Source organism: Oryzias melastigma, linkage group LG8, assembly GCF_002922805.2.
Source record: "Oryzias melastigma strain HK-1 linkage group LG8, ASM292280v2, whole genome shotgun sequence".
Classification (NCBI taxonomy): domain Eukaryota; kingdom Metazoa; phylum Chordata; class Actinopteri; order Beloniformes; family Adrianichthyidae; genus Oryzias; species Oryzias melastigma.
Genome location: NC_050519.1, coordinates 20,340,495 through 20,484,673, shown reverse-complemented (window position 1 = coordinate 20,484,673; position 144,179 = coordinate 20,340,495). Strand labels below are relative to the sequence as shown.

General features: G+C 37.9%; 2 protein-coding genes across 2 annotated transcripts in view; both read left to right on the top strand.

Annotated features, from left to right (window-relative positions):
• Nucleotides 1-29,467: 29,467 nt before the first annotated feature.
• Nucleotides 29,468-124,798, top strand: usp43b (ubiquitin specific peptidase 43b). The gene is made up of 15 exons (XM_024272834.2): nucleotides 29,468-30,351; nucleotides 36,462-36,608; nucleotides 69,828-69,925; nucleotides 81,993-82,085; nucleotides 90,427-90,562; nucleotides 92,943-93,087; nucleotides 99,628-99,790; nucleotides 105,519-105,630; nucleotides 113,764-113,867; nucleotides 118,991-119,068; nucleotides 119,136-119,265; nucleotides 119,937-120,267; nucleotides 120,352-120,510; nucleotides 120,585-120,758; nucleotides 122,794-124,798. The coding sequence occupies exons 1-15, from the start codon at nucleotides 29,749-29,751 to the stop codon at nucleotides 123,948-123,950; spliced, it is 3,630 nt and encodes a 1,209-aa protein (XP_024128602.1). The 5' UTR covers nucleotides 29,468-29,748; the 3' UTR covers nucleotides 123,951-124,798.
• A 5,633-nt stretch (nucleotides 124,799-130,431) lies between these two features.
• The window catches only part of grb2b (growth factor receptor-bound protein 2b), a 30,192-nt gene continuing 16,444 nt past the window's right edge, over nucleotides 130,432-144,179 (top strand). Inside the window, exons 1-2 of the mRNA XM_024272624.2 lie at nucleotides 130,432-130,744; nucleotides 132,928-133,156. Coding sequence (XP_024128392.1) covers nucleotides 133,079-133,156 — 78 coding nt within the window. The 5' untranslated portion in view covers nucleotides 130,432-130,744; nucleotides 132,928-133,078. The remainder of the gene's footprint in view (nucleotides 130,745-132,927; nucleotides 133,157-144,179) is intronic.

Genomic DNA, 144,179 nt, shown 5'->3' with positions numbered 1-144,179 from the left:
CTTTCCAGGTAACCCTGCAGGGCAAAGATGGGAAGACTTTTGCTACCAAGAACTAGGAAACTCCTGCTGTAAGAGTTTCATGTAGAAAATGTTTATAAAATCCTAAAAATCTAGCATTGTTTTGAAGAGATCAATGCCCTTCTTGCTGATTCGTTGTACAAATGTTAAGTCAGTTCTAATCTTAATTCTGTGTTTGGAGCAAAATAAACGTTCAGAGGCTGGTTATCTTATCATTATGAAGAAGTGAAGCTTTTTGTACTTTTAATTATTTCTCAATAAAAAAGTACTATTATGTTAAAAAACAATCATATCAAATTTCTCCTTTGTAATCCACATGTGAGGTATCACAGCTCAATTTTTCACAACATTTATAGAAAAAGGGTTTTCTGGTCTCATCTTTTTTAATATTGTTGATTCCCGGCTTTAATCTAAAACATGTTTTCTTTCACTGAGAGGCTCAGTAATCACAGCCCCGCATGTTTAAGGAGTTCTTTATCCAATTTCAGCCTACAAAGTAATAACATGCTCTCACTTTTATTTGCCAGCAGTAATGCTGATCCTTTCATCAAATCAGAGGTTTGTGATTTTGTTTGGGAAATCCATGACTCAGAAAACATGGAATTACTGGGAAAACATCAGATGAGTTCAAATAAAAGCCGATCATCTTCATCATCTTCGTGATCTTCTGCATCACTTTTTCTGCTGGACAATAAGGAGTGACAGTAAGATTGGTTTAATGTTGGCATATTACTAAAAGAGTGATATCACTGATTTGTCTAATCCAAACCGCAGATGTTGTTGCTGAGAGGTTTTGGCATCGGTGGAAACCCTTAACCAAATCCTGAGGGAGTTCCCACGAAAACAGACAGCCCTGAAGCCACTACAAACGAAAGTCCATCTGTTTTGGCTTGTGGATGGGATGTTGATATACTGCTCCTGCTGTGCCCAGACCAAATCAGTCCAAAGGGGCCAACCAGAATCTCAGTCAGCGCCGAAAAACCTGAGCTTTGCTGTCCAATAACAAAACCTGCCAGGATCAGGACCCGAAAAACCGCTTCAACCAGAAATGAGAAGCAAAGGGGAATCGAGGAGGTCAGAGAGGGGCTGAGGTTTTGTGGTTCAGGTGATTTTTATGTGGCATTACCTACTTTGCTTTTCAGTTAGTAACCTCATAAGGGAGTGACACACATAACTGACATGGCTGCAGGGATCTGGGCTTAAGTTGCACAACATTAACATGGAAAGAAAGTAGTTCCTTCTCATGATCTGGGAGGGGTGGGAGCTGAAAAGAGATCTGGGTGTGTGTTTGCACTGATGAAGCTGGATCAACAAACACATCGTGATAGCTTTTGGCGTTCTTGCTACTCGAGCAGACGCGAGGTTGGGGTCGGGCTCCCGGCAGCAACGCCGGCTTGGAACTTTCCATGCAGACGAGCGGCGCTGCTGCTGCTGCGGTCGTCCTCCTCGGAAAACAGAGCGGGACAGGGCGGGTCTGTCGCTGCGACACGCTGAGGCCGTCCTGGTGTGGCGGCAGGGTCGCTCCCACTTGTGTGCTGCACTGACAGCTGGCAGGAAACAGCCCCAAGTCCCCTGACATAAAGTCAGTATGTCTGCCGGTAATGCTGAGATGGAAAAGATCCTGATTTCTTTGTCAGATTGAGTCCATAAAAACACGCACATGGGATTAATGGCATTTTCCGTTTCGGTCCTTGCCCTCTCGCTCCCTCTTAACTAGGGAGAACTTGGTGGCTTTCTGCAGTGAAGCACATCTGAAACATGCATGTAGTTTAGTTTTATAACTTTTATTTACAATGGTTACCTTTGAATGATATCAAATCAACCAGAAAAAGAAGGCTTAATCCAGATTTAGCAGCGAACCACTTCAGCACAGCGAGAATGACGGAAAAACTAGTGAATCAAGCAACAGCAGTATTTTTTCTTTAAAAAAAGAGCAAACATGTCTGAAATAAAGTTTATTAATATATTTTCCAACAGTGCATTGCTATACAGTGCATGATAAATATGTTTTATTGTATAAAGTCTCCTGAAGGATCTTAATGTGATGTTTCTTTACTCATTTGTAAAATTACATGTGTAAAAGTCATTGACTGCATATGAGAACTGGACAGAGTGACTCCTCCCTCCTTGCATTCCAAACAGGAAGTACCCACTATTATTATATTTTCAACTGTGGTTTATGTAACAAAATGGAAAATAAAAACAGGAAGATCATAAAAACATGCTTGAAAATGACTAAAAAATTAGAAATTTGAGAAGAAAAAAATCCCCCCAAAAATTCTACATGTGAGAATTTACCCAGGGACCCATGACACTCAGGTGAAAATCAACTGGTGATAGTGCTCTAGGGTTACTGGGACCATTTTAGAATGGAAATGCTCAAAATTCCGGACCGGACCAGATCGTAGTGCTCAGTGGAAACATCGTTTTTGCACTGAGGTGTGTTTTTTTTTTTTTTTTTTTTTTNNAACTGTCAGACCCGTTTATTGATATAATTCTGCAGGTCAAAAACAGACTTTGATCTAAAAAACGAAACATTGCACGCTCATGCATCTTTCACTCATCTCTTTTAGATTGTATCCTATAATTTACAGACAATTTGAAGCCCTTACAAACATGTTGACCACCACTGAAGAGGGCGAGAATCTTTAAAACTCCAGATCCTCCTTCACCGACATGCACTTAGAAAAACAATCTATTTACCCAGAAGCTGAACCAACAAATCTTTGATTGACTTCAGTATGAGTTAACAATATTTTAATGACTGATTGTTCTTTCATTGCACAGCATGAAAGAAAACAAATTATTGACATCTTCCAAAGCAAGCTGATTTGCTTCCTGCCTTCAGTTACAAACATTCAGCGTCATAATTTCTGTTTTCTATTCAGACACAAGCTCAGCACCTATGGGGAGACCTCGCGGCAGCCGGCGCAGTTCGCAGGCTCAATCATCCTAATCAAGTCAGATTTTATGCATGAGATCAGCACAACCCCTCTCTGATCTGGAAAACTATTAGCAATCACAGAGTTTTGTTTTTGCAGAAACCCACATGGCCTCTGTCTTCTTCACCCCCATAAACCGGAGCTGCAGCACAGATGCTGTTTTGTTTGCTCCCAGGCACCCAGCTAACCAGAGAACAATCTAACACTGTTTTCTCAGCTGAATAAATGTATTTGTAAGCCCGGTTTGCTCTGTGTTCTCCCAAAGACGGAAAAAACAATCATATATTTAACAGACAAAACAAAACTGGGAATCATAACTCTGCAAATTAGCTTGAAGACAAACACATCCCGCTAAGTAAACGATGGTCAAACGAAGCTCCGGAATGTGGCTTGTTTTTGTGAATATGCTTTGCAGCTAAATGGCTTTAGCTTGTCACTCATGTGACTGCTGCTCCTGCAGCCAGGTGGCACGCCGCATTCCCACTCATTCACATCGCAGGCCTCATTCACACGGAGGAATGAGGCTCCGGGAAACAAAGCATGAAGCACCTTTGGAGATGGAAAGGCTTAGAGAAGCACTTCATATCGATGTGTGTGACCGCCGCATATATATACAAAAAAAAGGCCATACGTATGCACACAATGCATCACTGCCTTTGACGCTAACACCTCAACGCACTCCCCCCTCCCCCTTCTTCCTTCCACTCACTCTTTCACTCACGCCAACACTGCCTCTCCATTTCTGTCTTTTTTTTCCTCAATGTGCGTGGTTCAAAAGCTGCATTTCTGGCTTACCACATCGGAGCACAAAGCCTTTTTTATCATGCATCCTTGAGAAGCCCCACAAGAGAGGCCTCCATGCCATCCAGGACAGGAGAGGGCACACAGGCAGAGTTAGTTCTCTTTTTTTCTAATTACCATTTCCATACAGGATTAAGCCACTTGGCTTTTGGATGCTGTGTGCTATATTTTTCACCCATCATACCCTGCCCCCCTCAGCGTCCTCGTGGTCCAAGTTAAATGATCAGTATATAGTCCTTTATTTGGACACATTTTTCCAAAGCTGCACTTGGCAACCTAAATTATGACTCCAGAATTACTTTTTAGGTCTTTACATTTGCAGGAGTCAGAGGGAGCACCAATATAACTTTTCCATCAGATTTAAAAACGTGGAAAAAAAAACGATTGTTCAAATCTGGTTTTCCTCTTCGCTGCTGGGCTGCATCCCCTCTTCCTTCCTTCCTTCTCTGAATGCTGCGATATCTGAAAGATCTGGCTCGGAACAAAAAAATAGTCATGGCCTAAACAAAGTGCAAAGTGACTTCAGGCTCTGGGATCTTCAAACAAACCCTGCCTGGGTGTCATGGGGACCAGGAAGTGGAATTAACTGCTATATTAGCTGACCTTCATCTCGTTGTTTGTCCCAACCTGCCTGGCTGGGCCCACGGCTGGCCCGTAACCACGGCCTCCCGGCCCAACAATGCCGGCATTTCCCTCGGCAAGAAAACACAGAGCTCGGGGGTTTACTGAGCAAACAAGATGAGCGCTGCCAACGCTCCTCGCTCCCACATTTCACAACCGTTTTCTATATCGCCATTTCTCTCTCTTGTCCGTCGCCCATCCATAGGGAACCCGAGGCAGCTCTGGGTCGAGAGCGAGACAGAAGTTAAGGAAAATGTTGACCTTTGTTTGGATTTAGAGTTTGGAAAGCGCCTCATGTTGACGAGGTCCATCTATAACTCTCAAGGTATCACGCTTTAGCTTCCAGAAGGGTGCAGGGTTCAACTTCTTCTCACATAAAAGATTGCTCATTTACAGTGTTAAACTCAGAGTTCCCCTCTAGAAAACTGTGCCAAAAACTTTTACTATGGGAAATTATTATAACTCTATACTTTGAAAAAAAAATTGGATGGAAGTTGCCTAAAAGTCACAGTCTGCCCCTGGTTTTATACATTGTTCTTAAGACCAGATGATAGAATCGTAATTACTCTTTATCACAAATGCTCATAACTGTAATTGCACTTTTACATACAGAACAAACAACACATAGAATCTATCAAATATTATGATTATCATTTGGAGTTTGAGTCTTTTCTTGAAAAGGAGTGATTTTTAAAAACAGAATACAAATAACGTGCAACTTGAGAGAAAATCTTAAATTCAAAAGGCACCCGATTTCTTCAGTATGAACGAGACAAGAACTTCTGACAGAAATTAGACTAAAAGTTGAGGCAAGTGAGGCTGTGCCTCACCAGCAAAATGTAGTTTAAGAAATACGTAAATTAAATCAGATTAATGTACTTTTTCATTATTAAAGATAAAAAATCTAATATTATTTTTTAGAAATGTCTGTGATTACCTTTTTCGTTGTGGGTTTTCAGAATAGAAGTACATTTACGAGTTTTCTGATCAAATACACGAGAAATCGGCATGTGAAGCAGCCCGGGCCTGCTCTACGCCGTACACACTGTCTGGAGTTGCAGCTAACGCACGCACTGTTTCTGTCTTTCTATCATCATAAAATACTCTTTATTTCTCTCCATCTGTCTAATTGGTGTCAATTTGGAACTCATTTAGTCTTTTGATTCACTAAAAATGGGCTTTACGAAAACACCTGTGAGCTGCAGTGTACCTCCCTCGAGGCAGAGGGCGCTGGTGAGCCCCCAGAATGTGACACCGCAGCTAAAGAATAATAGAATTAGTCCAGATATTCTTCAGTATTGTTTAGCATCAATTTCTAAATGGAGGATGATGCGTCTAAACTCAGGAATTTGTGGAGACTCGTGACTGGCAATGATCTTCAATGAGACAGAGAGACTTTTAAAACTGAAAAATCAGAGTATGTAAGTGTTTCCTCAGAAGGAGCTGCACCCAGACTTCATTTATAAGAGTAACTCAATCTTAACAATTTTGGGGATTTTATTTCAATGCTACAGTTTGTAAACTGAAAAAAGGTTGAAATGATATTTTAAACAACACACTTTAACTGTTGTCAACCCTACTCCGTAGGGTTCATGTTTGTAAATCTGAGTGATGACATTAATGCCTCATCGGCCGTGAACCTCAGCGCACGTCACTGCGTCCAACCACGAGGCAGATAGGCTCCAGCATCAGAAGACCACAATGGGTGCCACTTCTGACAGGTAAGAACAGGAAACTGAGGCTACAATTCACACAGATTCAACAAAACTGGACAATAGAAGATGGAAAAAATGTTATCTGGTCTGATGAGTCTCCAAGTCTGCTGAGACATTCAGATGGTAGGGTCAGAATTTGGCGTCGACAACATGAAAACATGGATCCATTCTGCCTTATATCAGGCTGGTGGTGGTGGTATAATAATGTGGGGAATATTTTCTTGGCTCACTTAGTACAAAAAGTTTACTGGACTCAGTCACCAGATCTCAATAGAACCTTTGGGATGAGGTCTGCAGAAACCATGTGATGCTTTCATGTCAATATGGACCAAACCCTCTGAGGAATGTTTCCAATATGTTGTTGAATATATGCCATCAAGGATTAAGACAGTTTTAAAGTATCTGGTGAGTGTTTATAACATTCAGAAAACAGTGACTAAAGCTGGTTTGCTGTGCTGACCTCCTTATTATCTAAAATGTTTGCTTTAAATAAAAATGAATGCGTTGGACTCTGAAACAATAATGTCTTTTGAGTCAATTATCTTTATGCCATCACTCATGTTTGCAATAATACAAAAATCATAGATTTCCTGAGAACGAATCAGTTCTGTCTCTATGCAACAACAGCCAGAAAAAAGCATCCTACTCACGTATTTATGTAGTATTTACAACAGAAACAGTAAAAACTTGAACATTGAGATCCTTGAAGAAATACTCATTTACAGTTAAACATTTTATTCTTTTACATTTTGCAGCAAGGTGTTTAACTTGACTGAAACAAAGTAGTCAGTACACGTCTTCCTTTTTTAATTTCTGGTTTTGAAAAAAGCCCATCTCTAACCCTTTCCAAAACTTTGTATCATGAAAATGATGTTTACCAATTAAAAAAACCTCAGGAATTTATGCAAGAGTCCACTTCACACATAAACTCCAAAGTATTCGCCCCTTTTTCATCCAACCTGTCTTTGGGTGCCAGTTCTTTTAGCCAAACATTTCACATTTCTCTGTAAAAGCCCAAACCAAAAACATATAAGTATCATTAAAGCAGTGTGATATAAAGCATAAAGACTTCATTAAAAGGAGAAATCTCTTTGTTTTGCATAAGAATGTCAAATCTCCTCTTAAAAGCACTTAAATGTGTTTTTCCCCCAAAAAAGTTAGTTTTACTTTGATAATAAATCAAATTCAATGTAAAAACATTTATAACCTGGTGCGTTTTTTTTCTTTAGTTTAGAAGGTTTAAGCTGCTTTCCCCATTAGTCAGAATGTTGCTCGTTTCCACTGAACCAGACATAAAAAGCAGAGTTAAAAAGAAAGTAGTCCTGTGCTGCTTGTAAATCAGATCCCACTCGTGCCTGAATACATTTGGGAGAAGATGAAACAGAAATGTTGCATAAAAACTTTAGCAGGAGGAAAAAATTGGGTATTTTTTTTATTTTATGGTATAAAACATGTTTTTTGAATCTGTGTCAGTAGGACTAAAAGAAAAAAAATATGGAAAATTGTTGTTGGACTGATCTAAATTATTCTTCGAAAGTGTGTGACAGTTTTTGCTCGGTTGTGTGAACGTCTGTGTTTCACAGAGGGTGGTGGGATTCATTCTTCTTGTGGCATCAAAGTGAAGCATCAAAAGACCGAAATCGGCGGGGGGATCACACACATCTGAGGCACAGTCATCGTCCTCAAGGTCACGGAAAGAGGAAGAAGAGGAGGAGGAGGAGAGGGCTCACAAAGTGAAAATCCATTTTCAGAAATTTGCTTTTTAACCCGTTAACACCTGGTGATGCTTAAACACAAAATCTTCAGCATACTGTAAATTTTCAACTATTAACACAATCAATGTAATTCCAGTAGATTCTGAAGGAGAAAAGCGGCATTAGCCGCTTTTCTCCTTCAGAATCTACTGGAATTACATTGATTGTGTTAAGAATTAAAAAATTACAGCAAATTAAAAAACATAAACACTGGAGCTCTGGTGTTAAAGGGTTAAGTAACATAGTTTCACAGAAATTAATACTTCTATAAAAAGGTTTTGTCTGTCAAATCATTAGATGCACCCACGTACCATCGCAGTCCGGCCTTCAAAGTTGCTGCCGAAAGCAGGCTGGAAGATCCCGAGCACAAAGCGTACTTTTATTCCAGAAAAGATCCAGAGTGGTGATTTTCCGGACCACAATACACAGTATTGTAGCCGCAGACAAAGACTTCCAAAAGTAATCCCTCACTGACGAGGAAACATCAGCTATTGATGAATGACAGTTCTTGATGCAGCTCCGTCTGACAGGTCAGAGGTCACAGGTGTCCAGGAGAAGGCATTCGGCCCTGTCTTTTACACACGGAAATTTCCCATATGGTTCATCTCTATCCCTTTTTTTTTGAGCATGATATGAAAAAATAGAAACATTTAATTAAATTTTAAGAAAAAATAGTTTGGTGAACTGGAAGGAGAAAGAATCAGGCTTTTGGAGGAAGTTCTGTCCATGAAGATCTTCACTTCCTCGTCCAGCTGACATCAGAACCATACGGCTGGACATTACTGATATTGCTTGAGATTTATGTAGCAGCGGTGAAGATTTACGGTAGCGAGACACAGAGCTTTCATAATCAGACAGGTGGGGATCAGGGGTTCCAAAAGCCACGCCCCCTCAGAGAAGATTTTGGAAACAGGCTTCAGATCAACATGAAAAATGGCTTTTTAAGGCATTTAGGTTGTGGGACTTTGGTTAAAAACTTCATAATCATCATTAAAACACTAATGGGAATTTTTTTTTTTTTAAATAAAAAAATTGTCATATGGGGACTTTAAAACAATGAACACACACTCCCTCATGTTTTTAGTATTGCAGTTCAGATTTTAAAAATGATCAGCGTTATAGAGCATTTGTTACTAATGCAGAATTACTCCAGCAGATAAATAGACACATTTTCCTCCACAAAATCTTTTCTATGCTGATGATTCCTACAGTTTCATTATGGAAGAGAACTTGGGTTAACCTGTACGCCCGGCTGAAAAAGAAACTCTTGCAGGGTTATCAGATACAGCAGCGAAGGGCAGTCGTGACTAATGTGAAACTCACATGTGCGTGCACAAAAGAGCCGGCCGTGCCTGTAAACCAACAGGTCGGACGTTTGTGCGGCGAGCAAACAGCCACTTCAGAGTCAAACTAATCTCACAGCTGAGCCTTCTTTGTGTGGCGAGGAGAAACGTTGATAAAGCGAACACTTCTAACGACACGAACCCATTACCCGAGTGTGTCAGTGCATCCAAATGCTCGCACTTGTCTCAGGAGCAGGTGTGAATATTTTTGCACCTTAAAAAGCAGCCCCCACGTGTCCTGCAAATTAAATACACTTAATGAATTCTGGATGAAGGAAGCTTTTGCATATTTCTGCAAAACAAAGCAACTGTGGCATGAAATTAAGTGTTTTGATCACACCACCTGTTGAGATTAAAGCAGGATTATTTGTGTTCACTTTAATCAAGCTTACCTCAGGCAGCCTGACTATATCACTGCTTGGATTAAAGACATTTTCTTTTTCTATCTGCTTTTGTTCTTCAGCATCATAAGAATTGATTTGTTTTCACTCATCTCTCTCTGTGTCAAAACAACTGTCTGGAAAACTGCCTCCAAACAGGCCCTCCCTGGGTTTTACTGAGGAAGTGTGCGATCCATCTCCAGTTTGCTGCAGATAGAGCGGGAGGATGTCACACTGGAGAAAGGAAAAGGGTGGCGTCGCATGATTCTACGCACCGTGCCAGTTTTCTGGCTGGGAGTGGATGAGGACTGCTGACAGACATGTTCCCCTTCAGATTCTTTCTCACAGTATGGCCTCAGCACTGTGTCAGGCCCAACTGAAATACAGTCATTGTTGTTGTTGTTTAACAGCAGCTTGAACTACTTTTGAAGAGTGGAGGAAATAAGTAGGTGATCCTTTGCTGATTTTGTAGGTTTTTCCAGCTAAAAAGAAACTGACAGTCTGTCATCCTAATGGTAGGTATATTTGAGCTGCAAGTGATAGAAAATCACAAAGAAAATCAAGAATTCCACTTTATTGTATTTTTTTTTTAACCCTCTTGCCGGGAAAAACGTATCTTTTTGTGTTAAAACTCTTATGATGACACAGAGTTCAGACATTTCTTCCAGTTGATGATCAGGTTCCTGCATTCATCAGTAGGAATATTTTTTCACTTTTCATTGCAAATGACTTCTAAATCATTAAGATGTAGTGGCTGTCGCTTAGCAACTTTGCTCTCTATAGGTTTTCTACGGGATAGAGGTCAAAAGCTGTCTCCATGACCTTGATCTGCTTCTTCTTCAGCCATTCCTCAGTTGTTTTGACCCATTTTATGCCTCCTGGTGGAGGGAAAGAGGTTCTCACTCAGGATTTGACGGTACATGGCTCCGCCCATCCTCCCATTCACACGGTGAAGGAGTCTTGTGCAGAAAAACACACTAAACCATAATACGTTCATCTCCATGCTTGACAGTGGTGATGGTGTCCTTGGGGTCAAAGGAGCATTTCTCTTCCTCCAAACAGTTGAGTTGATGCCAAAGAGCTCCATGTTGGTCTGATCTGACAACAGCATCTTCTCTCAATCACTCTCTAAAGCAGGGGTGTCAAACTCAATCGCACAAGGGGCCAAAATCCAAAACACTCCGTAGGTCGCGGGCTGAACAGGATTTATTGAACACTCTAAAACTACATTTTTAGAACTTTAAAAACGTAACTTTTTGCATTTAATATGAACTTCATATATATCATTTCCTGCAATAATGCTAGTGTGAATGCTGTAAGCTGAATTTGGCCACTGAAGATGGTAGTGCTGATAGCTGAAAATGCTTAAATCGATAGCTAAAACACAGAAGCTGATAGCGGAAAATGCTGAAGTTGATAGCTGACATCACAGAATTTAATAGCTGAGAACGCTGAAGCTGACAGTCAGCTAAAATATTAGCTAAATACCAAATTAGCCAAAAAAAAAAGCTAAAAAGAAAAAAAATTAGGTTACTCAAAACAGCCAGCATGTAGCTAAAAAAAATAGCTGAACTCCAAAATAGCCTAAAAAACTTTTTTAAAAAACTAAATTAGCCATAACAGCTAGCATATAGCTGAAATATTAGCTAAGTTCCAAAACAGCCTTTTTTTAAGCCAAAATAGTCAAAAAGTAAGCAAATTTTAAAAATTAAAAACTGTTACTTTTTCGCATAATTATGAGTAATAATTTGCCAGCATAATTATTCTAGAGTAAATCAACTTAAACCTTGAGTAGCTTTCAATATTTCACTCTCCCTAAAACTATATTTTGTCAAAATAATACAAATTAAAAATAAGCACAAGATAACATTGGGCCATTTATAACAATAAAATAAAATCATCTGGAGGGCCAGATATAATTACCCAGAGGGCCGGATCCGGCCCCCCGAGCCTTGACTTTGACACGTGATCTAAATCATGAAGGTGTTCATTGCCAAACCTCTGGCATCAAAGTGAGGGTCCGCCTTGTTCATGTCTTCACTCGGATTCTCCAGCGCTCCAGTGATGCCTCTCCGCTCCTCTTCAGCGGGAGGAGTATCTCCATGTTTCCTGATTACACCTCTGGTCTACCCAGACAACACGTCTTCAGTTATTTTCAGATCCTAAGTTTTGCTAATAAAACATTCCCTCAGATCCCTGATGCATCCACAGAGTCATCCTTAGATACATTCTTCAGGCCTGCACCTGCTCCAAAAGGAATGATGACATACCTCTATTCTCATATCTGCACCTCTACACGTTAATTCTATGGATTTAATGATGGAGCTTCGGGAGACAGAGTTAGAAGAAGAGATCCCTGAGGAGACATGGGAGGTAGCTCTTAAGAGGGTACATAAATCCTCAATCTGTGCAAAGCATGGTCTTGTCATGTGCAAGATTCTCCACCGTGATCATTGGACTAAAGTCAGGCTTGCTAAAATGTGTAAAGATGTGGACCCACAGTCAGAGGTCACCAGCAAATCAGGTTCTGGTCTCGTCTAGCTCTACATTCTTTCAGGAAGGACATTTTTAGATTGTCATCCCTGATCACAAATAAAGCATTTGAGCCCAATCTTTTGACGGCTATCTTTGGTGCATCTTCGTCTGGCCCATCCTCCTCCTCAGTATTTCTATTGTTACCTTGCTAGCAAGGTGCTTCACTTTGCTTAGATGGAAGTCTTTGAGTCCTCCCGCCCACGCAATGTGGATTAAAGAAGTGCTAAAAGTTTTAAAACATTAAAGGGTTCACTTGAGGAATTCTACAAAACATGGAACTTTTTTTGTATTGACAGGCTGAGCATTGTATTGGTTACAGAACAATTCATCTGTGTCTTTGTGAAAAGGAGGGGGTGGGCGGTCACGGTCTTACCGTTTTTGTAACGATTATCTATTTTTATTATATGAGTCCGTTTGTGAGGAAGCCATGACAGTTGTGTTGTGTGTAAGAAACTGCGCCATTTCCATTTTTCCTGAATGTGAAAAACAGCTAAAAACTTTGAGTTTTTGTTCATTTAATTGTATCTTTTCCAGTTTTTACTTAATAACCTTTAAGAAATTTTGATTTTTTTATGTTTATTTATCTGTGGTTAGAGTCCACTGTCGTATTTTATTTTGCTATTTTCAATCATTTTGAAGACACACAAATGTGTAGCTTAGACACCGAACTTTCTGCCAGAACAGCTGTTCAGCCTGCGCGTGAGGTTGCAGCGTTCTCTACTTAGAATGAGCTCAACTAGATCGGAGGGATATACATGCAAGCACATCTAGTGATATTATAGTCCACAATTTTGTCTTCAACCTGCTTCTGGATTGTTTTCAATCCGTTCAATCCAAGCTAGGAAGTACTCCAGACAAAAATTGCAGTTCGCAAAACCACTCGTCAGTGTTTTTAAGATAAATTAGTTGTTGTCTAATTTTGCTTCTAGTCGATTTTTGTTGTTGTATTCTCCATTTCCAGCAAATTTCATGAGAAAACAACTTTTAGAAGGAAGTGTTTTTTTTTTTTGTTCGTAAGCCTCTGTGTCCAATTGAGTTACACGTTGGAACATGGGATCACGTGACGGAATTTAGAAAGCTGATTGGCTGCAACCGATGTCTACAAGCATGCAGGAGCATATTTGTATTATTTGATAATATGGAAATCAAAATTGATTTAATACCACATTTGTGATTTAATTCGTGTACTTCTCTTGGCTAGCTTTGCAATGATACCTCCCTCTCGTGGATTGGACAAGTAATGAGAAAGTTATGACATATTGAACACAGCAAGTTTCCAATTTTAGTCACATACCTAACATCATTTCTCCAGGCTACACACCTAAGAAAAAGAAGATTTAAATGGTTTGTGCATTGCATGCATAAACGTTTTTCAAGCTTGAATGGTTGATGTTGATTTGCTTCTCAAAACTCCGTTAACCAATTAATTTAGAGGATTGATGTAACCAAATAATCTGTCAGCAGAAATAGATGGTATGGAAGTAACAATATTATCAACAGTAACACATCTGTAATTTTGATAACTGTGATGCCAATTACATTTTGTAATTCATGGATTACCCCACTGCAACAGATAGCAAAAAAAGGATTTTTGCAACACAACAAATACATATAGATTTATTTAGAACTTGCGGATTATTGTCTTTCAAGCGAGACAATGTTTAGTTTGAAACTATGACATTTGAAGAACCCGTGAAGCATGTTCTGTTCTTTATTATATTTGTATATTTTGCAATCATTGCATGGGATTTAGGTAATTTATTAAATGCTTAATGCAGCCTTTTAGCTGAGTTTCTCCTCGTCCTTTTAGTGTGCTGTGCAATAGGATTGGACCTTGGATAGCCTGGATAATGCTTGGATTGTGACACAACATGAAATAATCAGTTACTTTTGACTAAATTTCTAATTACATGCTTTATAATTGTTTAAATTAAATCTAATCCATGCAATCCACTGGTAACCACTTTTAAAATGCGATGTTTGAAGCCACAATTTGGACATTTGCATCCACACCTTCAATCCTTCTTCTATTTTCTTTAAGTTTTCTGCAGTTCTTCACACCCTAAATCCTTGTCCTGCCTTTATGTTGAGGACATTACTTGGGGTTTGAAAGGCGAGACAATGACTCATGCCTGAGTTCATTTGGGTAAATGGAGGAGGTCAAAACAACGTCTAGTCCCTGACATCCAGAGACACAATCCCAAAAGTCTGAAGGGGGCAGGGGGGCTCAGGATTTCCACTGCAACAGCTGAAACACATTGAAAGATGGTAATCATTAACCCCTTTCAATGAGACGTCACATTGCAGGAGTCAAGGCTGCATCGGTAATGTAGTGGAGTGAGGCATATACGTGACTTCTGCTGGAGAAGGCAGATCATATGGAAGAGATAGATGTGAGTCCTGGACCTCTTTCATTGCTTTCTTTCTTCTACTTCATGTGTGGCATCGATAAGAAAACTCAGCTCTCAGAAGCTGTTCATATGTGTGGTTGCCACACAAACCTCACGTTTGAATGAAAATGAGCGTTGTTGTGTCTGTGAACGCTCCTTTCTGGCTCTGATGTGCGTGCGATGCCTGGAAAGGATTCCTTCTCTCCAGGGGAGGTGAAGTGAGAAGCTGGATGGACATCTCTCTGCCCAGCATCTGGCTCTTGGAAGTGTCTGAGAACACATGGGCTCATTAGTTCCACCTCCGAGTGGACTCCTGCCCGATCCAGGCTGATGTGATCTCACAGGGTCTGAGCCAACACTCCCCGGGGATCTATAACCACCCGGGCTCCAGAGTGAATATCTCAGTGCTTACTCACACTTCTTTATGGCAGGTGATTCTTTGACCCGTTTCCACAACAGGGAACCACTTCAAAGTCTCACTATTGTTTCACCCTTGACATCTTCATCCTCAACCTACCTCAGAGTTCAGTCTTTCTCTTTAAGGCAAGTAAAATGAAGGTCACTGACTGTTCCTGCTTGAGCACCTGTGCATAAAGAAATCCAAGTGCGATCATCTAAAGGGTCTGTGCAAGATTGTGACGACTTGTTGATTTAAGTTCTAAAATCTTATGTCAGTTAGGAAAAAGAATGGTTTCCACTCAACTTTAGATTCCTAATACAAAAAAACTTTCTTAGTCACACAGGTGAAGATGTTAAGCCTTTGTCTCATGCACCTGTACGGAGGTAGACCTGTACGGATGCTGCAGGTTTTGGGGTTTTCTAGACCGTGGAGGAGGACCGGCCACACCCTAAAGGTCTTGTATTTCCCTTGAAGTTCATGAGGCCACCGTTAGACGTTTCAGTGGAGGTGGCTGCCTAAAGGTGGTGTGAACATATCATAAGGCTAAGTTGCATGCACTTATGACGTACAGATGATGCTAATGTGCGATTCCTTTACACTGCACTCTGGTCATTCGTAAGATGTGAGTACTACACAGCCACATGAACGCCTCATACATGGAGTGTGTATGTGACACATGAGTACCGATTAGGACGCCAGTAGAATATCCACATAAACTACCCTCAGGTTATCTAAATTCTAACAGTCAGAAGCATGCACTTATCACGTGAAAAGTACTTATGAGCCACTTCTGCATTGGGTTCTTTTGGTAGCTGAGTTCCCCAGACTGGCCAACCATGCAGAGGTGAGCCACAGTACCGGCCCCTGGAACTGAGGAACAGGCATAGTGCCACTGTACTGGTGTTAGTGCTGCCACAAACGATTATTTTAATAGTCGACTAATCCCCGATGATTTTTTCCGATTAGTCAACTACGTTTTAAGCAACATAAATATGATTATTTATTTGTTCTTTACCTGAATATTATAAACGAAGGAAAGTTAAGTTTTTGTTAGCTTGTTTGGGTTTCAGAAAAAAGTAAGAATAGGAATATACCTTCTGTATCGGGTATTTACTAAACAAGTGATAAAAGATTCATTTAAATGATGAAAAGTTTTATGTGTATCTAAGTCTTCCATTAGAATAATGGATAAAAGGGGCTTTCTAAAATCCTAAAGGAAAGTGTTTTTTTAGATGTTCAGTCCATATGCTGCAAACTCACCAAAAGTTAAGACGAGAAGAAACAAAAGGGGCTTAAGGTTTATATTACATTTGGGTAATAAAAATAGAAATCCTAATTGTGGGTTTAAAACACTTAAAATAGTTAAGGAATTTTTAAAGTATCCATACACATTACTGTGATCCAGTAGCTAAATGAAACATCTTAATATTCGGATGAAACTATTTAAAAAAGGAAAAAGAAAGTAAGTTTGGATCTGAAGATTAAAATACTAGCACTGATGCCAGATGCTCATTATTGGGCAGAACTTGGCAAATGAAGTAAGAGCACACAGATCTTTTTTATGTCTGTTTATGTCTCTGCCAAAACTTTATTCAAAGTACAAAATCTCATTCATCCTGCAGTCAAACCTGTTAAAATTCATTCTTCTCACTCAGCAAAAATGCTTGAACGTGTCTGTATTTTGTAATCCAGAAAGGTACTAACCCAAAACTGAGGCCGCCCCACACTTTCTCTAAATATGTGCACAAGTGCACAGGAGAGAAGCCGTGAGCCCAGAGGATTCAGCGCCGGATCATAAATCCACCTTCGGACAGGCGGGCTGAGCCGGAACGTTCAGACACAGCGGCTGTGGGTGATTTATGGATCCAAGTAACCTCTGGGGATTCAAAATAACAAACGCAAACCTCACCTGCAGCTGGAATAAACTGTTAAAACCCTTTCAACAACTACAGAAGAAAAGTTTGAATTGAGTTAAATCTTAAGTTTTTGAAAAATTGCTTCAAAGGACTTAATACAAAGAGCTTCATATTAGTCATTAAGGACGCTACAAAAGTTCTGCCCAAAAATCTATTTCCTTTGGCATTTTGACCTCCCCTATGGCTCCCACCAGCTTCACACTAAAACCAGCACCTGCAGGGTGTGGACAGAGCCAGAGCTCACACTGAGACCGCTCAGGCCTTTCTGGATGAAGGCCCCGCTGCACATGAAGGGTGAATGATATCAAAACGTCTTGGTGGGCCTCATATTTAATGGAGTAAGAATTCTATTTAAAGGAAATAAGACAAAAGTTTTAACCTCTCAGATGCTGTTTTTATTCATTTCTAACTCTAAATGACACCTAATAGTTTTACAAAGTAGAAATGCAGATGGAGGAAATGTTCACTGAGGAACCACCGCTTCCCCTCTGACCCCATGCAGCTGTCATCGTCTCCATTAACACGCCGAGGATGCGCTGCTAAACACTAATCATGTCATCGCCGCTCTGGTGTGGAGTGAAAGTCCTACTTAGCGAGATAGCAGCTCGTAATGAGCCGGCCTTTGGGGGTTGTGGCGTGCGGTGGGGCCGGTCTTCACCAGCAGAGACGGTCAAGGAGATGATTATTGTGGAGTTGCTTTCTGTGGCCACACATAGCTGCTGCTGCTGCTGCTGCTTTTGCAGCAAATTAACGATGATACGTTTCTTCTTTTATACCATTTTTCTTTATAATGTGAGAAGAAACAAACTGAGGCTGAAGTTTACTCCATGTAAACCATTCATCTCTCACAGACACCAGCATTTTTCAGAAAAAAACAACTTTCAAGTTTGAACTGGCAAAAGCAAACAAAAAAGCAGTAAAATGTTCATCTTAGCATGATTGGTGTCATTTCTAGTTAGTTTTTGACAAGAAAGAAAATTATATGAATGATTTTTTTTCTCTATATCTTGCTTAATATCCTATATCTCATCCTGTTACTGATTTCAATCCAAACATAAAAAACACATTCTCCTTTAATTACAAAAACATTTTAGTTTAAGTTTACTGTAACATTCTTGGAAAAATGCTGAAAAGACGAGGGATATTTAGATTTATCCCTTTGTTTCATCAAATTCAAAACCTCTCATTACATTTAACTTAATAATGATTAACTTTATATATTATTTGTTTTTGACATTTTTTTTCCAAAAAGGAAAAAAAATCCAGAGTGTGTATGAAAAACAGATGCAAAGTAAGCTATTATTGTGAAAAGCAAACACTTATTTTGTTACAAACAAAAGTATTTCATTTCTAATTAATAACAATTATCTCATATATTATATCATATATATATTTACAGAAATCTGTCTAATTTTTAATCAGAGCTGCTGAAAAGCTGATTTTTCATTATTAAAAATGTTAAATTATTTAAATGTTTTGTAAGAAAATCTTACCATAGCTCCTATTCATTTGATCTTGTAATCACATTAATGGTGAGTTCATAAAGAGCAAAACGTTTTAAGGTAAATTTCTGACATTCACAGATGATTTCAGAGTCCTAAATAGGAGCTTTTATTCTCTTAAGGCAGACGATGCTGGAAACAGGTTTTTGTGGATTATTGTAGATCTGCGTGCAGGTCAGATGTGTTTTTCAACAGGTTTGTTGTCACTTTCTATGTTTTAGATATATTAAACGCTTGGTTTCATCATTGCACGCTGACAAGAGAATTCTCCAAATTGTCGTTCTGTGAGATTCCTGAAAGAAACTTGACTTTCATCCTGGAAAGAATCAGAACTTCATACAGTTTGTCTGAGTTTTTGTCAGTTTTTCCATCAAATTTCATGAATTTTATACTTTCACAATATCTCCCTCTGGAGGTATTGTATCATTGGATTCAATCCATGTGTTTTACAGCTCAACTGCCTAATGTGATTTAAACAAAGATGGATCATTTAAATGCTGATATCTCTGTTGGGACAAAAGCCACAGTGAACACCAGCATTTTTCTGCTCTGCACAAAGGGACCTTAATAAAAAATAAAAATGTTAAATAGTTCCTGGACTTATTTTTTCCCCAAAATGACTGAAATTTAATATTAGATTTTCAAGGATATTTTCACATGAAAAGATATTAAAGTACTTTTTTTTTTTACAACAAATGTGCTCAAATTTAAAAAAATAAAGTGAAGTGATGTTGTGCCGACCATCAGCTCACCCACTTTGGGCAGAACTAAAACCGTGTCCAGTCTTCAGACTTGAGGACCTCAGAGGAGCTGCCAGGTTTAACACAAATCAACACAAACACACAAACGTGGGAACTCCAAACACTGACACAAAGTCTGTCGTGTCCCTTTTTTTCATGGTTTATGGTTTTGTCAAAACTTTAATTCTGTCTAAATTATAGTAAGAACATTTAGCACAATACATTTCTGCAACTTTGTGGAGTAATGTATGAAAATAATTGTATTAATTTGTGAATAAAGCTAGATGATTTTGTCCAGAATTATTTTAAGTTCTTCAAAAGTAAACTTTAAAACACATATGAAAATGTGTCATACTTTGATTTAAAAATCTATTTGCTGAAATGCAGTAAAAGCTGTCCTTTTCTCTGACTCACACTGCCCCCTTCAGGACTTAAGAGGAACACATCAGTGAACCCAAACAAGCGCACTTTTCAATCCCTGTGCATAAAGGCGTACAGTGTTTTTGGTCACTCTGACATGAACATACCATACATGAAGGCCTCCTGCTCTCAGATTTGCTCATATTTCATGCTGCTCAGAAGCCCCCCAGCTGCAGACTGAAAGTGCTTTTGCCTGAAGCCCCCAGAGGTCATTTACATCTAAAAAAGGAATTATGAGTATTTCTTTTTCCTTTGTTTTGTGCGCTCATGAATGGATTTTCACCCACACAGCTGGGTGGTCCGCCCGGCTGAACGTGACCCCAATAAAGACCTCTGGGCCGCGCGGCCTGCCCCACCGTGAACCTCGCTTTTGTCAAAGTGTCGGGGGGTAATGATTCACTACACAATATGCAAAACATGAAAGAAGAAGTGAAGGCTCTGTCTCTGACGGAGACGCACTACAATCACATCTGCTTCAGTTATGCAGCTTATTGTCAAAACTTCAATGAAATGGATCCTTTTTGTCTGCAAAACATTCACACAAGTGAGATCTTTTCTTTCACATCTTACGTTCTTCTTTTTGTACGTTTTTTTCCACAGCCTTAAGATGTGTCGATGTTTTTTTCAGACATCAAATTATTTTAATTTAATTAAATCGATTTATTAAAAAATAAAAATGTATGTATTTATTACTTTTTAGGATAAAACTCAACTCTTTCAGAAACTGTGGAATTTGTAAGCTAAAAAACACTTTAGCTTTCGTGCAGTTTTTAAGATGAATTTGTAAGTCTTTTATCTGCTCCTGATCATCACAATTGAAAAAAAAAATACTCAGTCATTTTTTAATATATGTCCTCCATCAAGAAAAAAATGAATCTGGTTCATGTTAAAAATTCAAAAAAACACAACTTTCATCAAAGTAATTTCAATTTTCACATGAATTAATCAAAATTAATCATTCTTCTTGGCAACTTAAATCTTTAAAAAAACATTTGAAAATAGTATTTTTAGCCCCTCTTTAACTGTTTCATTTATTTATCTGTGTTTTAGTCAAGTATTTTGCTCAAATTTAGCATTTATTTCAGAAGTTTAGATGGATTATAAGAAACTTTTAGCATTGTTTACTGTTTACTTTGATTTTTTTTAAAAATGTTTTACAAATATTACCAAGGCAACAAACATATTAATCTAATTTACAAACTTTTGAAACCTTTCCCTCATGTTGCACTCTGTCACGTTTTGTCTTGGCTCCTAATGTTCTGTATTCCAGTTCTTTTGTTAAAACAATGTTTGTTTTCTTGTTATGAGGCCAAATCCCACCAAATACATTATTTTCTAGATACAATCAGTTTTTATTTTTATTTATTTATTTATTTATTTTTGCTTTCTGCCTTACAAAAATTGTACTTTATATTTACCAAATCTGTCTAACCTTTTCAATCATATTGCGGCACATTTTCAGAAAGAACTAGCAACTAGGAACTAACAGTCACAGCTACACCTCCATGATGCTGAGAACAAACTCTTAATAAGTATTTGCAAAACAAATACTCCATTATTTCTGACTCAGTACTCCAGAGGGTTGATCACATCTCACAGAATGTTTTCTTCTGATTTTAGATGTGCATATTTGAAACCTTATTTTTTTTAGTCTCACAGAAGTCATCATCCCCCTGCTGTGGAAGTTTAGGAAGTTCAGATGAGAGTTTAGAAATCACACAACTTCATTTGTTTGTAATCAGGTGAAAAGTGATGCTTGTAAAAGGATTTACAACTATCAATGTGTACATATCCTCTGTGTTTCTGCTGTCACGTTTAGCTTTAATGCTCTGTAAAGTGCCTTTCTTATGCTCAGCTGTAGTTAAGCATTGTTAGTGCTTGGTTGGACCCTCTTTTTCTTTCAGAACTGCCTTAATCCTTTAAAGGAAACATTAACCAGAGAGTTTGGTTCATATTGACAGTGGTTTTTCATTATGATTCTGTTTTTTAGCCAAAGTAAAAAAAAATTTTTTAAAAACCTATCCTTTTCTGGGACATAGTTTCTACAGAGCGGCAGGAGTTCATTAGAAATTCACCTCTAAGTTGTGGGTGGGACTGTTGGTCTTGTTGCTGAAGCTTTTCTGTCTACCTGCTATCCTACCAGCTTACAGCCCCTCACAGCCTCAACCTAACATTAGCGGTGCAACAAAAATGGTGAGCAAGTTTAAAGTTAACCAGACGAACAGTTTTGATCCAGATTCCGGCTCAGACCAGGAAAACAAAGACGTTCATGGATCTATTTGACTACAAGTGGAGCAGAGTAGGAAGCTTGTGGTCGGTCCAGTTTATGTACATCATGAGCTCTTTTTCAAACTGCTCCTGATTCACAACAATTTGAATAAAGAAATACTCAGAAATGTCATTTTAAGGCAAATTTTCTTAAAAGTATCATCATAAAAATGCCACAAGAACATGTTAAAACCACCAAAAACACTTTTTTTCATCAAAGATTCATGTATTTTAAAAACTTTTAATATTAAATAGTCTATATTCAGAGTAGTAATCCTCAGTTTCTGATTTGTTCTTGCAGTTGAAATTGTTTAGATTTCTTGTTCTGAGTTTCTCTGCAGTCTTTGGTGTTTTGTTCCTGCAGGTGTGAGCGCAGACAGCCAGGTGGAATGATGCTGCAGATTTTCAGGTGACCTCTTGGGGTCGGCTTTCCTGACCTTGTTCTTCAGTGTGTGTGAGCTTGAATCCACCAGTAGAGGGCGACACAACAAAACAAATCTAAAGTTGTTTTTGTAGAGAAAAAATCTGTTTCTACTAAAAATTTCCTCATGAAAAAATGTAAATATAAATTTGTTTTTTTCAGAATTATTTTGTATTTTTTATTCTAACCCAATAATATATCTAATAAGAGTTACATTTGGATACTAAGCAAATTTAGAACATTTGTTCACGTAAAAACAAAGCTTAGCAAGTCTTCAAAATGTGTTTCCAGCTGGAGAAAATGTCTCTAAAAAATAATTGGGATTAATTAGTTGAATCTCAGAATAATAATAGAGGAGATTCACCATGAAATCTGAACGAACAGAGGGCTGGTGTGAGGAGAGACATGGACCTCTATGACTGCTCTTTGCTGCGGCTCATAACCGACCAGAACAAGTGAAAATAGGACTGGTGGTGGATGAAATAGGGCATGAATAGAAATAGCTCTGCAGCCTGGCTCCCCGTCTCTCTGGAGGGAGTGCTGTGTCAGTCGTCTCATGTGTGCTGTTAAGCCGGTGGCCGTCTCTTCTCTGTCCAGGTGCGCGTGCGGTGGATCTGGCCCGCCACTCGCCAGCTTCTGGAGCCATGAGAAAGCAAAAAATACAAAAAAAAAAAATCCTCTGCCAAAGGCATTGAGATGAAAGACACTCACGAGGAATGTGGAACTGCCAGTTCTCAGGTGGGGCCCACATAATCTGGGACCTGATGGAAGCCAGGACTCACCCACTCACCACCCGCTGTGTCTGCTGAATCCAGCTCTGCTCGCTGATGAAGGAAACCATCTTTGTCAGACCTTGAAAAACTTCCAGAGCACTGTATTTAGTCAGCACTATAAAACTCCACCACATTAGGCTTTATCGATTTCCTCCTGGGGCTCTCTGTTTAATTATTCCATGCTGGCATTTCGTGAGGAACATCAGAACCCCAGAAAAGGGGTCACAAGTGTCGGCTGTGCAGGGCAGAGTCACAGTTTGGCCTCTGTCTGCTGAGCAGAACGGCTTTGTCGTCACCACCCTTAAGGACGAGGCTGTTTTTTAGACAATATCATGGAACGTCTCAGGGCTGCACGGTGGTGTAGTGGTTAGCACTCTCGTTTCACAGGGAGAAGGCTCAGGTTTGAATCCCGGCTGGGTTCTTTCGGTGTGGAGTTTGCATGTTCTCCTCATGCATGTGTGGCTAAAAACATAAAAAAACACGCTTCATAGGTTAATTAGTGAATGTAAATTGTGTGTGGTCCAGCAACAGACTGGTAACTCCTCTTCTTCTTCATCCAACAGTAGCTGGAAGTTCTGAAGATGGATGAACGGTTGAAGATAAAGTTTCAAAACCAAAGTGAAATCACTGGGAACAAACTGTGTTTTATAAACAAAAACAGTTCATTTTGATATTGATTGGCCACTAAAATTAGAGCTGGAACACAAAAAGGCTTGTGAAGTAGGTGCAACTAAAAATGACAAGAAATCTCTGGAGGAAAAAGCAGCTGCTAATTAGGTGACATGGATGAACTCTACACAGAATCTCAGAAGTGAAAAGAGACAAAGGTTTCAGTAACTTTAGACGCTTATTACGCAAACATGCTAACTAGCATGCCTGTATAAAAGCTAAGCAATTGTACAAAACAGCTTTTATTAATGCTTTGTAATACATAAATGATAACTAATACATTGAATGATAGACCTTTTAAAGTAAAATACTGCATAAAAGTGGCTAACACAATTTCATAGTTAATGAATGCTTACTTATACATTGACTAACATTAGTAAAGGGACCCTTATTGTAAAGTGTTGTTGAGGTTTCCTATAATCTGTGATTGTGTCTGCGAGTTATGCAGTAATAAAAAGTTTTAAAAAAAGCAAATCCTGACCTCTTAACCCTTTAACACCTGAGGCGTCGTCTGTGACGCTTGAACACAAAATCTTTAACATACTGTAACTATTCAACCGTTTACATGATCAATATAATTCCAGTCGATTCTGAAGAAGACAAGTGGCACAAGCTTTTATTAATGCTTTATAATACATAAAATAAGGCGAAATAATAACTAATGCATTAAATTATATACCTAGTAAAGTAAAATAATGCGTAAAAGTGGCTATTTACTCAATTTCATAGTTAATGAATGCTTAATTACACATTAACTAACATTACATTACACCTTATTGTAAAGTAAGAATCTGTAACCTTTATTGCTAAAAGAGCTATCATCTATTTTTTTTTAACTAGAATCCAACGAGAGTCCCCACCTCAAAGTTAGAAAAATACACTATGTTTATGTTTTTGTGGCCAGTAAGCCATTCATTTATAAAATGTAGCTTTAAAATAATGTTTAAAATTTAGTTTTTCTTTATTTAATTAACTCATTTTACTTTTGAAAGCAGCTCATACAAGTTCATTTCAAAATAAAATGCATCCTGTGTTTGATAAGATCCTCCAGCTGCAGCAGATTTACTTGAACTAAAAATGCAAAAACGTCTTTTCTGTCATTGTGGCTTTGAGGTTCTTTCATCTTTTTTCTTCTTTTACTATTGAATATAAAAACAACATCTTCTGTGTGTTTTAACCTAAATGCAATAAAATGATGTCATTCTGATAATAATCCTCTCTGATAGCAGATAAACCTTTTGCCATCATTTTGGTTGGTTTTGTTAAAATCTAAGCATAAATAACAAAATGTACTTAGTTAAAGTAAATGAACCAATACTACAAAACCATTATTTATTCAAATTGTTTAGATTTCTCTTCAAAGCCAAAGAACCTCGATGGAGGGGATAAGAGCTGCAGTGGCTCCACAGCCTCAGGTTGCAGACCCCTGTTGTAAAGTGTTGATGAGGTTTCATTTAAGCTGTGATTGTGTCTGCAGGTTATGCAGAAGTTTCAAAAAAGTAAAACAAAAATGCAAAAAGTAAAAAGTCTTAAATTTCACTTGAAGAGAATTGTAGGAACCCTGAAAATACAGCTTTGGAGTTTGTGTTTTGTGATGAATTAACATTAGAATACACTTAAAAGCTCAAAAAAGCTACTTTTGCATGATATAGGCCCACCAAAGACAGTTTCACACATTTATACTGTCAAAATCTGGAGATTCTAATGTAAAAAAATACTTTTTGATATTTTGCCTTTAGTAGAGCATAAAGACTATTCAATCTATTAACTATGATCTCATTTGATTGGATCTCCCTCCTGATGCTGCCAGTTGAAACTGACGGTGTTCTGGCTCAGAAGAGTTTTTTAGGAGGCTTTGGGCTTTTTGGATGCAGTGGAAACTCTGGTTCTTCCAGTGCAGGGAAAAGCATCCATTAGTCTTCAGGACAAGGTTGATGACCATCTGGAGAGGTTCTAGATCCAGTGGAGACCCTTGATCCGTTGATGGCATTTGATGCATGAACGAAAGTTATTTCCCAGAATTCTGCTGTTTTCCTCTGGTTTTCAAAGAATAGAAGGTATTGTTGCAAATATTTTGATGAAACAGTGACATTGCTCCCAATGTTTGATGTTTTTTTCTTCTGGAAAAACTGGAAGTTTGGAAGCTATTAAAGAAAGAAAAGCAGTGCCTGCTGTGCATTCACAATTTTTGAAATGAGATCACTAAAAGGCTCTAAAAATAACATGAAGGGGTGGAAACAGAAGGCCTAAACAAGGGGAAAACAACAGCCAGACGGAGGAGATTATTGCTTGGCTGCAGACTCCTCTGCACCGGAGGGCAGCTGATCAGAGGCGGCCCCAGGTCACGGCGAAGGAAAGAAGAAAGTTGGCTGCTATGATCCACTTTCTTCAAGGAAACGGCTGAAAATACTTTGATCCGGGGTTGTGCTGGTCTTGACAAATCTCTGTTGTGCTGACAGCGTCTGAGCAAGAGGTGTGAGGTAGTTGAAGGTTGATCTTGAAGGCAATCTGGAATTACAGAGACCACAGCAGCTGTAAGCAGGCTGCTTATCCCCGTCAGAGTGAGACGTTTAATCAAAGTGTCTGGATTCAGCTTGTTTTGACTGTGAAGGTGGCACTGAAGAGAAGTGTTCGCCCCCTTCTCCCCTTATTTATTGTGCGCCAGCGTCTCTTATACACTTGGCTCTGGCGCTCTCAGATCAGCTCCTGAAAGCTCAACTCTGAGCCGGATTGTTGCTTTCAATAAATAACAGCGTTTCTGTTGCATTATCATCAGCACTAAATGAAGGCGAGCGCAGCAGAGGCTGCCTCTTCTTGTGCAAACTTGGCTCTGCCTCCCTCCTCAGGCTGCATCAGCAGCGATGACGAGACTCGCTCATATTGCTTTTGCTCTGCGCAACAATAAATCTGCTCTTTTCAGGGTTATTAGAAGTGACACCCCCGTGTGATTAAACATATCTGTGTAGTGAGCACAGAGATAAGCTCTCCAATAAGTCATGGCTCGGTAATGAGAGCAAAAATCCAGAACAGTAAACTGTGATAAATGCCTTCCAAGGCTTAGCTAATGAATTTTCTCTGAAGGCTGCTGCTGTCACTCTCACAGACTCACAAACAACAGACCCTTTATTTATTTGTTTATTTATTTGTTTATTTACTTAAAGAAAGATTCACAAAGAAATTTTTAACTCAAAATCATCAACAGTTTTGAAACCTTTGACTTAATTAGCTGTTACTTGCTGATTTATTTTTTGTTCACCCATTCAGGTCCAGGATGAGTATTAGAATTGGGATGGAACACCCTTGTGACAACCTGCCCCAGGATTGCTACAGGTGCTGCAAAGGGAGCTGGGTAAAGTGAGATTTAAAAGTAAGATTTTAAAAGTTTTTGATATTTTTTTTTCCCTCCAGATCCCCTCCCATGTGTTTTGGTTTTGGGTGTCTGGGATCGGCCCTTTTTGGAGGGGTACTGTGAGGATTTGGTGCTTGAGTTTTTGTCATGTTTTCTTTTTCTTTGTCACTCTCACCAGGTTCTGGTTGATCATCCACAGCTGTCTTCAGTGTCTGGTTTCTCAGTTCTTTGTCAGATCTTTTGGTCTGTTTGTCACTTCTTTGTTGCTCCCAGGGGTTTTGTCATGTTTTAGTTTATTTATTAAATGTGTTTCCAAGTCTCCTTCATATAAGGTCTTTCACCCTGAGTTCCTGACGTGGAGGTCTGCAACCGGAAGCTTTTGAGCCTCCTTTACCTCCATTGTGGCTTTGAAGAAAAATGCTAACTATTTAGATAAATAATAGGCTAGTTATGTTTTGACTTTTATTTTTTTATTTTTTTTCAACTGGGGTTTTCCTCCATTAGTAAAAATTGTAACTTTTTTTAAACTTTTTGGACTAATGACCACTGCTGACATGACACTAAATCAAGAAGCACTCAAAGATTTGACTTTCCTCTAGAATGCACATATGCCACATAACAAAGCAAAATGATGGTAAAAGGTTTGATCATAGTGGTTTATTATTAGAATAAGTTTAAAGTACATGTTTTTTTATGACTAGTAACTTTTGAGGGGGAAAAAACTAAATTAAATTATAATTTTAACCTAATCTGCTATTTCAGCGGGATCTAATTTTACACAGGATGTATTTTATTTTGAAAGGAACTTACATGAGCTGCCATCAAATACATCCAATATACATTTTTTTAGGAATTTTTAGTTCTCAACATCTTAATTTTTCTGTCATTTTCAAGCATTTTTTTAGGATCTTCCCAAGGTTATATTTTTCCATTTTCCTACATAAATCACAGTTGAAAATAAAAGAAAGCTACTCTAATGGAAAATATAAATATGTGTCGTCATATTTTTAGCAATTTTTTATGACAAATACTTTTTATTCTGCATAATATATCGGGTAAAAATTACCCAGCAAAAGTGATGGTGGAACTTTTTATAGCGAAAGTGTTCTAGAGTTAAGGAAGGGGAGAAACAAACTATGATCAATCTACAACAACTATGGATATTAGCAAGTGTACGTAAACCAATAAAGTTTATCTTATCTTATTACTATTTTAGGTTGTTAAGTGCTTTAAGCTGTTGAGGTGTTCTGTTTTCTTTTGTTTACTAATCCTCTACTGCAAAGATGAGAGTTTTTTTTATTTCTCTTTAACCAAATGTTTTTGATTGCTTGTTATGTAGTTTGTGCTTTCATGTTTAAAAGGAAGGAGATTAAAACATGTTGTGTTGCTTTTTATTCATCAGTGTCGTTCAGACATATTCTAATCATTCACAAGTTTAATAAACTCATAAGAACAAAGTCAAAGAAAATCATTGTTTAGAGATTAAGTTGAAAAAGCCTTTATTTTCTCCTCAAATCTGGATTGTTTTCCTTTTTTTTTGGATAAAGGGACGTGGTAAACTGTTCCAATATAAATATAGATTCATTTTCTTAAGCTATCAAAGTTTAAAAATATTTGACGAACCGTTCTGTAGTTTCTTAATGAAATTTAAATCACTTTCCCTCTTTATTAAATGTGTGGAGAAAGGGTTCGGTTGTTACAAACTTTAACACTAAAATCAGGCCAGTTTCCTGTTGACCAAAACTGGAGCCACAAAGTTTCACCCTCTAGAATGATTCAACTCTCCTTTGTATTTATGTGACTTTCTTAAAAATAAACTTTTGCTACATTGACATAAATGAAAAACGGAAAAAGAGAGAAAAGAACACATTTTATTCTAGCAATGATTTTGCTTTTTACTCTTGAGAAAGGGACAATAAATAAATAAATAAATGCACCATGTACTTCATTTGCAGTAAATATACTTTCTCTTTTGTTATGTTTGGTGAGTTGTCGTACTTTTCCCTATCACTGATGTTAACTTGAATATAAATATGACTTCATTAGTTTGAAATCCAGTAATAAAAGTATATATAAATACATGGTTTTCTCTTTTGGACAGCAACTGAACACTATTTCACAGCAGATCATTTGCTTTAAATGTATCCTAATCAGAAACAGCTTAAAGATTTTCAAACTTTTTACCAATTTGTTGTTGTTGATATTTGTGCATTTTCTGGAGGAAATAAGCATCTTATTTTAAGTGAATGTTATTATTTTTAAGTTTATCTCAAGTTATAGGAGCATTTTAGCCATAATCCATGAATCTAACAAACTTAATTCCAATTGATGCTAAAATAAATGTAGTTTTTCCACAATAAAGAAGAAAAAGAGCCTGCATATGTAAGATAATCGTCAGAAATTGGATAAAATGCTTCACAGAATCATTGACATCCACATTAATGAAAAGAAACACAACCATTTCTGTGCGCGTGGATGAGCTTTACGCGCCTCTCAGCTGCGTGCGTGGAAAGTGGGAGGCGCACTCGCACACGTTTCGAGCGCTGCTGTGGGCGCGCGCCGCCGCGGCTCCGGTTCTGGCCGTGACAGCCCTGCCGGGGAGAGCATGAACGCCTTCAGTAAGTGCTGGGATGGATGAGGAGGGTTCGTGCCAGAGCAGCCCGGACTGACTGCGTGCCGTTGCGCCTCCGCCATGGTGGCACCTTTGCGCACTTTCCAGATCCAGGGAAGGGACAGCAGCGGCAGAGAGGCGAAACACCTGCGCTGAAACCTGCAGATAGCAGCTTCTGTCATGGAGAGACCGAGCAAAGTCAGGGATGAAGCGAAGGAGGAGAAGCGCAAAGAGAAGAAGACTAAACCCGGGAAGCTTTTTCGAAAGAAATCGCTCAAGTCCGTGGGGAGCCTCATGAACAGAATCATCAAAACTTTGGGCACTTTCACGCACTTTGGAGACGCTGACGCGCAGGACGCGGAGGACGACGACGGGGGGTTTGGAAATGGCGCACCTTGCACCCTCAGTGCCAGCTCAGGGATCATCAAAAGCGATACCCAGGGGGCCAAGAAGCCCCCGAGCACCTCTTCCTCTCTGTGCACCGGCAGAGAAAAGCTCCTCTACCAATACGGAGACAAAGTCCCGGGCGTGCTGGGGCTGAAAAACCACGGCAACACCTGCTTCATGAACGCGGTGGTCCAGTGTCTGAGCAACACCGACCTGCTGGCTGAGTATCTGGGGCTGGAGCGCTACAGGATGGACCTGGGCCAAAGCAGGATCAACGGAGTGGTGACGAGCGGGGAGCCGAGGCGCGTCAGTGGAGAGGTGACGGAGCAGCTGGCCTCGCTGGTGAGGGCGCTGTGGACGCTGGAGTACACCCCACAACTGTCTGTGGACTTCAAGGTACCACGGTCATCTCGAAGCGCACGTCACGCAAAACGCGTCCATGGCGCATGTTAGCACTCACATAATCTCAATATGCGCTATTACAACTTTAGGAACAACAGTTAAAGTTAGAGGTGCACTTCAGAGGCGGACATAGCAATTTGGGGGGGCCGGGAAACAATCTGTTTGCGTTATTTTTTTTTTTTTTTTAATATTTCCCATAAATAACTTCTTCACTGTTTCACCTTTAGACAGCATCATGTCAAGAATCCAAAATGTCTCAATAAATGAAAAAGAAATAAAATAAATAAATGATGGTGATTTAATACATATAATTTGAATTTTCATCCATCCAGTAAAAAGTCTTACACACAGCAACAAACATTATATTAAAAAATACGAATTGTGGTTCAATTTGTGAATCGTTCAGCTTAATTTGTGAGTTAAATCATATCGTCACCTAAGCCAGGATCCACAGTGGCATCCGGGGACTGTGCGCTGTAGTTTAAATAGAGTCCTGACTCCTGACAGGAGTGGCATCAATAAAATAAAAAGCTAAAGGAATATTCTCAAAATGAACATTTTTTGCCCCTCTTTTTCCTTTCCTCTCATTTTCTGTCCCTTTTCTTACCTTTCTTTATCTTCTGAATTTTGTGTGAGATGGATTTTATTGCATCAGCGTTATAATAATGATCATTTTTCCCGCTGCTTGGACATCTGTGCTTCATTTTACTACATTTTTATTTTATTAAGGTCTTCGAAGAGTTTTATTCCATTGCTGCAGAGGGATGGGGAGGATGAACACTTTCACATGAGCAGTTTTATGTCATTTCAGTAAGTTTTTTTATGACAGAGTTAAACAATTTTACACATTTTTCCTAAGTGGGGGGCCCAGGCGATCGCCCTCCTTTGCCCAATGATAAGTCCGCCCCTGGGGGAGTTGTCCTGAGATGTCAGTCAGTGTCTGGCACCAGCGTGCAGCCTGCTGCCCTGTGACTTCAGCGCTTCCCTGCTGGCTGATAATGAGGCTGCTGCTTGCTGTCGCACCAGCCTGACAGCAGAGGTTCAGCAGGTGTCTGCCTCTGCGCAGGACTTCAGAACCTCACATTACTGAAATGAGGAAAAGCTCCGGTGATGTGATAAGATGCCGGTGCCCCTCAGAAGATGCTGCTCTGAGGTGAGGTCCCACCACTTTGCTGGCTGCAGACCAGTGGCTGCTCCAGAGCAAGCAAAGCCCTCAGGCTTTCTCCTGCAGTTTTATCTGCCTGCAGCTTCTCGCTCTTTTCTCTGAGCTGCATGAATGAGATAATGTGGAGCAGTGAACAAATAACTCCTCACAATGGATCTATTTTTGGAGATGCTAATTATCTGTGGGCATGAAATATCTTGACCACTTTTGCACGATTTCATGTTTTGTTCTCACATTAGAATAGGTTGTAAAGAGAAGATTATTTCAGGGTGCCATTTCTTTTTCTTGCTTTTGTTTTTTCAGCTGCTGCACTCTCTCAAAGCTTCCCCCCTGCCAACCAGAGTTCATCTTACTGCCAATAAATCTCCATTCACGCACATTCGTTTCCCCTTCTATCTCCCAGGACTCTGATATCATGTTTTAGTCTAACATTCAGACAGAACAGCTCAGAAATTCCTGCCTGGATGGATTACACGAGGAATCAGAAAAGAAATTTCTCTTTTTTGTCTTGTGATGTTTCCTGCGTTGGTGCTCGGACGTGCTTGCTCAGTCCTGCTCTTCTTGGCTGTAACTGGACTGTAGGAGGTCCTGTGTTTGTGCAGCCAGATCCCTCTGAAATTCCCTGTTGAGTAACACCACAGCTGCTTGGAGGAAGGATTAGGAACTATCAGACAGCTTCAGGAGGAATTAGCTCCAAATGACACAAAAAGCTTTTAACAGGTTCTGTTTAATGTGGACATTAGTTGTTTTTGTTTGTGGTCATTTGTGGAGTTGTTTACCAGCCGCTCTGGCCTGTTAGGGTCGTGTGTTTAGTCCTTGGTGCATTAGAAGGGCTCAGCCCTAGCAGCCAGATTAACCCAGTAAGAGCTAAAGTCAAACAGTAGCATGGGACAAAGTGTTTCTCGTGGATAATTTAGGTTTTAGAGAGTTTCTGCATCACATGATTCAAAGATGAAACCCTTTAAGAACCAAGAGAATTCATCGAAAGCTCTTTGAAGGTGACAGTTATCATTTGTTCAAACTGGACATGTGACGTGCGCTCAAGAACGGGGATGTAGCTCAGTGTTCATAAAGGATGAGCAGGGCAGGCTGCAGACAAGATGGCGCCCAGACATCATTAGCCAGAAGCGGAAATTGCACAAGTTTTCAGAATTGTAGCACCTTTTACTAGAACTTTTCATGTGAATTAACGGTTTAGAGTGCAAGGTGAGCTTCAGAAATCATTAATCGATAATTGGTTATCATTTTAAAAACTGATATCAACAAAAGTGTTCAGTTTTGTCAAATTGACCCTTTCACATCGGAGCTTCAGCTTCAGTGTTTATATTCCTACTGTAACTTTTCACTTGATAACTTGATCTCTACTTTTATGGATCAGTTATTGATCTGTTAAACTTAGATCCATTAATTGACTTCGACACAGATCGGAACCAAACCTGTGATCTTCCAATAGAGGTCGACCGCTCCACCTTTGCACCATGACTGAACCAAAAATCCATTTTTTAATATCTTCATATTGTTACGTTGGGCTATTTTGGTTGCTGGTTACAGTAAGTTTTCATAAGAAAGTTGAAGAAAACGTAGATTGTATACTGATATTTAAGATCAGCAATTGATTATTTTTTATTTATTTTTTATTTTAAAGACAAAATAAAAAGTTAAATAAACACGATAAACAGAGTGATAAAGTGCTCAAAAAAGGGAAAGAAAAATCATAATCCGACCTCCAATATTGCTAAATTTTATGCATAGATTTTTACACATTAAACAAATAATCTTTATTTACATCAACGCAAAAGAATGAAAGAAAAGGGGAAAAAAGCATCAATGCACCAAAACAAAAAGTCATAATTCTCAGCACATTGTCTCATCAGACTTCTCATTTTTTAGTTTGTATGTTTACAAAATGTTTAGTTTTTTCTTTTAGTTGTGTGACATTTTTAATATTGATGCTTTCCTCCATGTTACTGTTATTTCTGTTACTGTTATTCTAGGATTCTGTTATTGATGCTTGTTGATCAGGAGAATCCAGCAGAGACATTTCAAACATTTTTCACATCTTTATTAGTTTTCACACTGCTCTTTTGAGAGCAGCACTTGTGGCTGGAACCTAATGTTTGTTCAGCTTTTTCTATCAGAAATTGATGGGCATTCACTTTACTGCCGTATCTCTATGAGACTTCCTCCTGCTTTTTCTTGGCTTTTGCTCCATCTGAATGCTCCGTCAGACGGATGGATGGATGGATGGAGACTTCTTGATTTACAGCTTTGTACAGTTTCTTGTCAAGTGAGGTGGGACTTTTAAGGTGGTTCAGGGTTTGAGGGTTAACCCCCTCCTCCTCATTCTAGCTCTTGATGCTGAGTGACAATCAGGAGGTGTTAGGGCCTATTTTTAGAGCCTTCGGTATGACCTGACTACGGATTTGAGTCATGCAGACTCCACCACCTGACCACTGACATGGTCTTTTCATTATGAACAATCTATAGAACATTCCACAAAGGGGTTTCTACAGATTGTTTTGGTGTTTTGAACTCACCATTGTTCAGTCAAATGGATCTCATTGGAGGCAAAAATGTTAGAAAAGTAACACCAAACATAGTCCAACTTTGGTTTAATGCATTCTTTTATTGAGATTGATTTTAAAGCAGAAGCTGCAGGTGGAAGAACTAAAGATGTGTTCTTTATAGGAGTAAAAGAAAGCTGAGGTTGGAGAAAAAGCCCAAGAGGAAGACAAAATAGGAGACCAAATCGATATAGAGAAGGAGGACATGAGGGGTTGGAAGGAGGAAAATGACTTTCGCCGCCAAACATGCTTGTGCTGACAGCTGAAATTGCTGAAGCTAATAGCTAGCTAAAATTTTAGTGAAATGCCAAATTACCCTTAAAAACTGGGAAAAAAAATCTAAATTAGCCAAAACAGCTAGCATGTAGCTGAAATATTAGCTAAACTTCAAATTAGCCTAAAAAACTTTAAAAATCCTCAATTAGACAAAATGTAGCTGAAATATTAGCTAAACTCCAAAATAGCCTAAAAAAACCCTAAATTAGTCAAAATAGCCAGCGTGTAGCTGAAATATTGGTTAAACTTCAAATTAGCCTAAAAACTGAAAAAATACAAAATTAGCCAAAACAGCTAGCAGGTAGCCGAAATATTAGCTAAACTCCAAAATACCCTAAAAAAAACTAAATTAGAAAAAATAGCTAGCGTGTAGTTGAAATATTAGCAAAACTTCCAATAAGCCTAAAAACTGAAACAATCCTAAATTAGAAAAAATAGCTAGCATGCAGTTAAAATATTAGCTAAACTGAAAATTAGTCTAAAAAACCTTAATAAATGCCAAAATAGTCCAAAAAGCTAGCAGAATGCCATTATAAGTTTCAACTCTGCTACAACCCATAAAACATAAATTAACGACCAATCGACTATTTTAATAGTCGACTATTTTACTAGTCGATTGGTCGTCAATTAGTTGACTAATCGTGGCAGCCCCACTGTTGAGTAAATATAAATCTAATTTAGACAAATCTCATAGTGGAGTATGATCTTCTCCACTGAGCTGACTGTAAACTTCTCTCTTGAGGAAAAACCTTTCTAGGCACTAAAGTGGTGATTTTGAGTGTTTTTTTAAATATATATTCTTAAGTTAAACGCTTGCACTGCAAACTGACCATTATGCTGCAGACGTTAATAGAAAACACCATGGCTTTTTCCTCAGCCTTTAATTATATCAGTGGGACAATTGCCACCTTTAGTAATCACTGTTATTGCTGTGCTGTAAAGACCAGCTGCACAGCAGCTGAAGGTCAGTGCAGGTCACAGCTCCCTCTAATGCCACAGTACCACCTTAAAACACGCCTGTAAGTTTAGGGGACATCAGACATAAAACGCTGCGATTTTAGACTGTATCTGTTATCGTTGTTGAGTCTGGATTTCCTCATTTCTTCTTGTTGTTTTTGCAAAAACTTAGACGTTCTCCTGAATTAATTTGCTACTATATGACCTATGACCTATTACCAAATTTTGCACACACCCAATACCTGGTGAAAAGGAATAGTGACACAGTACCTTTTAGTACTTTCTACAAATTTCAATTCCTCCTGGGGATTTTGATCTATCTCCTCCTAACTCCTCCATCATCCTTGTGAAGCTACTGGGGAAAACGATGGAAATAAAGTTTGCAGATTTTGAATGACGATCATATGGCAAGCTCACAAAAGTGGCCTGTCCCGTTACTTACACATTTTTGACCAACATTTTGTGAAAACTGAAAACATGAATCCCTGGCTCTAGCTGAATGAAACAATATGACATATAATACAAATATATCAGGAATGATGAACATTATTACCTAAAACATCTTTTTTTTACCTCTGGCTTTCTTTTTGTGAACTTTATTCAGTGTTTTAACTTCCAGATCCCTCACCCCACTGCACTGAGATGTAACAGTCATAAGAAGCATATCCCACATTAGTGATTAGTGCCATTCCCTCTGCCATAATCTGTCATCGCCGACTCTGCTTCCTCCGGCTGACAGCTGCAGTTCATGAGGCTAATTCCTTGCTTAATTAAGCTGGGTGCCATTTGCATTGGCAGTCGCATGGCACTGTGTGGGAACTGGAGCTGTCTTTAATCCACTTTTAAGCAAAATGTTACTCAAAGCTCTCTAATGAAAGAAAAACTCTGAAAGTGACTATGATAAGCACTGAAGGTAAATGTGGAACTTTTCCATAAAGGTGGCTTTTCAAGAGACTAAAACAAAGGATTACTTTCAAGCCTAATATTTGAGTAAATATGGAAACTTTCTTTTATTAAAGTTGATTTATAGATTATTTCATTTTTCTAAATAAACCTTTTAGTTCCGAAATTTAAAATGACACACTATAATTTCCTAATCTAGATGAAAACACATCAGTTGTGTCTTCTTTTCCCTTCTCTAGACAGTCGTGTCCAAATACGGATCGCAGTTTCGTGGGAATTCCCAGCATGACGCCCTGGAATTCCTTTTGTGGCTGCTGGATCGAGTCCACGAAGACGTTATCCTGGCACCTCACAATAACAACAACAAGGTCAAAGCTCCTGAGAAGGTAAGAACTACAAAGGCCATCCGTGTAATCGCAGTGATAGTTCTTTAGTAAACATGGACGCAGCAGTGATATCTGTTTTTGAGCTGGTTGGTATTCCAGACGCCCCAAGACGATAAGATATTTACTGCTCATGAAATTCTGCTGGAGCGCCTTACAGTTGCCTCAGGACACATATAACTAAGACTAGAAATATATTAAGAATGTCAAGTATTCTGTAATGTGCTATTGCGTTGAGGAGACTGTTGCACAGAACCTGCACTGGGAGTATATTTGCAATGCTCAGGTGGTGCTCAAACGGGAAACAGGCATGTTGGAGAAACTGTTATACAGTATCACGATATTATCAGAAAAATGCTTGGAGGAGGTCTTTCAGGTGCAGCATGTTCTAAAACTGTCCTTTAAGCTGAAAAGGCCACAGACGAGTGATGACAGTGACCTGTAAAAGTTCCTCAGCAGATCTTGTGGGAGTCTATCTTTGGAGGGGGTTCCTCACTGAAGTCTTTGAAATCCACACAAAGTCTTAGTTGATATTAAGGATTTCTGTTCAATTGTATTCACTTCAATGGGTGTTGGATGGGGCCTCAGCTGGGCTTTAAGATAATCTACTTTTTTTAATGTGATAGCAATAAAGTTTTAGACTCACCGGGTTTTTCTTGTCTGCTTTGACTGGCTATGGTTGGTATTAATTGAGCCCATCTTTTGCAAACTGGTCGAGTTTGTGGGCTGCATGGTGGTGTAGTGGTTAGGGCCCTTATCTAACAATGAAAAGGTCCTGGTTCAAAACCCTGCTGGGTTCTTTCTGTGTGGAGTTTGCATTTTCGTCACACACATATATGGGTTTTTCTCCATACTTTTCCTACCATAGTCCAAAACCATGGTTCATAGGTTATTTGGCGACTCTAAAGGTGCATTCACACCAAACACGATTCACGCGACAAATTCTTTCCCTGCGCGACAAATTCGCTGGTCGTCACCTGTCAAAAAAAATTGTTTCTGAGTTTGACACCGCGCCCACATGTGGAAGGAGCTACCAGCTAATGCATTTAGGATGAACGGTGTCTGTGGATATTTCAGTTAGACATAGATGATGTTGAGAAATCAGGTTTATTTATTGTGAAGAGTTCTACAAAAACATCTGTAAGCATGTCTCCATATTTGGGTTTATAAGATTGTCATTAAGAGATTCTCGGTAGAAGGGACTGTGTCTGTATGACAGCCGCTTCCGCTGTGTTTCTGTGTCTCTGTGGATGAGCTTGAAGACTGACTGTCTAGTATTGACTCACAGGGTAAAAGATAAAATAAGGGGACCTTTTTCTTTTTTTAATTTATTTTTTTATTCATGTCTCAATTAAGCCCAAGGCGACAGCCTCCACACCCGGTGAGTGAGCTCTGCCGTGGGAGCGAAAGCCACTGAAAATGTCTCGTCCCAAAAGCTGAGTTCCTGATTGGCAGATGCGACGCGGCGACCTGTCAAACTTCAGATATTTAAATTTTGGCTGTGTCACTCAAATTAAGCAGCTACCAGATCTTCATGCAACGCCTATTGCTGAAATTGCGTTGCAGAACTTTTGTTCGCTTCTTTACTATTGACTTAACATTGAAACTGGCCACCTCCGCCGTGCGAATCACGTTCTGTGTGAATGCACCTTTAGTTGTCAGTAGGTGTGCATGTGAGTGTGAAGACCTACAACAGACTGGGGGCTTGTTCAGGGCAAACCCTGCCTTCACCCAACAGTGGCTGGGTTGGTTCCAGTGATCTTGAATGGGATTGAGCAGGTTCTCGATTTAATTTTTAATCAATATTTTAGTATAGATGGAATGAGGATGTATGATTGAACCCTTTGGTTTTCTATTAGGCTCAATTGAAGGTAGTTTTTTTTTTTAGGTCTAGGAAATCACCTCCTCGATTAGATGTGACATCACCACATCCTTACCAGGTCATTTTGGAGCTGAGGAATTAACAATAATCACCATCAGAAGGGCCCAACCTTGGTTAAGCATAATCTTGATTTCCAAATATAAAGCAGAAAGATTCTTGAAAATTGATCCAGAACCATTGTTATGGATAAACAGCTCACCACAAAAGAAAAAAAAACTAATTTTTGGAGCCTGAGTGTAAGAATTGTGGTTGTAAAGTCCATTGGAGTAAAAAGTGACAGTTACGTATGAGCCGCTTAGTGTTTACCTGGTGAACTGGCTTGGCTCCACTTACTTTTGTGTTTGCACCAGCTTCACACAGAAGATCGGAGTGATTTGTAGTTGAATCTGTTAACCCTTTAGCACGTGAGGCGTTGCCGGTGATACTTAAACACAAAATCTTTAACATACTTTAACTTGAGCCGCTTTTCTCCTTCAGAATCTCCTGGAATGACGTTGATCGTGTTATCAGTTAAAAAGTTACAGTAAACCAAAGAATATAAACACTGAAGCTCCGGTGTTAAAGGGTTAAAGAAAAAAAAAGGGGGCCCAACAGAAAGCCCTGGGGTGCACCATTTTTAGCATGATGGAATACAAGTGTTTTCCTGCAAACAGTCTATGGTCTTCAGGTGAGGTCATTCAACCTTAAAAAGTATGAATTGCAAAACAGAAAATATTCTGTCTCTTGACAATGAGGTTAGCAGTAATCCTATAATATAATAAAATATACATTCTAATAGGTAAATATAAATTTATTTTGCTTTTGATTGTACATTTTTTTTTAACATTTAAAATACTTCTTGTTCCCATATGGTTTTATGGTCTTGTTTCCTCCAACTTTTAAAATGCATGTTGACAACTGTTTACCCAGTTCATGCTTATGTTGTTTATCATCAAGCACCAAAGTATGACCGTGACTACAAGGTTTGTCCAGAAGTGATGTTGTGATTCCACAGACACCATTCCCTCCTTTTATCTCTGCATGCATTAGATCCACATCTTTAAACTTGTTCTGCAATTTTTATGCAAGAGATGTGCATTGCACCCTCTTCTTCTTTGAGTCTTTGCCTGCGATCAAGAACTATGGAGATTAGGTATCTCCTCTCAGCATGCCACCTTGTGGAGGTGCGCCTGCAGGCGCGCTTTATCCCGATTCCGATACTGGACTGGAACTTTGAACTGCTGTGCAGTGAGCCGGTGAAAGGAAACCCTCATGTTTTATTTAGGACGTGTTTTGACTTTACATGCATCTGTATTTTTAAGTAGTGGATTGAGGTGAGACCTTTTTGAAGCATCAACAGGCTGCAGAATTGCAAAGCACAAAGCTCAATCACTTGTAGCTATAAATCAAAATAATTTGATCGAATGTGACACAGATTTGTGGTTTCAATCGCAGCTATCTGTAGTTGAAAATCTTGTTTTGTTTTTCTTTTGAATTGGGGTTCAGCATAACGTAGAACGAAGCGCTCAAAATGAGTGAGGAACCAAGGAAGTGTCTTTTCTTCATCCACATCGATTCAAAAATGTGGTGCAGAAGCAGAAGAATTTTCTCTAATTATTTTGTTTTTAACAAATGTCTTTCTATATATGTAAACTTTCGTTTTCTTTAAACATTTCTACACATTAAAATATGTTAAGTCATGCACTCTTACGGGAGGCTGAACTTATTTCAAAATATATTGTTTTAGGAATGTTTGTGCTTTACTAAGAAGATACAAGTAGCCTGACAAAAACTCTGCAACCTGCCCCTACCATTACCCCTCCTCCACCAAATTTTACAGTAGTTAAGCTGAAACCCAAACTCATTCAGCTTTACTAAAGTAAAAAAAAACACATAGAGAAGAAAGGTGCAGCACAACTGGCTTCATTTTGACAGCTGCTAAATCAAACATCACCTCAAATGACCCACAGGAAGAGTGAGACATGTGGAGCGGCACTTCACTGGTTGAATATTTTCAAATAAATGGTGTTGTGTGGGGAGGAAGAAAAGCGATCTACATCCAACAGGAAGTAGTTGATTTTTTCAAAATAAAATCCCACACTTAAACTCTATGTGTTACGTCTGGGTAAACTTGCGTTTCCCTTCTGAATGGAGTGCATTGGGAGTCACTCTGGTTCTGTAACACTGTAATAGGAATCGCAGACAGTAAATCCACTCTTCATGTGCTTCTAGCTGTGTGTGCATGGACATTAGAAGAAAACGATGAGAACATTCACACCTCTTCATTCAATGTTTGGTTTGGAAGTTTGCATGGAGCTTCCCAGTCCTGGAAACTCATGTCATGAAGCCTTTGTCCCATCCTTTATTTAATTAAATGTCTCTATTGTGGATGTGTATTTGCATTCATCAAAAAAACTCATGGAGCTATGCACAGCTTTTAATTAAATCCTCAGAGTTGCTCTTATTGCCAAATTCTTCCAGGTACCAGTAACACCACTTAAGGAAAGTGAAAGAATATCCTGCAGGGATCAAAATAAATTTTCAGAAACTGGGTTATATAAGTGATGGTGAATGAAGACTGCTCATCTAAGTGCTTAATTTTATACATCGGTGGCTTTAACACTTAAATTTGGAAGATACAGAGGTGTGGAACGACGCTGTTAAAATCTACAGACTTTATTTTAGGCCTGCAGCTCAGCGAGGGGAAATCCTACTCAAGGGGTCACGCTCCCTCTCAGAACTCTAACTGCAACATTAGTCTTGAAGCAACACAACGAAATACTCATTCATTACCTGGTAAATTATTAACAGTGTCTGCAGACAGGTTGGGATCATGTTAGAGTGAACATTTGGAAAACCAAAAGCTGTAAAAAGGAAGCCACAAAAATCTCCTTTGAGCCTTTGAGGATGGAAACGTGAGCTTGTTAAAAACATTCTCAGTGTTCACTATGATGTGTCTTTAATTGTTAGAGCTTAGCAGACAGATTTATGTATCAGGAGGATTAACGTGTTAAATCGTAATGTAACGTTGAAATGACCACGGGAGTAAACACTTATTGTACGTTGAAAGTACTACATTTTCAGCACTAGACCTATAGGGCAAACCAAATTATAAGGGCCCATCGTCACTGAATGAATGGTTTATTTTGTAACTGGAGTCAATTATGAGGCACATCAAACTACATTAAGTTTTATAAAAGTCAGAAAAATGTCCATCAGTCAGTCAGACTTCAATAACTGCATTCCCAGTAATTCAAGAAGTTATTTGTAACACGCTAAACATTAGCCACGTTAGCATATTCACAATATCTGTAACTCCCAACCTTGTTTGTAACACATAAAAAATAGATTATTATCACTAAAACAAACATTACTGTGATTACATTAACTCCAACTTTGTTAGTTACACGTAAATATTACAGTCTGACATGCTACACGTTAGCCACATTAGCGTATTTACAAAACCAACTAAACTTGCTTGCAAATTCCAAAAACAACAGACTGATATCAATAAAACAAATGTAACTGTGACTACGCTTACTCCCAACCTTATTACTAAGACGAAAAAAAAAAACACAGACACCGCTAGGTGTTAGCCATGTTAGCTAATTTTCAATAACACCCAAACTTGTTTTTTTTAAAAAAAAAGACTGATACAGCAAAAACAAATCTCACTGTGACTATGCTAACTCTCAAACTTGTTAGTAATGTGTTAAAAAAAAGGTCAGAATTCCCGCCTTAATACCTAATTACTAGAAAAACTATTCAGTGCAGGACTTGACCTTAAAAGCATTTGTCACCATGCTCACTACTTTATTTTTTAAATGGCAAGTAGTGAAAATGTGAAAATCTAATCAATATGAGCATTTTACGACGTCTATCTATGACTCCATTGTGTTCTAAGGGTTTTTTCTTTAAAAAATTACATTTAAATAAATTGTTTTTGCAAACATTTTTCAAATGGAATCCATTGTAGTCTATATTCCCTAATGTAATGAGCATCAATGCATACCAGTTTTTAGCAAAGACTTCTGGGAAATTTCTAGGACACTCCATTTTTTAATTGTAGGTTCGGACAGCATTACAAAATGAAGAACCCACTATATAGTCCATAGTGAAAAAAAGTAGTAACTGTCTGACACTACTACACGTTAGCCATGTTAGATGGCTAACCCAACCTTGTTAGTAACACGTAAAAAACCAGACTGATACCGCTAAATGATGTGAATACGCTAACGACCAACCTTGTTAGTAACACGTAAAAAAATATATACAACAACATCCAAGCTTGTTTGCATCTCTTTAAAAAAACAGAAATTTTGACAGAGTGCCGTATACCTCTCAAAATCCCTTACTCAGTAATCCATATATAAAGCATTCCGGATCTAAGGTGTATTGTTGTTTCTTGAAAAAAAAATGAGGATTTCAAATGCGCTTCATAGTATAGAAGATATGGTAGGTTGTACATTATTGATTGTTAAGGTGGACAGGAGTAATCCTTTTTAGTGCCTTGCCCTGAAGTAAGTGGGATTGGCTCCAGCTGGATGGCTTCCTTCTATTCTTTACACTTTGAACAAGAGAACAAAAAATTAAGCTTTGCATTTTGGGAGAACCAGGGTTTGCCTTTTTGGGGGTTTGATGAAGTTTCAAACCTGCCAAACTAATTAGTCTATCCAAGGAATCAAACTGTAGTGTGGTTCAAACTTTTTTTCTAAATACTATAAGGCTGTGAACATGCTGTCACAAACTGTGGTCTGTACTGTTAATTCTTCATGCTGCTTGTTTTTGCATCACTTTGGTAAAACCAATGGTTTTACATCAGCTTATTAAAATATTACAGCGGAGGAGCAGACAGGGAAAGTCAAATGCTATTGCTGCCACAAACACTGAAACGTGGCTTCAAATGCATCACTGTATCTAGTTACAGTGTGTGATATTAACACAGTTTATTTTTGTCAGTTCCCCGTTTCTCTTCATCATTTACAAAGCAAAGATGATCTCTGGCGTTGAATTCCTGATCATTTCATAGACATTTGAAGTCTTAATAAGTGCACGAACATCTCCCAAACAGAGAATGTTAGCAGCAATGTGGTCTAAGTCCAGTTAGCTTATGTTTGTCCAAACCCTTTCTTGACAGCAGGGTGGGTTCTTTGCACAAATCAAAGATCGGAGGGATTTGATTCTTATTAGAGGTTAGTTAAAGGTTTTTTTTTTTGTTTTTTTTTTTTTTCCGCTCAACGTCACTATTGTACGACGGAGTATTAGGGCCACCAAAAAAAAGTAATATTACGAGTTTTTTTCTCGTAAAATTACGACTTTAAATCTCTTAAATTTATGACTTTTTTATCATAAATTTAAGACTTTAAATCTCGTAGATTTACAAAATTAAGAGTCGTAAATTTAGCCTATGACTTTTAAAATCATAAATATACAACTTTATTCTCGTAATTTAGCAGCGGCTGGGTGGCTCAGTGGGCTAGGTGAAGGGCTGAGACGCAGAAGCCCTGGGTTCGATTCCCAGGGTTGTCCACTGATCCCCACCCAGATTGGGTCCTTAGGCAAGACCCTTGACGCTGCTGCCCAACTGGGTCCCTGTGCCCCTCAAGTACAGGGTTGTGTCAGGAAGGGCATCCAGCATAAAAACTCTGCCAAATCACTGATGTGAAACAGTGGGTCATGTTTCACTGTGGCGACCCCGAAAGGGATAAGCCGAAAGTGAAAGAAGAAAACGAGGATTCTCGTAATTTAGCAGTTACAACTTTTTTCTCGCAAATTTACTAGATTTAAAGTTATAATTTTAAAAATATTTTTTAACTTTATAAAATGGCCCTAATACTCCGTCGTACTATTGAACAGGGTTTTAACTTTTTCTTCTTGTGACCCCTGGTTTACTCCTCTACGGTGGCCCGGAAGTACAAATCACACCAACAAATCACAAAAACATATTAAAAATCAAAGCAAAAATTATAAAAGCAAAACAAATAATAAAAACGCAACTTTATATTTTAGAAATTAAAAACAAAATTCCAGCAACCACAACGCAAAAAAATAAATAAATAAATAAATAATAATGATGTCTAGAAATTAAAAGGAAATGTTAAAAAAGAAGAAGAAGCAGAAAACAGCACTGGAAATCCTAGGTACTCTGGGACATCACTGATTGGATGATGATTAGATTTTTGAAGATGAGACAAAGCAGAAGGATGTTTTGCCTTAACGAGTATAGAGTTAACTGAAAAAAAAGGAGAGAAAGAAAAACGCCATTTTTTTGCAGTGTGTGGTCAAGATTTAAGAAATATCTTGTATCGGAAGACATTGGCGTTCCAAATAACTTCCTGTTGAAACATTAACAAACATCATCATCCAATCAGTAGTAGTACCTACCTTTTCTGGTTTCTTATTTTATTATTATTTTTTTTACCATTTCATTGTAGTTTTTGTTTTGTTATTTAAAATGTTTACTTATCATTTTTTTTATCACGCTTTTGTTTCTGGAATTTTGCTTTAACTTTCTAATATATATATATATATTTAGATTATATTATTTGTCTTATATTTTTAATAGTTGTGATCTTATGTGTTCCTTGCGTGGTTGTCCCGTCCGAAGTGCTCTTCACCTGGTGGAGCCCTCTCTGTCTCTGGCAGCTGCTGTTCTCTCCTGCAGGAATGTGCACAGGAGCTGTGGCATGTAAGCTGATAGCACCGTACCTCTCAAGTCAACTGTTTGGAGTATACAGAGTATTTTAGAGAGATGAGGACAGATGCTGTTCACAAATATGAAAATCCTTTACTGTAAGGTCATTTTGGGTTGTATTATAGTTGCAAATAAAACTTTGCTTGACAAAGGGCTTTAGAGAACAAAACATAAGATGTATGCAGTTAAAAGCATAAAAATAGAGTAACTCAGACCTGGTAAATTCACCGGTTTTTGTTGGTTTGTGCTCCTCAGCTGCATCTTTGCTGGAGCTCCAGTTGTTCTGAATGTCTGCCAGAGTCATCCGGGGTCACGGCCAGTTTACCGCTTTACCAGTCGATGCACGTTCTCAGTCACAGTCAAGGAGCCGGGGAGCTCCTGCTGCTCGCCCAGAAGCCTGTGTGCTTCTGCAAATTATTATCAAGCCGGTGTTGTTGGTTAACTTTTACCACATTAGTGTTAGACGCACTCTATCAAACATGACTCTCCCAACACAGTTGTCTGTTTCTGATTTCAATAATGCATCCTGGGAGTTTTAGGCTCTACCTTTGTGTTTGTGCTGCACGGTCAGCCGTCTCCCATTCCAGGACTTACCGCTGACTCCTTCCTGGCTTTGACTCGTCCACTGGACATTCTGATTGGTTTGTTGACCGTTCATCGCTAAGGAAACTGTGCATGTGTGACTGTCTCTCTGCGTGCGTTTGTGAGTCTCTGCTGCATGAATGTGCCTCTTTGTATGTTGTTAGAAGAAAAGGACATTTGTGTTTCACTCCACGAGCATTGAGCAGAGTGGTAGCAGCGAGCTGAAAAGTAAACATTAGTCTGAGAGATGTGGTGAAAATGAACAAAATCCTTTATGAAACTGGAATGACGGTGTCCAGTGAAGAGCATCAATTTGATAGCGAGGCTTCAACAATTTTAATGAAACTGTTTTTTTTCTCTCTATCAACAGTAAGCTAAATCTGTTTGCAAAGTGGTCAAACAGAAGCGTTTCTCACAGAACCAGTGTCCGTCTTGAGTTATGTAACAGCGATCCACAACTGTGTCATCTCAGAACTTAAAGTTCAGTTAGTTGTCACACATCTAAGTGTGTGAACTTTGCTCCCCAGATCTGACCCATCCTCTGGGGGAGTGGTGAGGTGCAGACACAGCTGTGCTCAGGAAACATTTGGTGGTTAAACCCCCCAATCCAGGCCCTTAATGCTGAGTGTCACACAGGGAGGCATTTTCATCTCACAGACCCCAGAGTTTGTGGACTTAAAGCCAACACAGGAGTTAAATAATCGATTGAATGTATGTAACCGAGCATTAACTAATCATTAATCAATTTGTCAATGTTTAAATAAAAGAAGGAAAATCCACAAATTCATTTTCCTGGTTGGCTTCTTCTTTGCTCATTAAATATTGAAACAGACCCAATGACACCGTGCTAGCATAACGTTAGCTTGAGCTGTAGCAATATTCTGGTAGTATTATATCTGACTCAGCGGAGAGCAGGTTTGAGGGTCTTCTACCAGTGAAAGGTGGTTTTGGAAGATGAGTTTACTGGAGTTTGACACAGCCAGCGGTTCATCAGGTTAGCACAGCTAGCCTACAGCAGAAGAGGAAGTGGCGTTGTGACCCGGACATTGAGGTTATGTCCACATACCCTCCCCAATCCCTAACTACTAAAAAACTACGTAGTGCGGGACTATATAGTGACCTGGATTTTAAAGGCAATCCGGATAAATGTTCTCTGCTTTTTTTCGTTTTTCTAAGCGCCGTTTATGACGTCAAATTCAAATAAAAATGAACATTTCACAACGTTTCTTTATGACTCCACTGTGTTCTGATAGTGAAAATGTGGGTGATTTATTCAAAATTTACATTTAAACAATTTCTTTTTGTTCTAACTTGTTCGACCACAATGCATTGTGGTCTATATTCGCTAATCCAGTGAACATTGATGCACGCTAGTTTTTCGCAAAGACTTCTGGGAAATTTTTTTAGTGTACCCGATTTTGGAATTAGTAGATTCGGACAGCACTAGAAAATGGGGAACTCACTATAAAAGGTGTGTGGGGGTTGGTTCGGACACAGCTTTATATAGGGAGTTGACCCTGCCACAATAAGAGCGCGACCAGGTGGAAATGGTTTGACAGATTTAATGGGAGGGGCCTGTGGTCATATTGAAGATGGTGCCAGAAAAAATCTCTCTCTGAAATTTCGCAACTTTATCTGGTTGCATAAGCAGAAACTTCCTGAACTTTAGGAAACCCTTTAAAAATGATGTTTTAAAAACTTTTCAGAACTGTCTGGTTTTAAGCTTTTAAATGTGAATAAACTGTAACTATTTAGCAGTTAGTGTGCAAGATGAGCTTCAAACGGGACAGGGGACGTTAATCCTTTTATTTCTTTCAAGTCAATATTAACAAGTGTTCAGAATTGTATAACTAAATCTGTTTACCTCTGAAGATAAAGCCGGCGGAATGCTATTTTTTTTCTGTGAATCAGATGATCACATAAGCAGTTACAGTATGAGGGAAAAAAGGTTCAAAAGCTTAAAACGGGGGATTCCGGTCAATGATTTTGGGCGCAAATTATGTTTTTTGCGCGGCGGCTCTGGCAGGGGGAGGGACTTCCAGCTATTACTTTTCGAGCACCATATTTTTTCTCTGTGGCCAGAGTCTCTTGATTTTTTTTAGAGTCCTTGGTATGACTCAGCCTGGATTTGAACCTACGACCTTCCAGTCTCAGGAAGGACACTTTACCACAAGGCCTCTCCATGTTTGTGTGTAAACATGTAAAAATCCTCTTTTTAATTCTCAACACTTGGCTCTTTGTGTCGACACAACACAGAAGAAAAATGCTTTGATGCTGCACGACATTAAACCACAAGAGGGTTGTCTGAGGATCCATTTTCCAAGAGGTTGTCCTGTGATTAGATAAATACCATCAACTTGTTTGTAGTACATTTTTTATTATTTCAGTTAGGATTGCAAGAGCTCTGTTTCAAGGGGGTGTATTAGTCAGAACTCTCAAAGGTTCTGGTTCAAATCCCAGTTCTGTGTGGAGGTTACCTGCTCTCTTTGTGCTTCCTCCCACAGTCCAAAAGCATGCTTTGTAGGTCAAATGATGAATCTAAATCAGGCAACTCCAGGCCTCGAGGGCTGCATTGCTGCATGTTTTCCAACATCTCCTGCTCTGGCATGTTGTAACGGGCTGGACACACCAGGTAATCAGTCATGACTAGGGTTGGGGTATCTGGAAATCATGCACACTGCGGCCCTCGGAGCCAGGAGTTGCCCATCCCTGATCTAAATTGTCTCTAGATGTGAATGTGTGGCCCAGCAATGCATTGGCGACTCATCCAGGGGGTACCCCGCCCTCACCCAACAAGTATCTGGGATAGGCTCCGGCAACGCTGTAACCGATCAAGGGATTAAATGTGTTGGTAAAATGAATGGATCTTTGCTACTTGATAAATAATCTGCACTTTGGCTGAAAAAAGTATTTATAACTTTAAATAGATGTTAGGAACCGGATTATGACAACTATGTAAAAATAAACAAAGTTAAGTAAAATGTAACAGCGGTGGGACTACATAAAATTGGTTCTTCCCACTGGCTTCCAAGCAACTTATCAAAATGGATTTGACAATCATTATACCTAATGTATTTATTGTGTATGTCGTATGTGTGCAAATACTGTATGTCTTTTTATGATTAGGAGTGATAATGATGTCAAGAAGATTTACAATTAGATTTTGGCATGTAGGGAACAAAAATGATACGCTCCAGATGTTTTGTTGGGGACTGTTTGCTCAGGGGAGATGCACATAGACTCATCTGTAAATTTAGCAACACAAGATTTACTTGAGGAAATATTGAGAATTATTGTAAACATAAAGAAAAAAACCTTACAGTGGCTGGATGGCTCAGTGGGCTAAGTGTAGGGCTGGTACGCAGAAACCCTGGGTTTGATCCACTGACCCCCATCCAGATTGGGTCCCAAGAACTTTGACGCTGCTGCCTAACTGGGTTCCTGTGCCCTTCAAATACAGAGCTGTGTCAGGAAGGGCTTCTGGTGTAAAATCTCTGCCAAATCACTGATGCGAAATAGTGGGTGCTGTTTCGTGACCCTGAAAAGCATAAGCCGAAAGGTGAACAAAAACATAAAGAAAAACCATACACACACTTGACAGATTATTCTTGTTTGACTAATTTCTCAAGAGACAGTGATAACATAAACTTTGGAACTTCTAAATGAAAATCTGAGCGACAGGATCCATTGATAGGCCGTTCAGTAAACCAGCTCTGGTCAAAAATACAAAGGTCTAAAACAGATCTAAAATTGCTTTCCATTTAAACAACTTTAATTATTTCAAACAATAGTATCATGTTGTCATTTCTTCACCACAGCCACAACATCTTTCTTTTCCTTCTAAGGGATGCGATGTGATCTGTGCAGGTGGCTGCACGCACAAATGAAATCGTCAAGCAGACGTCGTGACAGAGTTTCAAACTTGGTTTTTATCACTTATTCCAGCAGCACACAGAGTGACTGTCTAAACTGGCTCTCTGTGTGTGGTCAGTGCTGCTCTCCATTGTTGCCCAGGCAGAATGTAAATGGTCCACTTGTGATTCTTGGGCCTTTTCCTCCTTGTGTGTGCGTCTTCTTCCCTCTGCTGTTGAATGGAACTTCCCTGCCAAGATGAAATGGTTTCCTGGGGTTCAAAGCAACCCAGCTGGAAAATCTGCTTGCATGTGAGGTAAAAGCAGGACCGCTTCGTGTTTAAGGGCCTCTGTCGCCTTTAACTCAGGTCAGTGCTGATCGGCTTAATCCTGAAGCCTCTGACAGATGCTGAGATGAGCAATATCAGTTTGTGTAGTAAAAGCTTCGCTTGCTGCATTTTCCTCAAGTAATAGACTTAAGAAAAACAACATTCCAGTGCAGAAAAACATGGAAGCGTTTATTGTTAAGCTTTGTAGGCTGCATTTGAATTGTGTACCACATAAAGCACAAATTCCCACAATGCAGTGCTCACTACTGTGATGCAAATGGCCATTTTTCCACCGTATAGCTGCCACTAGAGTGACATAAAAACAATGAGGACTCTCTGAAATCTCTAACTCTGATTAAAGGGCTTATATCATGCAATATCAACCTTTGTTGGCTTTTAAGTGTATTATAATATGAATTCCTCTTGAAGAGCAACCCCAAATCGGTATTTTGCTCCATTCTGAGCATTTCTCTAAAACTCTGCTCTCATGAAAATAACTGGGTCCTCACATTCATACATGTGAATGTTGGGGAACAGCCCCTTCCAAGAAGAATCTGCGCGCACACCCACTTTCTTCATAAAGCTAGCAGTGATCAACGCTTTCATTTTACTATATGTACATCCATCTTTGTAAAAGTTCAGATGTTGTTTGTTTTCGTAGCCAAAACGAAGACACGCTGCTGAGGATGGCTCAAGAATGACGTCATGAAATGGGCGACACCTACAAGGGGTGAAAGGCGGAGCCTTAGAGATTGAGGCGTCTTACTTCAGAATAGGAAAAGGAGCTCACGAAAATAATTCATAATATAATTTTTCCTTTTTGCGCCAAAAGTAATATAATATGCGTTTGGGGGGGGGGCAGGCCAAATGTGGTGGAGGGCCGGATCCGGCCCACGGGCCGTAGTTTAGGAACCCCTGCTCTAAAATTCTCAAGAATAGCAGGATATTCCCACTCCAGCTATATTTTTTCTAGTGTGAATGCATTCCCAGTGGTCTTTTAGTTATGATTATGCAGTTTTTAGCTAAAATTTAAAAAGTCTGTCTCGTTTTTTAAGACATATTTTCTGCAGAACAGCAAGAAATTCACCTTTGAGTTGTAGGTGAATAATATCCGGTGGTGTCCCATCATGTTCCCTCTTGCTAGCTTATAGCCCCAAGCTAACAGCATAACAAAAAATGAAACAGTATCGGAGATATTCAGCCGTACAGTTTTGATCCAGATACCTAAAGAGAAAGACAAACATGGATCTATTTGTCTGCAGGTGGATGTATCAGAATTGGAGCGGAGCAGGGAGCTGGTGACCTGCCCAGTGCAGTAGCAGCACCATAAACCAGAGCTTTTTCAAACCGCAGGTTTTATCTGCTCCTGATGCATCACGATTTGAATAAAGAAATACTCAGAAATGCAGTTTTAATCTTAAATGATTTTATATATGTCCCCCATTTAGAGAAAATGCCACAAGAGCATGGTAAAAACATCATTTTCATTGGAGTGGGCGTTAGGACTCTTTGTGTTTGGAGTTTCCATATTCTCCTCATGCATGTGTGGGTTTTCTCCGGGCTCTCTGGTTTCTTTCCACAATCCAAAAACATGCTTTATCGGTTAATCGGTGACTCTAAAGTTGTCCCAGGTGTGCATATGAGGGTGTGTGTGTGGTCCTGCAACAGCAGCTAGGATAGGCTCCAGCAGCCCCATGACCCTGAAAGGGATTCAGTGGGTTCGGATTCTCTCTGTTACTGAGCTTGGATTTGAAATGCTGCTTGTTTTGTGGGCTTAGAATAGCTGACTGTAGTAAAGACACAGTTAAACCCTAATCATCTGACTCCTCCAGGCAATGAAATCCAAAACTAGTAGTTTGGAGGGCAAAGAAACTGCTAAGCCAGTCTTATGAGGTTTGGCAGCATTCACTTTTGTTTCAATTCAGATAGAAGTAAGGTCTAAAATAACTTTACATGTTAAAGTTTAAATCAGTAGCATGGCAACTTTAAAGGTCATAGTTGGAGATCTCATCGATTTGTCTTCATGCTTAACACTCGCAGAAAAACATCCTCCTTCATCGGATTCTGTGGAGGAAAGCTGGTGAATGAGCTCGCTGTTTGCTATAAAGACATTCACTCACAGAAATGACTCCCCATTCCCCTGGCTCTGATTGGCACACAGTACCAGCCCAAAAACCATTTAAATGATTCAGATTTGCTGAGCTGGCTCCTTCCAGAGGAGCGTGTCAATTCAATTGGCTGAAACCACGCAGACTGGAGTGATTTAAAGAGTTGTTGATGGAACTGTTTAAGCAGAGAGGCGTGCCCGTCATGCCAAGTCGGATTTTAATGCCTTATCTTCGGCTGCACTGAGTCCTCCTGTCAATGCAGCTTCAGCGCTACATGCCAGTTTGTGTCATGTTTAAGCTTTCTTTTTCTTTCTTTTAAGTTTCTGTGAAATCAGTCTTCCCTCGTCTGCATGTGGTTCTTATCAAACCATCCTTTCATGTCACAATGATCTGACCACCATAGACTCAGCAGGAGGTTTTTTTGCAGCCTCACCACTTACTTTCCCCTCGACCCATCTGCCTGTCCTGACACATTTGAGGGGATGCTCCATTATCCGGCGTGTTCTGAGTGGGCTGACAGGTCACTCCTCAGCTTCTGACGAGGTCTGTGGAATCCCCTTCATCCTGCCAGCCTGTTCGTCTTCAGACGCTCTAACATCCTGTACTCCTTTCAGTTTTTTTATGTTTAAGTTTTCTTCTTGGTTTTTAAGTTATGATTAAACTAATTAATTAACAGTTTAAGGAGCATACTCAAAGAAAAGCATCTGTGCTGCTGGAAGAACAACAGGAGGTTGATTGCTCGCCATCCCTGTCTGCACTTCAATTCTTCTACATATTGTTCACATTCAGGGAACGGTTATTGTGGGGTGGGATTATGTAAATGTGCTTATTCTCTTTCAAGCAATTAATCAAACTCCATTTAAAAATGGTGTTTGGCTGGTACGTTGTGGGTTTTGGTCACGTTCTGTTTTGAACTGTCTCTCAGTCACACCAGTTTCAGGTTCGTCACGATCTATTCAAGTGTCTGGTTTTCAGTTCTTCTGGGTCATTTGCTTGTTCTGTTTTGTCACTCCTTTTGTAATGTTTTAGTTTATTTATTAAATGTGTTAAGTTTCTTGTACGTAATCACAGACTGGACACAGGTGATTTTGACGTTCAGACGCAATTTGCCTAAAATGCTTGTAAAATGTTATAATGCAGTTCCTAAAAGCAGACGTGGTCTGTGTGAATATTATTATTGTCATTGAAAAGAACTTGACAGATTCAATGACTTGGAGGTGGCTTGAGACTGGTTGGGCCTTGACTTGGACTTGCCAGCCGTTGACTTAGGACTCTAAGACTTGAGACTTGTGACCTGCAAAACAATGACTTGATCCCATCTTTGCTATTTTGTATTTATGCAGGATCAATAGGTCATGGTTGCAATATATTGTCTCTATTCTTGTCTCATCCAATCCTTAATTCAGGGAAGGATGCCGTAGCACACGTCTGCTAGCTAGCCAAGTGTTTTGCACCAAAGACAGGAAAAAGAGCAATCACATCAACCACACAAACTACTCTTGTACATTTTAAACTTGTTTCCTCACTCTGGTTCTTAGGACACACTGTCCTGCATGTTTTCCATGTTCTCTGCTTATGTACACCTGATTCAGGTCATCATCAAACTCTGCAGAAAGCATATAATAACCACATTTCCTAAATTCTATAAAACTACATAGTGCGCTGGATTTTAAAGGAAATTCCAACACCATGCTCACTTGTCTTTTTTGTTTGTTTGTTTTTTTATGGCAAATATGACGTCACTTATTTCCCAAAATCAAAGCCTCATAAATATGAAAAGGAGACTATCTATGAATCCAATGTTCAGATGATGAAAATTTGGAAAGTTTATACAAAAAATACATGAAAATACTTTTTTCACATGTAAATTTGTTCTGTGCACACTGATTTTTTGCAGAGACTTCTGGGAAATGTCCAATGCACTCAGCTGTGGAATTGTAGTTCTACAAAGTGGCAAACACACCATTTGGTGCACTTTTTTGTTAGTAGTGAAGAAATTTGGACATTATCTGGACTAAAGGTGTGCTGTGAGAAGGCTCTAAGTGTCCTGAAGGTGTTCATCCAGATTCCTGCATTTAGGTTCCACAAAACAATACATTATTGACAGTTAAATAATTACTTACACTTGTCTGTGCCATCAGAAGCAACATTTTTGTTTTCCTGCTGCTCTATGAAAGACAACATGTTTTATTTAAAGCTCAAATAAGGGAAAAAACGAGGTTTAATTGCTGGTAAATATGGAAGATTTTTAGAGTTCCCTCTACACAAAATGCCATCCAGTCCATTTCCAGGGGAACACCCCACAGGGCATTAAAAGAAAGAAATACAGCAGCAGGTAATAAAGTCGGGTTCATTCTTGCAGTGAGTGAATTCCTGCTGAGAATAAAAAAGTGGTGTTTTAGAAAAATGGGATGGTGGAGGAAGAAAACTGTGGAAGATCATGGACTCCATTTATCATTTTAAGTGTGTGGTCTGAAAGGCTGCTGTTTGCCGCCTTGCTCAGCCTCTGTGGTCAGGTTATTTTGCAAGTGTTTGGGCCAGGTTTTTGTTTCATTCAGCAGCACTCCCTCAGTTAAGCTTATCTTGATGCACGGCTCTTTTGTACGAGAGCAAAAGAAAGATAAAAATCACAGGTTGGACGGTCCATCTCGTCTTTCTTTGTCCTTCTTTCTATGACCGCGTCTGTCTGATTCATTTTTTTCCTCTGCTCTTTTTTATTGCTCTCTCTGAAAGTCCTTTATTTGGCTCTTGGTTGTGATGAAATTCCGTCCCCGCCTTGCCCTTTTCTGGTACACTTGATTTGTGCTTCAGCACAGAGGCCACTCGGAGTCCCTAGGACACTCTACAAATCCTGCTTGAGCATTGTTGTTTCTGTTGAAAGTCTGCAACTACAGAGTGTTCAATGCATGCTCCAAAATGACTTTTGTACTCTGCATTGTCTCGGTAATCTTGTCTTTAAGCACTGGATTGTTGATATTTAGAATATTTCCTTACAAAGTAGCAAAATTGTAAAATTAATTAATGTATAAATCACTTTACTTTATGATAGCTTAGTTTTAGTTGAAGTCTTTTATGTAGCGGTCTTTCTCCACATTCTATAGAGAAAAGAAAAATGTATTTACTTTCCATTTGTCATGTTTAATCATTCAGCAAATCAGTGTAGGACTCCCAAATGAAATTAGTTTAGTGCATACAAATTGTATATTTACTACGACACTCAGTTTAATTTATTGTATTTTAATGCTATTATTATTATTATCTATTGTTATCTGTTTTCAGAGTGATGGTAACACATTCATTTCTCTTAATCTGGATCAATTAAAGGTCTAACTTCTTCTTCTCATACCAATTTGCGCTTGGAGATCAACTTTAAAATAAAAAAATGTAAAAATATAATGGGTTTACTTAAATATTTAAATGTTGAGTTGCTCAAAAACACTCAATATAATGTTGATAAAGATAGTTCATACACTAGTTAAGCTTGTAAGCAGTTTATTATTAAAGCCTTTTTTAGACAACGGTCACACTTTAGATGTTAATGAATCTTAATATGTATGTTAATAAACATTATTTGGCTTATTGTGCTAATAAATGTCTCACTAACACACATTAATAATGTTTGTTAATGTGTTAATAAAGCTTGTTAGGTCTGGGTAAGATTTCAGTTTAATTTAGTTTAATTTTTCATTGATTTGCACATTTACATTTTAGGCAGTGTGTTTATTTTTTTCCATAGCCCCTCTTAAATTTACTATCTGGATTGTTTCAGTGTCAGGTGTAAAATATTCTGTATAAAATAAACCATTTTATTTTAGTGAAATGCATTTCATTTGAAATCCTTTGGCCTCTGTGAATGAATGTGTAATAATTAGTTGCGTCCATAGAGAATGCGCAGCAATTTAGCCTTTGTTTGACTAAAGACAATCTATTTTAGTCACCTATAGGGTTTAGAGTGGGGAGAATTAATGGGATTTGTATTCTGACGAGTTCACTCTGCTCACCTCAACCATGGGAAAGTGGGCGGGTCTTAGTTCTAGTTTTGTAGTAGTTTTGTTGGGGCCAATCAGACAAACAGGTGCACAGTATGCACAAATATGAGCTCAAAGGAAGTCACAGATGTTCTAAAAATAAAATAAAACATTTTAAAGGCTTTAGACAAAAAACTGTCCATAACTTTAATTTTAGGGGGAAATTGAACCTTTTAGCACAGGAGTCAATGGGAAATTGCACAATTCGAAAACCATCCTCTAGTGATCATTTGAGGAACTGCAACATTTTACTTTCAAGTTCTCTTTGAATCTTCCTGCACTTTTTCAAGCAATAATTCAAACTCTACTTGACTTTAATTAATAACCACTATTTTTAAAGAAACACATTTTACTTATGTGTTTTTTGTCTTTAATCATTGCATTTAATTATTTCTGTAATGAGTTTGATACATCTGGATTTTTTTTTTCTTGTATTGTTTACAATTAATGCTTGAAATAAACCAGATCAATCTAGGAATGGAGTATGGATCTTCATTTAAACCAATGACTATAAAACCTAAGTTTACATGTCCAGAAAAAACTCTAAGGGGGAATCATTAAGATGACGGTCACTGTTAAAAGGTAGTAGCAAAGGTCAACTCAGTGGCCTTGTGGTAGAGTGTCCACCCTACAACTGGTGGGTTGTGAGTTCAAATCCATGGTTGAGTCACCAAAAATGCAACTTTATTGTTAGTTAAAGAATTATAATCAGGTCCTTTGAATGGAATAGAGAATACGTTCTCTGCAGATCCGAGTTCCACTGCTGTGATCAAAGCTTTACCAGATGGATTGTTTTATTAAAGTTCCGTTTATGAAGCTAATTTTTCAGCTGGTCAGTTTGAGTTTATGCTCTGTCGTCTGGGCGCTCTGCACGTCCTTAAATGAAACTAAATGCAAGTTTTCACTCTGGGGTGATAATGGGCCCAGAGAAAAGCCTCCAGCATCAGTTTTATTTATGGACTCTTAAGAAATAGAGGAAATGTACTGAAGGAGACTGTCCATTATTTATCAACACTTTGTATGTCAGCTGAACACGCTACATAATAACTCTTTGCTTTTATTCTTTCTGAATCTATCAATAAATACTCACATGCATTATCTTCTGCCCCATTTTTCCCGTCTCTCCTCCGCCGACCGCCTCAGCTCGGATCACCAGGCGGATGGAGGTGCTGCTGGTCGCATGTTCTCAGCCACTCCACTATAGTGCTCTCTCCAGCTGTATGTCCATCCCTGCATCGTGGTGTTTCCAGAGCTGGTTTGAATTATTCACGTCGGGGCCATTACTCAGGATTGCCTCCCCCTTATGCCCCTGAAACCCATCAGCACGAGGAAGGTGGTCGGTGAGGACGGGGTCACATTTCCTGGATTTTCGGCACAAGTGGCTGAATTGCTATACAGTGGGTTTACTCACAGAGAAGAATCACTCCACGCAAGAAACTTAGGGTGAATTATTGAACGCCGCCTGATGGGGAAGAGTACGTTTTAATCTGTGCAGTCTCAGACTTGCGTGAGGAAGAGCTGATGTCCAGCATTGAATGTGGAGTTTCTCTGAAAAAGTTGCTTGATGAAAAGTTGTGGAGGTTTTTTGACATGATGTGATGTGACCATCACATCCTAAACTCCACAAAACGGCTTTAATGGACGTGTCCCAACAACTGACAGCTTGCTTTTTTCCATCTGTTTGCCCAATTTTAGATAGAACAGGTTTGATGGGGTCATTTCCTGTTGAGAATCCTGAGAAAAAGACCACCATTTTTCTACATCTGCACTCAAACTCAACATTCCAAACGGTTTCTCATCCCTTGTTTGTCTTCCATTTTGAACAATTTTGTTTCAGCTCAATTAATAGACATTAAAGCAAATCCAAGAGTTCCTAGAAGGAGAAACTCGACAAGGCAAAGGACAATATTCATCTCCAAAATATAGACTTAGAGTGACTTATAGGCACTAAGGACCATTTTTAGATGAATTTAGTGTTTAAAAGAATTTGCAAACATGTCTGAGAAGTTGTCAGTAATAACAGTTAGCTAAAAAAAACTTGTTTTTTCTAATTTTGTTAAAATAAAGTCAGCCCGAGTGAACTCAGTTAACCCTTTAAAGACCCACTCCAATGAAAATCTCTTTTTTGTGTTTTTAACTTGTTCTTGCAGCATTTTTCTCATAATTTAGGACCTATGTAATATAATTTATGATTAAAATTACATTTTTCAGTATTTCTTTATTCAAATCGCGTTGAATCTGAAAACCAGATGCTAGAAAAAGCTCAGACTAATGATGCACTTACTGAAATGGGCGTGCCAAAGTCTCTTAAAGTCCCTTAAATCCGCCTTTGGCACAAAGCTGCATGGCTGGATTGATCCAATATTCATTGTTGTTATTTTTGCAGTGCTAATGCTAGCTTGAGGCTATAAGCTCATGAGACCAGAACTGTATTTCTAATGACACAGTGCATAAAATATGTTTAAAAAAATCGACAGACTTTTTGATTTTGGCCAAAAACTTCATTATCATAATTAAAATATTGCTGGGAATAATTTTACAAAAATATGTCTGGAGTGGAACTTTAATACTGGACGACTCTTTAAGAACATCAGCTCTTTGACCCACTGAATTCTATGACTGTTCATGTGATCAACGGGAATCCGCTGATTGTGATGTGGAAAAAAACAGTTGTTTTTTCTTATTGACTTTGCTCTGATATGCAACACAATACATTAGTGTGGTGTTGCTTAACAGCACAAAGCTGCAGATTGGGCTGATTCATGTTGAATATGTAAGCACCTCACTACTGTAAAGTGTTGCATATCAGGCTTTTCTCAGCTTCAGAATCTGTTGGAATCATATCAGTTGCGTCAATAGTTGATGAATTAGTCAATAGAATATAAACACTGGAGCTAAAGTGTTAAAGGGTTAAACATTTATAACTTGATATTAAAGCAATTCAGCATAAGGCTTGGTCTGAATGCCAGATTTTTTCAATCATCTAATTGTTCCTTGGCGTTTATTTTTATAGGATTTTTTTTGTCCACCTTGATTATCCTGACTTGGGAAAATAGGCTGATTCCAGCTTTCTGCCACTGCTTGCTGGCCTGTTTGCTGCAGATGCTGTTCCCCATCTGCTGTCGGCATCTCTCTCCTACGGAGTCGTTTTGGAAACAGCAGCAATACCCCAACTTGTATTTACATCTTAATAGCTTTGTGCGAGACTCACAAACATCCTTTCATGTTGTGTCCCTTCACTGGATTTTAATAATTGTTCATATGAAGCAATAAATTCTGAGTCTTACTAGACGCTGCTCTCTTTCTTTTCTCTGCTTCTGATGAAACAATTTAAGCTATAAGTGTGTGGTTTCTTTAAACTTTGGTCATTTCTGCATATTAAACACTCGGGCTGTAAATGCCAGCAGCTATTAAACATGCATAAGTCAGTTCTTAAAAAAACATCTGTCTCACTGTGAGACTTCTAAATCAAGTCAGTCTGTGTGAAATCCCATCTCAATTTGTGGGACAAGAGAAGTGAAATAAAAATGATGTACATTTCTGCATAACGACACTTGGTTTTTCACTGCAGCTCGGTGATGATGAGCATAAATCAACCTGCTCCTCTCTCTTCCTCAGCTTAAATATCACGCTTTGAACAGTCTGGCCTTCTGCCGGCGATGCTGAGCCAGCACCGAGTTTCCCGCCCACCACACAAAAACAAGCTGCATCTTTGTCATTTAGCTAAATCTATTACAATACTTTGAAGAGCAGAAGTATATCCTTTAACACATTTTAGAGAGGAGGCATGGACAGGATTTTTGTTTTTGCTGTTTATTTATTTGTCTAATTGTTTACAGTTTTGTGTTTCCGTTTTTTTTATTTTCCACAAATGATATCTTTTTGTATTTGGGGATCTCTCATTGTGCACAACAGCTTAATAGGCAATCATGTTTAGTAAGTAAAAATAAACTTTTTTAATGGAAGTTGTAAATTAACTACTGTTCAAGCTGTTTTTTTCACAGTTTGAACACATCAAACCATTAATTAGTTTTCCAGTAAATAAAAAAGAAAATTCTGGCCATATCCCCATTTTCTGTCTGGTACATCTCTGGAAATGCTGCCAAGCAGTGACTTTGTTGCTGTGTTTAGCTTTAAAACTGCTTTGTTGTTTTTAAAAACAAAAATATGAGCAGTGATGAATTCATGATTGACCCTGCAGTTATATTATGGTCGCTGGGACATGCTCCAGTGACCCCCGTGAACCCAAACGGGACAAAGTGAGTATTGATAAAAAAGAATCAATAGATTAGTGGAGAATCTGGCATGAAACTTAAATTGTTTCTGTGTGACGTTTCAAATCTAGTGTGTTGGTTAAAGGGTGGGGGCTGCATGACTTCATTTATGAGGCAATAATAAACAGGAAACTTACTGGACCGGGTCAGTTAAACATGCAACCAGTAGGTTAATGACGTCCTTTGTGATGATTTCCATTTCTCATTTCCTTTAAAATGTCTGATTTCAGCAAAACAGCTACAGCAAAAATGATGAAATGAGGATTAAATGATTGAATATAAGCCTTTAAAGATGGTTTGTCACTGAGCAAAGGGTGCAGACCCTTTCATTTTCCTAATCACGTACATGATAATAAATACAAATCATCTTCACTGCTTAATTAAACCTATTTTAACCATTTACATCACATGTCAAAGTCAAGGCCCGGGGGCCGGATCCGGCCCTCCAGATCATTTTATTTTATTGTTATTAATGGCCCGATGTTATCTTGCGCTTATTTCTAACTTGTATAATTTTGACAAAATATATTTTTATGGAGAAAAATATTGAAAGTTATTTAAGGTTTAAGTTGATTTATTCTGGAATAATATTCCTGCCTTTTTATTGTTCATAATTATGTTAAAAAGTTACAGTTTAAACATTTATAAAAATTGGCATTCTGCTAGCTTTTTGGACTATTTTGGCATTTACTAAGATTTTTTGGCTATTTTGTAGTCTAGGTAATATTTCAGCTCTATGCTAGCTGTTTTGGTTATTTTAGGCTTTTTTCAGTTTTTTTAGGCTATTTTGAAGTTTAGCTATTTTTTCAGCTACATGCTAGCTGTTTTTTTCAGTATTTTTAGTAACCAATTTCAGCATCTTCAGCTATCAGCACTAGCATCTTCAGCAGCCAAATTCAGCTTACAGCATTCACACTAGTGTTATCTCAGGTAATGCTATATACCTCGTTCATAATTATGTTAATTTTCGGTTTTAAAGATTTAAAAATGTAGTTTTAGAGTGTTCGCTAAATGTCTATCCTGTTTGGCCCGCGACCTAAGGTGTGTTTTGGAGTTTGGTCCTCTATGGGATTGATTGACACCCCTGATTTACATCATCTAGGTATTTGAACAGTGATTCCTCACTATATTGCTGTTGGCCTTTCACTGTCTTACTGTCTCACAGATTTTCTTTTTAAATAATTTTGCATGCTCTATTTATTTTTTATTTTTTGCACAGCAAACTGTGTTTTGCATCCTGATTGCTTGTAGACCTTGTCAACCAATCTCCTCTATTCCATATATCCCGTACAGAATGGATTCAGTTTTCCAAAATTATAGGGCTGTGTAACGATTATCCAAGTACTCGGATACTCGCGATTAACCCCTAAAAAATGTGAGTATGAATATTCAAGACATCCAAGACTGCTGATTTTGCGATCTTTATAAATATAGTAGCGCACTCAATCACAAAGGGGACCAAAATCCAACACAGTTGGTCGCGGGCCGAACAAGACGAAGATTTATTGAATACATAAAAAAACAAAATTGTTAAACTTTTTAAAACACAACTTTTTTTAACAGAAATATGAACAAAAACAGACTGGAATATTACTCCAGAACAAATAACCTACATAAACCTTGAATAACTTTTAATATTTTGCTCTCCATAAAATATACATTCATTTCTGTTACAAGAAAACGTTGAGTCAATAATAATAATAATAATTCCAAATGATCAGGAGGGCCGGATATAATTAACCTGGGGGCCGGCGGACTTTGTGATAAGTTTAGTAGAATGTAGTGAAAATATAGTTGTATAGTTTCTGAAATGCAAAATAATGTTTAAGATTATAAATAAAAAAAAAGTGGAATGTGCAGCACTACTGTCACCAGAAAGAAACATATTTTCAAAATAAGGTGAACTATCCCATTTTCAAAGTAAAGTATTCTTTTGTTGTTGAAAGAAAATGACGTAAGTTCTGCAAAAAAACGAATCTGATTTAACACCAGAGCTCTAGCTCCAGTGTTTATATTCTGGTTATGGTAACTCTTAGACAGTTTATGCAATTAATGTAATTCTGGTGAATCCTGATGGGGAGAAAAGCAGCCTCACAGAAATGCAGCCCTGCACAGGAGTGAAGTGATTACGTAATCACCATGAATCAGCGGATTCTGCAGATGAGGAAAGTTACATAAATCCTTGATCCTGATCAGATCTTTGTTTTATTCTATAATCCTGGACTTGTTTTTCTATAAAGGTTTAACTTTAAACAAGAGAGAAAAGTGTGAAAATGTTCATCTGTATATTCATCTAACCACAGTTATTTTTAGAACACAACCTCCGCAATAAACAAGGTAACTGTACGTTTTTTCCCCAAAAAATGGTTAAAAATCCCAAAGTTCTGCCGTTTGTTTATCTCATCCAGTCACGTTTGTACTGTTAATAAATGTTTTGGTGAAGTTTGAGGGTATATTCACTTAAAGTGAACCAGAGTTCATTTCCTCCGATTGCCTAGAACCCTCCAATGGTTCCGTTCATGCAGAAACAGGTTCTGGACTTATGCCTGCATGTAGTTTTAATCTCACAAAAAGATTCTAAAACAGCTACAGGAAACTCACTGCAAAAACCCTCTAATTGATCTGGTACTTTCTACTTACATCCCCGGGCCAACTGCATAAATACTGAACCACAAAGATGATTATGAGGATCTGATGCTAATTTATGCTAGCTAAAATAAGTTTGTTCCTGTTTATTATAAGATGCATTACATAAACTAACAATGAGACAAAGTTATGCAGATTTGTGTGTCATGAGTGAATGTTTTGCAGACACTGACAGAGCATTTCTTGATTAAGTGAGAATAGGAAGTATGGGGAAAGTAAATAAATGTGCTGCATTACATGTTTAAAAACTATATTGAAGTGGCTCTTTATGATTTTAGATCATGCTATGATTTTGTTTAGATCAATGTTTAGATTTAGTGTCTAAATCTTTACATATAGCTTGCAATTTACATCAAACCATTCAGTTTAGGAAAACATGGACTGTGGCAAGTTTGTCTTATTTTTAAATGTGGGTACCTGGAATTAAGCAATTGTATTTTAGTATTTTCTAATGTATTCAGCTAAAGTGGAATCCTTCAATTCATGATGATCATTTTTTAATTACCGTATTTTCTACACCATAAGGCGTTCTTAAAGACCCATTCCAATGAAAATATGCTTTTTTGTGTGTTTTTAACATGTTCTTGTAGCTTTTTTCTCATAGTAGAGAATATATGGAGCTAAATCAGGGCCAATATTATTTGAAACCGAAATAAAATATTTTGAAAAAAATATTAATGGTTGCCCGAAAAAATAGGTTTCAAAACTCCAAATTTCAATTTCAAAACTTTTTTTTTCAGTTTCAAATCTTTTTTCTAAATATTTTATTTCGGTTTCAAATAATATTGGCCCCGATTTAGCTCCATAAGAATATATATGAAATAATTTATGATTAAAACTACGTTTTTGAGTATTTGTTAATTAAAATCACGTTGGATCAGAAAAAGCTCGGACTACTGAAATGGCCACGTCAAAGTCTCCCCCTGCGTGCACCCTGGCCCGCTCATGCTTAGGTGTGCGAGACATGCTGAACGTTCAACACTCGTGCTGGAGAAAATTCTGATTCTGGCTCAAGAGTCTACAACTGGATTGATCCAATATTACTCATTGTTATTTTTGCGCTGCTAATGTTAGCTTGATGCTATGAGCTTGCGCGTCAAAACAGAGTTAACAGCCCCGCCCACAAGCTAAAATTGTATTTCTAATGACTGCTGTGCAGAAAATATATCTTTAAAAAACAACTTAAATAACTTTTTTGATTTCGGCTAAAATTGTCATGATCATATTTAAAGGGAACGATTTTTTGATTAAACAAAAAATGTTTGGAGTGGAACTTTAAAAGCTCTAATTTTTTTCAAGGCTTTCTAATTCTGTTTGTGTTTACTGATGTTGAAGGGATTTTCAGAGATACAAGGCGCTCTGTCAAAATGTCCGTCTATTTTTTACTGAGATGCAAACTAGGTTGAGTTGTAAATAGGCTAATGCGGCTAACGTGCAGCACTGTCTGACTGTGTTTTTTTCACGTAACTAACAAGGTTGGGAGTTAGTGTAGTCACAGTGACGTTTGTTTTAGTGCTATAAGTCTTTTTTTTTTCTTTTCATAGTTGGAAAGTTGGGATGTACAGGTACTAATGTGGCTAACATATAGCATGCTACAAATAGGCTCTAGAGTTACTTTGAAGAGTCTGATGGACTTTTGTCTCACTTAATATGCTTTATATATGCCTTATACAGTATATGACATACATTTTAAAATTGTCAATTAATTGACAGTGCATTTTATGATTCAGTATGTCCTGTAGATTGTTACAGAAAATACGGAAGTTTAATATTTAGAAGAAAAAGCCCTCTGTGCTCTCAATAGATGCTTTTCATGGTGACGTCAGACAAAATGGCGACAGGGCCAAAAATGCAAATAGTGACTTCCGCTTTACGAGTTTAGAACGGCTAAGCTGACAGGGGAACATTGTTTGACAAAATTTTAAATAAATAATAAATGTATTTTCAATGTATTCTCATTTCCTCTCCTAGATAGGGTTGGGCACCGAAGTTCGGTTCCAAGTAGGAACCGTTATGATTTGCGCGGTTCTACCGAAACCGAAAGATGCGGCTGCAAACGGTGCCGGATTTCGGTTACAAAGTTCATTGAAGTTTCATTTGTCTGTGGACATGTCAATCACTTGTACTCCCTTCTGATTTTTTACGATTCAGCCTATCTATTTACTTTCTTGTGTTCGTGGGCGGGCTCATATAAAACCGCCGAGATGGTCGGCTTCCGCAACGTCGGTGGGCGGGACTTTCGCTGTGAATAGTGGAGTTTCCGCAATTTTTAAACAACGCTGGAGCCCCATCCCAAAATGAAACAATGAATCGTTTCCTCCTTGTTGGGCTGCTAATAGCAGAAAGCTCGGCTCGGCTCCGCCCACCACCACAGCGGGTCGTCATCATCTGCTGCGCTTTGCAGCCGTGTGATTGAGATTTATCTTCCGCCTTATTTTATTGAAATAAAATATTGCTTTTGCCCAAAAACAACTGCAAATAAATGCCACATTCCTGATTTAATTGAATAAAATGTCAGGCTAAAATTTCCAGGACGTTTAAGTTTATTTAAGACAGAGTTTTATATTATGCTTTATATTACGTGCGCACAGCTGCACGGCAGGAGGGAGTCTGCGCTTGTTTGAAGCCGTTCTGCTTTGGATTTAGGAAGATAAAGGCATTATTTTTTATTACTGAGGCACCGCAATAAGCACCGAAAGGGAACCGAAACCGATACAAAAGAACCGCGGTAGCACCGGAACCGCATCAGAACCCATCGGTGCCCAACCCTACTCCTAGATCGTTCACAAATGTAAATACAAATTTGAATAATTCTTCAATATTGGATTTTCTATTGAAAATTTCGACTTTTCATTTGAGTAGATATTATTCCAACGGGTTCTATTTTGCTTGATGTTATCTGCACATGTTTTAAGTGCGATCAGCATAAAAACTGATAAAAATTCATGTTGGCTACACGAAATAGATGCAGCCAAGATGGACATTGCTGCATGTGTTTTAACTGCACCCGAGGCTAAATTTAGTTGTTGTAATGAGAGGTATTTGTTGTTTTTTGGGGTATTTTAAAGTGTAATTGTAAAAATAGGAATGCTTTTAATAGGAATATGTGTTTGATGGTCAAAAATGATTTTTATTCTTGTTTACTTTTCTTATCCCGCAGGGATTAGACACGGATCTGAGCAAAAGCAAAGAGGAGCTGCGTCAGAAAATAACGCAACAGTAATTTGTTTTTCTGTATTGTAAGAAACGTTGAATTGTCTGACTTTAGCTCTGTTTTTAGTGATTTTGTGAACATGGAAATGAAAGCAACTTTAACTGGACAGAAAAGATCTGCAGCTCTACGTCTCATCCCCGTCGTGGAAAGCTAGCGGTAAAAAAATTAGAAGAAGAAAATGTTAATTACCTTTATAATCAAACAAGCAGCATTCAATGAGTACTTGTAACATCCCTTAAACTATGACCTGGTTCTCAGCAGGAAATAATCCATGACTGGTTTAAAATCATGCATGGATTTGAACCTTTAGACGGTTTATTTAAAAAAGGCTGTAGACTTATAAAAAAAATTAATAGAATTTCTCGTCATGATTTTTTACTTCTCCCAAATAACACGTCTGATTTTGTTTTCCTCTTTATGTTTCCAGCCTGTTAATGACATTTTTATCAGGCATATGTTTGCAGCAGGCAATTTCCCAGATAGCATCTCCATTTCAGTCTGGCACTTCTTGGGGTGATTCCCTTCATTTGGTCGGGGTTATTTCTCATCTTTAAAACCGGTTTCCGGGACCAGCAGCAGCAGCTACGGCTTTCACCACGGGGCTGATATCTGCCCACGATCGTTCAGATCACTGAGTTCTTATCAGAGCGGCATGTCAGCAGGCATGTAAGGCTGTCCCTTCTCCTCAGCCAGCCTCAAAGCAGATGCTGTTAACTCACAGCTGACACCTCACAGGCCGGGCCGGGATTTCTGAGAGGTGATAAGACGCAGCAGCTCTGCACTCAGTGGCCTCAGAGTCCTCTTGTTATCTGTGGATGAAGATAGGAACGGCATCTATTACCATGTATGCGGAGGGAGGGAATTGTTGTACTCAACGTCGGTTCTTTTGACCAAAAACTGCCAACCTTTCACCTATTTTTACGATAGGAGGAGAAACTCCAACAAAACCTTAAGAAAGAAAGCATCCAGGACAATAAAGAACCAAACTTTCTCATTGTATTCGCCTGACCAAGCACTTGCTGTGAGGAGCTCGAGTTTCCATCCTCGGCTTTCCAAAACTGAAATGTCGTCACTAGAAAAGAGTCACCTCATACTGATTCCTCACAAATCCTCTGCTTCCTCCTGAGCTTTGGAAACTCTAAACCTTCCCCCAGTTTTGTTTGTGAGTAGATATAATGGTGAGCCCGACAGCTTGGGAACAGAGGCAGCCAGTAAGAGGACCAGGAGATCTGAGGAATAGCAAACAGAGCAGGAGCGCGTGTCAACAGAGAAATCTGGGAGAGTGCGTTCCTTTTGGCCACATTAAAAGCACAGCCGAGAGACGACACGAGGACTCTCAAGTACCTGACTTGTGGGACTGATAGTGCAAAACAAGAGAGTCTGTAAAATGGTATTTTAATGAGAAACCCAAGAAAAAATACTAATCTTTTACACGTAAAATGCTGCAAAGTCGAGTTTTTAAAACAGCATAATTATCCAGACGCTCTTATATCTTAAAAAGACCAAATCAGAATCAGATCCTACATCATGAGGAAAAACAGACTTTAAAAGTAAATTTGCTTTCAAACATTACCCAGCCTGTAAGAACATCACTTCTAAGATGAAAAAAGCTGAAACATTAGAACATCAAATTTTAAAAAAAGCAAAAATTGCTTCAGGATCTTCAGTTTACCAGCTAATATGGAAGAAAATCAAACTAATAGTTGAAGCTAAACACTTTGGAAAAAAAGAATGAATGAACGACTCCGAATTAAAGATGAGAGCATGAACTATTTCACCAAATGATGAAATGTTTCACCATTTTGTCGTAAACTTGCTTATTTGATGTTTTAATCATGTGGAGGAAAAATGTTTTTTTAGGGTTCTACATATGAAACATGGTTGAAGAAAATTATGTAATCATCCTAATGCATGAAATTAATTCAGAAATTCTCTCCAATCTCTCAGGAGGAAATTATTTTTTTATGAAATGGTTTAAAAAGACCTAATGAATTGACTTTAAGATAGGATTAAAGGCCAATAGACAAAGAAAACAACAAGGTATTTTTTTTCTTTTTTCCAAATTCCTAATTTTTATTTTTTTCACAGATGTCTGTAGTTCAGCCGTGTTACATACAAGCACATTTTAACATTTTATTAGTGAAAAAACCTCGTCTGTCAAGCATAGATAGCAAACTCCTCTATAAACTGAAAGAATTCAAATTGTTCAGCAGCAAATCCACAAAATGTTGACTAAAATTCAGAAATTGAAGGTTTTGGAAAGTCAAAAAAAATACTAAAATACTAAAATACAAATACAAAATACTATACAAATAGATAAATTTATTACATCACATTAAATCACAGTATCCATACAGGTTTATCTTTTACTGTTGGAAGCTGTAAGAGTTTCTTTTTTTTTGTAGGCTTTGTTGTTTGCAACCCTCTTAGGTAGTCCGTTCTTTGCACTCGCGCTCCTTACCGACCAGGCCGACTTGCTGAAAGTGCTCCTGTGCAGTCATCTCTGACAGAGCCTCGAGTCACACGCTCAATGCGGTTTCTTTGACTGTCACACTCCAGTTGTCATCTGTTTCAATTTTTTTCAAGCGTAAATTAGCACATTTTTTAATGGCAAGAGTTGGAATTTGTCACGATCAGGCAAGCAGGTGAGAAGACCAATGACGAGTCAACAAATTATTGACAAAAAAGTCACCACAATTAGTGGGAAAAGCACAAAGCAAAAACGAAGAAAGTGAAAAGGAAATAATGACAGGATTAAACAGAGGATGGGCTGACACTATAGAGGCAGAGGGCCTCTCAAATCCAGCTGTGACTGCTCAACAGGTGAGAGGGCGGAGTCACAGCCAGGCAGAGTCCAATGACAAACACAAATATTAGGACAAATGAAAATAACCAAATAAGCTGATCATAACAGAACCTGACAGAACATCAGACTAATAATCATCATTTTTAAACAAATCTCAAATGTGTACGAGAAGCCAAATAGCTCATTTTTGCTGTGCAGAAGTCAGAGTGTTTATACGGGTACCACCCAGCTGAGATAAACACTCTTTAGAGCCTCTTTTCTAGGGAGCAAAATGACCTCACTGAGTTGAATAAATAAATATAAGGCACATTTTGCTTTGTGTCTCTATCTATATAGATGATTAAAACTTTTTATATGAATTAGGATCCTAAAATATTCTAAATTTTATATATTTTTTAATTTTGGCCCATCAGAATTAGTTTTTACTTTTAAATGTAAAGCTTGTTTTGCTTGTTTTTTTAACCGGAGCAGGTTTTCATGCAGCAGTCATGTCATTTCTTTCACACAGCCGTGTGTGACTCCCTGTGTTTGCTGTCCCACACACTTGTTTTCTGACCTTGCAAGCCTTCCACTTTTCAGACTCCGTTTCTCTTTGTTTCTAATTTGTCTTCGTCCAAGGTCAGCCTCCTCTTTGCTCTGGGGGGGGATAGATTAGAGTGAAGATGGGGCCTCTCAGGGGGCTAGGCAGCCATGAGAGGGATTTTCAAAATAAAAGAATGGTTACATCATGTATGACAGAAAAAGCCACTTTGAAAATGTAATATTTCCTAACCAATTTGTCTTTGAAGGATGTGAGTTGTGTGTTCACGATTGACCTCCTTTGCTGCAGGGTCCCGCTGGAGCTGATGAGGAGCCTGATCCCAGCCAGTGTCAGCAGCTCAGGGTCCAGCACAGCTTTGTCCAGGAACATTTCCAGGCGCAGTATAAGTGAGTTTGCTCTACAAACACATCTGCTTGAAATTACATCTGCAGCAGCAACAAAGAAACAGCAAGGTTCCTCAGTCTGTGGGTAGCACATAGAGCACTGCTGCTATTATCATGTGATCATGTGACGGAGCAGGGATTATTCACTAAACACCTCCCTCTGGTCTTTCATCGTCAAAGAGTGAGCCTGTGTATTCAGGATCCATCTGTCAAGCTGTTCCTCTCAATGTTCAAACAAACGTCTCATTTTGTGTTTATCTTTCTATAATACTGTGGTAATAACAGGTTGTTAGAATTTCTCACATTTTATTGTTTGTTGTGTTTACTCTAAACACATCTAAAGTATCATTCTCTCAAATGGTCTACATGTCCTGTTGATAGAGGCTTAAATTAAATAGATGCTGCACAGTTCACTGTAAAACAAACAAATCTCAAATGTCTACGGCAAGCCAAAAGGGGCAAAAGATCCTATCAAAATGAGCATTTTGGCCGTCAAATATGACTCCTTAGACTGTTTTGCAACAATAGCTTGTATCACCTCTGCTACATTACTGACTTTCAGTGAAGTTTTATGTGAGAAAACTTACAATTATGTTCAAAAACTAGGTGGTAAAAAACCTAACTCGTGTTTTTGGGTTTATTCAAGCAGTGTAAGTTTATTTTGAAAAAGAATCTCTGACCTCTTTTACATCTATTGTCACACTTTCTTGACAACAGTTGCCTTAAAAAAGATGAATTTTTGAAATATTGGTCAAATAAGTGTCCTTATTGCAGTTACAGCATCAGACTTTTGATTAAAGAGAATGAACTCTTGTGCTGTCCTAGGTATGTTAACAGTGGGAGATGGGTCATCTGGACCCATAAGACAGCACTGAACCCACATTACCTCTGCTGGTTATAGGTTGGTTCCATCAGGGTGTGAATGGGTGAATGGGTCTGTGACTGTAAAGCACTTTGGGCCTTTAAGGAATTTAGCAAAGTGCTATATAAGTATACATCATTTACCATATGTCCGTTTTTGAAACAGCATGGACGATTTATCAGCTACCTGTCAATCAAAATGCTTTTCTGCCAATTAAGCTCAGTTTGGATTTGAAAACTAAAAATACTGTTATGAAGTTCAACAAACTATAAAATTGCTCTATATAATACATACAAAGGTAAAAAGGGGGAAACTGATATCAAAATGTTTTTTTTGTTTTGTTTTCTTTAACACGATTGGACAGACTTGAAAGTGTAACAAGCCACTTCCAATGACGTGTTTGAAAAGCAGCTTCATGGAGGTTTTGACACCAATCCCCTCCTCCTTTTGCTTTAATGCATAAAAAAACCTGACTTCAAATAAATCAGTTTAAAGACCCACACAAATAAATTGTTTTTGGTGTTTTTAACATGTTCTTGTTGCATTGTTATGATAATAGATGACCTATATTAAGAAAATTAAGATTAAAACTGTTTTTTTTATTTAAATTTTTATTCAATGAACAATACAACAAACTAACAAATAAAGACAAAACAGGGAAAAAAAATATGTATAAAAAGGAAATTAAAAAAAGGATATCAAAATAAATCAATAAATAACAATGTATAATCTATCTTTTCTTCCCATTTTTCCTCTCCTCCCTCTTCTCTTATCTATACATACATATATAGAACATATAGAATAAATGCATTCAGTGCATTATTGAATTTTAATTTAATAATTTTAGGATTCTAGAAAATCATATAATATAAGTTATTGACAAAATGTGTCCAAGTGTTTTTGAATACTGATAAAGTATTTCTTTTAGCAGACGTATTTTCTTCAACATGAATATGTCGTATAAGAAGATTGGTCCAACGATTAACAGTTTTTGAATATTTCTTCATTAAAATCATTGTGAATCAGGCGCAGATGAAAAAATGCTGATGGAAAAGCTTCTAGTTATTACAGACAAACTACAGGCCACCAGCTTCACTCTGATGCATCCTCTTGCAGACTAACAGATCCATGTTCGTCTTTGTTTTCCTCGTCTTTTTGTTACAAGACGGGATGGAAAAGATGACATGAGCTTCTCCTCCCAGATCCCGCTTATGTCAACCAGTTGTCCCATAATTGTTTTATCTTGATATTTTGGGCATGCTGGCGGAGGGATCACATGTTGAGCTTTGCTGTGATTTCCACACTCATGTATGAATATTTTCACTCAGACTCAAAGTGTTCTGAGCGCCGTGCACATCACCAGCTAAAGACGGAGACCTGAAAGAGAACACACAAACCTCCTTTAATGACTGAACTTTACGATCATGTCAGTGATGTTGAAGGACAGAGTAGAAATACATCACACAGTTTAGTTTAAGTAAAATAAACCTCCCTCTGGTTTATAACCTCTTCTAGTTCTCGGGGAAGAGCCCTTTTCATTCAAGAGGAATGCATCCTTCCTCTCATGAAAGAACTGTGTAGCCAGTTTCAAAAGTTCTTCTATTCAAATAGCTGAATATTATTCTCAGCTTTGATGTTTCTTGTTGAATTTAGACGAACAGCCTTCCCATCAGTCAGCTGCTGTTTTGACGTATGGGGTCAGGATATAGTTCAGTCATTTTCATTCCTTATGAAGCTTTAAAAAGATGATGTAAAGAAGTATTCATTCCCTGCTTTTCCTGTTGCAAAACTCCCATCACTGACAGGATTTAAATTAATAAAGCGCTCCTCAAACGCCCGATTATTACATCTGAAAGATCTAAAGTGATTCAGAAATCCTCTCAGCCCTGCAGAAAGTGTCTTTACCTCGCTCCATCTGCTAATTCCTCAGGAAACTGACAGCTCTGTGTGAGTACCAGTAACACATCTGTCAGAGCGCGTCTTTTAATTGCCACCTTCGCTGTCGGTGTTTCGGCCCCAACATAGTCTCCACTCGTTCACGGGGACAAAATCTGCCCCAACTGGAAGGGCAGAGATGTATGGAGCTATGTTGGGGCCATAAATATTTGAAACCTAAATAAAAAAATATTGGTTTGGTAAAAAAAAAAAAAAAAAAAAAAAAAAAACACCAAATGTTCTGGTTTTTAGGTTTCAAAACTCAAAATTTCAAAACTTTTGGTACCATTTATATAGCCATTTTGGGCAAGCATAAGGACATTTTTTACGCCTGTATTTAACTCAATAAGATGGCGCTTTGAACGAGCTAGAACAGAGTTTTGGACGCGATAAAACTCTGCTTTTTACACATGTCTTGGGACAACTTCAGACTATGATAGTACAGACTAAACAGACATTTTCTGACAGTAATTATCAGAGTCAGTGAACGCACCGGGACTGAAGTTACCCCTCTCATCGATTTTGATTGGTCCTTCATGTTAGCCCCGCCCTAACATGCCACAACGGGGTGAAAAGTTTTGAAACTGTAATTTTCTGATTTGAAACTGAAAAAAAAAGTTTTGAAATTGAAATTTAGAGTTTTGAAACCTAAAAACCTAAAAATAATTAAGTTTATTTTAGAAAAACAAAAAATTTTGGACATTTTACATTTTTTTGGGGCCAAACACCAATATTTTTTTTTCAAAATATTTCTGTTGGGTTTCAAATATTTATGGCCCCAAAATAGCTCCATAGAGATAAAGCCTGAGCTTGTTTGGACAAAAAATTCCAGAGAACAAACATCACGAGGCTGATGTGTGAGGAGGACAGGATCTCTGAAACTTAGCTCCAAACAAGTCCTCCTCTTGCTCCTGTGCTCCTTCCCCCTGAAAGGCTTTGATGCTCCACAAAAGCCCGTCCTGCAACACAACCTCTGATGTGATCCAACATCTCGAGTTGACAGAGCGGAGCATTATTCCTGTAATAGCAGAGCGTGTCACCATGCAATCATCACGGCTGTGTTAAAACAAGTTATATCGCTGTTTTAGCAGAGAATTAGGGTTTTATTGAACCACTGCAGAATTTTCTGTGTTGAATTCAGTGTTGTTTTTTTGTCATCTCTGATTTATATTTTTTCATCTCCTCTGCACCCTCTGGTCAAGAAAATCAGATTAGTAAGAGATTGACATTTTTCAGCATGCGGGTGACTCCACAAAGTTTGTGAACGCTGCAATGAAAACGTCTACGGAGCAGCTTTGGCTGCATGGAAGCCGGCGGTGGGCAGCCGAGCGTTTCAGATTACAGACGTGGTGCAGTTTCGGCTGGAGTGAAGCTCGTCTTTCTCTGACAGATCCGTCGCTCTTCCTCAGATCACTTGAAGCCAGCTCCTGTTTTAGTCCCGTTTGCTTTTATTTTGACATGCAGCGAGGGGTTTGAGTGGTTTCAGTGCAAATCTGGATGTTTGCCTTCACAACATTAAGTTAGTTAATAACCCTTAAAAAAATCATTCTAGACCTTAGAAAAATCACAGATTTTTTTACACTCAGATTTTTTCATTCTTTAAATAAATAAATAAATAAATAAATACATCATCAGACCCGTGTTTTATCCACAAAATCCTACAAAATAATTTGGCTTAACACACCTGATCCAGATAATCAGCAGCAGATGAGGCAGGATTTCAGGAAGACCAGCAAGAGGCCGGCCCTCGAGGACTGACTTAAAGGACATTAAAGTAAAAAAAAAATATTATAACTTTTTTTTCTAGTTACTATCTGGTGCACATTGGTTGGTAACCAGAATTTTTTTTTTTACTTCAGTTTTTAGAAAGAAAGAAAAAAAAATCAATGACTATCTGGTGCGCACCAGATAGTATGTTTTTACTCAAATTTTTAGAAAGAAAAAAAAATACTATCTGGTATGCAACACTTATGAACCAGAATTTATTTTACTTCAATTTAAAAAAAAAAAAATCAGTTTCTATCTGGTGCACACCAATCAGCAACCAGATTGTTTTTCTGTTTCTATTTTTAGAAAGAAAAATAAAATTTTAGTTACTATCTTGTGGGCACCAGTTACTAACCAGAAAAATATTTTTTACTTGAATTTCAAGAGTTTTTAGTCAGCACATGTTCAGAAATGAGCTTTAACAATAGCTTTCACCCTCAAACAAAGACAACTTTTATGGTGTTTACCTCCAAGATAACAAGATTATTGGCTAGTCCTGATCCAAACCAGTTTATAAAACCAGGAGTTCTCCACCACATTCACAGACAAGAGTAAGTCTGGAAGAGAATTGCTTGCTTATAGAGAAAGTACATTTCTTTCTTTTTTTTAAATTAAGTGTTAAAAGAACTCACTAACAAATCCAGGAAGTTAAAAACTATTTTGTAGCCAAAGTCAAATATGGAAGACTTCATAGACATTTCTGCTTTGTCCCCAGCACACAGGGATTTCCTCAAGATCTAGGATTTCTGTGTGTTTTCTGTTACAAAAAAAAAAAAGAGAAGAAAATGACAGATCAGGTATTGTTAACATTGAAACTCGTACTTGCATCCCACTTTCTGGAAAATAGAAAGTAAAAAAAAAAAGATCTAAAATCTTTTTTCATTGATTGTAGGATATTTAAAACATTAAAACAAATGTTTATCAATGTTGGACAAAATAAAATAGATCACTTATAGTTTATTAATTTAAATTATAGAATTGTTACTTTGTATTGAACTTTTGCAAGCTTGACCTCTACAGTTTTTTTATGTTTCTCACAAAAATTGTTTGTAGCTGAAATGTTATTAGGCTATTGTAATAAATGTCATTATTATGTTCTTGAATGCATAATTATGCACCTGCTTTCTTGCATTCTCCAGTATTTTGTGACAAAGATTCCTGATGTTGTTAACATTTAGTTAAAATAAAAGAATAAAAGGTGCTGAAACTAAAGTCACCAGCCTGCAGTCTCTGGAGCCTGGCTGCATGTCAGACGGGACACTTCCCTCTCCATCTTTGCACGCTCCCTCCATTAGGGCATCAACAGAATATTACCTCTACTCTGCTTTTTTCTGCGGTGGTGTTTTAGAGCAGCACATCTATGTTTCAGTGTGATTTGTACGCATGGAGTGCCTCAACCCTTTGCTGTTTCCTGGCGAGAATAAGACATCCGTAGGGCAGCCATTCTACTCTGCCAAAAGGGAGAGATCTACTAAGAGCCCTTGTCAGCTGGGCTTGCTTGAATAGCGCTTTCCTTTCTCCCCCCCTCACAACTCTGCTCCCCCATGAGGCTGTCAGGTGCCCTCTTATGGGGAAAAACACATTTGAGCTCTTCATCTTTGCCTCATTTCCCATGCATGCACCAAATGTAAAGGTTATGAGTGTAGAAAGTACAAAGCTTAAAGAATTATCGAAGAATAGGAGAGATTGCTCAGAAATTTAGAGTTTTTAATAAAGTGTTGAGAGATCTAGAATTAACAGTTGTCAAGAGCATGTTTAAAAAATGTATCAGATCCAAATGTTTTTTATTGACAAATAGAATGACTAATAATAGCTCTTTATTTCTTTATAGAAGTCTATGGGGTTCTGGCTTTTCAGAACCAGCAGGTACTTCCTGTTTGGAACGCAAAGAGGGAGGAGTCAGGTAGTTCAGATGTCATTTACAGTCAATGGTCCAATCACTGGCTTACTATCTGAAAATAAAAAAAGGCACAAAGTGGAGTTCTGATGAACTCAAAGATGCTGATAATAACTCCATCCAATACTCACCAAATGTATTAGCTAAGGAGAAATCAACTGATACATTTTGAAAAAAGAGAAACATGTGAATTTCAAGTCTGATGAAAAATGTATGAAAATATCCCAACACATTCTCATTCACATATTTGGGTGTCCCCAACTCGTCTGCAAAAAGTGACGCAAAGGGGTCCTCAACCAAGCGTCCAAATGTAATAATTTGGATGAGAAAATGCTAACAATGTAGATGTAGACTGTTCCAAACAGAGTCTAGACCAGATATGTAGAACTGGTTCAAATTAAAACATAATATTACATAATATTTTCCAAATATAATAGCAATAAAGAACCACAATAGAAAAAAAATATGTTTTAATTATCAAAAAACTTTAATTGGCTTTGAGCCACAACACAAAACATGTTATAGTTGGATATGCACCTTTATGATGATGACACTTTGCTTTGGTTTGTTCAATTTCTCAAGCAATCGTCTTTTTTTATAAAACACTTTTTAAAAAGTGTCTTAATCTTTTTTTATGGTAAAAATATTCAAAAAAAATGATCATTTAAGTAATAAATACTTGTCCAAAGTAAGTTTTATAAGCTAAAGTAGTCTTCATGTTTATAGCCGCTTTTATTTAAGAATAGTTACACGTTGAAGAAAGGAAAATTCACTTGTAAACTGTGATTGTTTTTAGTCGTCATACAAAAAAACATTATTTTAAAAATCCCCAGTTTTCGGAAAAATAACAATGCAGAAAATAAATGTGTTGTATTTTTGCTGTAAATCTTATCAAAAGTGGAACACATTTTAGTCTGTTTATGTAAAATATTATTCTAAATGAATTTATTGAGAGAGAAAAATGCTTAAAGATGATAAAAAGTGGAAACACTGAGAGGTGGAAGATGCCAAATTCTAATGGAAACAAAATCTACTGGTAGAAGCAAATAGAACATGTGTCAAAATCAAAGTAATTATATCTGGCTCTCCATTTTATTTATTATTATAATTAATGGTCCAATGTTATCTTGCACTATTTTGACAAAATGTATTTTTATAGAGTGTAAAATATTGAAAGGTTTACGTTGATTTATTCTGGAATAATGTTCCTGCCTTTTTATTATTAATAATTATGTTAAAAAGTTATGGTTTTAAAGTTTTAGAAATTGGCATTCTGCTAGCTTTTAGGACTATTTTGTAATTTACTAAGATTTTTTTAGTCTGTTTTGGAGATTGGGTAATATTTCAGCCACATCCTGGCAGTTTTGGCTAATTTTAGACTTTTTTTAACTGTTTTTCTAGTCCATTTTGGTGTAACATGCCAGCTGCATACTATTTGTTTTGACTAATTTAGGGTTTTTTTCAGTTTTTTAAGCTATTTTAGAGTTCAGCTAATACTTCTGCTACCTGCTAGCTGTTTTGGCTATTTAGGCTTTTTTTTGTTTTGTTTTTAGGATGTTTTGGAGTTAAGCTAATATTTCAGTTACGTGCTAGCTATTTTGACTAATTTAGGCTTTTTTGAGTTTTTTTTTTAACTATTTTGAAATTTTGCTATTTGTCAGCTACATGCAAGCTGTTTTGGCTATCCTACGTTTGTTGGCTATCAGCTTCAGCATTTTTAGTCATCAATTTCCGCATTTTCAGCTATCAGCACTAGCATCTTGAGCAGCCAAATTCAGCTTACAGCATTCACACTAGCATTATCACAGGTAATGCTATATATCTAGATCATGATTATGTTAAAAAATTATGGTTTTAAATGTCTAAAAATTAAGTTTTGTACCGTTCAGTAAATGTTTATCCTGTTCGGCCCGTGACCTAAGGTGTGTTTTGGATTTTGGCCCCCTGTGCGATTGAGTTTGACATAGAGGAACACACTGCTAAAGCTTTTGCACAGACGAAGGCTCACCGCACTAAAAACGAAGTCTCTTTAACAGGACACTGTCGACTTCTTTAATCCTGTGCAGAAGTCGCGGTTCAAACCGGAGAGAGGGCAGTTTTTCAGAGGCTGCGGTTGCTGATTTAGCGAAAGCTGAGCATGCGGACGTCAGTAAACCGACACTTTAGTGTTCAGTGAAAGAAAAGTGTCTCCAAGTGATCAGAAAGGTCAAAAACAATTAAAGATGGAAAAAGACCAACATCTAGATTTTTCACACACTGATGAACCTGCGAGTGGGCTGTACATTCGTTCACTAATAAATCTTTTTTTTTCTCACCACCAACTAGCTCTAACAGCCTGAGTTGTAAATCAAAACACAATCATTCCATCTCGATTTATATCACCTGTGCTGCCAGTGTACAATAAGTTCTCCTCTGTAGTTTCTATTGATTTATTTTCTGCAAACATCCATTGTGGCTTTCATTCTGGGCAGAACAAACCAAATGATTGGGAATGTGTTTACTCCTGCGCTGATGTTCCAGCTGCAGCGCCCTTCATGCTCCACTCGCACTGAAGCTAATCTAATCTCAACTTAGATCAGAGTTTCCCTTACACCGTCCCCAGGGCCTATCATCCTGCACGCTTTTCATGTTACTCCGCTCTAACACACCTGATTCAGCTCTTCATTAAGCTCTGCAGCGTCTGGGTAATGACAGTCATTAAAGTCAGCTGTGTTTGAGCAGAGAAACTGGAAACAAGCCGGCTGCTGGGCCCGCAGGACTCGAAGATCAGCTCCACCTTTCCAGTTTCACTTTTCTGAACTGGCTCTGTAGAGGCCGTATCACACTGCTGCTACGTGCATTGTCCACGTATGTCATTTTGGTTTTTCATGATACATGCATGATATATGGAATTTATAAGTGTTTCTTATCATTTGTTAATGTGCACAGAAGACACATTCCAACTCCCAAGTCATTACATATATACGTTTGGTAAAGGATTTCTCCGCTTCACTTTTTGACGTTTTGGGTGTCCCCAACTCGTCGCTTTTTCATGTGCTGGCTGTTCATGAGATCAAGGGATCGCAACTGGATCCTTGGGACACGTCCAGTACCAGTTCCAACCCAGTACCGGTACTCTAATCCGCTACCGGTTCATGTCTGGTACCGCATCTGGTACCGCGTCCGGTAACAGATTTGGGTTAGGATAATAGGTTTGGATACCTGTGCCCTCCGCGTCGCGGTACTGGTCTGTTCTAGTCCGCTGTTATTCCAGTTGAGGACCTGCAATTTAATGGGAACAGCCAGCACGTCAAAAAAACACAACTTGAGGACATTAAAAACGTCAAAAAGTGATCTGGAGGGGTCCTTAACGTACTCTTAGGACAGGGGTCTGCAACCTTTAACACTTAAAGAGCCATTTGGGTCGATTTCTAACCAACCACAATCCAGAAAAGAGCCATAAATCCTTCAGAAAAAAAGACTTTATATTTATGTTATTGTTATTTTTATGAGAAATATATTGTCAAAAATAATAGTATTTTTTTACACTAATTAAGCAAACTTTTAGTGAGAATAGATCCCCCCCCCCAATATGAAACAGTTCATAACTTTTAACAGAGGTTCACTAGAGTTCCTTTCAAAATAAAAGACTTCCTGTGTCACTTAGGATCATTTTGATGAAGCAAATCTAGATGTTGGTAGTGTAATGTCAGCTACAAAGAAAAAAAAAATTATTTTTAAAAGTTTGTGATGCTTGTTAGCCAGAAAATCATAAATCTAACTTTCTAAAATTAAAACAGAGCTAATTGCCTATATTTTTTTTTTACTATGAGGCACACTTAAAATTCTGAAATTTCTCAAAATATTTTGTTCTTGATTATTGAACCACTATAGCTACTGTGCTTTTTATTTTTTTATTTTTTTTTACTTTACTTTACAGTTACTTTTTAAGCTAAAAACGTATTTTTCTTTAACCAGAGAGCCACAATGGAGGAGTAGAAGAGCCAGACGTGGCTCTGGAGCCGCAGGTTGCAGACCTCTGCCTTCGGACCATTTTTTTATTTTAAAAAACTTTCCAAGTAGTGTTTTAATTATGATAATGGAGTTTTTAACCAAATTCCCACAACCAAAATGTCTCAAAAAGCCATGTTTCATGTTGATCTGATGCATTTATTTCCAAAATCTCCTCTGATTGGGCGTGGCTTTTGGACCTTAGTAGCTCCGCCCCTGATCCCCCCATCTGATTAAGAAAGCTCTGTGTCTCACTAGCGTAAATCTTCGCTGCTGCTACATCAAAATCAGCAAACATCCAGCGAGAGTTTCAGCCGACGGGTCTTTCCATGAATTTGGTCTTGAGCTGTTCAAAGTTTTTGTTTGGTTGAGAGCTACAAGGTTAATGTGTATTTCAAGTAGTTTATGTGCAATTGTTATGTAAATATTACACAATTGTAGGTGTTTTTTGTGAGATCCATTCATTTTCTAAACCATTTTGTCCCTTTCGGAGTCATGGGGCTGCTGGAGCCTAACCCAGCCCCTTCTGGGCGAGGGCAGGATACACCAGGTGGCCAGTCTTCTCACATCCACACCTAGGGGCAATTTAGAGTCAGCAATTAACCTATGAAGCATGTTTTTGGACGGTGGGAGAAAACCCACCCATGCACAAGGAGAACATGCAAACCACACACAGAAAGGTGCCCATTGATGACTGTTTCAAGTCTCTTAACTTGAACCGTGGACCTTCTTGCTATGAGGAAAGAGCGCTAACCACTGCACCATCGTGCAGCCCTTTTTGCTAGATGCATACACAAATTTGTGGCTTTCCATGACCACTCAACGTCTAACAGACTTTGCATGCATGTGCCACGTATGCAACACACATATTACATAAAAAATATGTTATTGATGCATACATCACTAATGATTTGCATGTAAACAGCTCAATAATCATGCACGCCTCGCATATTGTATGACTGGTATATAAATCATCTGATCTTCCCCCCTCCAGCAGTCTATACCGAGTGGAGGTCTCCCAATTGATCCAATACCAGGTTTTCTCTCTATACCTGCAGATCTAACCGACTTCATCAAGCTTCAAACAAATTAAGAGCTTTTTTTGATTGCATGCAATAAAAGTCAAGAAAAAAAGTCATCCTATAGCAAGAGAGAACAAATATGAATCATCCACCTGCTTATCGCTCTGCTGGTGAGCTCATGGGAACGACTTTTAAGGAGTTTTGACAGGAGTTTATTCCTGACGGGAAGCTGTTGTAGCAGAAACGTCTCTACTGGCGTGCACAGGGAAAACGAGTGTCACCATGAAAGGTTCGCTCACTGAGAGTGACGCAACAAGATGGAAACCTCCACTGTGTGTTTGCCTTTGTAGCAGCGTTTACCCCAGGGGGTGCTTCTCGTACTAATTCCACCCCCTTTTCCCTGGCCCCTCTTGCATCACTCATCCTCTCCTTTCTCACAATCAGATCAAGGCCGAAGGCTGAAAGGATCTGCGTTCATTCTCACTTTGTCGTCCACTTTGGTAACAAGATGAAACCACCTGCGTTCCTGACAGACAGAATTAGAAGGGCTTTGTCGTGTCAGCTGCTTGTTTTGAATATTCTCTTTTGTTCCCTCAGATCATCCCTGACCTGCCCCCACTGCCTGAAACAGAGCAACACCTTTGACCCCTTCCTCTGCATCTCATTACCGATCCCTCTCCGCCAGACCAGGTGAGCGCGCAGGCAAATCATCGCATTATTTACAATTCTGCACACTTATTTTGTCATCTGCATTTCAGAAAATCCATACATTTGAATTATAGTAATATTTTTTTTATTATTTTAACATTTTCTGTTTTTATTCATATGTTTTTGTGTTTGAAACTATTTTTTGTCTTTATTGTATTTTATCAGATTTTTTTTACTCTTTCAATTTTGTTTTCTGATCGTAGTAACAAAAAGTGCTTTCAAAATTGAGCAATAATTATAGCTGAGGGAAAAAAAACTGTATTCCCCCATTAACACATAAAAATACAAAATATACAACTTTATTAAAAGAATAAAATGTATTGAATGAACAAAGGCCCTGCGACAGACTGGCGACCTGTCCAAGGTGTACCCTGCCTTCGCCCATCGGTAGCCAGGTTAGGCTACGGCACCCCCGCGACCCCGAAAGGGAAGAAGCGGCCAAGAAGGTGAATGAAGGAATGAACAAAGGGACATGAAAAACACTCAATGATCATGGATTTCTGTGCAGCAGCACTTAAAATAAGTTGAGAGTTTTGAAGAGAAAAATAATTTTGTACAATGATTTTAATGTAAAAATGTTTTGCTTGAAATGAAGAATACAATTTTTCTTGTTTTGCATTAAAAAAGAGCTTTCTCTCTTTGTTGACATAAAAAAATTACAAAACTTCATTTAAATGAATGTCTTGAAGAATTAAAGTTCTGTACTAATTAATAGTTTTGAATAATACCTTAATAAATAAATGTTAAAAACATTTTCATGGTGATTTTTGGTGATTTTTCTTACCTTCATATAGGTTTATGGCTAGACTGGTGCATTATTATCTCTGAAGGAAGAACAAATTCATTGTGAAAGCAACCAAAGGTAATAAAAATAACTGAAAATAATAATTATTCAACAGCTATTTTAAAACCTGTTGTTTTCATATAATTATATTCAAATAAAAATCCAAAACAAAAGATTACTTCTTTCTTTTTAAAAACTTAAGTCATTTTTACTTCCGTATTGGTTTTAGCACTATAACAAAAGCGTCTTATATTTTCTTATTTTTGTCAAGTCCTGCCGAAAAGAGAAGTAACAGATGTTTACGGTGTCAGTTCTTGTCAGATGCTTGTTCGGGGAGGTCGATGTTAGCCGACGTCCCGATGTCCTGCGGAGCTGAGCTGTTAGGTTTAAATGGAGGAGCAGAGGCGCTCCTGCTGAGACAGCGAGTGCGAGCTGTAATGAGGCGTACGAGCTCCTCTCACCCCACAAACACGGCTATGCAGAAACCGTGACGCACACAGTAAACAGCTGTGGTCCTCCTACCTTTTCAGGTGTTTGAGCGTCGGTTTAAGGGCACTTTCACACTGGCAGGTTTGATTCCCACCTGGATCTGCTGGTTTTTATGGTCCGCTTTATTGGCAACCGTGAAAGCTCACCTGAACTCTGGAGCAGAGCAAACCTGTGAACCCTGCTCCCCTCTGGGACACGGTTCTTCTGATGGTAAACTATAGTGTGGAAGTGAGGCAAAGAGAGGAAATGACATAAGTGCTGCTGATTACTAGGAGTTAAACAAACTACCAACTGCAGAAAACTAAGAAGCAGGTCTTTAGGAAAGGTTATAAATTGTCTAAAGATATGGCCAAATGATGTGCGTTCAAGAACACGCTAATTAAGAGTTCTTGAATGTGCATTTAACAGGGTGATCACAGTGGAAAAACAGGGAGGAGCGTCTTCTTCTGTTTCTTTTTCTGCTGTTTACTAGCTCATGTCTGCCACCTACAGTTGGAAGAGGTTTGGTGCAAAATGTCAAAGTGGTGTAAATCTGGTGAATCTTTCTCCAGGCTTTTTCTTTCACGTCTCTATTCTGATGTATGAAAAACTTGGTATCATAGAATTGTGACTGGACACAAACTACAATTATCAACTTCTCCTCTGTGATCATTTTTCATATGACTGATACCTCTGTGACTTAAAGTGGGCACCATCCATACCGAATCCGAGTCACTAATTGATCAAAATTCAACGTATTTTGAGTGTAAAAACGGTGATAAAAACGTGTGTAGCTACACATAAACGTGAGAATTTTGAACGCAGGAATCCAAAACATGTGTATGCACATTTACAAAGACTTTTCAGTGAGAGTGGTCGCTTGAACATGCGAGGGTGTTATAAATGTAGCTTAACAGTCAGTATTGCCCCCAATTGTGTAGAGTTTAAACAGATTCATTTATTTCGCTTTAATGTTTCTGTGTTAAGCCAAATCAAACCAGATGAAAGTGATATTTTCAAGCATTTTCTTCCATTCAAACAACTTTGCAGGACTAAAGAAACCTTAAAAACCTTAACCGCACAAGAGCACGAGGGTTAAAAAGTGATCAGAATCAGAATCAATTTATTTGCCATTTGTAATCGTTAAATTCCATTGGAGCAACAACTGCAGGGCTCCCCACACAGACAACATAAAAACACTCAGAGGCACAGATTGAAAGCATAAATAGATAAATTAGAAGCACTTGATAAGACCAAATATTTAAAAAGCATATAAAAGAAGATAAATTAATTGGTTGCTCAGCCAACCGCAGCAGTTAAAGTAAAGCACTTCATTAGGGTATAATGAGAATTTTATTATTTTCTCCTATTGGTTTATCCACTTACCAATCAAAACTAAACAAATGTTGCTAGATGTAAGCTAAAAATAAGCTCTATTTTTAAAAATGAAATGTGTTCTACTAAAATACTAAAACTTTACTACAGTAGCAGTAAATCAAACTGAAATTAAATCAAAAACATGTTTATTATATATTTACTTTTCATAATCTTTAATAATATGTACCAAAACAACAAAATTAAATAATTTCTAACTACTGTAAGCTTAAACATTTATAATCAAGGAGTTTAGAGATGGCTGGTTAAATTCAGTGAGAATAAAGGAGAATTACTCATTTTAGGAAGCTAAACCTTGAATTTTCACAACATTAGAAGTTCCAAAGGATCAAAACAATGTCATTATGAGTCATAAAACCAGAAATAAAGCAGAGTAACAACTCAAAAGAAAGCTCTTTAGGTAAGAAATCAAGATGCAATCGAGATCCGGACAACAATTCTTTGATTTCCAAAATGAAGCTCATTTGAAACTAAATTAATTAGATGCAGTACACCTGGTTACCACTAGGGGTTTTACTCAAGGAAACACTTTTATGCCTCTGCAGTCGATGTTCTTGTGTTCTAATCATTTTCTATTAGGTTTTTCTTTTATAAATGCTACAGATGAGTGTCTTCTTTGAAACCAATATGTGACCATCTTCAGAAAGGTCAGAGTTTGAGATCACATGGGAGCCAAACAAAATGACAGAAAAGTGTCTCAAAACAAACCAAAGGGTGATCTGAGCGCCTCTGCCATCCATCTCTTTTACAATCTTAGGAGCCCGGTGAACACAGGGGACAAATAAAGCTGCAACAAAAGCATAAAGAGACAGACAGTTCTACAAAAATACAGGTTATTGTCTAAAAGGATGCCGGTCCCTACCTGTTTTCTTATTTCTGAAACAAAAATAGCAGATTCAGCATCGATCTAACCACCCTTCTTCACCCGTGAACCTTTTTACATATAGCCACAGCTTTTTGCACCAAGCAGAGACTTTGACTTCTCTGAAACCTGTGAGCTGCTTTCACTGCTGGCGTGTTATGTGGCAACCCAGGGGTGGTCTGAAATATCTGCGTGGGGGCGACTTCAAGTGCTTTTGGCAAAACAAAAGAAGAATTTTGACTTAAAAAGGAGCACAAACTGTTGCTCTGCTGTCAGAGGAAACATTTGACAGCAAGATGTAGAGCCACTTATCTTTAAAAACAAGTGATAAAGTTAAACAATTACTCATATGTTTAACTAAATAAATCCTGTGTAGTTTAAGTAAGTGAAACTAAGATAAGTTTATTGTGCTCTAAGCTGAAATGAATATTGGAGCATGTTTCTACACAACGGTGCACAAATCTGTTGAAACCTTAGAAAAAAAGCTTGTGTAGAAACACTGTTTTCACTCCTGACTTTAGAAAAAACTATCAATGAGTTTCTAAAAATGTTTTTTTTGTTTTTATTTAGCCTAAACCAAAGGTCTGCAACCTGAGGCCCTGGGGCCACTTCATCCCTCCACTGTGGCTCTTTGAAAAGAAAAATGTTTTATATTTTAAAACATTTTAAACATTTAAAAGATATTTTAATCATTTAACAAAACTCAGGAAAAATAGTAAAAGTGATTTATTATTGGAATAACCTTAAAGCACGTATGTATTTATTTTAAAAAGTGGATTCTACACCAATGTTGCCATGTTTATATTTGATGGGAGAAAAAGGACGACAGCAAACCAAAGTCATAACGATAGAAAAAGAAAAACTGCAGCAGAAAAATCTTTAAAAAAAAAAAAAAAAAAAAAGAGTGTATTTTATTTTGAAGGAAACTTGTTTGTGCTGTATAGAACCAAAATAAGGCCATAAAGATTGCAACCACAACTGAATAGATTCGCATTTTCTTTCCAAATTTTCAATTAGCTTTTTAAGGATTTCTCTGTGCAACCAATCATGTCAACATTCCTTTCTGTCATGTTAACACTGAAATCCACCTTAAATTCCGCGGCAGGGCGGGACAGCAGGAAGGCATCTGCTCTTTGATTGGACAGTTTGATTTGTGGCCATCCAATCAAAAAGACCCATGTGGACAGGAATAAATTTCCCGATCACAACTTGAGGAGCTCGCATGCAGCAGATTTGCATCTGCAAAAAAAAAAAAAAAAATGCTTGAAAAAACTTGGAAATTATTTCACAAATTAAAATCTTTTTACAGGCATGCAGATCCCTTTTATGCACATGTGCAAACCTAACTTTTTTGGGCAGATTTATTTTAGGGTATCATGTAATTTATGTGTGAACATGCAGTTGTGGTTGTGAATCTTTATGGTTTTATTCTGAGCCCATACATGCTGCTGTCAAAAGTAAAAGAAGTTAAAAGTTGTTAAACAAATAAAACCTTAATGATTAAATATTTGTTAATATTCAATAGGTATATTTAATATATAGATTACATAATGGTCACAAAAACATTTAAAAAGATGTATTCTCAACAGAGTTTCTGGGGTTCTTGATTGTTTTGGTTTGTAAGAAACTGAAAACTTTTTTTTACTATTTTAAAGGGTTAAGTTGTTTTGTTTTTGTCTTTTTTTAACTAGATCATCTAATAAATATGCATTTTATTCTCTAAATGCACCTAAATCTTGACCTAAAGATAAACTTCTTCTCCAAGTCTCATTTCCTTCAAAGCTGCTACTCATTGAAATATTTCCTTAGATTCAGCCAGCATCCCTTCTCATTTAGGAAACTGGAGGAGCCGCGTTTGGACATCATGCCAGATTTACCTCTTCCCTTTTCCAGCCTGCATTTAACATGAGAGAAAAAGAACTCCTCAAGAGGGACAGAACAGATGGAGCCTCTCTTTTTCATACTTGTCTTCACTAAGGAGAGTCTAGCTAAACTCACACTGTTTATCATCAGGGCGACATCTGCAGGGCTTGGCAGGCCTGAACTGGGCCGGATCCCATTTACAGCACTAGCACTTCTCTGATTTCAGGTTATTTTTCTGAGTCTGTACAAGTGTTAAAGTAAAAAAGAAATCTGAGGGATATGTGTGACCAAACGTTCATCTCAAAGTGACATTTCAGTCTAAAAATGATGATGTGCAAAACTGTCCAAAATGGAAGTACACCTCTGAAATCACACTAACACAATAAAATATTGGTCATCTAACAAATAATGAGAATTCTTGGAAGTCCCATTTTGATTAAGCCGAAAGTTCTGGCACATAAATAAAGCAGCCAACATCTGACACATCTGTGTCTTTCAAAATAAGAGCTTGATCGTCAGTTTTTTTCTCAAACGATTGACGGATCACAAATAGTACTAAAATATTTTACCAGATTTTTGTTTGCCACGGAAAATCTACTGGAGGTCATTAAGCCTAACAGGAATTACGGCACACCAGATTATAAAGTGAGTTTTCAAATTTGAAACAAATTAAGGATTTAAAAAAATATGGTAAGGGACACTTATTTTCATTTTATTTTTAAATAAGTTTTACAAATTTCTGTCTGAGAAGCATCAAAAACACTCAAATTAATTGTTTTTTTATCCCTATGCTACTACATTTACTAATTTGAGATGATTCTATGTGACACAGGATCTCTTATTTTGAAAGGAACTCGTGAACTTTTATCTAAAGTTATAAACATTTCATAATTTTAAAAAAGGCTATTGTCTCTTCATATTTTATTTACTATAACAAAACAACAGTTCATATATATTTATTATAATAGTAATAATAACAAAAGTACAAATCCGTGTTTTACTTTTCCAAAGTAAAAGTTGTGGTTCCTACTAGATCAGTGAGAAATCGACCCGAATGAGTCTTAAAGTGTTGCAGGTTGCAGACCCCTGCTCAAAATGTTTCCTGAAAGTCCTCTAGATTTCCTCAAACAAAAGACGTATATTTTCTGTCAAAGCAGTCCCATAAAAAGCTGAACCTGTGGCTTCAGATTAGAGGTGAAGGATCTGAGCTGTCTCTGTGAGTGACAGGTGGGATTTCATTTTAACCTTCAACACGTGTGTGCTCTACCTTTGTCTGTGCTGCTGACGCGCATGCTGTTACCCCACGAGACGCAGGCCTGTCTTTTATTTATGTCACTCAAAGCATGAACTGACTTTCAAAAGAAAAGTCTTTTACTGGTGAGTTATATAAATCATTAAACCACAGGGTCATCAAAGTAATAAAAATAACAAATACATGATTATACACGTCTATAAGCAGATATTCTAGAATAGTTAGAAAGAGAAGCCACATGTATGGATTATGCACAGACAATTCCTGTATCTACTGTTGGATATACCTCCAAGAAAGGAAAAAAAATAGAATCAATTTGATTTGAATTCACAAGTTTGAGATTTAATTAACCTCTTCGGATCCGATCTAATATCCGATCTAACCCTCTACCCGGGGGTCGGCAACCTTTACCGGTAAAAGAGCCATTTGGGCTCGTTTTCTACTGATCAAAACCTAGAAGGAGCCACATAGTCTTACTTTAGCCTTTAAGAAATTTTGATTTGCATTCATGACCTTCTTTTTTTAATAATAAATATTAATTAAGTCTATTTTTTGGCACACAAAATATAAAAAGAACCTAGCATCTGTCAAAATGTGATTTATTTTTCTTTTTTAAACTTCTTTTCAAAATAAATCTGTGCCAAACAGGATAATCTCAGTACAGCTCTGGGTAGCTAGTAACCAATGTTGTACAGCACAAGATAATATGTGCTTTTAACTCATAAAAAAAACAAACTTTTTACTAAAGTTTTGCTTTCTGGGCATTCTGGAGGTAGCAATGAGCAAACAATGGTTCTTCATGTCAATAGGGATGTAAAAAACAACATAGTTTATTCTATGTGAACCTCAGTCATACAATTATGCATGTAATTAATCTAAATTAAATAAGTGCTTATTAAAACTAAGAAATCCTTACTATTGCTATTTTTCCCCTCTTTATCTTCAGCTGTCTTACACTGCTGTCTTTTGTTATTTTAGTTTGGGGTTGGTAGTCTTAGTTTGCAGGCTTTGTTTATTTGTTTTCTTTAGGTAGTTTTGGTTAGGCAGCCACATGTGGCTCTGGAGCCGCAGGTTGCAGACCCCTGCTGTACACACAAGACCACAGTTAAGCAGAATTAACGACTGTGGCAATCTAACCCAGATTGTGATGTCCACACATGTGGACGTCAAGTCTGAAGAGGTTAAACATAGTATTATTTTCATTTTCAACCAATAAACAATGAATACATTTGAAATAAAAGTTATTTGTCACATAACCTTTAACATAAACTGACCAAAAAATGGAAATTTCATCAGTAAAACAATTCAAAACTAACTGAAAACAAGTTGTTCCTGAAAAAAATGCAAGAAACTACTCTAAAAGAATCTAGATCCATGGGTTTGATGCATCAATTCTGCATGTTCTAATTAAAAATCAATTCATTATTGATTGGTTGATTTTTTTAAACTGTGTCCCTTCAGTCTTGTGTGTCAGGTCAGAGCCGTGTGCTCCTTCACATTGTTAAAAATGCAGCTGAGTTTCCATTATTTCACACACACAAATCTGAGCCCTAATGATCCATTATTGATGTTAAAAAGCATTGATTTATTCATGAAACTCTTCCATTGTCCTCTCTGTTCTGAAAATAAGTCTACAGTAGGACATCAAAGCGGAGGCCGTCATCTCTCCCGCTGCTCCTGACTCTGTTTTTGCCGGCAGGCCGCTGTGTGTGACGCTGGTGTTCAGCAGCAAAGGCCAGAGGTATCTGCGGGTGGGGCTGGCGGTGCCTCTGTTCGGCTCTGTGGCCAGCCTGAGGAGGATGGTGGCTGACGAGGGGAAACTCTCCCTGGACCAGGTAACCACGCAAGTTATCATGTTTTAATATTGTTTGAAAAATAATTCAAAAATGCCTTCAACATTGCCATGAGTGGTGTGTTATTCACCGAGTGTCAGAAAAGTAGCTTTAGAATTAATACCACGGGCAGAATTGGGCCCCTCCTGACCCGTCCTCATTGGCTGAGTGGCTGAAAGACTTCCCCCCTCTTCTCCTGCCACCCTGGTCCATTTGATAATTCATGAAAAAAAAAAACTTTTTTCAAAATTGTGTTTTTTCTGTTAGTTTATCTTCATAGCAACCATTTGATTTTTTCATCATGCGGGGGTGACAAACAGATCTATATATTTTTTAGAAAAATCAGCAGAAGTAAAATTCTGGATTTCTTTGGCAACAGACTTTTTTTTGGCCACACTGTAATGTCTTTCAGAATCTTCAACTTCTAAATCCAACATATTTTTCTCAACTTACTTCTAAAATATGCTTGATTAGTTGAGAGGAGATAGATCAACATCCGTAGGTTAAATTTGTAGCCGGTACTAAATATGATTTTTTTTTTTTTTTTTTTTTGAGAATTCAAGATGGCTACCCCTTCCCAAGCTCAAAAGTCAACACAGGTTGATGAGTTAAATTAAGGAAGGAATTATATTAGATCCTTAAACTGTTTTTTAATTAAAAGAGAGACTAAAATATATATTTTTGTATTCAATAACATTTACTTTTGGAGATTCTTGAGGACAAATTTCATTGAATTGACAAAAGATTGCCAAATAATTGCACAGCTACAACACCTGCTGGTTCATTGCTGATGTTCAACACTTTTTCTGTGTTCCAAACCATTTATAAATTCACAAAAAAAATGTGGCTCCTCCCACTGGCCCCCCCAACCTTTTTTTCTTTGTTGTTTGTATTTCTTAAGATTTCTGCTTTAAACTATTTTTATTTCGACTTCTCATGTGTTCACTTACTGGCTTTATTCGCTCTTTGATCCAAGGACAGACGACGTGATCTGAAGTGAACCGTGTTCATTTGTCAGTGATTCCAGACTGATATTCTAAAGCAGACCAGATTCACTTGTCCGGTTTGAACCAAAGTTCAGGAGAGGCGTTCTCCACATGGATCGAGTTATCCGAGGCAGACTAAACATACGTGAAGGGGCTACTTTACCATTTTTATCCAACCATTACCTACCCACAGATGGGTAAATATGTGATTCCCTCTTACATAAATACTATTATTCAAATCTTTACTTATTCTAGCTGACAGCTAGAACTCTATGATATCTACATACTGACACACCCCAAGAGGCACCTTTATGTTAAACATTTTTAGATTTCTGGAATAAATTTCTATACAGAAATTGGATTTAGTCAGCTTTGAGTTCCGTCTTTATCCTCCTGTCCCTCTGAACATCCTCTTTACTATCTCATTCTTGGTCCAAAATAGAAAAGAAATGACAAAATAATAAACAAAATGAGGTTTCAGCCCCAAATACAAAGACAATGCCTAAAAAATACACATCTAACTCCTGTTGTAAGAGACTCTGCTCCTATCAGTTTGTTCAGCTGCTGAATGTTATAAAAACTATAAGTAAATACCAATAAGTAAAATAAAGTTTTTGTGTCTGCTTTTTATTCCATCAAGCCTTTTTCTTTATTTGGTTTAATTCATAATTTTCAATGCAAAAATTATTTATTTATTGTTCAGACTCTGCAATTCAACAGAAAATATCCAGCTAAAACAAAGATGTTCTTGTTTATTTTTTTCAGAATAATGGGATTCTGTTGAAATGTCTCCATAAAAGTGTCAAAGAGCTTGATTTTAGCATAGCCCGAGTCTGTATTCACTCAAAAAGGATCAAATTCTCTTTGAATCCACACAACTGTCTCCATAAAGTTATTCTGGAGGATATCATAATAATTGTTTTTGGACTCACTTGGTGTAAAAATACAAAACTTAAAGATTTTGTATGTACAGTATAAGAAGACGACATAAAGGTAACCCCATCACCACATATTTCAGTGATTTGCAATCTATCCTTTAATCCCGGACTTCACTTATTAAGCACCTTGAACAGAAAAAACACAGAATATTATTTTCTTTTTTTAAATAATTGCAAATAAATTCAGTCATGACGGGGTTAATATTTAGGCTTTCTTTGTTTGGACAAGACAAAACCTGGGATATCTCAACCCCCGTTAGTTTTGTGTTCCACCATTTGTTTCATTTGAATCTACAAGATTTTAATTTGTGAAGTTTTTCTTTTGAAGTTTTTCCTTTTTTAACAAATAAAATAATGACAAAAGTTATTTTTCTGGGCGTAAGTTTCACTCCTGCTATGAATCAGAATGACGCGACGTCAGGGAAGTAAGTCTGTTTGTGTTTGTCTGTTGATCTCCAGGTGATCCTGACAGAGGTTTACTCCACAGGATTTCAGCGCTCCTTCTTTGATGAAGATGATCTGACGAGCATCGCGGAGAACGATGTCATCTACGCCTTCCAGGCTCCGCCGCTCTACATCAGAGGCGGCTCTGCCAGGATCTCAGGTAGAGTGACTCAGGCCTCGAACTTTACATTCAGAGCGTGTTAGTCCAGCGTTGTTTTTGCTGCTTCATGACTCTTTGAACGGAAATGTTTGTACAGATTTGTCAGAAAACTTTTTTTCTACTCAAATAACCCTTAAGGGGGGTTAGCCCCCCCTCGGGTGGTCCTGTGGGAGCACATTAAAAGCATACATTTCCACTCAGAGCTCTGTGATTACATTCCCCAGTGCAGATTTCCCATGAGCCCATCAGATTTATGTCTTCATCATTTTTCACAGCTCAGGTTACAGAAAAAAGTATTCAGAAGTACTTCAAGGTATTATCTCCTTATTTCTTTCCCACCCCCGTCCCAGACCCCCTGGCAAATCACTCGCTATGTCTACAGCAGGTGGAGACCCAACACTTCTGTGTGCACAGCAGATTGTTCTGTCACTCATAGTGACATGTTTTCCCAGTGAGAATACAGGTTTTATCTTCAGAGGAAATTGCAGTAGGAGTGTTAGAAAAGCATCCACCGCCACCCTGGTCCTCCATCCGTGTTAGCACAGGTATCATGGAGGCTCATGGTTCTGATAGAGACCAGGAAATGTGATTACAGAAAATCCCTTCTCAAAACGGAGGAGAGAATTGCAGCGGCGACATTTAGCGTCAGGATTTGATGACGAGCCAAAAGATAATAGGCTTAAGAGTAAGAAAAGGAATCGAGTTTATATCAGGTTGATCTCTGGAAGGAGCTACGAGAGTCAACAGGTAGTGTAATAACAGCTACAAACCACTGGGGGGTGCAGCATTTCCAATGTGAGTGACTGACTAGCACTTTAAAGAGGCCATACCATGATTTTCTTAAGCCTTTCAGAGTGAACTATGTCCATATATATGATCATATATTACCTTTGGAACACTCAAAACAAATTATTTATGAAACATGATTTATTTTTTTCCTACACGTAAGTAAAACGACTCGATTCCTGAAGCTCATGACATCATCCTAGAGTCTTTCTTTCTTCATCTCTCCCACGAAAATAAACAGTATCCACATTTTTTTCAAAGATGGATGCACATACCATATATCTGCCTCTAGTAGCCCCGGCCATCGCTACACAGGGGTGTCTTAAAGGAGCCCCACGTCTAAAGTAACAAACACCTCTTTGAGCTGGAATTTATTGAAGATAGGACACAACTGGAAGATACGGTATTATGCATCTAAAATTAAAGTTTACTGCTGATCACCACTGGCTCAGTGGAGAAATTGAGTGTTGACGTTAGACTGGCAGAGCAGACTCTTCCTGGTGCCTCGTGCTGATGTCAGCACAATACCACCCACTCGTTTTCATGGGTTTGGGAGGGGATGCTGCTGCAGATAGTGCAGGTTGTTAGAGGATTACTCTTAAATGCATGAACAGATCGAAATAACGCTTTGGGGTTCTTTATATTGAGGAATGAACAGTAAAATGCATTTAAAACCTCAAAAAGTAGAATTTTCATGGTATGGCCCCTTTAAGATGGTTCCAAAGCAGAAAAGAAAAAGTGGAACTCCTGAGCAAGCAAGAACTGAAGACTCTTAAAAAGTTGATGGAAGTTGGGCAATTGCTACTATGCTCCAATGAGGACAAAGATGCTGGGCTAAGTATAAAATGGAACTGGAAACATGGCCAAAACAAGTTGAGTAGTGGAACAGACACTGAAAACGAAAATACTCTTCATCATGAATTGGCACCAGACGACCAGCCAGAGTCCCAAAGAAACCAGTCAATGAGACCATGATCCAAAGTGAAGCAACAGGAGCCCAGGACTTCCCAACTGAACCAATACTTTTCAAGGAGGGTGAGGACCCTCATCAGTGAGCTGGATGGATGGTAGAGGCTTGAGAGTGGATCCAAACTATCTGGTTCAAGGCAAGCTTGACACGTGAGATGTCAAGTATGGGATGGACACATAAAGGTCAGGAAAGACATAAACAGAAAGATGTATCACTTTGGATAAAAGGAATGGAGTCTACCGGATGAGGCAAGTCAAGAGTGGAAAGCCAGACCTGCTGACCAACTTGATGAGAAGGAACAGAACTCGATCTCTAGTTTGCCCTCACTCTGCAACCCTCAACAGATACACAGCCTCTTGCTCACTCCATAACTCTAACCCTGACAGAAAGTGTGAGTCGATGGAACCCATCAGGTCTCATTTCTAAGAGCAAAACAGGAAAGACTACCCATGAAGTTTACGGCACAGAATGGAAGAGGACTGTAGGTTAATATAACCAGACCAGCGTGTTTCCCTTGGAGTAGTTCAACCACCAGAGATATCACCAGTGAATTATGTTCATCAATGGTTGAAGTTAGGAAAATCAAAAGAATGTAAACACTGGAGCTAAAGCTCTGGTGTCTAAGGGTTCTTGTTAAGGACGTTAGAGGTAGACAATCTCTGCTTTGGATTCAATTCTGATAGAGACATCTCTAACCGATTCATGTCTCTGTACATCGTTGTGAAAATGAACTCTCCACCAGCTGGATTTGTGACCATCAAGTGACTCCTCAATACTGCATCTCTGATTCAGGAACAGACGAGGAATACAGGTGACCTTTTGGAGGAAAGGACCCAAACAGTCGCTGGGGCAATGGAGTGGAAAAGTAGTTGCTTTAACTTAAACAAATAGTTCTTCAAGACTATAATAACCCATGATAACCTGATTCATTGGGATATTTCATGAGAATGTTTCCTCCAAAGCATGGAGACAACTATTTTGTTACTAGTTACTCTACATATGATTCCTCTTGACCTTCACCAACATTACCAAGTACGTGGTGATTTATACAAGTGGAAATATATCGATTTTTCCATCTTAACTGGGTTCTTCTACTCATTTGCTCTATATGGGATACTAATTAGGCATTTTGTTTATTGAAGAAGTTCGTTTTTAGGCTATACTGTATTGTTCAGTAAAATACAGATGTATTGTGCAGTAAAAAAATAAGACATTTGCACACATGATCAGTATATTGACTTCCTTCTCATCCATATAAGTTCCACAACATCTGGAGGAATCACAGCTCTAAATCCTGTTACAATCTCCAAATACTTTCACATTTCTACATCTACATTCTTCCATACTTTTCACCAGTTTCCTATTGTCACGTGGGATTAGTAGTAATATTTGATTGTATAGTTTTACCTTAATTAATCCACTAAGTCTCGCAAAACTCCCTCTACTGAGACAAATGCAGTGATGTGGTCTGTTGTCCGTTGTCATCATTTTAAAGGAAGAAAGAGGTCTCACCTTCATGGATACCAAAAGACAACAAAACACAAAAATGAACTGAGTCTGTAAAGGATCAAGCCTTTAGCATCGATGAAGCTAATTTTCTTCTAAAGGATAAACTGCCTTCTTACATCCACCAACTTAATCAGTGATTAAAATCTCATTTGGTGAAGACATTATGTTTCCGTTGCCCACACGCGATTCTAGTTCAGTGATTCTTTGATGAGGTTGTGTAGCAGGGCTGTTTTGCACTCGGCTCACGGTAAGATGGTCTGACTGTGTGTGTTTGTTTCCAGTCCAGCCTTATTGACCAAATCATGACTCGTTATAAATGACATGAATCCAGTCAGGCTTTAGTGCATCTTTGAATGAAAATGTTAGAATTTAAAAAACTCCTGGGTAATAGATTACTCAAGAAGAGTACACACAAAGGTGGAAGTTTGCTTTAATCGTCTCTTATTTGTTATCAGCCCGTCAAAGATTTTTGATTTCCTGTTAACTTTCAACTTCGAATTGTACATTTGAGATAGTTTGAAAGTCAAAATGAGCATTGTTTGACTTCTCCCAGTTCCCATAACACCGCTGTGCAAACAGGTTATTAGATTGTGGGGGTGGAGCTGTTGCCGTGTGAGGAGCAGATCCCCTCAGACTTAGAGGTGTTTAATTATGAGCTTTCATGTTGTCTGGCCGTGTTTGGTGTGGCTCTGTCTGTTTGAGAGTGGAAAAAGCCTGAGAGTGTGATGGAATGACGAGTTCACAGGAGTCCTGTGGTGACTTTGAATTAGTTGGAGTTCTTTAGGGAATACAAGATTATGATCAACAGGTAAACTGACAAAACCACCAATGATGATAAGAGTCTGTACTTCTCATGGTGTAGTGGTGGGAATTAACAATGAGTGTTGCACAGTTTACAGAAAAACAGCTACATTTTAATCATGACAATGTTTAGGATGGCATCAATGTCTATTAGCCTGAAGATCCACCTTTAGCAAAGTGTTTAAAATAATGCTTCCAATATATTCCAGTCTTTATTTTACAGTATTTTCTGTTATTGTGAAAAAATATGATGCATTGATTGTTGCTTTTTTTATTTTTTAAGATCCACTTGTGGAATCTAGATATTAAAGTCTAATGCTAAGAACACATCAGACATGTGATGCGTGTTCAAGAGTGCGCTGTGTGGGTTCTTGAACACGCATTTATCATATGGTGTTCACACTGGACTGTCATACTGATACTAGCACATGTACTCACAGTTGGAAGAGACTTGGTGCAAAATGTCAGAATGATGTATCTCTATCCAGGCTTTTTCTTTCACAGTTTTAGTCCGATATGTGAAAGACTTGGTGTCATGATTCCAGCCAGGCATAAACCGCAATTAATTAATTCCTCCTCCATGATCAATTTTCAAACAGTAGGCACTTCCATGAATTGAAAAAGAACAATATATATACACATTAATACCAAATCAGAGTCTCGTTTAATGGCTGTGAGTTTGTACATAGAACCCATAAAACTGACTTAAAAACAGAGAGTTTTTGGACGAGAAAGCCCGAAATGAACCTTTTCATTGAAAGTGGTGACTTCTACTACAGAAGCCAGTGTGAATGTAACATTATATGTCTTGAGAATGTCATGGTTTAGAACAGGGGTGAGCAAATATCAAAAATAAAAGGTACACAGTTTATTAAATAAACCCTGTGTCCTAAAATGAGAGAAATATAATTAGTTAGCTAGTTAAAAAAAAAACAAAAGGGAGTGGAACCTTGGCCAAACATAAAATAAGTCATGGAGGCTGCTGACCCAGCCATGTCAACCGTCAGAGTCAGCAGGAGCCTGCTAAGGGCTGTCTAACCAAAACTACCGAAAGAAAACAAATAAACAAAGCCCACAAATCAAGACTACCAAGGTCCAACCCCAAAACTAGCATAACAAAACCCAGCAATCTAAGAATGCTGAAAACAAAAAGGGTAAAAGTGAAGAAAACAAAACCAGACCCACACCAACTAAAACCCAGCCTGCTGCTCTGCCTCCTTGGTGTGGCCTTATCTGCCCTGAATAGTCAGTTGGTGCCAATTAAGGCCCATTGGCAACACCTGCCAGGTGAGCCGAAGGTCTAGATGGAAAAAAGGACCAGCAGCAGGACATAACACTATACTTTTTTAAATTTTTTTTAAAGCTATAATAGATAGATCTTACCAGTCATCTAAAAGAGTATATTTCATTAACAGTAGCAGTGAAAAGTTTTCCATCCCCTCTGACACTTCATGAACGAACACCAGGGGGAAGTTTTTGTTTCGACTCATAAATCTTTTTCACAACAGTCCAAAGTCACGCCCATGAAAGCTCACAATCAAGAGATGTTTATCAGTGTTTGAGAGAATCAGAGTGAGAGGTTTAAAGACTTTCTTGATTAGAATGACATTAGTTAATGAAAAGCTTTGAATACTGATTTCTTGTTGAGGTCAGGACGCTGCAATCAGAAGTTTCACATTAAAGGTTTGGCAGTTTACACTCTTACTCCTTTTTGCTTTCAAACTGCTATTGAAATTGTCTGCTTTAGTGTGAAATCTCACTTTTATCCATAGATAACAGTGGTTGCATTTTCTCAAATGACCTATAGGAAACACTGAAACCACTTGATCTGTTCTGCATCTCAGCCGAAGCACTCGCAGCCGTGGCATTTGCTTTGTCGGTGATGAATCGTGCGTCAGGTGTAAGCAGTTGCGTTTAATGAGACGTTGCAGTTTGGGGAAGACGCAGCCATTGTGGCCGATCGATACTTTCCTGTCTATGTCTGTAAGTCTGATTTACCATGTGATTTATCACTGAGAGACTCTGCAGAGCCAGCCTGAGCGCGGAGCCCCATATGCTGTCATGCGTGTAATGAGCCTCTGCTGACGTCACGTATCGCATGGATCTCATAATCTCAGCTTTTTCTTCAGTCACACTCGTCTGTGGCGGCAGAGACACGAGGGGAGCGAGCGAAGCACGCTTGGCACCCCACCAGGATGGGATGTGCAGAACAAGCTGCATCAGATAATGCCTCCTGCTGAGAGTGCAGGCATCCGTCTGTTCTCCAAACTGAGTCACTGCTCCCCAAATAGAAGCTGCAGTCTCGCCCCTTTACATACCTAAATTCTTCTCTTCCCCCAGTTTTTGAGGTGTTAGGTTTGGTGGTTATATTCTCAGCAAATAAAATCGTCTTCTTTCAAGAAGAGCGTGAAGGTTTTGTTGTTAAAAAGGAAATGTGTTGGTTTTTCTCTGACTGCCTTTGACTGTTTCTACAGGGTACCATCACAGCCTGCCATCATCCCCATACTTCACTGGTCCTGAAGGTCAAAGGTTACCTCCATCTGGAACGTTGTCATCTGAGTTCCTCAATCAGGGAGTCGCTGTCAAGATTCTTCTGTTGGTGTGCAACGCTGCAGGAGCCGGCCAACAGACTACCAGGTGACCAGCCGACTTTCTGCTCCACCTACGTCTTAAGACACACACAGCACTCGTTAACAGACGTTCAAGCGGCCACTTCCAATGAGAAGTCTATTTCTGTTTCCACTGAGTGGCACGGCAGTCCGGTTTAGAATGGACCAGGCAATTCAGGTGAGTGTTTCCACTCAAAGTTGGAGTGTAACATTGCATCCGGCAGGAAGCTAACAACAACAACGGAGGTGATCAAACAGCTCATTTTTTCCGCTTGCTTTTTGGTTCTTCGTTTGACCAATTTCAAAATTAGCTCCACTCTTACTGGACCGTTCCAGTTTTCAATGGACCTACAACCAACGGGGGTCCAAAAAATGGCACGGTTCTGTCTGGCTGACACCATCAGGGGTGACCAAAGTCAGTCTTCACGGGCTTGTGTCTTGCTGGTTTTCCAGAAATCCTGCCTTATCTGCTGCTGATTACCAAATCAGGTGGGTTTGGCCAAAAAGAACCTCAAGGACTGACTTTGGACACCCCTGATCTATTTTATAATGGAAACGCTCAGAATACCACCTTGACTATACTGGACCGTGCCATTCCACTCAGTGGAAATGAGGCATAAATAAAGATGCGTTTTAGCCTTCCGTATTCAAAAATCTTGCAATTATGCATAGTTTTTAAAGATACCATGACTGTTTTCAGGCTCTATGTGCAAAACACGTGACCACTGAACACGTGTTGCAACTTAAATCCGGTCGAACTTTGACGAATCTGGGACTCAGATGTGGTACTGACGTATGGATGGCATCCCTTTTAAATCACCGAAATGCCAACCGTTTGGAAATTAATCATAAAGGAAAAATTAATAATTGCTCTTTGAGTTTTACTGGAATTATACAACACATCAACAAGTCTTGTATAGATTCTGAAGAGATATTCAGTTGCGTGTTTTTTGTCTACAAGCTTTAGTTTAGAAATGTTTGGTTGATGGTAGTCAGAATACAGATTAAACACAAGTTTCAGGACTCAGTTCTGACCAAATTAGGCGGGCTAGGTCTAGACCAATAGAATTTTCCAATCTGGACACACTCTTAGTCACTTGCACCCATACAGGGAGTTTTTGGGTTGTCCGGGCTTGTAAAGGGTCGTAGAAAGGAGCGACTGCATCTAAAGGTGTGTCTTACAGTTCCATTTGCATGTTGTACAAGTGTTCACAGCTGTTGCTGCCAGCATGCCCATAGAAAAAATGAAAAAGAACATTTTCACTCTAAGATGAGTGTCTAAAGTGAAGCTCCTTATTGGCCAAATACACCTGAACCTGGAAATCTTATCCACCTTTGTCATGTGGAGATCACACATCAATGTAGGGGTGGGGTTATCTAGACCTCATGGGTTGTATTGACAGCGGATCAAAGTTGGAAAATGTCTGTTCTTTAAGAGTTTGCTAGGTCTTTTTTAGATGTAAACATTTTCAAAATAAAAAAAAATAAAAGTAAAAGCAACTTTTAATTCTAATAGATGAAACTTTTTTTTTCTTCAGAACAGCAAAGTTCTGCAGCAGAAGGTCCCCCAACAGAAACTTGGATTGTAAAGGGGTTCAGTTCCTTGTACATCAAACTTTTCAGCTTTATTACCTCTGTACTTGACTTTATTTGCTTTGGGAGAGATAATTCCACAGCCTCCAGCTGAAATTACGTTAGAGAGGGTTGTGTTTCCCAGACCCATCATTCACCATTCTTTTATCCTCTTATGAAATTAAGGTAGACTATTAAAAACATATCTTGAAAATAAAAGGAAACTGTAATATGTCTTTTTTAATGTGTTTAATTTGGATGTTAGATCTGCTGTTATTTTTGGACGCAAACATTTTCACGAGTTTTAAGGAAAAAAAGCATCTTATTGTCTTACTGTTTCAAATTTGATCCAAACATTTTTAAATGGTCTAAACAAATTATTAATGATTGATTATGAATATATTTTGCATTCTGTCAGGACAGGAAGTAGTCACTTCGAATAATGAATAACATTACATGAGTTATGCCCATTATAAAGTTTTGAAAATTAGCCAAACTTTTCCCGCCAAGAGTATTTTTGAGATTTCATGGAGGCAGCCATTTTGAAATGAGCAGGAAAATCCCTTCTACTGCCCCTAGTGGCATGACGATGAACTACAGGGCAGAAAAGATGGACAAAGTTTTATAAAATGTGTTTTTAAGGAAAGTTTGGATCATGCTAATGAGATAGAGGTGTGCATCACATATGATAGGGTCTGGGTCCTTGCTGGCTATTTAATTGGTTGACTGTAGACAGTCAGAACAAAAACAAGCTCAGTTGCATCTATCTTCAGAATAGTTTGCATTTGCCCTCAACATGACTTTGTGGAGATTCACAGACACATATTGACTGTATTGATGAACACTCGAGTCATTCTAAACAGCTAAAATGATGCCTGGAGTGGAGTGGCCATATTTACTGGAGTTTATTCCTGTCATCTCAATGTTTTGAAAAAGAGTAATGAAGCAGCAGGACAGAGGAAAGAGTCCCTAGTCCCTAAGCAGGCCCTAGATCAAGCACAAATTTGAGCTTCAGCAAAACCCAAACAGCTGATTTAAAAAATCCCCATTCAAATGAACTTTGGTTTGAAGTTGGACTTTTTAACATGATTATCAGTGATATGTTTCTCCCTACCAAGGCCAGCTTCCACTGATGATTAGAATAATTGGAACCTCCAGGTTGGATTAAAACTCTGGAACAGGATGTTGTGGGTTAGTAATTACAGGGAAATAGTAGGTTTATGTATATTACAAATCCTGTTAAAATTTATCATGACTTATTTGTTTCTATACAGTTTTGCTTAATGATAAAAGTAGATAAAATAATTAAATTAAAGAATTAAACCTTTGTTTAGTATCATCATGCACAAAATAATTTTCAGGTTGCAAGCACAAACACTGCACCCTCTTTTTCAGCAGACTTCTGGCGACATTAAATCTCATTCTAAGAAGCATAGTGTATGATTATAAATGCCTCCTGTTCACACTGCTGATCCTGCTGTGTGCTGCTGTACCAAGCACCAGCCTTATGTCACAGTTGTGACATCAGGGCTCAGAATGTCATCCATGTCAAAACAAGATCTGTTGGATGGACTTGGACCACGTTTGCTGTAAATATGTATTAATACTAGACAATATTTTCTCCCAACAAGCACTGAAAGCAAATTAAGGTCTTTACACGTTTGAGTTTATTTTGATGAACGATGCAGAGTCAACAATAACATCAAGTTGTTGATCCTTTAGAAATTCTTTCCTTTTTTATTTCAAGGTTTTTTTCCAAAATGATATAATTGTTGTTGTTCACCTGTTGGGTTATCCCATCAGGACTGCCACAGCAAAACAGCTTTCATTGCTTTGCACTGATGGTTTGGCAGAGTTTTCACATCGGATACCCTTCCTGACACAACCCTGTATTTGGAAGGCACAGGGGAACCCACTCCGGCAGCGAAAGTCTTGCCCAAGGACTCCACTGGATTAAGCCCAATGCATGCCCTGGGAATTGAACCCAGGCTCCCTGCGTGGCAGTCCTACACCCAGCCCACTGAGCCAAAATTATTTTCTTAAATTGTTATCATGTTTTTATTCTGTATAGAGCAGGACATAAATACAGACAACTATTTAAAATTAGAGGCAGCATTGCCTTTTATCGTAAATTTGATAGTGATTCTGGCATGTCAATCATAGATACTTGAAGGTCAGAGATCTTTTCTATTGTTGATTATTGGGATTAAATGGTATAGCTGCCTATCTACCATGTTCCAAGTGTCTGTTGCCTCAGCAACCAAATGGTGTTTAGGCCATCACAATAATATTGAACATCGAGGCTGTGTAACCAGAACTCCTATATTTGGTGTGCATTATTACTTTTTAATTAACACCCTGTAGCCAATCAGAATTGAGCTTTCACCCAGACCATGGTATAATTAAGGGATAATGCCTGAAAAGGTGTGCATTATCAGAAATTGACGGATTATGTGGAAGCCTGAACTGTCAAACGCAAAGCGGAGGACGGCTGCTTTTGTGAAGTCCTTTAATTACTGATAATGCTCACTTTGAGGGGCATTATCCTGCTTATACCATGATCACTTACAAATAAAAAAAAACAAGGTCTCAATTCGTAGTATGTTCATTTTGTTATCTTTTAGGTTTAAATTCCCTTTTTTTTTTTTTTTTTTTACAAAAAATGAACTATTTGATATCAAACATAAGCTATTGTGTCATGGCTACAGAGCCCACACTAAACTTACACTGCATCTGTGAAGAAAAGTGGTATACTAAAGACCATGATAAGTCAAGAAAAGTATCAGTTCAGTTAGGCCAGTGCAATAATATAGAACATTAGGGCTTTGTGACCGGAACTCCTCTTTTAGATGTCCATTATCACTTTTTAATGGACACCCTGCAGCCAATCAGAATCGAGCATTCACCCTGACCGTGGCATAACACGCTATAGATGCTAGCTCTGAACTGTGTTTTATTGAATTTCATGGCGTCATGTCATCTACATTTCCAGGAACAGGGATGGCCATGTCGCAGAGGTAGAGTGGTCGACCTCTGATTGGATGATTGCAGGTTTGGTTGCTAGGTTTCTTTAGTGAACCCCACTTTGCTGCTGGTTGATGGTTCTAGGTTGGAGCTGTGTTTGGCATCAGTGTGTGAATGGGACAATGACTGTAAAGCACTTTGGGCCTTCTAAGAAGATAGTGAAGGCCTATATAAGTATAAGCCTTTCAAATAATGATGAGTTCGTAAATGGTTTCATTTTAAAAGAAGTATTTCAAAACTCGATGAGCTTAAAAAGAATGGTTCCTCTTTCAAATCATTCAGATCAGCAAAAGCATCTGCTCATGTATTTCAAAGTAAGACCCTTCCTATGATGGAGAGAACCATGTTACTCCTGTTACCTTTAAAAAAACACATTTTAATGTGTGTTGGGACTCGGTAAGATTAGTTCCAAGTCAAACAGCCAAGGACTCTAACATCTGGTGAGATGTAGAGATCCATCAGACCCCCGTTTCCCTGACAAAGTCCAGAGAGATCGATAGAGGTGAGAGCAGGAGAAAGGACTCTGATCCCCCCTGTGAGTGCTGATGTCTTGGTTCGTCCTTCAAACGCCTCTCTCATTGCTCAATCCACCCACATATCTTGCTTTCATCAGATGACAGCTGGAGGACCGGACTGTGCCAAGAAAATGACATTGGAGGCATGCAGTTCTTTCTCGCTCTGCGTGCACTTTCAGATTAACTTTTTTAAATGAAACATTCTCCTATCTAACTCATTTTAAAAAAGCCCAAATGTTCAGTGTGGTGATTTATTTTTAAAGTCAACAATAATTGTGGTTCCTTGATACAAACTGATTGAAAATGTTACAGCATAATTTCCAATATTTCTCATAAAAGGGAAATTAATCTAAAAAGTAAATACAAAAAAGAGAAAAATGAACTTCCAAAGTCACAGTGTAGAGCTTTTATCCTGCTGCCTCATAGTCTGCAGTTTAATTAATGATAATTTCAGGTCTTACTCCAGTCCTTCCTCTGCCCTCTGTTCTTATTTTGCTCCCCAGCCACAACAACTCTGTAATTATCATAATCCTGAGCAGGAACTCCACTGACATTAGTTGGGGAGAAAACGCTTTAGAGCTTTGGGTTTAAAACCTGCAGGAATCCGAATGGGCCTTAATGCAAAGCTGTTCCTTCTTGTTGCAGGTTTGGACCTCCGTTTCTAATGAGGGAGGACCGGTCTATTTCCTGGGAACAGCTGCAGCAAAGCATCCTCAGCAAGCTGTATTACCTGATGATTAATGGAGCGCAGGCGCAGGTACTGATCATTATTTGATGATGATTAAAATTTTATTTTCTTCTGATGTTCTTGCTTCTCCTTCAAGCAAAAAAACAGCACAGGTGCAGGAGCGTCGGCACGTTCCCTGATGTGTCAGCACTGCAGAGGTTTAAGTCGACTGTATTCAGGGTCCCAAAGGAGTCTGCTTTATTTTCATTTTCTGATTAGTATATTAAAAAAAATGAAAATAAACAACTTAACTGGCAGAAAAAGAGCATCTTTACATGAACAAGACAAACTGAAAATCAGAAATTAAACTCAGTTATTTTTGGCAAATACATTTGTCCCCAAAAAACTCAGTTTTAAGCCTTTGTAGAGAAAACTTTATTTTAAAAGTTTATGTATTTTGTAATTTTGTGTTTCAGGCGATGACCCACCCACCCTTGAATTAGGTCTCGTCTGATTGGTTAACTTACTTGATTCGACCTCTTTAAAGTCCCCCTATGACCATTTTTTTAATTAAAAAAAACTTTCCCAATAGTGTTTTAATTATGATTATGAAGTTTTTCATCTTAAAAAGTCATTTTTCATGTTGATCTGAAGCCTCTGTTTCTAAAATCTCCTCTGATGGGGCGTGGCTTTTGGAGCCCCGCCCCTGATCCCCCCAGTCTGATTATGACAGCTCTGTAGGTGTTCACACACCAGCAGCAATGGCGTGCATTCAAACGGCCTCTTTCAGTGAAAAATCAATGCAAACTTAGACCAGAGTCCCTGGGAAAATAATGAAGGTTCTTCCACAATTAATGAAAGTAAAATTATTCCCATTTTATGAAAACTGAGATATTTACAGAAAACATTTAATGTCTTGGGCCGTCTAAATGTATAAACCTGCAGGTGGACCACGTGGAATTTTTATACAGTTGTAGAAAGCTGAACCGTATGGTTATAGTGTACACTTATACAACACAAAGGGTAATTAAGGGTGAAGTAGGTGAGAAGCAGGCCTGTTTTATGGATTTAGTGTAGTTTGTGAGGGCATCCTACAGGTTTTTTCCGTATCACCTGCACACCCTGTTTGAGCAGCATTTGCCCTCGATCAGTAAGGAGCCAGTATACGCTCAACGAGTGTGGCATTAGGGCAACGTACGACAGAATAACTTACATTATCCTTGCAAATACTTCCCAGTAAACGTACCATATACACAAAAATGATATGTTTCACTTTCATGACGTCCTTTAAGGTGGCTGCATGAGCCTCAAGAGAACTACAAGAAACACCTGTGCTCCTTTAAGATGCAGCTCCTCCTCTCTACGACCCTCTACAGACCCTAACAACGAGTGTATATAACTAATGCTGAACCCACTACAGAACACTGACATCAGAAAAAGCAGTTTGCTGTGCAGTTTTTCTGTTTTTGTGGAGTTGTGGAGCCTTTTTGACTTATTTCTCATGTGAAGCCCAATAACTTCTCACTGCATAAAAACACCAGAACAGTATGGTTTATGCTACACGTCCTTAGCTGCAATTCTATTGATAAATGGACACAAAACTAAAAAAAAATAAAATTAGTAGTAGTTTTTCAGGCTCAAAGTATCTGGTGCAAACGAGAAACAAAAGCGTGTTTTCCACTGAGCGGTTTCGTACAGTCCGGTAAAGTCCGGTCTTTTAAGCTTCTCAGTTATAAAATTGACCCATTAACCCAGACTGAACTGTGGATCCTGTTATTTGTTGGTCCAGTTAGCACAGAGCTACTGTTAAAACCTGTTGCTTAACGGTTATTACAGGATAAACATTTATTGAACACTCTAAAACTACATTTTTAAACTTTAAAACGGTAACTTTTTAACATAATTATGAACTAGATATGTAGCATTACCTGCTATAATGCTAGTGTGAATGCTGTAAGCTGAATTTAGCCGCTGAAGATGCTGAAATTGATAGCTAAAAACACTGAAGTTAATAGCTTAAAACACTCAGGTTGATAGCCAGTTAAAATATTGGCTGAATGCCAAATTAGCCTAAAAAACAGATTAGCCAAAACAGCTAGCATGTAGCTGAAAAACCAGGTAAACTTCAAAATATCCTAAAAAACTGAAAAAAGCCTAAATTAGCCAAAACAGATTGTGTGTAAATATTAGCTTAACTCCAACACTGTAATGAACAGGCAGAGACTGATGGATCCATGTGCAGAGGGTTTATTATGAGTGAAAGGAAAGTGAAGGCAGATGAAGGCTGAGGAGGCAACGGGAACAGGCTTCCAGCTGGGATCAGGGGTTTTTCTGAGCGAAGACAGAGATGAGTTATGCTTGAATGCACAAGACTTCGCACTGAGCTTGGCTAACTGTTTATTATAAATAGAGACTAGGTTATGCAGATGAGAGACAGGTGTGTGACAACTGAGTGAACCAGCTGGGAGACTTCCGGGTATGAGAGCAAAGGCAGATGGGAAACGTGACAGGAGAATCAGGAAGTAGTTAGTACTCAGGTGACAATTCCCGTTGATGAAAGAGGGGGAGACGGGACAGATTCCTGACAAAAACAGCCTAAAAAAACTTTAAAAATAAAGCCTAAATTAGCCAGGTAGCATGTTGCTGAAATATATTCTAAACTCCAAAATAGCCAAGCAAAGTCCAAAAAGCTAGCATGATGCCAATTTTTAAAAAGTAACTTCTTAACATAATTATGAATAATAAAAAGGCAGGAATATTATTCCAGAATAAATCAACTTAAACCTTAAATAGCTTTTAATATTTTACTCTCCATGAAAATATATTTTGTCAAAATTATACAAGTTAGAAATGAGCACAAGATAACTTCGGGTTATTAGTAATAATAAAATAAATCTGGAGGGCCGGATCCGGCCCCCGGGCCTTGACTTTGACATATGGGCTCTAAGTGCTCTCTACAATTTTCCCTGTGTATTTCATAAGAACAGTTCATCTACTTCTTGAAATTTGTGGAGCTAAAATAATGTTTTCATGTGTAGAAAACTCCCCACAGAAAGGACCCAGCTGGGATTTGAACCAAAGCCTTTTTTTTGCTGTGCAGTGGCAGCGCTAGCCTCCTCACCGCTCTGCAGCCCCACGATCAGAACCGTACTGTGCCTGCTTTTGTCCGAGTGTTGAGCGTGGGCGGCTTTGGAGCTGGGGCTTCCTGCCAGGCTGGCTGGCACACACCTGTTTCTGAGCAGGTCTGTTGGCTCAGGACGGAGCAGAACATCCACCCACAAAGTCAGCATGAGAAAGCCGGGACTGCAGGTCCACTCTGCACCCACCAGCACCACTCCAGAGCCAGGCCGAGCAGTGTAGGCAAGGTCATTCTTCCCCGCTCAATATTCAGCGTTGAGAATCGTGGAACTCCATTCAAAATGGGATATAGAACAGTATAGGGAGAGTTGTGTGAATATTTTAAAATATTTATTGTTAAAATGGCTGCTATGTGCCATTTTTTATTACTTGAATCACATAAAAATGCAAATTTTCTTCCATTGGTCAGATGTGCTCTTATATGTTAATTAAATTTTGATTGATTTGGTCAAACATTTACTGGTTGGACGTTTTCTTTTAAAACTTTTGGAAGGACTGATTTCTGCCCCTCAGTGAGCATTAGAATAGATTTGCATTTATATTGCTGCGACAGTCAGTGATGCATGGTAATGAAGTCTGATCAGGCAGGCTTGTTGGCCTATCAGCCTCCTGCGCCTGGGTTAAGCAGGAGAACGTCGGCTTTGTTTAGAAAACTGTAAAACAAAGGAGATGACGATACAAAGGCAAACTGTAGCTCTTTGTCTAATCAATTATTTACTTCTCCGAGGACAAAGGCTCCATTTTCCTGGTTGAACATTCCAGCGTCTCTCCTCTGCCGTCAGAGTGCAGGTTTTACTCAACTTGCTGCTCTCCTGGCTTTGAAGACGAGGAAGAGAAGAGGCAGGTGCAACACTTCCTATATTCTTCTGCTCCGTTCTGTCAGCCATGTAATTAAAGCCAGGCTGTAGAGTTTAATGGGTTTGGGAAAGGCAGCGCAGCTCAAAACAGATGTTTCTCCTGAAATCTCCACCTTGTTAACATGATCTGTAGTTTTTAACCAATTATGTTGATCATTGGGAGTTCAGCTTCAAACGTGCTGAAGTGACAGCCATGCTTGGACAAGATGGCGTGATGCCCCGCAGCACAACGATGTTAATTTAGCAGCAAACTTTATTACAGAACCAATCATCCGTTTTTATATGACACTCCTCTGTGCTTAAAGACCCACTGCCATGGAAAGTGTGTTTCTGATGTTTGTAACATCTTCTTGTGGCATTTTATTGACTATGGAGGACATCCATAAAGAAAATTAAGGTTAAAATTGCATCTCTGAGTATTTATTTTTCAAATCATTGTGAAATATGAGCAGATGGAATCAAAAAGAGCTTATTTGTGGCATAGAAAACACTCTGCTCCCTGCTCCGCTCCATTCTGATGCAGACAAATAGATCCATGTACGTCTTTGTTTTCCTCGATTACACCTAAAAACAGCACGGTTAAAAAAACTGCTGGGAACGCTTTGGAAATAGATCAAAAGATGATCAGAGTGGGTCTTTAAAGCACAAATGATTTGAAATCGAAAACTAACCTCTCAAATTTTAATATTTGTCATATTTTTAGTTAAAAACAAACTATGTGTATACAAGCTTATGTATACACCACACAATAATTTGTTCGTAAAATAGCAGAAGACAGGGCCAGTGCTGGGCTTAGGCGACCTAGGCGGCTGCCTAGGGGGACATCTAATGGAGAGGGCACCAAATCCCAATGATTAATATTTTTTTTTATTATTGTATCTTTTTAACATTTTGACACACCACGCGTTTAGTGTAAAAAAAAATGCAAAAATATAAATAGAATAACTCAAAAGTTTGATGTAAACCGGCACACTGTTTTACTGCTGTTAGTGTTTCTTTAAAGCTTTAAGGATGAAAAAGCAACAAAATAAGCTTTAATGGGGAAAAAAGGAAGGAAGAGGGGGAAAAAATGGGCTCAAAGCTGAGGTTTTCTGTTTTATTTACATTCATTTGCTTGGAAATTCACCACCCCACCCCCCGCCTTTTATTGGTGGAAAAATACTAATTTAACTGCCAATCTAGCTTTTTTTTCCCCATATTTTTGAACCTATAATAACTGAAGTCTCTTACCACTGTCAAAACTACCATGCTCTCCCTACAGTGACTATATGGTGACGCAGTGGTTAGCACTCCTGCCCCATAATTAGAAGCTCCTCGCATCATGTTGACTAATAATCAGTTAAGTTTTGAGAAATAAAAAAAATTTACACACAGAATTCCTAATAATAAACTAATTCAAAATAAATGTATTATAAATTTAGAATCTACATGAAGCTTACCCTTTTCTTTCTGTAACAACATAGACTTTTTTCTAATTATTTTATTTGTAGTTTTTGTAACCAGATCTTATTTATTGATCATTAATATTTTACAAGTAGGCTTTGTGGCTCTAATTTCAAATTTGTTTTTATCGGCTGTAAAGAAAATTTACGTTCCTCCAAGATCCATATTCCATCATTTAAACAAAACCTTGGTTATATAATAGTTTTTTTGTTTGTTTGTTTTTCAACTTCTTTGACTACTTTTTTAATAGAAAAGTAAATAAATAGATCTTTAAAATTATTTGGATTTGATGACGTTTGTTGTTTGTCTGTGTGACTTTATATTTCCTGTTGTGTTTTTTAAAAGTAGAAAAGTGTTCATTCTGTGGGTGTTTTCACTTCCACACAATATATCAATACAGAATGTGTTATGAGTGTTTTAAAGCATGTGAGCAGTTACATAACAGAGAAAGTGTTATAATCATTTAAAGTTCATTTGCTCCACATTCATGTCATGATAGGTGGTAGGCCCGAAGATTACAGGGTTTGTTTCAGGAAAACTGTAATAAATCCACCTATAAGTAACACAAAGACAGACAGCTAAAACCAAAGGGAGAAAAAATCTCAATTCATGATAATAAACCAAATTCTTAGTCAGTTACTGGGCTGTAGCTTTCTAGGCTTTCTACGTCTTTATTATTTATTTTAGGACTTCAGAATAAATTTACTGTGCATCTATAAAAAAAAGTGTATACATATAACCATCTTTTTCATTTTGGTCTTCTTTTTTGTAGTTTTTAGGCATATCTAGTTTTTATTCACATAAAGGAAAAAACGCATTGATGGTAAACATTGACCAGTGTACAGGAATTCATCTGACTGTACTAGTGCATCCATTACATTTCTACATAGGAGGTGGAGGAAAGTTCAAATCTAGTTTGTAAAGTTTGAAAAACAGCAGTGATGTGAGGGTTTTCTACAAAACCACGTGTTTAGGTGGAGGATTAAAAAGACTCAACAGAAGGAAGAAGATCCTTTTTAGAAACTTAATTCCAAATTTAATTTCAGCATTTCTTTTGTATGACTCGGCCAGGATTTGACCCTCCAATCACTGGGTGGACACTCCACCACTGGCCGCTCAGCTGGTGTGGACGTTTCAATGGACCAAACAGTGACCTAAAGTCATTTCTTGTTGTGTATTCAGATTGGACACATTAAATTTTGAATCTTCAAAAGTTGAAAATTCTCGTTTTAGTGAATGTTTAGTATATATGTGCATTGATTTATTCTTATCAATTTAGAAATAATTTTTTCCAGAAAAATACCAACCCCAGATCAGCAGCTTCCTGCTTGACCTCTTAAGTCCCGTGCTAAATGTTTGAGCTAACCCTGGACATGTGTAGTCTCAGGGCTCCAGTCAACTTTTTTTGTCTGCTGACCTCTATTAATCCAGCTTTAAAAGTGCTGTCTGTTGGTCATTGCCAATTTTTTTTGTCAAATTAAAATAAACTTGTTTAGTTCTTGAAAATATAGTCAAAAACTGTATCTGTGCTGCCATCTGCAGGTTGAATCAAGGTACTGCAGTTGAATTTTGTGATTGGTCAAACCATGTAAGTTTCAGATGTCTGATGTCATGATCTGCAGCTCCAGTAATGATAACAGTCCTGTTCTCCAGCCACACCCCTCTGACTGGATTTTTAAATTTCAGCTGAGGGTGGAGTCAGCCTCCAACTTCCTGGTTTGGTTACCCTTTAAGGAGAATTAGTGGCAGCATAACCCAAAATGTAATGTTTGTGCATGTGGACGGCAGGTCTTGAGAAGTTCAAAAGAGAACGAAAAAGTATTTTTTAAATGGATATTTGTATTTTTGAAAAAGAATTTTGGGGAAACTTTTCTCAGTTCTCTCTTTCTAGTTTTTCCTCATATGATGGGTAGACGTTGTTTTTTGTTAAACTTTTTCGGATTCTCAGCGTCATGGATGAGGGGCAGTAATTCAGAAATATTGTTTCCCTGTTTTCCAGGATTTGAACATTCCAGCAGCTTCTTTTGTTGAACCTAAACAAAGCGTTCCCAATGCGCTCGCTGCGATGTGATCCCTGATATCACAGAGACTCGGCGGGCCTGAAGCTGCCTCTCTAGTACCGGGGTGGCTGTTTGTTTGATCTCAGCCAGTGGCGTCACTCCACAATTCAGGAGAACAAGAGGAAATCAATTTCATTTCTGCAGAGCCTTGCTTTATTCCTAAAGCCTTCCCATCTATGCAGATCTCTGAGTAATATTCCTTGGCCTCGGGCACGGAAAAAGATATTAGCAGCGTGTTTGCCTCCTCATCTTCAGCTCCCGTTTTTATGCGGTTCTGAGGATTATGTGGAAAAAGTCTGGTGGTTTTAGGGGTAAAAACTGGTAAATGCAGGTCCAAATCTGTGTTTTAAGACAGATCACTGCCATCTTTTTCTGCTCAAAGCTCAATAAAAACGTCTAGACTCCTTTCAAAGTTACTGGAATTAAAGGGAAAAAAACATGAATGAATCAGGGAATTGAAAGATCTTCTCTTTTCAATCTTTAGGAGGTGAGAATAAGAGAACTGAGTACATGCTGCACATTATTTTGTTTGTTGCTATTATTTATCATATGCTGTTGTTTTTGCAACATATTTAGCTTTAAATTGTTGCAATTTTTAAGGTGCAAAGCCACATGAAAGAAAAGGGAAATGGATTTGTGGCTTATAGCATGTCCTGAAGACTCTCAGAAAACACCAGAGGAGGACATAAAAGTAAAAGTCTTGATTGAATTGTTCTGTTTTTCAGAATGCCAGAGTGCTTTTCAACATCCGTGTGGTGGGAGGCTCCGCCTTCTACAGCTACCTGTCGCCTCAGGATGCTCGGCCGCTCTACCACCCTGCTGTGGAGAGGTAAGGAGGCTGAAAACAAGAATCCACAGTCAGGATCCTTTTGGGGGAAATCACTCTGGTGCAAGAGCTGCTGTTTGTGCCGGATGTGCTAAATGAGGCAGCCAGAACTGATGAGAGGACTTTATAATTATCAGCTGTTAATCTCTGGCTGTCAGTTCCCTCTGCAGCATCTATCACAGCACAGAAAAAGAAATGACAGACAGGCAGGAGCACGTCTCGTTTCCCCTGATGCTTTTCTGACAATCTGCTTCAAAACACGTATGAATGGTGCTGAGAATCCATCTTTGTTTGTTCTCTTGTCATCTTGTATTTTAAAATCTTGTTTCACCTCTTGAACACCTCAACTGTAAACAGCAAGGTGTTCTACTTAAATTCTATTGTCAAATAAGCTTTAAACCAATGGTGACAAACTCGATCGCACACGAGGCCAAAATCCAAAACACACCTTCGGTGGCGGGCAGAACAGGATAAACATTTATGAACACTCTAAAACTACATCTTTAAAACTTTAAAACTGTAACTTTTGAAATAATTATGAACTAGACACATACCTGTGATAATGCTAGTGTGAATGCTGTAAACTGAATTTGGCCACTGAAGAGGCTGAAGCTGATAGCTGATAATGCTGAAAATGATTGTTAAAAATACTGAAGCTGATTGCTTTAAATGCTGAAAATGATTGTTAAAAATACTGAAGCTGATTGCTTTAAATGCTGAAGTTAATAGCTGAAAATGCTAAAGTTAATAGCTGAAAATGCTAAAGTTAATAGCTGAAAACGCTGAGGCTGATAGCCAGCTAAAATATTGGCTAAATGCCAAATTAGCCTAAAAAACTAAAAAAAAAAAAAAAAAAAAGAACTTAGGTTAGCCAAAACACCTAGCATGTAGCTGAAAAAATAGCTAAACTCCAAAATATCTTAAAAAACTGAAAAAGACCTAAATTAGTCAGCTAGTGTGTAAATATTAGCCTAAAAAATGCTTTAAAAGAAAAGCCAAAACAGCTAGCATGTAGCTGAAATTTATGATTAACTCCAAAATAGCCTAAAAATGTTTAGTAAATGCAAAAATAATCAAAAAACCGAACAGAATGCTCATTTTTTAAACTTTAAAACTATAACTTTTTAACATTATCATGAATAATAAAAAGGCAGACATATAAAACCTTAACCTTACATAACTTTCAATATTTTACTCTCTATTAAAATATATTTTGTTAGAAATAAGCGCAAGAAAACATCGAGCTATTAATAACAATAAAAAAAACATGATCTGGAGGGCCGGATCCGGCCCCCGGGCCTTGACTTTGACACATGTGGTTTAGATGATTAAGAGACATGTTTTTAGTGGAGAAGCAGGTCAGAAATTGTAGAAGCATGTATAGGAAACATGTAGTCGATGTAACATATGTGTAGCAGAAAGCAAAGTGGGCCACGGCCCTGCACCAGCAGATCATTCAAAACTAGAGAGGTCAGAACTTCAGAGGGACCGGGATGTCTTCTCAACTTTGGTCCATTTTTAGCTCGACCTCAAGTCCCAGCACAATAATCCTGGGATTCATCCAAACGAATAAAAATTTTCTTTTCCATTCAAAGGTGAGGGTTAAGAGGGTCAAAGATCAAAGATTTTTTTATGCTTGAGTTTCTGCGATCTAGTTATGATTTTTTAAATATTCTATTGTTCTTTTATTACATTTTTTTCTTCTTTAATTGTTGGTGTGATCTTCAAGACCCACTCTGATGAAAATGGTGTTTTTAACATGTTTTTGTGGCATTTTTCTTATGATGGAGGACATATATAAAGAAAAATTCAGCTTCAGGACCACCGTAAAAAGATATTTGATATTTATTTTATTCTATATGATTAATAATTATTTTGCAAACTTCTACATGTTTCATTGACTCAGCTGTTTTAGATTTTATTTAATCGTTAAAAAAACACCATAAAGACAGAAACAAATAAACCATGTGGGAGTGAGGTGGGTTTTTTTTATTTTTTTTAAAGGAGGTTAAAATTTTCTCGCTGTTCCTAAGAAGTGATTAACAGACAGAGAAGAGTCTTCCAAAAGGTGGGATTTCTAGTCTTTTATAATCGGGTGATTTAAAAAGACGAGCGGGAATACACCTTTAGACAAGGTGTTTATCACCTGCCAAACTCTTAATCTTTAATCCAGCAGAACATCTTCAAAACATTTCTATTTTTATGAACTGGGAAAAAAAACAAGTTTAAAATATCACCCCAATAAACTCATATTTTTAGTTTAACCCTTTAGCTTCAGCGTTTATGTTCTTTGATTATTTTTTTAATTGCTAACATGATCAACGTCATTCCAGTAGATTCTGAAGCAGAAAAGCGGCGATTTCGCCGCTTTTCTGCTTCAGAATCTACTGGAATGACGTTGATCGTGTAAACGGTTGAAAAGTAACAGTATGTTAAAGCTTTTGGGTTCAGCATCCTCTGATAAACGATCCGTCCCTGCATATCAACCTTTGGCCTCCTCCTTCTCCTCAAGTCTCGGACTTGATTTCCCGGCTCCAGCTGAAACGCTCAGACGTCAGGCGCGCTCAAACGCTCCTGTCTGAAGGCTTTCACTTCCAGGAGGGAAGTGCGATTTCAAAGAGGTGATTTGGAAGGTCTTGAAAGGACTTCCATTTGGGCAGCTGTTAAGCACAGTTCATTCTTTCACTGAATGCTGCTGATGGGGGAAAACGCTTACGAAATCTTTTGAAATGCAAATTCAAAGCTGACTGCGTCGCAGAAAGTCGGGTAATGATGGTGTTTGAACTCAGAAATATGATCTGTCCCCAACTCAACCCATGGAGCTGTCAAAGTACGTGAGGCGGTGTAGTTTGCCTCCCTCTTTCTGCCCAGACGGGGTCGTTTGGTCATTTATCTGTGGGTGTACGGTTTGTGTTATTAGACTTTGTTCTGGACAGATGTAATCAGTGAGTTAGTGAAGGTGATTTTTGATATCAGGATCATCAATCCAGTAGCTTTCAGAGTGTCCTTTCTTCATCTTCATCCACTTCAATCCCAAGTTAGAGGAATTAAAAACTACCCACTTTCTGGGGTGGAGTCTACAGCAATAAACCTCTCTTGTTGGTCGATTACTTTCAAAATGTAAAGGTGTTAAACTCTGGTATAAGAGGGAAAAGTACGTCAGAACAGATACGGAAACAAAACAAAAATGTGTTTTTTGCTAGTTTGTTTGTGGAGTTAAAAACTATGCTTTAGAAATACTACAGACATATTTTTTACTAGATAATAGTAAAGAACACTAAAAATACTACAGAAATAGTCAAGTAAAATACTTAATACAAAAAATATTATTAATAAATTATACAGTGAAAAGATATAATAAAGTAAAAATACTAAAGAAACACTAAATATAAAGAATACTAAAACACTGAAGAAATACAAAATATAAAGGATACTAAAAAATACTGACGAAATACTAAATATAAAGGATACTAAAAAATACTGAAGAAATACTAAATATGAACAATACTAAAGAAATACCAAATATAAAGAATACTAAAACACTAAAGAAATACCAAATATAAAGAATACTAAAAAAAAATACTTACACATGCTAAAAATAAAGAAATACAAAAAAATACTAAAGAAATACTACATAAAAAATACTAAAGATACACTGAATTTGAAAACATACTAAAAGATATACTGGGCGTGAAGAATACTAAAAACACTAAAGAAATACTCAAAATACAAAAGAAATACTAAATATAAAGAACACTAAAATACTTAAGCAATACTTTAGAAATACTAAAGAATTTAAACGTATTTAAAAATCTGAATCTTAATAATAAAGTAGAACAATTTACTCTGTGAAGTTGAAAGTATGGGTTAAATGTTTCTATAATAGAAAGTATAGATATGAAGAAATAATTTTGAGTTACAGACACATATTGTTTGGTTTATGTCACAAATTATGCAACACATTATTTTTGTACAAATCAGTAATAATTATATTTTGTCCATTTAAAAAAAACTGATTTAAAAAATAATAGACTTCTTAAAATATGTATTAAGACAGGAAAGTAATTGAATTATAATTAGTAGTAAAATCTGTAGTTTTTATGTCTTCTCAATCCTAATTTTGCTCTATTGTCTCTAAATAGTCTTTTTAACATGTTTTTGTGACTTTTCCCGGATGATAGAGGCCATACGGTGTGATCATGGTGCTAAGGTTGGGCAGTTGTCCTCAGATCAGAAAATTGCAGGCGCAGTTCCCTGCCTTGCCCACTGGAAGACACCAAACCCCGCATTGTTCCTGGTGGTTATAGGTTAGCGCCATCAGTGTGTGAATGTGTGTGTCAATGAGTGAAAGTGACTGAGAGTGTAGAACACCTGGGGTCTTTCACAAGGTTGTAAAGCGCCACACATGTATATGTTATTTTATCATATGTTAAGGAAATTAGGCTCAAATTAACATTTTTTGTATCTTTTTGTTATTGTTGTGAATCAACAGCAGATGAAAAAATGCAATAAAAAATGTGTGTGATGTAGAAAATTTACTATTACATTTTCTTGCTCAAGAGATATTTACCTTCACTTCACCTGAGTCAGCAGCAAAGACAACTAATAAACAAAAAACTAACAATAGGAGCCCACACTTTGTTTAAATGTTATGTAAATCAAATAATAAAAAACAACTATAAACAAAAATAATGTTCATATTTTATGCATGCTCCAATAAATGACTAACTGATAGTAAAAATGCGGCAAATTTAGCAAAATATATGAAAACAAGAAACAGGAAAACCCCAAACTGAAGACTTCTCTAATTAAATAAACAATGGCAACTTGAAATCTGCATTTGAAATGTTCCACAAATACACAAGTAAAAACGTAAATTCTTGGTTCTTTAAATAGTTTCAAAATAATTTTTTTTTATCTTTTTTAGGACATTGTGGGTTTTTCTAAAGGGCTGCAGCAATGCTGACATCTAGTGGTTATAAAAGTGTAATACACAACCCACTCTGATGTTTGGGAACCAGCTCTTGGAAAACATTGAGCAGAAACATTTTTTCTATTTTTTAAAGAACTGTTTGGTTTAAATCCACTCGATCACATTCCGTATCACCGCTTCCTGTCCTCTCCAGAGCTCTGAAGCTGTGTGGTTCTGGTGGACCTCCTCACGTGAAGCTGATCATCGAGTGGGAGCACAGAATCAAAGACTGGTCAGAGAACCTTCCTCTGTTTTCAGAGCAGCCGGTGTGTTTTTACTCAACTTATCCTCTGTTCCAGCCTGTTCGGTAACATCCACGAGGAGGTGGTGAAGGACGCCGAGAGCGTGAGGAGTCTGCAGCAGCAGCACGTCCAGCAGCACAGCTGCACCCTGGACGAGTGCTTCCAGCTCTACACCAAAGAGGAACAGGTTGCTACATTTTGTTCTTTTTCCAAAGCCAGTGTTGGTTTTTGTTGAAATATTACAACAATGCATGTGCATTGGAATCATTATTCTGGTTTTCAAGTTTTTTTTTTCTGCTTGATTTTCTATTTTTGTACTATTTGTGCCTAATTTTTTATTTTTGCAATTTCATTTTTCTCATAAAAACTGTTGGTTTTTGTGGCATTTTTTCTCTTAAAAGTTGGAACAAAAGTGAAACATTGAGCTAAAGGAATAAAGAATTTGACGTACTATATCAAAGTTGTTATTATTCTTCATGCCTTATTGCTTTATGATTTTATCATTAATATGTTACAGTTTTTAGTTAGTAACAAATGCTCAACAACATCCATATTCACCGTTTTTAAATTAATTCAAGAACATTTTTAATAGTTGAAGTGAAAATTAACAAAATCCTCTCAATATATTTCAGGTAGAAAACAATATTTAGTAGTCAAAAAAAGTAGCATCTGTTGCCATAGCAACAATGTGTAAATTTCCCAATGGTTTTAAGTTGATCTGGTTAATTTCTCTAGCAAATTATGAGGAATTTTCTGTTTTTTGTCATAACATTTTCTTAAAGTTTTAGAATAGATTCCATTTGATTGTCTTTCAATGGTTCTGCCATCTTGACTCATCATTTGTGTTGGATTCCGCAGCTTGCCCCAGATGACGCCTGGAAATGCCCACACTGCAAGCAGCTGCAGCAGGGCATGGTGAAGATGAGCCTGTGGACTCTGCCCGACATCCTCATCCTCCACCTGAAGCGCTTCAGGCAGGTGGGCGAGCGCAGGAACAAGCTCACCACCTTTGTGCACTTTCCCCTGGCGGGTCTGGACATGACGCCACACATGGTGCACCACAACAACGGCCCCCAGCAGCCCGGATGGAGCCAGTCCAGAAGGCCCGACCCGGCTCCTCCTGACTTCCTGTATGATCTGTACGCCGTCTGCAACCACCACGGAGGGATGCACGGCGGCCATTACACAGGTGGACGACTAAAAGACTAGTTAACAACAATAAAACAACCTTTTCACACTTCAGTGAAGCATGCTTCTGTCCTCAAACCTGCAGCCTTCTGCCGTAACTCCGTGGACGGTCAGTGGTACAGCTATGACGACAGCAGCGCCGAGTCGGTTCCAGAGGCCGAGGTGTGCACCAGAGGAGCTTACATCCTCTTCTACCAGAAAAGAAACACCATCCCTCCCTGGTCAGCCAGCTCCTCCGTCACCGGTTAGTCCTCCTCACCTCCTGCTTGTTTTCCTGCATTAATGGTTGAAATATTTTTAAAAAAATATGCTCTACAGGATCCACCAGCTCGTCCATCTCTGACCACTGGCTGGTGCGACTGACTGAGGGCAGCATGAGGGGCAGCGTGGGGTCAGCCGACCCCAGTCCAGTTCTTTTGGATCCCCAACAGGCTTCAGAGTCTCCTGAGTTGCCAGTGTTCAGAGACGAAGCGCCCAGAACTGCAGAAACAAGTGGGTGAAGGACAAAACTTAAATAAATGGAATAAAACCTTTCCTGTTGTGTGAATTTTTGCAGAACTCTAACTTTTTACAAATCAAGTATTTTTAAGTAGAGTAGTTTGATTTTATTTATTCCCAGCATGTGAAACAATGCAATCATCCTTAAAAGAAAAGTCACAAATCGAATTAAATAAATACATGTTTGAAAAGAGGATAAGCAGAGGTAAATGCTTATTAAAGCCTATTCCCTTTATGTCTTTTTCCAGTAACTTAAATAATTGAGCTTCTTAGCTTCTCTTTAATTTTGATAGTAAATAGTTTGATGTCCAAAGATTGTTAGTATTGATTTTCAAGGTTGTTCCACAGTTTAAACCCACACACTGATACACACATACTCTTCCTAACTGTTGGAATTATTGGTTGTTTAAAAATACCTTATAGACCATCCGTATGTCTGAATCGTTTTTGAATATTATGGGGTAATACTTTATTGTTAGCTTTATAGAGAAGTTTTGCTGTAAACAAATAAACTTAATAAAAAAATGTATTAATTTAGAAATAATATGTTGCTATGATCACAGTATCCAGCATTATGAATAGTGCTTTTTGCACATTTTTTAATCATTTGTAGTGTCATTTCTTTTGTTATTGCTCCATTCTTCAATTCATCTGAATTTAATATTATTTTTAACTATCTTTGAAAATATTGTTAATATAAAGGTTAAACAATTTGGGACCTAAAACGGAACCCTGAGGGACACCACATGTAATGCCCGCACATCTCGATTGGTATTCCCCTATTTTAACAAACTGTTGTCAATGAGTCAAATAACTTTTAATCCAGTTCCATGCTACCCCCTAATACCACAGCTATCTAATCATTAAAGTAGCACAGAATGATTGATTGTGTCAAAAGCTTTTTGGAGATCAATAACCCAATTTATTTTTTTTCTATCTGCCTTTTAAAAAATATTCAGATCAAAAAGTGTATCTCTTTGTGTCGATATTTGACCATAAAACTTCCCCTGTGATGGAAACACTTCTTTTCTTTTATCTTTTACCATTTTTTTCATTTAATTTGACTGATGTGGTCCCTTTTTGTTTAATGTTCAGGTTCATTCAACCCTTTTAGTGGTTATTTCAAGACTTATTTTGTTTTTGTCATTAGTAAAATGCTTTGGCAATATTTCATTTTTTTATTTTCTTAATTTTTATCCTGTGCTTTGGTTTGGTTACACACGCCATAAGTTTGTTTTCTGACTATATCATAACTACATATTTGAAACTGACTTTTTAGTGACAAAAATAAGAGGATTTTTCAGTTTTGTAACCCATTACCATCTGAGGCGTCATCGGTGATGCTTAAACACAAAATCTTTAACATCTTGTAACTTTTCAACCATTGTCAATGGTCAATGGTTGAAAAGTTACAAGATGTTAAAGATTGACAAGTTAGCAAATTGCTTAATTACTAGCTAAACTCCAAAATAGCCTAAAAATCCTCAGTAAACGAAATTTTTCATAAGCGTTAGCCTGTTGCAAAATAGAAGCTAAGCTGTAAATTATATAAAAAAACAGTAAATAATAAATTAGTAATTTTCAAAAAGCGTTTTGAAAATTACTCTAAAAGATTAAATCATCAATATATTTAAAGGCTTGTTGCTAATCCACCTAAAATTTTAAAATTTGAAGACTTTCTCATTCATTTCCTATAGGGCATATTTTGCTAAATATTTCAAAACTATAAAGTTTATGAGTACCAAGCATACAAGCAGTAATGTCCTGAAAAGGCTGAACATTTTTATACCAATCTTGCTGAAATTGCTGAAAGTGTGATTGAGTTTTTATGTGCTGAAAAACATACGGAAAGGAGGAGAATCACTATAATTCACACAATAAAAGTACAATTTTAACATGTATTGACCTTATTTCTCATAATACGTCTCACTACTGATCTTTATGAACTTTAAAAAAGCTTTCTTAAAGGTTTTACATAATATTTTCCCTTGTTTGTCAGATTCTGACCTCATGATTCATCTTCCTGCAGACGCTTTCGGAGCGAACCGCTTTGTCCGAGGAACCCAGGGCAGGAGTTTAAGCATGAGATCTCCAACTACGTCTAAAGAAACCCTGAACAAAGTTCTCCCACTGCGGTGGTCCTTTGGGTCCAAAGACCGCATCAAGAACTCGGTCCAAACCCAGTCGGAGGAGCTGGTGGAGTACCTGGAGTCCGGGCGCAGACCGAGGTGCACCAAAGACCCCATCATCGCGCTGGTGGCCACGCCCCCGCTGAGAAACGCACGCGGCAGGATACTTGAGGCGGGGCAGGACTGCAGCTCACCGAGCGGCAGCAGCCTGAGCGGCACCGACAGACTCAGCACAGATATTTGTTACTCCCCTAAGATCCCAGAAGGACAGAGCAGAAGCTGTGTGGACAGAATCCTCAGCCTGAGAGGAGCTGACGGAGGTCAGAGTGCGTCCAGAGAGGACGACTCTCTGAGGCCGGCTCTGCTGAAGAGACTGAGACCAGAGCAGGCCAGGCTGTTGGACTTCCAGCTCCACAAAGGGGCCATTCTGGGAGGTCAGATAAGCTATAGTGCCCCTCCAAGCAGAGACTCCACACTGAGAAGAACCAAGGTCCAAACAGGAGGGCCCTCCAGAGGCCAAAAAGACTCAGTCCAGGGCGGTGTGCAGCCTGAGGACAGGAGGGATCAGGGAGGAGAGGAGGGCTCAAGTCAAGACCTCCTCCTGTCCCATTTGAAGCCGGTTTTCATGAAGAAAGACATTCCTCACTCTCCAGTCAAGCTGCAGGAGAGGCGAATGAACGGACACCTGGGGAAGCTGGCGAGCAGCAACTTAGCCAAACTCTCCCTGTCCAACGGGACGCTGACCGCCGCGGCACTGGAGGAGAAGAGAGGCGGCTGCGTCCACAACTGCGACAGCCGTCTCTGCAAGCTTCAGCTGCTGAACGGGAAAGCTGGGAGTCTGGACCCCGTGGACATCCAGCGGGCTCACAGCTCCAGCAGCAAGCTGGACTTGACTTTCCGCAGGTGCGCCTCCCTACAGAGGAACGGGGAGGTGGCGGCTCCACCGCCGCACCGCCTCCTGCTGCCGGACAAGCCGGGCTCCTCCACGCTGCAGCGGGCGCGGTACAGCACCACCTCGCTGGGGAGGCACAGACTGGTCCCCGAGGCCTGCTCCTGAGAGCCGTTTGAAGGGAGTCGTGTAAGCACAAACAGTGTGTTCAATGCAGCCTTACCTCTCAGTCATCACACCTGGATGTTTATTATTGATTTTCCACAGCCTATCACATGACTTACTACGGCTTTTTTCTGTCATAAGTGCCTATGTGACAGTTCAGAATGACCCACTCACGGCTTCCAGAGATTCACCCAGCAGGAGGCGCCGCTTGACACCTCCTCCTCCTCCTCCTCCTCCTCCTCCATCATCAGTTCTGTGTCTTAAACTCAAACTATGCAGAGATGCATGCAAGAGAATGAGGGAAAACACCGTTTTGTTCGTCTAAATCATAATTTATTTTGTGTCTTTTACAAAGGGATACAATTAATATAAGCACTCAAATGATTGTTGTGGTATATTTTACTAAAACAGAAGGATTTATTTTGGAAAAACGGATTGTTTTTATTTTTGAAGCAATGAGAAGGTCCTAACACTGCACTGTAACCTGCTGTAAGAACATCCGTCTGTTGCATTTTTCATGCAGTTTCATTGATAAATGATTTCAACGGCTTCATATTTGAACTGTTACATAATGATGTTATTTTAAACCATGTTTGAGTTATTTTGGTTTTTTGTTTGTCGTTCATTTATTTTTCTGCTATGTAACATTTTTTTAAGTTAGAAATGTTGGGTTTTTTTGTGGTAAGTTTCCTGTTTTTGGTTTGTTTTAGATACCATTGTCATGGAATGGAAGTTTGACTTTAATTTTTTGGTTTTACAGTGTTTTCTTTTTTTAAATAACCTTTGCTATTCAAATCAGTTTTATTTATAGAGCACTTTTCCTGCTACAGAACCATTGACTATATATAGAGAACTGGACTGAGTGATCCTTCCCCCCTGGTGTTCCAAAACAGGAAGTACCCGCTGGTTCCAAGAATCCAAAATCATAGACTTCTATAGAGAAACAAACCGCTATTATTCAGTCATATATTTTAGAATAACCATTCTTGCTCTGATACCTTTTTTTTAAAACATTTTCCTGCTAACCCTATTTTTTTAAACATTTTTTTTCTTTATCGTAAGTTATTCAAGTATAAACGGATCAATCAGATGCCTCAGTAAAAGCATGAGGTGCTCGACGGCCCTCACCTTGAACGTTTGGTTGACAGATTCTCCTGAGCCGCTCTCAGTTCAAAAAGGTGTGGCCTTCTAACATGCTTACTCATGATTTGAGTTACCATAGAAACGTTGACTCAGACCGACTTGGACCAATCACAGTCATCTGGCTCCAACATGGCGACGTCCGTATCGTGCAAACGTGGCGACTGAATTTTTTTTTTTTCCTCTGGAGCCAGAAATAAGGCATTTTCTATGTGTGACGTCACACCCGCTCAGTCCAGTTCTCTATATACAGTAATCTGAATTCTTCCCTTCTCAGTAGTAGGGGTAGGGAGAAGGGAAGAATTTGGATCGGGTCTAAAAGTACAGAACACCTCTAAGTCCTTTACATTAAATAGTAATCATAATTTTAGGAAAAACGACAACACATGTACCTATTCTGTAAAATTAGTCTATAAAATCAAATTTAAACACGAGGAAATATAAAAACTGCTCAAAAATAAAGCTAAAAAAATTAGTTTTGCTATGCTAAGCTAAGCTGTACTATGCTACGCTATGTTACATTTCAAGCATTTTTACTACATTTTGTTACATAACACAAGATAATTAGGTTTGGATTTTTATTTTTAAGTTTTGTTTGACACTCTGGTTTTGTAAAAACACAGGAAGAAAAGGTTATAAAGTTTCCCTTAACTTTTTTCTCTTAATATTTCATCAAATCCAGTAGAGAACAGTAAATGAGTTAGTCAAAACAACAGGCAAACAAAAAGATGGTTCATAGAAACCAAACGCTTATTTGTGCACAAAGGTCAGCTTTCAAAGTCCACCCTTTATATTTGTGTTGGTTTATCTATCTGGCACAGGCCTTTACTGTAGCACATCAAATGAACAAAATATGACAGTGTATGGTGTCTTTTTTGTGTAAAAATGCAGAGGCAAGTGTTAGAAATATGTAATCAGAAAGATTTTATCTATATTCATTTATTTACTAATAAAAAATAACTGTATTCCTGACAAATATAATTAGAATTCAACAGCCAATACTGACATAAAAACTGTATTTTAAAGCAAATGGATTCTTTGGTTTTAATCAAGTGATTGCTTCAATTCATCTCTGTAGTCGAGTTGATGGGTGACGAGAATGAGAGAACCGAACGAGGAAGAAGAAAGATGACCATCTGCTCTGAGAGGAGGAGGGTGAGATGACAGCAAAAAAAGAAAAAAAAAACTAGGTCAGGATTCCTGCTGCTGTGAGAGAAACAAGAAAAATAAGTTTGATACAAAGTAAAGATGTTTGACCTTTACTAGAAAACAGCCAAAATAACTCCTAATAATTCCAAGCATGTTTTCGTCACACTTTACTGAAGTGTTAAATGCAACAAGACCCTGATAATTGCACTGTTGGATGATGGAACCAGTTTGTCAAAATCATCTGACTTTATTTGATCATATGAAGACATAAATAATGTATATATATTTTTGCATTATTCATTCTAAAACATGTGAAGCTTCCACTGGAAAAAAATAAGATGTGAAACTTAAAAAAAGTGTATTATTTACTTTCACATTTGTTTTTCACAGAAATCTATGCATTAGGATTTATTGAGTCTCCACTGATTGTTTTAATCTACACCATTGTTATCTCTCATGATCAATTAACCTACATTTCCTCCTAGTTTATGAAGGATGACTGAGACATTTTATTGGAAAACAATGTTAGTTATTTTTTAGTCTACATTTTATACTTAATGTGCAATTTAAAGATTAAAAACAAGTGTTTTGGAGTGTCAGGTTTTACAAGTTCTAACGAGGATTTATGGATAAGACTAAAGTTTCTGCATTGGACTGTGTGTAACACGCGTTTAGTGTACGGAAAGATTGCAAATTAAACACAGCTTTTCTCACAAAAAACATGTATGTGATTGCATTGACTTTTTTTTTATGAATATGAAAACGCTCAGCTACCACAAAAGAAAAAAAGGAACATTTGTGCATTTTTTAAATTATTATCTCCTAAATGTTAGATTCTTAGCAAATTGAATAGAATGTACATCCTAGAATTAAACTGATCCATATTCTTTCAGAATTCTGACTTTTATTTAATTTAAACTTTGCTGTTGTAGCCTCTACTAGCATTTAGAAAAATCTTAGTTAAAGAAAGTCTTACATTTTTTAAACCAGTATAATAAACACCAAAACATCAAATTAAAAAAAGTAAAACTGCAACACTTTTTGAAATGTAATTGATTATAATACCACTTGTCACTTAGTGTTTGAAGTGGAGATTTCTCTGCCGTGATGCCACGCCACGAACAGATGGTGTTTCCTGAGGAGCTGCGTTTGGTCAGTGGAGGCAGATGGCGGCTTTTGATGGCGATGGTGGCTGGCAGCAGCCATGGGTGGCCAGAGGAGTGTGGAGCTCTGCACAGTCACTGTGACAGGCAGCATGTGTCACAGAAACTCTCTTGATGAGTTAAAGGAAGTGGGGAAAAATCCGCCCTGACCAAGTCTGCCATCAGTGGGAGCAAGGTCATCTCAGCCTTTCACAAGTATTATAGTAGAAATGTTTACCTGATGTCTTTTAGTAGGATAAAATGAAAAAGATCTGAACAAAAAAAAATGTTGAAATCTCCGCTAGAGGGCAGCATTGTTTTATTTCCTCCACCATCTGAGTTTTGACAAAACTGTGAAAACAGCTCAAGTTCATACCAAATACAAATCAATTTAAATTTTCCTTCAAATCTATGGTGTCAAATTAAAAAAAATGTATCTTTATCCACAGAAAATTATATATAGTCTATATATATATATATATATATATATATATATATATATATATATATATATATATATATATATTAAGTAGAAGTACGTTGTCCAAAATAAAGAGAAATAAACATTGAAATGATTTCTGGTAATCATTGATAAAATGTCAATAAACTTTTTTTAATCTATTTTGTTGAGTAGAAAATAAAATTTCAAAGCCTTTTTTAGGAAACATTTAAAGCAAAAGCAAATTATCTATAAAACAAAGTACACCTGCAATTATCATAAAGAAAAAGGGAAGAAAAGAAGGAGGAAGTACATTTTGGTGGCGTTTTAAACAGCAGAAAGGGTGTGTGTGTGGGAGTTCTGTGATTTCCTGAAAGTTTTTGTATGTGTTGTCTTAAAAAATAACATTCATTATAAAATGTCAACACAAACAGATGCATCATCAAATGGCTGTAAGTTTTTATCTTTTTATGCAGCGGGATGTTTATTTAGGAGTGAAAATCAGTGAAAACAACAAAACATACCACAATAAATAGCTTAACAGTACAACAAATGTGGTTTTATTCTATGTATGCATTATTATTTTGGCACATTTTGCATGTTAAGTTAAAAAAGTGGTCTATATTTTTGATTTAGTTTCAAAATACTAAGGTTCTTTGAAACTTGCACTCCTTATCTGTCTTATCAAATACAGTTAAACTTGTACAGGAAGTTGAAATTACCAGTCACACCTACTCAATTACATTTACTTAGCAAGCTGTGGTAAACAATAGAGCAGTTTTACTGCCTTAAAAACATTGTTCTTGTTAGACTTTCCCTTTATTGTAAAAACAGATGGAATTTAGCTAAATTGCTTTATTTGGTTTGTAGCATTTGCGCCACTTAATTTAAAGAATGCAGAGTAACATTTAAATGCCATCATTATTGGCAGATGATTACATAATAAGGTTCATATCTATGCAAGGAATTATTTAACTTTGTCTTGCCAACATGTTTGATTACACAACCAGCCTGTCTGACGTTTAGCATGACAATTAAGAAGTTTGGAAATCTAAGACAGAAACAAACCTGCTTTCTGTGATGCTTGTAAAACAGCAGGAACCTGCGCCTTCCGAAAACAATTTAAAAAACATATTTATAAATGAAATTATTTAAAAAATGAACTAAAAATTAATTACTAATTTAAATTATGAGAGACATATAGTACTATATCTGGACATGACAGTGAAAAATAACAATACAAATAAATTGTTCATTCAAATTAATAATTTGTGGCAACAAATTTGTCTTCTGTATGCAAAAAAGTTGTATTTTGTGTGCACAAATTAGCATTTTGTGCAAATACTTTAGTACTTTCGTGTCATAACTTTCTATACTAGTTTGTAACCTCAAAACGCTCATTTGTGCATACAAAATACAAATTGTGGCCACAAAAAAATAATAATGTATGCCAGGAAAATACTAATTTGTGTGCACAAAATACAAATTTGTGTGTGCCAAAAAAACATTTATGTATAAAAAATAGGAAATGACAGCCACAAAATACTAATTTGCACACACAAAATACAAAATTATGACCATAAAATGCTAAAAACACACAACACAAATTTGTGGCCACGAATGCTCATATATCCAAATAAAAGGTTAATTTGTGCCTGCAAAAAACAGATTTGTGTCCAGAAAATACTGGTTTATGATACAAAATACTCATTTTTGCCACACAACTGACAAAGGTGTACCCTAAAAATACCAATTATTTACACAAAAAACTAAAATATGGCCACAAAATACAAACTTGTCTCAACAAAATGTTAATTGCACCCAAAAAATACAAATTTATGGACAAAATGGAAACTCAAAGCACAAAACTCCAAAATGCTCATTTGTTTGCACAAAATACTAATTTATCTGCTCAAAATTTGTGAGGACAAAATACAAAATTGTGGCTACAAAATACTAATTTGAGCACATGAAATAGAAGGTTGTGGTCACAAAATACTTATGGCTGATGTTATTTGCTCATAATTACACACAATCAAGCACAAAAACTGGTGGAAATTCATGTTGGCCACACATCATATGTGTGGCAAAGTTGCTGACATATTTCATGTGTGTTCAAGGCTGAATTTTGGGGTCGGTCCCACATTTTTAGAGTACAAGTTTTTAAAGTGTAGTATTGCCCCCATATATTTTGATAAGTACATGGAAAAAAGTCACTTGTGCAGAATCGTGCGTCCAAAATACTCATTTGTACTAAAAAATATACAAATATTTTTATTAAAAATACTAGTTTTGCCTGTAAAATTCAACAAAATGCTAAACTGTGGCAACAAATGATTAATTTGAGGAAACAATTTGCTTTTGGTATTTTTTATGGCATATCAAGGACTCTGTATTTTTGGTAAAAAAAAAAAAAAAAAAAAAAAAAGAATGAATGAATGAAAGAAAATAAAAAAAAAAATCCAGGCATAAAAAAACTGTATGCACAGGAGGCTTTATGACAATAATATGTATTTTTAGTGTCTTCTCGTTATTTTTTCAAAAGTTAATTTTACAATTCTACTTGAGTATCATTATTTTTATACTTATTTTAAAACATAAAGCTGTGGCTGACCGTCACGCAGACGCAGACACAGACGCAGGCGCAGACGTGTCCCGCTGCTCTGCAGTCTGATTCACGAGCTGCTCGGAGCTGACAGGGAGGAGCTCCAGTCCCAGCAGCCCGCAAAGCCTCGCTTCTCTCGGTGGAAGGAAGCGGAAATACACGTCGAACAGCGTCTGCTACCAGCTAGCTTCAGGCTCCGAAAACGGGCTGCGAGCGATTCCTCCTCGTCGGTTTGCTCTCCATAGGAAGCGGGGAGAGCTCAGTTACACGGTTGCGTTTTGGTTATTACGGAGACGGATTTGAAAACGGAATATCGTGAACAGTAAGTAATTCTCGTGTCCTTTTCTTCGTGTGAAAGTTGTACTTTTATTTTCTCGACGGCTTCAGTAGTGATATGTGGGCTAACTCTGAGTTAGCACCAACAGCTTGCGCTGTGAGGGAAAAAAATATGTTTTCTGCCTTTCACGTTTTCTATTTCTGCTCGTCCTCGGGGACGCTGAGTTGCGTTGGGCCTCGTGGTTTTTATCCTGTCGCCGGTTTGTACGGGTGTTACCGCGGATTTAGTTGTTGGTGTAATTAAATTGGGGGTAAGTTTGATAATGACACCGCATCGCAGTTATTGTTGCTCGACCGTTAGCTCTCATGCTAGCTCTAGTGTTCTAGAACAGTGGGCGCAGTCTATTCCCTGGAATGGGTTCCATCTATATTAATCCCTATTGATTCAATAATGCCGCTTTTTAATCGTTAAATAAAATACTATTAAACTTTATCTTTAATGTTATTGTCTATGAAAACGACTTGTTTTAAGTGAGTAAAGTGACGTTAATCTGGACACCCCAAAACTAGCCTCCTAGCTTCTTTTTTTAAGGTTTAACTCTAAATTCGCTGCTGGTTCTATGTATTTATGGAGAGATTTGTGTTACTTGTTTATGTTAAAGGAAGTAGCGCCACGTCGCCTCACACATTATTCATTTTAGAGAAGTGTCCGGGGAAGATCTGCTTTTATCTGACTCAAGTTTTTTTTTTTTTTTTTGCTAAACGCGACGGAATTGGTCGAAAAATGCGCTAATTGGCGAAAGTAGCCTGTTGAATGGCTGTGTTTGTTGTTCTTTTGTTGTCATCTGGCTCGCTGTCAGCTTTAATGACCTGACTAAGTAGTGAGTTGTATCAGAGTGAGCTCATCAAAGCTGTCCGGTAGCGTATTAGAAAACGGCATAATGGGATAACGAGTCTCTATCTATTTAACTCGACAACTTTAGCTTTAGCTACTGTATCACTGTCAACAGCTTACGAGTGATTTATCCACCCTGGAGCTCCCTGGTTTGGATAAAGCTGTTTGGGAATTGTCACTAATTATTATGTGATTCTCTTAAAGTCAGAAATGATCACTCTTGAGATAATTATGGGGATATAAATGAACTTTTTCTTTTCCCATTTTAAAGCTTCCACTTGTTTATTGGTTCTCAAATCGTTTTTTAATGGCAAACTTGTTTTAAAATAGTATTATAATGAAGTCCCTTAACTGTTGCAAGGAACCGTTTTCTGTCTGGCACCATTCACTCATTTTATAGAAATGATATAGTCTGACAGTTTTGAAACACCACAAATGAGGAAACGGACGTTTTTCTCTGTGGCGTTGTCCCATCTTTGTCTTGATGTCTTAAAGACCTACTCAGATCATCTTTTTTTATCGACTGTAAAATCATTCCTAGGGATCTTTTAATTGTGATTTTTTTTTAAGTTTTTAGCCAATATTTTTAAAAATCTGTCGTTTTCTGGAACAAAATTGCTACACAGCAGCAGTACTTAATCAGAAATTGGTCTCAGTCGTGAGCGTGGAGTAAGCCTACCTTCATTTCCCATCATCCCTTTGTTTAGATTCTCTAACTAGCTTCACACTCCCAGCCTAACATTAGCAGAGCCACAAAAGTGTCAACCAATGTTGGAGCAATCCAGTTATACAATTTTGATCCAGATGTCGGCACAGACGAGGAAAACTAAGACCTACATGGATCTATTTTTCTACAAGTGGATTTATCGGAATGGAGCGGAGCAGGGAGCTTGTGGTCTGCATCACAGCTTTAAGCTTTTTCAAACCGCGTTTTTGTCTACTCACCACAATCTGAATAAATACATACTTAAAACTACATTTTAAGCCTAATTTTCTTTATTTATGCCGTCCATCATGAGAATAATGCCAAAAGAATTTTTTTCATCAGAGTGGGTCTTTAAACACTTTTATTTGTGCAAATTATCTCATTTGCTGGAAGGGTTCTTAAAAAAAATAAAAATAAAAACGCAGGAAACAGTATAAACACTACTAAAGATTTTTGATAGTTGAAGTTTTTAGCATTATAAATGAACTTTTGTTTTCTTTTTTTCATTTAACATTCCTTCATATATAATTGAGGATCCTCATATTTGAGAACCACTTGTTTAGAAGTGTCCTCACGAATGCAGTAACGAAAACCCAACTCTGATCGCCGCGTATTTTCTGATCTGCAGGTACAGCACTGCGCCCTGTATGTGAGGTGAAAGTCGTGAAGGAGCGGGACAGGAGGAGAGACTCGGAGAAGCACATCCATCTGCCCACGGTTGTCTGGATTCTTTCAGGTTCTGTCGTAGAAACCCAACGGCATCCAAGTCCAGTTCCAGCATGGAGGCCATCGCCAAATACGATTTCAAAGCTACTGCTGATGATGAGCTCAGTTTCAAGCGTGGAGAAGTCCTCAAGGTAAGGGGGAGTACTTTCAGAAGCTGTGAAAGAATATTTCTGTTTTGACTGTAAAGATTTACTGGATCAAAATGAGTTTAGACAGCTTTTTTGCAGTTCTCAAAATGTAAAAGATCAATGATCAAAGATCTCCTCCCTGTTTTGTAAAGCTCAAACACATCGAATATTGTGTGACAGTGATTTCATCACTTTATTTTTAAATCCTATTCACCCCGTTCAGTGGAGTGGAGCTTTTCCTTAGAAGGAATATTGACATAAAAAAATTACATTCTCTTCTCAGTTATTAAGACTTTTCTCTGGAATTCAACAGAACTTTACATCAGATTTAGTTGCTTTTGAAGAGTGAAAATATAATTTTAATCTGGCTACGATGATTCAGTGCTAATGTACATTTGTACTGCCGTTTCCTGCACAGTAACACTTTAGACTAGGCTGTGTGTGGCTAAAAGAGACAAAGGGGAAGTGTACAAATGCAAATGTTTTGAATGTTTTATTTTTTTTTTCCATGAGCGTTTTTATATGTCAGAGTTCAATGTCTTGAGGATTGAATTATCTATTGACAAATCATCATACTGAGCTCCACCTTTTCTGCCTTTTATTTTTGGCTTTAGTCAACCTTTAACCATAGAGAGCGGTCTATAATCCAGCGAGAAGCTGCCTCTCAAAAGCCCCACTCTTAAGCTGCTGTCTGATCATACAGAGACTAGCCTCTTACGTGCAGCATATATAAGGGCTCACTTGCCTTCCATGTTTTCAGTGTTGTTGAATTTCTTTCAGTTTAATGTATATAAAATAGTTGGAGAACAATTTTTTTTGGGGGGGGGCAAATTTTGACGTCACAAATGAGTCGTCTTCTTTGTTGAGGATAACTGCTGTCTTATCCTGAAAAGAGATTTTCACCGGAGTCTTGAAAAGACTTCTTATCTCAGCAGGGGTGGGGGATTTAAAGGCAGAAAGAAAAAGTCTTCTTAGAAAAGGATTGGCCAATGGCGAAGCAAAAACCTGAGCTCTGTTAAATTTGCATTAAAAAAAATGACAGTAATTTTAGTCAAAAGTTCAACAGTTTGATCAAAACATGCTTCTCCATTTCAGCAGATTTCACATCTATCCAACAACTTTCTCATCTCTCTGCCCCGAGCTGACATCATTAAAGATTAAACCTGTCTGTGGAGGCATAAGTAATAAGCTGGCATTGAATATTATTCAGGAGATGTGTTTTGTAACACATAATGGACTAATGGTTTTAAGCTTAAAATGTGTTTTTCACTTCCCTTTAGTCTTTAATTCCAGCTCGGGTTAACAGTGATGAGGCACATGTTGCTTTGCACACTGTAAATGTTCAACTTTAAAGCAACATCAAAGCTGATTCTGAAGAAGATATTTTTAGTTTTATGGTACTAGTTTTATTCCAGTAATCCGCTGGTTGGTTATTACAAAAAAGCTGTTAATGGTTAGCAAAGGACTAAATTCCTAGTTATTTTTAAGACCCCCACCCTCTTTTTGTTCCTTAATTTTATTTTTTCTTCTCTTCCTTCAAAAAAAATATCACTTGTTCTGCTTCCAGTCATTTATGAAAACCTGGAGGAAGCAGGCTTCTGTCGTTCATGAACTTGTTTGACCCCCAGCCATTCCAGTGACCCAAGGAAGACCTAAGAAACAGATCAGCTAATCATGATAATCCACCACCATGCTGGGTGATCTGGACTTAACTTCTCTGTTGGGTTACAAGCTTACTTTTCCACTATTGTCTGATTAAAATCTTTTTTTTTTTAATTTGTAACTGAAAATATAAACTAAACCATAAAAAATGTATTAAAGTGTGTTTAAAATGATATCTAAAGATAATAGCCAACAAATCTCACTCTCTTTAACCTTTGGTTGGGGAATAGCAGTTTTTAAACTAGTTAAAACATTGATTCATGATGTTTAAGACCCACTCTGACAAAAATTGCATTTTCAACATGTTCTTGGGGCATTTTACTAATGATGGAGGACACAGGTAAAGACATTTAGCTTAAAATTGCTTTTTTGAGTATTTGTTAAAATTGTAAATCAGGAGCAGATTAAAAAAGTTCAGATCCTATTTGTGACATAGAAAATAACGGCCCACAAGATCGAAGACGACTAATCCCTATGTCTTCATTTTCCTCGTTTAGTTGGGGTTATTTTTGTGTTTTTACTGCCACACTGCAGAAATTATGTCCCAGACAACTGCAGTTTAAAAAATAAATATAGGCTAAAATTGAATAAGTATAATTAAGACTATTGGGAATGCTTTTGCAATAGATCAAAAGGTGATCAGAGTGCAACTTTAAAGCTTTTAGTGCTTTGTTTTCAAAAAAGACATGGCTGCATCTGTCCCCCTTCCCCTCGCCGCCTTGCTCATATGTTACCATTTTCTTAAACGCTGTGTTCATTCATGTCCGCTGTTTGCTGCTTTGGTGCATCAACTACTGTTCACTTCCATCAGCTCCTTGGATATTTCTGACTCAACTCATTTGCTGTAAATCAGACCAGATGAAACCAGAGTGTTCCAAACTGCAAAACGGAACCTTTTTTTAGCCCCTAGAGTTAATCTACCCCCCCCGTTTGTCTTCTCCAAAAGTGTCCATTAGAAGCCCATTGTGGTCAGTAAATGTGGTCATTTCGTGCCGCATTCATGTGAACGTAAAAGTTCAGTCTGTTGGTCCTTCAAAGCTTCATTTTACTGGCATGGCAACCTTTAAAAATGATAATCATATGCTAAATTTGGGTTGTCTACAATCCAATATCTTGATATTTTCCAGACCTACACTGTGAATAACAACAACAAAGAACTCTTAGTTTTCTTTTCCCAGAAGATAGAAATGCAGAGTTTCTCATTTTTACCGAACGCCTCAGCAAGACGGCAGCAAAAGCTGATGTTACAAAAACTAAAAATCTTCTCAGCCAGCAGGAATACTCACCATTGGCCTTCAAAGCACCAGAGACTCAGATTGACAGGATTTTTGGAGTTGATGTGCAGAATTTCTGCTTGTGCGAGATGTTGTGTGTGTCATTGTGGTCTCTGGGGTGGTGCTGCAGTTATTTCTCTTGGTAGTTCTTCTAGAGCCACTGTGGGTCACTTGTGTTTAGGGTTCATGTTTGGATGACAGAGCCATAGCCGTCCAGCCTTTGGCAGCAGGGCCGAAGCGAAGCTTCAAAAACATCTCTAGAAAGTGGCGGGGCTGATAAAGCTGCAGCTCAGATTTTCCTCTTTTCCTCTCATGTCCTCACTTACTTTGCTCTCTGCATTAAGCTTGTCAAACCAGTTGAAAGTGTTATGTAACTTGCATTAAAACCAATCTTATAATAAATTCAGATGTCTACTGACAAAATCATGATGAACAAAAGTGCAGAGTTGCATGCTGAGAAGTGTTTTAATGATAAGTGGAATCTGTGTTTTAAAACCTTTTTATGGGCTTTTGCTTTGCCTGGGAAGTAGATGGAGTTAGCATCTGAATATAGAGAAACAGTTTTGTTTTTTTTGTGTTGACTTATGTTCAGTGCGGGCTCTTTGCATCTGTCACTTGTGCCGTCTGCTGATGCCAATACTAAACAGTTCTGCTCGCGGGACAAAGACTCCCTCTCAGAGGAGAGCAGCTCTGTGTGTAGGAAGCCTCCTTCAGCTTCCACTGTTTCAGTGTCACGTCGAGATGGTGGCTGTCCTGCAAACTGAACCCTCATGTTGTCAGTATACAGAGAGAAGCTTTTTTTTCTCCTTTTTCTTTTTTTTTGCATATCCTTAAGTGATGACCTTTAACTGTAAAGTCAGCGGCATAATGCTTAAAGACCCACTCTGATGTATTTTAGGTGTTTTTATGGCATTTTTCTAATGATGGAGGACAAATATAAAGAAAATTAAGCATATAAATGCATTTTTGATATTCATTTATCCAATTTGTTGTGAATCAAAAGCAAATGTTTGGAAAAAAAATATTAGTGACGTAGAAAATATGCTGGATGATGCAGAGTTTTGGATTTTAGCTAAAACAGCTTATTAATAAATATTAAAACACTGGGAATGCTTTTAAAATGGATGAAAAGATGATCGGAGTGGGACTTTAAGAAAGAATGTTATTAGTAGGCCAGCCGTTCAATAGATTTTGTAATCTAGCCTAAGTTTAAAATTCAAAGTAACTTCGGAATTCAATCAAAATGAAAATATTACACAGAAAAAAATAGATAAACCTGATCTGTCAACATCATCCCTTTCTGAGGTGAAAAATCTTTTTATAGTAGCTTCCTCCATTAGTGATGAGAGATGCAGGTTTATGAACAGTTTTGGATAATCCTCTAGCAGCAAATTAGAATTTTTAAAATAAAGACAATAGATTCAAATTTGCAGTACACTTTTTTTTCCCCCTTTTGTTTGGGGTTTCCGCTCATTTCTGGATGAGAATCGTCTGGTAAATATTGGCTTTTGTTTGAGCTTAACAACAAAATTGCATGAGATACACTCATGCTTTTTTATATTCACTAACTTTGTTCTTAAATGCTTGAACTGAATACTTCTTTTCTTACTGCTGTTTTAGAAGTGCTTACAACATCCCATCGAAAAGAAAAACCACGTATGACTAAAAGTCTCAATCTCCCAATCTTTCTTCTGAAATTTAGCATTTGTTTGGAAGATCTTAAAACCAACGTCCAGGACTCAAATTTAAAGGTTTTTGTTGTAGAAATACCATAAATATAAATCTAGCTTTTTTTTTCTCCATGTTTTGGTGACTGCAAATTGCAATTACCAATAACCGCTAAAGCGCAATGACACATCTAAAAGCGCGTGAGTGAACTTGAGCAATGCTTAGAATTGATTTCATGGGCGTGTTAACTCTGTGGTAGTCTGCAGCAGTAGTTTTTCCTGGTACTCATTTTAAGTCTTCTCCCCACTCATGTGTTCTTTTTTTCCAGAAGGTTCTCTGTATTTTGTTGTTTTCTTCTGCTGCCCAATACACAGTAGATATGAATGAGTTGGATGACAACTAACTTAAGGAACCAGTTCTTTAATAGAAAAAATGTTGCTAACAAATTGTAAATTTTGACTGGATGATAAACTGTTTCTTCTTCTAAAATCCTACCTTTGTACATGGCCAATGTCCCAAGAACTTGTCCTAAGAACCTAAGGACTTTCATTTTAATAGCCTTTAAAGTAACAACGTTTTCCACTGAAACTTCTGTTTTCTAAATAAATCATTATGAAATGGTTATTCGCAGGAAAAAACTTTTTTTTTCTTCCTTTCCATTAAAGGAAGTTGCCAGTGGCCTGCTTTGGTTTGCAAACATTGTCAGTGTTTGTGGTCTGTTCTTTAAATAAATGCAGAATGCATCAAGAAATGCAATGACAGCATGAAATAGATTTTAAAATGGTCTCTTCTCACCCTCTGTAAGTGGTTTCTCACCCTAGTTTGGGTATTCTACCAGAGGCCTGGGAGCGTGAGAGTCCTGTGCAGTATCTTTGCTGTGCTTTTCTGTAGCCATTTATCCAGTCCACAGCCACCACTGTCACCTTCACCTTCCAAGCTTTCTCCAGTACCTGGTATTTCTCCTGTTTCTCATGTCCCTACTTGGTACTGCCACATTCACCACAACGGCTTTCCTCTGTTCTTTATCAACCACGACAATGTCTGGTTGGTTCTCCATCCTGTCCGTTTGTGTCTGGAAGTCCCACAGGATCTTTGCTCTCTCATTCTCTACAACTTTCAGAGGTATATAGTTATTTTCAGCCACAGACAATGAAAAAGCCGACTTCAGAAAAGCAGACGATCTATTGTCTTTAAAACACCCAAGTTGTTCTGCAACTTGGGGAAAGATCAAATTTATTATTTACATCCTTGAGTCGTATTCTGACATTCATAAGTAGTTTTTGGTCAGTGAGGCTGTTCAGATACAACACTGTTCAGGAGCAGCAGTGTGTTGTTGGTAAATACATGGCCGTTATTTGTATGTCTGATACAAAGTACAGATGTTTTTGGGCCACAAAGTCCTTATCCAATTTTAAATGTTAGGTAAAGGTCACAAAACGACCCACTTTCTACACTTCCAAGCAGCTTCAAAGTGTCTAACTAATGCAGCTCTTTCAATGTGAGTGGGACCACAAAGTTTTATAAGAGTTCAGTTGAGGCTGCAGTAGTAAAAATGTATTCAACAACACTACACAGGAAATATTGAACGGCACAAACGTACAGAATGTGGATCCAGTACATTTGCATAGTGCAGACTTGCGTAGTTTCCCAATGTGTTTTCTCATCAAGCGTAGACAAAAAAAGGGGAAGTTCCTCGTTTTATATAAAACCTCTATGCTAGTCAACATATTTCTGTTTAAAGATAGAGCAAGAAATCTTTGAGATTTAAAGCTGTGGGTGCTTTTTATAGTTTTAATCCAAAACCATTATGGGTTAACTTTTTCTTTTCTCTGAAACCACAAGCAGGCAGGTGTAAGCCATTTCCCTGAATAAAGATTAACCGTCCTTGTAGCAGAGGTCTTTGTACTCTGCCAATGAAACATTATTGTGATACTCTGTAAATTTATGTCTACAGAGTTCAAGTCTTTCTCTTGTTCTCTTCTCAACACCTGCATTCCTGTGGTGGCACTAATGGAAAACTATTGGTTGCTGTCCACAAAAACTGAAAAGATGAATAGCTTGGCATCAGTGGATATATTTACTGTTTGTCTACTCCAATGGTAGTTCTGTAGTTCTTCAGTTCCTCTTGTAGTTTTAAGCTTTCCTAAATTTGTTTGCTTAAAAAGAAAGGATTCTTTGGGACTTAAGGGAGAAAGTTTCCAATTTGTTTTTGAAGTATCACCAGTTGGGCATCAAAATAGGTTTTAGTTCAACTTTGAAAGCTTTAAATATTTTATAGGTTATACTACAGTCAACTAAAGTATAAAAAATGCTGTGTTTATTAAAATGAATCCCATTCTTGAACAGTTTTACTGTCAGCCTTTCTCTGCCTGACTTTAATGAAAACATTTACATTAGGACAAGCCTTTGTGAACCCAAGAGTCTGAGCTGGGCTGGGTTTGCTGTAAATTTGTCTGAACTCTTCTTGCATCTGTTCGTTCTCATGTTAATGCTACGATTGAGCTTCTTTCACATCCTGTTTGATGTGTCTTCCAACCCCCAGAAGCTTCCTGTCTCTCCAAAAAACAAACTCCAGCTACTCGAGCGTCAGCAGCGAACACGCCACAGCAGTGGATTTTCACAGCCCAGCACAAACACTTCCTTTCTGACAGTTAGATTTTCCAAGAGAAGTGTTGCAAACTGACCTAGAACCACTCTGATCCTTGTTCCTTCTGGGGTTGTAATATTAAAAAAAAAAAAGTCCATTGTCTACTCGAATATATTCACTCCATGTTTTCTTCAGGGTATTGATTTTATTTCTGTCCACTTAAATTCAGCAGAAAGGAACAATTGATCAATAATGTTCTTAAATCTCTTGAAACATGTCTGTTGTTCAGCCGTGTATTACCTGTTCTCAGCTACAGATGAGAAGGCCTTGTGTGCAGTTCTCAGTAAATACGTGGAAAATTCAAATATTGCCTCAGTCTAACATTGGAAGAAAGTGTTTGCATGAAGCACTTTGCACCTCGTCCTGTTTCATTATTTTAGGGCCTCTGCTCAAAGTCAACATCCTCCTCTCTTGTCCAGGGGCTGCTCAACTGTGCAGAGTTTAATACTGCTCTGTTGGTGAACTCTGCTCTTTTCAAACCGACTTTTTGCTCATTTAGACCAAAATTTCCTGCAACATAAATAGCCAAGGCTTCATTTAATCAGCTTAAAGACTGCAACTGCATTTGTCTCTGCATTTCCTGAGGACTAAAGTGCAAATGATAGCAGATGAGGGCAAAGCCTGTAAAACTCTACCAAGTCATAGTCAGTGATGCATTTATGAGTTTTTTTTGTTTTTGCTTTAGTTTCAACAACTATAACACTGTATCATTACAGTTTGCTTTAACTAGATTTGATTTTTATTTCATTATTGCATTCAAGGTTTCAATCGTCCACTTTGACTCGTTTATAGCTTACTGTGTCCTCCTGTTTTTTTCCAAACTCTCTCACTTTATCCAAACTTTATCTCTGATCAACTTTTCATATATCAAACCCCTAATTGTTCTATCAATATGTTTGAATGGTAGCTATATGCATGGCTTTTTACTGGACGTATGACTTTTTTTAACTATAATTTCTACCTTTATTTATAAGAGGAGATCAGAATCAACAAAACAAACATCTAAAACATTTTACAATGTCATACTCTTAAGATTTTCTGCAGTAAACAAAACATAAACATAACTGTTGCTTTTTATCATTTTACAACAAATCCTGAAAAGGTTCTCCGGAGTTTTTATATCCTCAGTTTTGCTGACAACAGCTCCAGTAGATCGATGGCAAGAAGATAGTAAATGAAGCCACAGCAACACCTAAACAAAAATGCAACAACTGCAAAACACTCACAGCTCTTTCATCTAAACTGACAACATGGTTTCAAACAGAAAACATCTTTTTTTTTAAGCTGACTATTTTTCATCTTTAGTGGAAATACCAAAAAAAAACTTTAGACAAACATTTTATTTTTTGTTCAAACTGTTGGCTAGATTTAAACAAAATACATGTATTAGAACTTAAGTAAACAGACATTTTTTGTCTATGAGAAACACTTTACAGCTTTACTTTCAAAATGAGAACCTTCATCGACACTGAATATCTATTTACTTCCAGTGTCGGTAGCGAATATGGTTTTAGTTTATATACTTGAAGTCCATTGTTATTCTGTAATTGAAAAGCCATAATTACATTGTCTGAAGTGTATTTTTACAATAGTCCACTATATTAATAAAGATCACAAATCTTTTGCAGCTCAATACTAGATGTCATAAATATTTGTGGTAATTTTTTTCTGGAACAAATCAGAGATATTCAAGTATGTGGATACTCTTTATTGCCCAAGTCTTTAGTCTTTATGACAAATATACCTGTACTGTATTCATCATTGTAAACATCAAAGAGGCTTCAGAGATAGATTTTTTTCTGTGAATTACAATCCAATAAAATTCAGCTTTTGTATATTGTTAAAAAACTTTGTGTACTTCAATGTATATTTGATCTGTTTGCATTTTACAGAAACACAGAGGTTAAATTTGATCAAATATTCACTTTAAAAGGCTGAAACTCTCCAGAATCCACCATAGCTTTCCTCGTCTGAAAAGAAGTGCCCTCGTTTTGATATTTGCCTTTGGGAATTTTCCTAAGCTGATCACAAGGACTGTGATTCTTCAAAGCACTCTTCTTTCTTTCTTTCATTCATTGCATTTTTTTTCTTCTTCTACCTCCTTGTGTTTTTTCCTCCTCCTCTTGTTGCTGCCATTATTGCTGCTTCTCTTTTTCCCCTGTTTTTGCTGCCTTATTCTAGCTCGTTTCCCCCGGTGAGCATTGAGTCAGAACTGTAATTACATCTCACTTCTTCATCTTCACATCACTCCCTTCTTATCTGTGCCATACAGACGAGGGAAGCTGTAGTTACATTTGCATTTTTGTAGTTTTGTGCCTCTTCTGGGTTGATTTATTTAACATTTTTGTGTTGGATGGAAACTATCCTGTGGTTCAGACTTCAGTCCAGCTGTTGCTGCCTCAAACCCACGTTTATGGTGGTTATCTGAACCTTCGAGCTAAAGGTTTTGCAGTTAAACGAAAGTGTAAAACATTTTCAAGACTTCCAGCAGTCTCACAAACCATTCATCGTTTTCACTTCAGAGGTGTAATGTGTGAGATCTACACCTCATGAGGGAACTTCCACAAGTGACAGTGGTCTCGCATATTAACCCCTTCCTTCATTAATAATTTGTATTAACCAACAGTTACATTTTATATACGTCTTCCTTTCTCCTTTTTTAATGAAGTAAACCTTCTGCTTTTTCCTTTTTCTTCTATCCGTATCCATCATTGTTGCACCATCAGGTTATTTATCCTACTAATGTGTAGGCAATTGTTTTAAAACCTTAATCTAGTGATAACCACATACTGTCCTTTTACGTTATTTAGTTGGGAAGTTGAACTGTTTTTTTTTTTTATCCTTTTGTGAGACCTAAATTTGTCCAGAGATTTTCTTTTTGTTGGAACAACAGACCATAAAATCAGCTGCTCATCAACACAGCTGACACTTTAAACAGAACCCAAGGCAATGTAGTTTAGCTTTCTTTGTTTATTTAAGTCCACTAAAAAGTCCTTTGGTCGGCTATATTTGCCTTAAATTGAGGTTCCTGTTGACGTGATCCCTTAAAAGACAGTTTAAACTCTTAAGGAGTGATATGTAGTGTACTTGCTGAGTGCTTCCTTTGCTGTTGCCTCTCTGCACTTAGACCCAGAACCAACAGAAGACATCAGCCCAGAGTCAGAAACCCCCTAAAAACCAGACATGATAACTCACGTTTGTTCACAAACAAATTCAGCTTGAATGACACGTAAAGAACAATGAAGATCTTTCATTAATTTCCATTTCTCACCAACTTCCTTGTTTGTTGGATTTCCTTAAAAGTTTACCAAAATAAAAGCCTGTTTGTAACCTGCTGCATGTCATGGTGTTTCATCTATCACTGCAGGAGGCAATTACTACTTTGCTCTATGAATGATTGCAGTGCTTGTACACAAATAGGACAACTGTTGGATTAAACCACCTCAATGAGCTTTAACCATCACCAGACCAGACCGTGCACGAAAACCTACTTATCCACTAAAAATCGGCAAATCCGGATTAAGCTAGTCTTCCCCGACTTCTGAACTCCTGCCTATGGAGACTGTTTTTTTTAAGAATCTTAGTCATGGAAAAGGACTTGGATTCTCTGTGACTTCTATTTTATACAAATTCTTTCATACTTTTGTGAAAATCTGCAATAGCTGCTCACAAGAGAGAAGCCCAAATTTTGAATCTTAAAATAGACTTCTAAGTTTTCTGCTAAATGATGAGCTAATCCAGCAGTTTTGAAGACTGGTGTAAACAGAGAACACAA

Bases quoted from the DNA above. Each gene is read 5' to 3' on its own strand.
- usp43b (XM_024272834.2), top strand. From the start codon at position 29,749: ATGGAGAGACCGAGCAAAGTCAGGGATGAAGCGAAGGAGGAGAAGCGC. The intron at 30,352-36,461 runs GTACCACGGTCA...TCCCTTCTCTAG, and splicing joins AACTGTCTGTGGACTTCAAG to ACAGTCGTGTCCAAATACGG. The intron at 119,069-119,135 runs GTCAGAGAACCT...CCTCTGTTCCAG, and splicing joins GAGCACAGAATCAAAGACTG to CCTGTTCGGTAACATCCACG.